The sequence below is a fragment of the Spermophilus citellus genome (genome assembly GCF_964194105.1).
Source record: "Spermophilus citellus genome assembly, chromosome: 13".
In the NCBI taxonomy this organism is placed as follows: domain Eukaryota; kingdom Metazoa; phylum Chordata; class Mammalia; order Rodentia; family Sciuridae; genus Spermophilus; species Spermophilus citellus.
In genome coordinates this window covers 14,946,975-15,063,872 of record NC_138193.1, presented here as the reverse complement: position 1 = coordinate 15,063,872, position 116,898 = coordinate 14,946,975, and the positions used below count along the sequence as shown (strand labels likewise).

General features: G+C 37.2%; 2 protein-coding genes, 1 long non-coding RNA gene and 1 pseudogene across 5 annotated transcripts; 3 read left to right on the top strand and 1 right to left on the bottom strand.

Annotated features, from left to right (window-relative positions):
- Window positions 1-2,834: 2,834 nt before the first annotated feature.
- ZC3H6 (zinc finger CCCH-type containing 6) lies at window positions 2,835-75,528 on the bottom strand. Its single transcript, XM_081264038.1, has 12 exons — window positions 74,344-75,528; window positions 53,396-53,576; window positions 45,914-46,036; window positions 28,628-28,904; window positions 25,833-25,966; window positions 22,432-22,548; window positions 21,569-21,680; window positions 17,838-17,947; window positions 16,775-17,028; window positions 14,692-15,167; window positions 14,138-14,371; window positions 2,835-10,800 (listed from the first exon to the last, which is right to left on the bottom strand). The coding sequence occupies exons 1-12, from the start codon at window positions 74,373-74,375 to the stop codon at window positions 9,320-9,322; spliced, it is 3,531 nt and encodes a 1,176-aa protein (XP_081120164.1). The 5' UTR covers window positions 74,376-75,528; the 3' UTR covers window positions 2,835-9,319.
- On the top strand, window positions 75,414-81,227 carry LOC308632192. Its single transcript, XR_014018448.1, has 3 exons — window positions 75,414-75,542; window positions 77,574-78,257; window positions 80,493-81,227. It is a non-coding gene; the product is annotated as an uncharacterized lncRNA (long non-coding RNA).
- Window positions 81,228-82,675: 1,448 nt separating this feature from the next.
- On the top strand, window positions 82,676-83,127 carry LOC308632954 (large ribosomal subunit protein eL31-like; annotated as a pseudogene). Its single transcript has one exon. The product of its transcript is annotated as a large ribosomal subunit protein eL31-like (transcript).
- A 3,236-nt stretch (window positions 83,128-86,363) lies between these two features.
- Window positions 86,364-116,609, top strand: ZC3H8 (zinc finger CCCH-type containing 8). Of its 2 annotated transcripts, XM_081264036.1 has the most exons (9): window positions 86,364-86,555; window positions 89,835-89,931; window positions 99,854-100,088; window positions 101,447-101,580; window positions 103,338-103,460; window positions 104,140-104,253; window positions 105,248-105,355; window positions 107,040-107,087; window positions 115,972-116,601. In XM_081264036.1, exons 1-8 carry the CDS (start codon window positions 86,479-86,481, stop codon window positions 107,070-107,072), a joined length of 921 nt encoding a protein of 306 aa, XP_081120162.1. In that variant the 5' UTR covers window positions 86,364-86,478; the 3' UTR covers window positions 107,073-107,087; window positions 115,972-116,601. The 2 variants fall into 2 exon arrangements, with proteins under 2 accessions (XP_081120162.1, XP_081120163.1); XM_081264037.1 differs by lacking the exon at window positions 89,835-89,931 and having other exon boundaries at window positions 99,859-100,088; window positions 115,972-116,609.
- The last annotated feature ends 289 nt before the right edge of the window (window positions 116,610-116,898 follow it).

Sequence of the window (116,898 nt, the reverse complement as noted above, 5' to 3'; positions counted from 1 at the left end):
GGAAGATGAGGTCATTATTTTGTGACATTCTTTTTAATATAGCCTTTTCTTCTCTACATTTCTGAGCACTGACTTAGCTAATCCTAAATTTTGACTTTTATTTTTGTCTTTCTCTTTATACATTTAAATTTCCCTTTGATTTCTTCTTTCACTCATTGATTTTTTTTTGTAACTGCTTATTTAGTTTTAAAAGTATTTGGAAAACTTCCAGACTTTTTTCTACTTTTATTTCTTATTTAGTTATTTTGTGATTAGAAAGCATTCTTTGTATGACTTGAACCCTTTTAAATGTTTAAAGCCTTGTTCTTGGGCCAGGGTTATATTCTGTCTTGGAAAATGTTCCAATCCACTAGGAAACGATGTGGGTTTTGCTGTTGTTAAGTAGGGTGTCCAACAGACAGTAGTAGGCTGGGGCTGCCTGACGCTATGGCTCAGGTCTTCTATGTCCTTCCTCATTTCCATTCTACTGTTTTTATCAGTTATAATGGGGAGTGGGATATTGCATCTGTAACCACATGTGAATTTGCCTATTGAGTTTTACCTAATGCATTTTGTGTCTTTATTATTAGGTGCAAAAACATTTAGGTCCTCTTGATGAATTTACTCCTTTATGAAATTATTTTTATTTTTATTCCTGGTAATATTATTTTCTCTGAACTCTACCTTGTCCAATATTTTAATAATGGAAATGATATGCCATGTAAACATCAATCAAAAAAAGATTGATGTTTACATGGCATATCATTTCCATTCAATTGTGCTTCTCAAATTTGTACCTTTAGGGCTGGGATTGTGGCTTAGAGGTAGAGCGCTTGCCTTGCATGCTGTAAGGCACTGGATTCAATCCTCAGCACCACATAAAAATCAATGAAATAAAGATACTGTGTCCATCTACAACTAATAAAAATTATTTTTAAAAATTTGTACTTTTATAAAGTGGATTTCTTATAGGGAGCATATAGTTGGCTCTTGCTTTTTTAACAAAATCTGATGATCTCTGCCTTTACATAAAGGTTCTTTAATATATTTAGACTGTTTATATTTAGTATGATTACCAATACCATTGAGTTTAAATCTATCATCTTTCAATTTGATTCACCTTTCTATTTGTTTCTTACTTTTCCCTTCCCTTCTTTTCTTTATATTTTCTGCCTCATATTGTATTGATTTTTAACAGCTTTATTAATTCACATATCATATAATTCACATATTTAACTTGTCTAACTCAATAGCTTTTTAATATATTCAAGCATTGCCACAATCAATTTTGTAATATTGTCAACACCCCCAAAAGAAACACCATACTTTTTAATTGTAATTTCACCCTCCTCCTCCTCCCTCTCCTCCTCCTCCTCCAAGGTTAAGCAACTATTACTTACTTTCTGTATTTATTTTTTTATGGATTTGCCTAAACATTACATATAAGTGGAATAAAAAAACATGTAATTCTCTGTGACTGGCTTATTAGCATAATTTTAAAAGTTCATTTGTAATGTAGCATATATTAGTACTTCATTCCTTTTTATTGCCAAATGGTGCCATTGTACGGATAGACTATATTTTAGTTTCATTCATCAATTTATGGACATTGGGTTTTTCCCCCCCAATTTGGGAGTGATTCTGAATAAGAATGCTATGAACATTTACTTGAATTGTCAAATTTATTGACAAAACATTGTTTATAGTATTTATGCATTATTATTTTATTATCTATAGAAGATGCAGTAATACCACATCTCCCACTTTATTTATATAGCTAATTTGAGTCTTTTCTATCATTCTCTTTTTCCTGATCACTGTGCCTAGTGATTCATCAATTTTGTTGAACTTCTTGAATAACCATGTTTTAATTTCACTGTCTTCTGAACTGTTTTTCTCTTTTCCATTTACCTGATCCCTTTTATTTTTCTGCATTTTCTAGTTGTTTAAGACAGGAGGATAAATCCAGTCCCTGACACTTGTGGTAACTGTTCATTGCTTTAGGTACAGGTTCAGTTGTTATAGGACCAAGAATGAATAGAACAGGGATGCCTAGGAAGGCAAATTCTCAAGGAAGAGGGAGACAACTCAAGATTTAAAAGTGGGTGGTAGGACAGTCTCTTTCTGAAATAAAAACAAGAAAGATAAAAACTGATATAACAAAAAAGTAAGGTTAAGTCTGAAGATCAGAGAAAAGGGATGGCAAGGAGTCTTAGAAACAAAGAGGCAGGTGGGAAGTCTTCCTCCCTCTCTTCCTGACTGTCCTAAGGGTCAGATAAGGTAGCGTTGGAAAGTGAGACTCAGGAAGCTGGTATGTTGGGGAGACCAGAGCCCAGACATGAGTACCTGGGGCAGTTTGCTCTGTGAGCATTTCTTGCGATGAGACTCTATTTTGATCCCAAATTCCTATCTAAGCAGTTTATCTGCTAGCAACATTTCAGATTCGAATCTTTTAATAAAAATTTAAACAAATGTTAAGAGATGCTTCCTGGAATGAAGCACATTCAATGTTGTCAACCAGCACAGTCAGGTGCAGCATAGTCTCCCTGTACCATAGATAAACTCCAGGGCAGCTTAGTGACAGGGCCTTCTGGGAAGGTCTGGGGTGCGTTCCAGGTACACCTCTTAAACGTGCACATGGCTCCCCTCTATTCTGTCTCTAAATGCTGAAGATTTATTAAAGCAAAGCAACACACTGCCAAACAGATATTATTAGAAACATTTTAATTTAAATTCAGACAATAGAAAGGTATCACAGAAAAAACATTACAGAAACTTGCAACAGCAGAATGCATCTTGGAAATTTATCAGCAAATTTGAAAAGAAGAAAAGGTAATCCTGATCTTACCAAGCAATTTGTCAGTCCTTAATGGGATAATGATGAATTCAGCAAACAAAAAAACAAAAAACCCTTGCTGGTGTTTTTTGAACAGAAAGTAGATTAATAATTCAATCTACCAAACTGGTATGTACAAAAACCTTCTGAAGTGAGATGGTCTAGCGGCATTTCCCAACATTTGAGATATAACTTGGGGAATTAAAATAACAACAAAAGACCTTATACCAAATAGGTATAACCTGGATCTCAACCCATAGATACTGTTTGTGATTTGATAGGAAATGGGTGATCCTGTCTGGCCACCTCCACACCCCCAACACACACACTCCATCCTGGGGCCACCAGTGTCCCTACAGGCCCTCACCTGAAATAAAATGCCCCAGGTCCTGTAGCTTGGGGTGGAGGCTGAGCCCTTTCTGAATTGAGGTGGATGGGGCAGCAGGTTTAGCATAGGGATGTAAAAATTTTTTAAACTTTGGCAATTTAAATGTACAAATTGATTGTCGCTTTTATAAGGAGGTATCATCCTGCCTCTTGAAAAAATATTCTTATTTGAGTTCCCTCTAAAGCTTCTGGAGGGCAAACTCCTATAAAAGAGAGGTAGACTAAAACCTCTTACCTGTAATAATGGTCAATTTACCATTTTTCACCTTCCCCTATTTAAAAAGCATATAAAATGTCAATCTATCATTGACAAATAAGTTGAAGATATTGCTGGTAATGGAGGTTTGGAAACAACTTTGTTAATTTATTTAAAAAATTGGGCTTCTATATATTCACTTCCTTTACAGTATGTTATAAATCAGACCTCTGAGAAAGTACTAGAAAATGCAAACTCTAGTACTTCCAACTTTAATACCCTTATGAAAGTACTAAAATCAGTAACAAAGGGCTGGAGGTGTGTGGCTCAGTGGGAGAGCGCTTGCACCTGCCTAGCATGTGCAAGGCCTTGAGTTCCACCCCCAGCAAAACACACACACACACACACACACACACACACACACACACTGTTTATAAAATCTGTAATGAGCCAAGAAGTGAAGGGACTGATGACTTGCAGAGCTGATTTTTTTCTAAAACGTGGTAAGTAGCTATATATTCACTTTTTTATTACAAACTTTAAGTTTAAAAAATAAACAATTCTTAAAAAATAAACAATTCAAGGGTAAATAATGCCATAAAATACTATCCTAAAAACTCAAAAACTCACAATCCTCTTTTAAAGAAACAGATTTCCTTTATGCCTACAATGATGTTGCTAACTGTAACACATTATTGTCCTATTTCAAAGATGTTTTAAAAACAGATATCAGGCTTAGAAATTAAGAGTTAACGCATAACTGAAAGAGCTCATGATGTTCGTATAAAAGGAATTTTAATAGCTTTTGATAATTCACTAGTTTAGGCTTATCTTCATAATTTTAGTTGACATTTTAAGGGGAGTAGAAAGGAGGAAATTAGAGAAGAATTTTAAAATAAAAATATGCTGGGTGCTATGGTACACACTTGTAATCCCAATGAGTTGGGAAGCTGAAGCAGGAGTATGGCAAGTCTGAGACTCTGAAATTTAGTGAGACTGTGGCTCAAAATAAAAAATAAAAAGGGCTGGGGACATATCTTAGTGATAGAGTACCCCTGGGTTCAATCCCCAGTATCCCACTCCCCCAAAAAAATAGAGAGGTGAAGAGACTCCAGTTATGTAGTTCCTTGTCTGGTTATAGAAAGAGTTTTTCATAGATGTATACGTATAAATTATTCATCTATCCAAACCTCAGTGGAGTAAAAGAAACTACCTTGTAAGTCAGGAGGAATCTTAGCACTATGATCATAGAAATACTTAACTCCCAATAAAATGTCATAAACCTGCCTTGGCATTGCTTAGGGTGGGAACAGTGATGAACCAAGGAGGTCATCACTGTTCCCATTCTGGGTCTACTAAGAGGTCTAGTTGGCGAGTTGTGCCCTTTTAATACAATCATGGACTGTCCTGCCACAAAGCCTTCAACTAGCAGTTAGCAAAGCATCCAGTGTGTGCCCAGAACTAATTTGTTGCTAAGAAGACACAGATGGGTTTTTCTTCTAAAAGCTTAGCATAGGGTTGAAAATACACATATTGTTTCTTAAACATTAAAAATTCTAAGTACTATGTTGATATTAACCTAGTCTTTTCTTAGGTTTGTATCCTTTCCAAGAAAAGCAGGTTAATTTGGGCTTGTTACAGTTACAGATAAACAACATACTCAAACACAAAACCCCAGCAATAGAGTGACTGGCAGCTACTAAAGTTGGTTCAGCCAATCACATTAAACTGCTTGGGGTGAGGCACTAAATAAATGCTATATTCTAACACGTAAGAGAAGAAATCAGCTTAGAACACCTAGACCCTGTTTCGTTACATTTTGTTAAAGTTTAAATTTCTTACACTAAGTCTTATTTTAAAAGATTATAGTTCTGTAATGCTTATATATTCTACTTGAGTTAATTTTTAACATATAAAGTACTGCCACATCATTGTTAGTAACACAATTACTCTTCATGTAATATGAGATTCACAGAAAGCCTGAATACTGCAGGCTGCAGGGCCCAACAGTGGACTGCTTGATTGCAGACCTGCCCTCTGAGGCAAGCCTGACGCAGGGAAAACCTCTCCACTCCACTATGACATTCTATGTTACACACTTGGGAAGGTTCTGACAGCCTCTCCAAGAACTCTCAACCACATGTCTAGGAGCTTCCTGTCTTCTAGTCACCATTAAGCAGAAGAAAAGAGAGTTACCATTATCAAGCAAGTGGTCACTCAGGCATGTGGTACCACATGCCTGCAGAAATACATACTAAAGGGTCAAAGATAATGTACCTTGTTTCTAAGAACAAATGGCTTTCACACCAAATGAGCTGGCCACTTTGTCCACATTCATTATGACTTAAGCAAACAGCTATACAATACGGACTGTCACAGCGTTTTAACCCTCCATCAACATCCAGCCTAAATAAAATGGAAAGGAATGTCAGATCTTGAACAGACTTCAAGACTACACAGCTCCACAATGGGAAGTCCTGTGTCTGTCTGATACACCAGTATTTAAGGAAACAGCTCACTGTCTGGGTTAATATTCCAAAAGAGCTTCTCAGGCAACTCTGTTGTAGAAGCTGCAGTGTACATCACCTCAAACTTCATAAAATTGGTAAGCCACACAAATCCCATCATGCTATTTTGGAATCTGTACAACTTAATACTACCTGAATTGGGAGCAAAACAATTATATTTGGTGACGGTCACAAAGCAATTTTATATTTACAAATACTTTACAAAAATAATTAACTCCCTCCCTTCATTAGACCTGTGATAAGTCAAAATTATCCTAATTTCACAGATAAGAAAGGAAACCTTGAGATAAACTGCATAGAAATAAATTCAGAACAAGAATATGAATTCATTGTCCTTAACTCCCAGCCCTTGAGAGTCCTCTCCCTGCTCCCTCTCCTTCTCTCTACTTAATTCAGCCCACACAAGATTTCTTTACTAATCAATTATTCTTTTGCCCTTGAAATAAGTATGACTAGCAAACAAAACTACAATTGAGAGTCTGTGACAAGTGAAGAGACAAATGGAACCTCCACACATTTCGTTACACTGTCACTAACACTGGGGCTTTGCACTCAGCAGAGGCACAGCACATCCACTCAGAAACAGACCCGCGGCAGAGGCGTGTGGAACCTCTCGTTTCCTAAGTTCAGAACTGAGATATGAGAAAGTAGTTGCTAAATCTAAGTTATAATAATCTTTTGGTGTCCCAGTCCCACACCTTGGCATATCCCACTTGATTTAATATTAAATTAACAGGTTCACAATTTCTGTGAAAACCAGTACCAACAGTCAAGTGGCACCCCAACTGAGCCACCTCTCCAGAAACTTCAGACACAGGGACGCTTGTGATCTCTAAATGTGTGGCTTCTAAGAACACAGTTTACTTTTAGTGTGTCTGTGTAAATAAAATTCCGTGGGTTCTAAGACACCAGTCCACCTTAAAGAAGAGCTTGTTCACTGGGAAACTGCAACTTCTTAAATTTTTTGTGAGACAATAGAAAAAGAAAGAACTTAAAAGAATCTGTTGACAGGATCTGACAGATACCCCTAAGCTAATGCTATCTCACTAAAATCTGTATGATAACAACAATCATTATTTTAAATGCAAATAAAACACTTTCACATGAATGCACTGCTAGATTTGAAACTAAGTCCCACTCTCCCTGCAAAATTGTCTCCAAGACATTCATTGGCATAGTGAAGTTTCAAGAATACTGAATAAATGAACATTACACAATTTGCACTAATGACTTTTAAACCGTACTTTTAATTTATTTTCAAATATCTCTTTTAGTAGTAAAAGATTTTCTGAGCAGGGCATAGTAACACATACCTGTAATCCCAGCTGCTTGGGAGACTGAGGCAAGAGGATCACAAGTTTGAGGACAATATCAGCCATTCTGTGAAACCCTGTCTCAAAATAAAATTCAGATCTAGGGCTATAGCTCAGTGGTACAGCACTTGCTTAGGATGTGCAAGGTCCTGGGATTTTCAATCCTTAGAACAGATAAATAAATAAATATATAACTAAAAAAGTAAATGGAAACTGTTAAAACTTTGGATCCTATTTTGATCTTTTACAGTCAGATTATCTTTTTTGTATAGAATTTAAAATGTAAACATCATTACTTAACACAATGATAAAATACATGAACTAAACATTTGCCCTGATAAGAGAGTAAATTATACTACTCTGGAGTATTTTTAATCAGTTTTATCTACTTTTTTCAATTAACAATGATTTTTGTTTGGACAATAAATCAGAAAATACTTTCTATGGTGGCTTTCAACCACACTTTTTAGACCTAAAATGTTACCTAGGGCCATTTTAAGCAACAAATGCCACCAAAGTATGAACAGCAAGAATTCCCATTTTCACAAGTAACCGTCCTTCCATTGAGAACACAGTGACCCCCTCAGGTGGCAGAGTTCTTGTCCATGTAACTGCAACACCATTGTACCAGAACTCAAAGTACGAAAAAGAAAGACATGATCAGAAAGGCTATGCATTATAATCCAACCATATGCTATCTGGGTGTCAGGTTTCACAGAGATATTCTGCTGTGTGTTTTCAAAATCACTTCTCAAGGGTAGATATTTTCATCCAAGGACCAATTTTATTATCTACTTCCATTATCCTTTATAATGAAATACTCATTTTCAAGTTGCTTACTGGAGATGTTATCAGCAAACATTGCCATATGCCTGCAGTTCAAGATATGAACATCAGCATGATACTTTGTTATAAATTATAAATGAATGAAACAAATAGAGTTGCATTATTTTACATACTGCAATAAATACATGGGAATGAATACAAGTTATTTTTCACGAAATACAATTGCTGATCAATTTAGATTTCGAAACCATGAGGTTTCTAAAACACTAGGTAATTCCGTCTGTTACATAACACCAGTCAGGTGAGATCTGAAAGAGATTCTTTATTGGTGGCCATACACAGTTGACGATACCTGCAATCTCTGTGTTCTCATGCTCAGGAAAAAAATATAGAACCTAGACATTTAAAACATTGTCAATGTAATAATCACCATAGACTCACTGGATCTGTTAAAATTTTGTTAAAAATCTTCAAAGTCATGATGAACCCAGTTATTGCAGCAACTTCATTTGAAAAAGTAATATAAATTATGCCACTAAAGACAAAAACATTGAAATATATCATCACAATGTAACACAGAAGTAACTCATAATCATTGAATATGAAAAATTAAATTTAAAAAGTTATGTAGGAGAATTGGAAATTTTCCACTTTACCAAAACATTCTATTTATGTACCTCCAACTTCTATTATACAGTATACAATAAAATACTTTTAAAATATGACATTTAAATGTTTCATTTACACAAATAATATTGCCAATACTAATAAAAGTGATGCCCTTGAACATGAACTGCTCTGCTAATTATGATTTTTACGTTTTCTTTACTTCATTTTACATTTTAATTAGCATACTAATCAATTCTGTGCTGACAAATAGAGAAGGTCCTAGTCAAAATACTGTTTCTCAAAAGTAATGTATATCATATTGCTTAAAACTAAACAACCATATAAAAGTGGTAATCGTGGATCTAAACATTGATTACGAAAGACAACTGGCATATATTCAGGCAGAGTGTTGAGTTCATGATGGTTTATTTACAATAAAAGTACTTTTATTGACGCTAACATGATATATAAGTTTCTATGTCAATTACTACGGTCTCTTAAAGTTATAAAAATATCATATAAAATACCACAGGCTTTAGAGGATATAACTTCATGTGGTTCTGATACTAGCAGCTGAAAAGTGTTTATAATTTAAAAATAAATAAACTATAGAGGTAAACCAATTACAAAACAGCAGAGGATTGCAACAGTCACAGAGTGAAAGAGCTGCTGAATTACACAATAGCTAACAAAATGGTGAGGCCGTCGGGTCAAAAGTTTTAAAAACCTCCTTTAGAGATCTGTCATCTGTTTCCCTACTGGGCTCACTGTCTGGAGTCGGGCTGCCCTGGCCTGGTTGCCTCACCTGCCTTGGATCGCTGTACGGGGGTCTAATCAAGCCCGCCAAGGCCTGAATAGGAAGACTATGCACTGCTGGGACCTGAACCTTCCCAGAGCTCCTGAGAACATCTGCTTGTGTGTCAGCCGGCCCAGCGACAGTGACTTCCACATTTGGAGTGGTTTTCGGTGCCAGGACTGCTTCTCCAGGAGGCTCTATTTTGTCATTATTTTTTAAACCACCACTTCTTTTTTGGTTCTCTGCATTTTCTCCTAAAGAAGCTGTGGCTAGCTCTGATGTAGGTGATGAACCCTGCTCCCTGGGGTCATACAAACTAATACCACTGAGGACAGAACTTGGAGTTCCCAGTGGAAGGCCTGTTGAAGAGGAGAGCTTAGGGGCATATGGATGCAGAGCCCCAGGACTAGGGCTGCTAGTGACTGCCCCTGAGGGCTGTGATGAACCAGGGCTCGATCTAGCTAACTGAGGGGCATTCTTTGATGTATGTGATTCCTTCATACCTACTTGATGAGACTCGGTACTGGGCAGTCTGTGAAGTCTGGGATCGAAATTTTTTTGCAGCCTAGGATCTCCTAATTTACTTCCTGAACTGTGCAAGTCTCCAAATTGTTCTAAGTAGCCTTCTCTATTTGTTGGATTACTTTTGGCTTTGGTTGTTAATTTTGGATCCATGGACAGTGGGTTTTGCTGAAGATCACCTTTTGTGTTCCATAGCCTATGGAGCCTCTGGTCAGCTATAAGAGGGGGAAGAGGTAAGTTGATTGAAGACACTGGATCAGGCTTAGGTAAAGGTACTGGAAGCAAGTCTTCTGGAGCCCACACGATGTGCTTTGCGAAGTTGGGTTTGGTTAGGATAATGTCCATTTTGATGTGACTGAACTGTCTCAATTGTGACCTTGGATCCTGCAATATTACACCAGGTGAAGAATCCAAAGGTATTAAGAAAGCTTTTTCTCTCAATTCTCTTTCTGTATCTTCTTCATCGTCATCTCCTCGTTTTTGTTTGATATTAGCACCAGCATTTGCATGATGTAAATCAAACTTGGCTCCACCAACAGAAGAGCCTGTGTGACCACTTCCGTTCCCTCTTAGTTTCCTGGGATCCCATGCAAGTCTAAGATCCACTGGGACAGACTCAGAAGACTTTCTAGCATCTTGTCTTGGGATGTTCCTGAGTCTAGGATCAACCACTTGACTTCCTTTATTTTTCTCTTTAGCAAGTCTCGGGTCAGTAGGAGGGCTGAGTTCTGAGGAAGGTTGTTGCTGGCTCCTTAATGTTTCTGTTTGTTTCTGTAACGTTCTCAGTATTGACTTGACACTGCTTCCTTCTTCCTCTTCACTGCTGGAATACCAGTTACCTGTATCATCTAAATGTAGACAAAAACTTATTGTAAAGAACGAAGCATTCAATTTGGCCTTAGAATAAATAAATACATACTGATTTTGAAACAAGTGTAGTCTAACTTCAAGAAAATCCATGATAGGGGCTGGGGTTATGGCTCAGTGGTAGAGTGCTCACCTCGCACGTGCAAGGCCCTAGTTTTGATCCTCAGCACCACATAAAAATAATTAAATAAATAAAAGGTATTGTGTCCAACTACAACTACAAAAAAAATAAATATTAAAAAAGAAAAAGAAAATCCATGATAGAAATGCCAGGTTTCCATACTGAACAAGATAATGTGGTAAGGAAATTAGCAATCAGGTGTCACACTCTATACAGAAGGAGCTGAGACATTGAAAAAAAGTATACCATCCTCCCACTCAGAGAAAAGTCAGGACCTTTCATTCTAACTGGCCAAAGGAAACTCACAAGTGTGTGGCAGGATTGGGAGGGGGAGGAAAATACTCTGGGAAAGGCTTTCTAAAATGTCTTGGCTTTCTTCAAGCTATCCCTGAGCTTCATATCTCTGAATTTAACAAGATAACAAGGGACTGGAAATAAAACAAATCACTGATAATGATGGTTAAGGGAGCAATGAAAACTGAGCAAATGAGGGACAGGGTGGAGATTCTATTCATACTTTATTATACTTTCAGATTTGACCAAAGCAATATATTAGCTTTTTAAACATTAAATTAAAAACAACAAAAAAAACTTACGTCCTAAAAAACTGTACACTTTAACTTTATGAAAACACTTTGGTACTATTCTTCAAGCCAATGGAAACAGGGTGTGGAAGATGCAGTTTTTAGAAGCCTGGCTGTTAGAGGTATGCTCGCTAGCAGAGTAGTAAGGGGTTATAAGCTGATGCTTCAGGAGAGTGGTCTTCTTTCCTCTGGAATGAAGGCTTACACAGGATGGTTTTGAACTGGCCACAGAGAATCTACTCTTCACACCCCAGTCAAAACATAGCATATATGCACACATTATCTATAGTTAATACATATATATAATATATCTATAAGGGGATTAGATAAATCAGTCTTAGAACATCTTGGGTCAGTAGACTATCATAGATATTTTCACCTTTACCTACTATATAAAACTTGATAGTGTTATGGGATTAGTTGAACAGAGAAGTTTTTACCAAAAAAAAGCATTAGTATTTAGGATAGGATGTGGTTTAGAAAAATATACATATATACCTATATATGTATGTGTGTGTACATGTACACACACACACACACACACACACACACCACAATGCCAAAAAGTTTTCCTCAGATCTCAGTGTCTGTAAAATCCACTTCTAGACAATAGATTTCTCTTCTCTTCTCTCTAACCTCCAGGAACCCTAGAGTTGGGCTACTGATTCACTTTTACTAGTTGTGGTTATTTTGAATATTTCTATATAGTAACTTCACTCCTCACAATAGTTCTTACTTTTATCCTTATTTTTCATATCAATATATTTCATAAGCATTCTGATGGTCTTTTTTGGAATGAATAAATAGAGTAATACAATGACAGAAGAGTAGATATTGCCCAACAGAAAACAGATATTAAATAGGAATAGAATTAACAGATTTTTGTCAAAAGAGAAAATTAATAAAAGCATTAAGATTTATAAAAACGAATACAAACACAAACGAATCTAGCTATTCAAGATTCTTTCTTTCTTCTTCTGTTTCTTTTTTTTTTTTTGAGGGGTGGGGCAATGGGTATAGGGGCTTGAACCCATAGGTGCTTAAGCACTGAGCCACATCCCCAACCCTTTTTATTTATTTTTTAAATTTTGAGACAGGACCTCACTAAGTTGCTGAGGCTGGCCCTGAATTTGTGATCCTCCTGCCTCAGCCTCCTGAGTAACTAGGATTACAGACCAGCACCACCATGCTCAGTTTAAGATTATTTCTATATGTAGAGCAAAAGATCCTCACAGAACATCACCAATTATATAATGTTATAATATATAATTTTATCATCTATAAGTTTTAATTTTCTTGCTTATTAAAACTTAAAAGTCTTTAAGACTTAATAGAAAGATTACCATTAAAATGGTTATTTTTAGGGCTACAGATGTGGCTCAGTGGTAGAGCACTTGCTTGTTGCCTGGCATGTGTGAGGCTCAGGGTTTGATCCCCCAGAACTAAAAAAAAAAAAAAAATTAATTTGTGTTTGTAGGAGGAGGCTATACACATTTTTTAAAAAATTGTTATTATTTTAAATTAAGTTTTATCACTTAAAGAAGTAAGTTTAAACTGTATAGGAAATTCATGTATTAGGAATCCCTCATTTCTTGTGATATCAGATACTAGGAGAGCTAATGTTACTTTCTTCAAAAATTTCACAAATAATGTTCATATAATAGCTTGGAGTTATCTAACACAAGCTAGTGTTGCCTAATTTACATGGTTATTCATAAATTTAATGTTTAAGAATGGCCAAACATAAATTTTATAATTCATAAAAAGAACTGGATATTTTAAATTTTCCTCATCCTTACTAAATAAACTAATTGCTGTACACTTAACAATGTAAAAAATACTAAGATAAACTTACTGTCTCCATATAATCTTTTTATATTAAAATATTCTTTCTTTATTTTTTTTTTCAGTTTGGTTGGTGATGCTGGGGATTGAAACCAGGCCTCATGAATGCTAGGTGAGCACTCCACCACTGAGCCACATCCCCAGCTCAGTGGTGAAGTGCTTACCTAGTATTTCTTAATAATATAGAAGTATACACTCTATGCCCATAAAAATTTCTCTGATAATTGCATTATTTTGAAGTAGAGCTAGAACTCAAAATCCCCAAACTGGAGGGCACCCTTTTTTTGTTCTATTTCTTTTCTTCCTGAAAAAAGAAAAAGCTTAATTGTTTGTAAATATGATCACCTAGGCCTTGAATCCAGTTTTAAATGTATTCATGACTTCAAGTCAAACCTTTGAAATTAATTATTATTTTAAGGGAAGAGGCACTGGGGACTGAACCCAGGGCACTTTGCCATTAAATTACATCCTCAGCCCTTTTAACTTTTTGAGACACAATCTTGCTAAGTTGCTTAGGGCCTTGCCAAGTTGCTGAAGGTGGCCTTGAACCTGTGATGCCCTTACCTCAGCCTCCAAAGTCGCTGGGATTATAGGTGTGCGTGGCTGCAATTAATTAAAGCATTGAAAGCATTAGTGTCACTGAAACTGCAAGCAGTTCTAAGAAGATGGAGGCTACAAGACAAACTGGAAATATGATAGTTCAGAGGTACTAATTTTCACATTCTAATGTACTCAAATAGGTAAAATGCAATTAAGCTCCTGACACACCTTCTTCCTTGCTTGGTGTCCTGTGAGGGTGGTTGCCGGCTAACTCTTCATCTTCTTGGTATCTCTGAGTAAGTCGGAGGAAAAGAGCTCTCTGTACAGCAGGAAGGAGTCCTGGAGTAGACAGCTGGCCATGGCCTGTCAGGCTGCTGCTGGTGTCATGCCCACTTCCCAGGTTAGGTGAATCCTCAGCAATGGAGGGTTGCTGCTGGGCAAATTCTCCATGCCACATCCCATCTGTAGTCATAACAGGGAAGGGACAGACACTGCATGAACAGACTCCAACTAAGACATTGAAATTCTAATAATCATCACACTGGATTCGCCAGGTATTATGTAACTTTCAAGTATTATTAAAAGTTATCTAAAGTTCTATTATTTCTCCAAAGTTCTACTCTTTGTTGTTTTGGTGCCATGAGAACATATTTTAAGGTTTTAATTTCAACAGTTTCACTTTGCTTTATTTTAAAACATACATTCCTATCAATGTTTTTAACAAAAAATAGAACTTTGAATATTTTAAATTAGAAATGAGTTATTTCAAAAGGTAAACTTACCACCAGAGTTATCAGGAGGCTGAAAATTATGGGCAGCATGCTGTGAATAATAATTGTCATAAAACTCAGCTGGGTTCTGCAGGGACTCATAATTGGTATTGAGCTGCATTTCCCCAGGAATTTGCTGGTATGATGAGCTTGGAGAGCAGTGGTTCTCTCTGGGCACTTTCACAGCATGTCCCGGGAAGCCTGGTGAGTGGTAAGTACCACTCACACTCGATGGTGTCAAGGGTGTATCTGGTTGACTATGAGGACCTACGATTTCAGGTGGGCTCTGTGGCACTGGTAGACCTGAAGGTCCGACACATGGGTGATGTCCAGGTGAGCCTGGGAGCATCACAGGACTATTGTGTCCCTGAGACATGTTAGGTCCAGGACCTGGACTTGACCCAGAACTATAGATATGCTGAGAACATGGGCTGCTTCCCTGAAATTGTGGTCCTGGTGGTGAGGCACTATTATAATATGCTGGTGGTCTGTAGAGAGAAAAAAAAATATGTTTCTTAGTTCAAACAAAAGAGACAAATAAGAATAACCCACTCCTAAATAGATACCAGGTATGATTTCCTATATCCAAATAGAATAACATGTGTTTAAGAAACAACTTGTTCTATATCATCTGTTAAATGGAAACTCTACTTCTGTCTCTTGTTTTCCTTTTAGCTCAGTTTTTTAAATTGTTGCTTACAACTGGCTGTTCTAAAGCCTACTCATTAATACAGATATTTTGGAAAACACAGAAAGTACAAAGATAAATAAGAATCACTTCTAAAATCCCATCATCCAGAGATAAAATTTTTGATCAATTCTGTCCTACTCCTTTTTCTAAGTATATGTACACTTTTCTTATAAAAAAATTAGAATTGTACTAATATGTACAACTTTTTATTATAATTTCCAATGAGTTATTGCTGGCATATACAAAGACTTCGAGAAGTCTCTGAATGTTTTGTTTCTTTCTGGAAATTTTGCTAATTTATTATTTCTTTTCCTTTTTTTTTTTTTTTGGCATCAGAGATTGGATCCAGAGGTGCTTAACTACTGAGCCATATCCCCAACACTTTTTAATATTTTATTTAGAGACAGGGTCTCACTGACTTGCTTAGGGCCTCACTAAGTTGCTGAGGCTGAATGAACTCATAATCCTCCTGCTTCAGCCTCCCGAGACGCTAGTATTACAGGTGTGTGCCACCGTGCTCAGTTTCTAATTTACTATTTCTAATAGTTTTGTCAGTGAAATCCTTAGGGCTTATTAAAGGAAACTGCCTTTAATGAATCTGCCTCTCCACTTCTAATCATTATACTTATAAAATCTTTCTATTATTGCCTGGATTTGTTACATAATATTAGCAAAACAGTAGACCTGCTTGTCTTCTTAACTTTAATAGAAATAGCTTTAATGGGTTACATTAGTTGTGATGTTTACTCATCTACTGAAACCTCATTGCTTTCCTGGGTATTCAGGGTTAAAAAACTAACCAATAAGGGGACTTATAGCCCTTACAGTGCACAGACACTAAGGGATGGGCAGCAGAGTTGGAATAGTATTGTTAAAAAATGGAATTCTAGATCCAGCTTACTCAGAGGTTTTCCTTTAATAGCCTAAGAAATTACATTTCAAAAATAACCAAACATACTGGGGACATATTATCCACTATTTGAAAATATTCTCAATAAAAATGTAGGCTCATAATCTGGCAGGAGGAATGCCAATCCATCCACCTGGCAATGTCCTTCCAAGATTACTATGTTGACAGGTTTCTGAAATTCTGCAAAGATTCTGTTTTGAGTGTCTGGTGTTTGAGAAACAATTTGTGCTCAAACTATATGCACAGTGGTAGAGTGCTACCTAGTATTTGTGAGGCCCTGGGTTGCATCCCCAGGGAGCGCACACACGAGCACACACACACATTCTTAAAGGTGGGGGGGACAAAGAGCAAGAGGAAGCAGCAATCTGAGTGCATGCCAGATATCTGTTATCTCTACCTAATGTTAACTAGACAATTCATTTGAAATGCAATTTAGTATCTTAAAGTAAATATTTAGGGGGAATATTTCTGCCATTTGCAAAGTTTTAACTTACTTCTTCCCAATTTTATGTGCTAAATCCACAGTTGGTTTTACAACTATTTCAAAAAGAGATGGAATTTTTTTGAAATCATCAGAGAGATCTGTCTGAAAATCGTCTTCAGGATCAGAAAAAGGAAAATGCTCTGGTGGAGTTGGCAAAAGCCCAACTCCAGGAGGTGGTTTGGGAAGAGGAGTTATGCCACGCTTTCTAAGTTCTTCTAATTCTCGTTCATCTTCATTTATAAGTTCTTCATCCATATTCAACACCTAAAAATAATTGGTAAAGATTACTATCTCAAAATAAGCTTTCTTTCTCACATTAAAAATTGTGAAAACTTTAGTTAACTAGTTTAGAAATAGAATAATATAATATTAAAGCTGAAATGGGTCAGCTTTAACTAATATAACCCATTAAAGCTATTTCTATTCAAGTTAAGAAGACAATATTATTTTCAATAAATGGAATGAGGTAACCAGGTGCAGTTGTGCATACCTGAAATCTCACTGACTCAAGGAAGCTAAGGTCAGAGAATTCCAAGTTTGAGGCCAGTCTCCAAATTTAGCAAGGCTCTGAGCAATTTAGCAAGAACTGCCTCAAAATGAAAAAACTAAGAGGACGAGGGATGTAGCTCTTCAGTAAAGTGCCCCTGGGTTTAATCCCTAGCACCACTCTTTCCCCCACTGAAAACAAAACAGAAAAACAGAATGAGGTTCAAAGAGGTAAACGATGCTGCTCAAAGTAAATGAGTTTGTTTTTTTGTTTGTTTGTTTCATTTGTGGCACTAGGGATTGAATCCAGGGCCTTGTGCATGAGAAGCAAGCACTCTATGTACTGAGCTATATCCCTAGCCTGTAAACAAGATTTTTGATGCAGAACAAAGAGCAAAATTTCCTAATTCCTAATACAATAATTCAGCTTTTCTAACATACAATATTAATAGAATAAAACATCAAATAGCAAATCCTCTATATCTTATCAGAATTCCATAAAATATACTTTATAAAATGTGATCTCAGTAAAATTAATCTGTAGAGAAATGTAACAAATACTCAAGGTAAAAAAAAATGCTACTCACTTTATCCAAAAGTTTCTTTGTTTCTTTTGTCAAATCATCATGGGAAAATTTACAGTTGTCTCCTTGATAACATTTTGCTCCACTATGATAAAACTTGCATGGGAATTCATGTAAACAAAAAAATTAAGGAACAGACAGAAGTAAATCAAGGTCTAATTTTTTTAAACCAAAAATGTAACTGTTATATATAAGATGATTAAGTTCTAAAGATTTGCTATAAAACAATGTGCTAATAGCCAACAATACTGTATTTTATCTTTTTAAAAATTTGCTGAGAGAATAGATTTCATATTTAATATTTTTAAAAAATATTTATTTTTAGTTGTAGTTGGACACAATACCTTTATTTTATTTCTTTTTATGTGGCGCCGAGGATCGAATTCAGGGCCTTGCTTGTGCTAGGCAAGTGTTCTACCGCTGAGCCACAACCCCAGCCCAGAGTTAGCATTCTAACTACAATAAAAAAAAAAAACTGTGCCAAATCAATAGGACTGTATGGTATATGATGCTGAAGCTTCTATAACTACATAGATAATTATTGCTTATTTTAATATTAATATTTTCATTATGTAAAAATATTTTAAAAGCTTTAAGTCTATTATTCTATTAAAAATAGAAATCACTTTTTGAAAGGAAAAAATTATAATGGTTGTATCAAATATGACAGTATTATAATTGTGTAGGTCCTGCTACTTTCTACAATAAAATTTACAGCATATATAAATTTTATATCAAGAATTTATATCTATGATGAAAATAATGAGGGTTTATATGTCATTTAAAAGCAAATATATCCAATACTTATCATACTTAAGTTTCTGGAGACAAACTTCTAAGAAACTATTAAATTTGGAAGAAAACTGAAAGTATACCATTTTGGGGTGGCGTAGGCCCATAGAATACCCATTACTGCAATCATATTAACATAGTCAAGGGAGAAAAAAAATCATATGATCATCCTGGAGCATGCAAAAGACAACTGATAAAATTCAAACTCCTAGCTTGGGATGTAGCTTCGAAGTAGAGTACTTTCCTAACGTGCACAAGGCTCTGGGTTCAATCCCCAGTACCATGAAGAAAAAAAAAATTCAAAATTCTTTTTTTTGTTTGTTTATTGTTTTTCTTTTTCTTTTCTTTTTATAAAAAACTCTTGGTAATGTAAGAATTTACTTCCTTGATATTTAAAAAATCAATCTTAAAATTATAGCTACAAGCCATTCAAAGGACATTATCCTCAAAACATGTCTTCCATAATCACTATAACCTAACTTTATTCTGAAAGTGTAGACAAAATAATTAAAAATAAATCTGAAGTATAAATACTGTTAATGAAATAAAATGATCAGTATATACAAATGGCATGATTATGAAAAAACCCAAGGAACAACTAAAAACTTTTAGAAACGAGTTTAATAAGTGTCTAGTTTCTGAAGAACTATGTCAAATCTGAAAAAATAATTTTTCTTGAGTAAGACAAATTTACTATAACATTTGATAAAGAAGAGAGGTTTATATACCCTAACAAATATCAAACATACTCTTTAAGTGGGGAATAGTTAAATAGCACAAGGGATAAGAAGCAGAACTGTTTATGTAAAGAAAAAAACAAACTTGGGATCTGGTAAAAGTGCCTTTTACTTGCTCTGTTGCCCAAGCTGGCCCCCAAACTCACAAAGCCCCTGCCTCCACCTCCCAAAGACAGGGGATTCTAGGCATGTGCCACAGCACCAAGCCATTAGTTAAAATAAGACAGTGAGTTAACCATTCAGAAAAAAACAAGGTCAACTGATAAAAATATTTAAAAAGTTTTAATATTTGTACAGCCCAAAATAGAATTAAAAACATAAATATTAAGTAAAACAATAAAATCTTTACAAACATGGATCTCACTTTTGGAAAAACTTGAGTATATATTCATGTATACGTTCCCTCACACATCTATAATTTAGCATAGAAAAATGCCAAAAAGGTTTAAGATGAACTGTAGGTACAGTTACCCTGAAGAATGACATTACTTAAGACTTTTTTTAAAAGTTAGTTTGAAAGTTATCAAACACATGCCAAAATAAAGATAATAAAATAAACTTCCTCATGCTAACCATGGAGGGTCAACCAGTTTCATCATTTGGCAATTTTGTGATTCTGAATCACCTCTACACTCTCTTCACAACTCACTCCAAAAACTTGAGAATTTTAGAGCATATTCCAAACATATTTCTGAAAGGCCAAGGTTCGTCGTCGGAGATTAAAATGCACACACACAGATAGCAGTGACAAAGATGAAGCACTTTACTGCAAGCTGGTTCTAGCTTATATAGAAAGTGAGAGTCAGTTATCTTAAACCAGGAAGCTCCCGGGGCCAATCATAGTAAAGGTCAGGTCATCATCTTACTGTGCACGCACGCACGTCCCCCTGCATAAGATTCATGGGGGGCACGAACTGTCTAACGTGGAAGACAGAAGGACCAATTAGAAGGTTTTCAAAACAACTTGTTATCCGCCCACTGGCAACTTGCCTGTCGCCAGGTTGCATTAGGGGCTCCTTATCTGAAAGGCCTGGGGAGTTCTAGCTGCCCAATGGCAATTTGCAGTTCTCAGGGAGACTCCCAACAATTTCATCTGCAAATATTTCCATATCTATTTCAAACAGATAAATGATACTTTTTCTTACCAATTATAACTTCATTATCAACTTGACAAACTTACTTCATTAATTTCAACTAGTACTCAGTCAATATAGAAAGTTTCCAAACTGTCTAAGAAGATGTCTTTTTATGCCAGCTGTGGTGGAGCATGCCTATAATCCTAGCAACTGGGAGGGCTGAGGCAGGGGGATTGAAAGTTTGAGGCCAGTGTCAGTAATTTATCAAAGCCCTAAGCAACTTAGTGAGACCCTGTGTCAAAATAAAAGTTTTAGAAAGGGTTGGATATGTAGCTTAGCGTAAAGCACCCCTGGATTCAATTTCTAGTACAAAAAAAAAAAAAAAACGAACCTAGAAAAATAAATCTGAGAATCTAATATATCACAGCATATAAAGTAGCAAAGCAACACAGATATGAAGGCAAACAAATTCACAGAAAACCCAGGGGAAAAAAAGTATGTATTAACATTCTTGTCTCCGTCAAGATGGAGTTTCAAGTCCATGGAAAAGCTTCATTAGTTGTAAGCACAGCAAGCAAACATCTTAGGTATTCTGGGGAAAACTGACATGGAAAGGTGCATAATATATATTTTTTTAAATGGGCCACTACACTATATATATAATGAAATTCTTACTTGCCTAGGAGCAAGAGTACAATTTAAATGTATATATTTCCAAAAGGAAACAGAGGGAAAATATACAGTGTTTATCACTGGATGGTAGATTTGATGAGACTGACTTTATAATTTTCAACAATGATAATTTATAATTTTCAACTTATGAACCTAAGTAAAAAGTTGTAAGATAAATATTTTTCTAACTATTTCTTCAGGATGTACAGTCGCTTAAAATATTTTAAGCAGATTATTTTATACACAAAGCTTCTTTTTTAATAGTTTTCTCTAAAGGAAGTTATTTCATTTCCCTAAAGAACAAAAGTCAGTTTGCCTATTCTGGGTTTATGTAATATGTTGTTTTAAACATAAAAACAAGCTAAGATTTCTAAACTGTATTTATGATTTTTTAAAACCACAATGAGACTTTAAAACCTCAACATTCTGGTTAACACACATTTTTAATAAAGGATATTATGCATATAAATGCAGTTCTCTCCTTTGGTACAGTATCCTTGTAAATAAAACTTGCAGATCTCTTTTCTCTTTTCCAACTCAGCATCATGATCAAATTTACATTGATCTCCCTGTTCAAAAAAAAAAAAAAGTAAGAAATGAAAAAGAAACAAAGAAACATTTGAACTTTATTTCCTCCATGGGGTTTCATAATGGAATTATGGTCCTTCTCTTCAGTCTTTAAATAATGAGCTAATTATAATGTAAACGATCTCTTAGGTTCCCTGCCCAAGCAGTGGACATGGCTATGTGCAGTGAGGCAGCAGAGTGAGCAAGGCCTCAGAGGACACTGCCCACTAGCACTCACTATTTCCAGCTGACTTTCCATGGGATCTTATTTAGCCTCTTGGTGCCATATATAAAGTGGGGATGATAACAATAATTACTTGGTAAGGTCACTATATAAGGATTTTTTCATATTCATTGTAGTATTTGCCACACTGACAGTACTTGCCACAAATATTAACATATTCGTTAAATAAAATCTGATTTCTACAAATTGTGATAATGTTGTCCCAGAATATAATTAAATGAGATCCAGTGTACTGTAATTTCATACAAGATATATTTTAAAGAACTAGTTTTATGGGGCTGGGACTATGGCACAGTGGTAGTCCACTTGCCTGGCATGTGTGAGGCACTGGGTTTGATTCTCAGCACTGCATATAAATAAAAGTCTATCAACAACTAAAAAAAAAAGAACAGTTTTATTATGATTATGTGAGAAATGAAACAAAAATTAACCTCTCCCATAAAAGACTTTAAATGTTAAATATTATTTTGGAAGTCAGAATGACTTGTGACACTCTTTACACATCTTACCTTAATACATCTTCCTTCCAAGAAGTATTTACAGATTTGCTTTCCTTTGTGTTCCACGGTGTGCTGGTTAATAAATTCCTGAGTCATCACCTTCCATTTTTTCCCTGGTTTACTATACTGCAAGAAAAAGTTTTATTTAAATGAAACATATGAAATATTAACAGGTATTAAAAAATATATAGTTAAGTGGGTCTGGACAGCAGTATAAACTGACTAATAAGGTTAATCAAGATTGAATATTTTGATACTATTCATTTAACTGGAGGGAGAGCTATTTCTAGTATTCTGCTTATTGCTACCACTGATTGAAAAGAAGCTACTTCTATTTTAATAAGAATGTAATACTTATATTTTTAAAACAAAATTATAAAAAACTCAAAATATCACAATAATACTGTTTTGGCAAAGATGCCATAAAATATGCACTTTCATATACTGCTAGTAGTTATGTCATAAAAAAGTTAAAATATCCATATTAGAGTCAGGGGCCAGTCAGAGGGTAGTTCAGTAGTAAAGTACTTGCCTAGGATGCACAAGGCCCTAGGTTTAATCCCTAGAACTGCAAAAACAAATACATTAATAAAATTACATATTGTTTAACAAATAATTTGTAGTTTTCAGGATTATACTGAAGGAATTCTCAGAATGGCAAATATAGATTTATCTATAACAATTATTACTAAAGAACTACTTACATAATAACAATAAACAAAACCAGAAACACTCAACACATCCCAAAGTAGGAGACAAGTCAAATATATTATAAATACATTAAGGTACAGTCATAATTAAATCATGTGATAGAGACCTTTGTGATATAGGAAATGCTTATAATACCTTATGAAGTGAAAAACTGATCCCAATTTTAAAATAATAAATAAAGGCAAATAAAAAAAGACTCAAATAAAATACCTCTACATTTTAGTGTCTGTATTTGGATGGTGGGATTAGAGGTTTTCTAAGTATGTGGCTTTTCTGTATTTTCTTTAAGGGAAAAAAAAAAGCAAAAATGAGCACAAATAAACTTCTTCTCCTCTTAGAAAAAACAAGAATTATTACCTTTAAGCTTATAAAATTAAGAAAATACATTAGGAAAAATTATGAAAAAGAATCCAAGTACTTTTTCTTTTCCTTAGTTCTCCCCAGTCCTCTATTCAGTGTAAAAATATTGTGTAAAAACAGTGCATAAAAGTACTAGGTAAATCAGACACAGTGGCTCATGCCTATCATCCCAGCAGCTTGGGAGGCTAACCCAGGAGGATTATGAGTTCAAAGCCAGCCTCAGCAGAAGTGAGGCACTATGCAACTCAGTGAGACCCTGTTTCTAAATAAAATACAAAATAGGGCTGGGGATGTGACTCAGTGGCCAAGTGCCCCTGAGTTCAATCCCCCATTCCATAAACAAAAAGTGCTGGGTAAGAAGGCAGAATATGGTGCTGAGACAAGCTGAATATAATGAGCTACATGCATAAACTTTATAAAATAATTCTGTTTTTCAAGCACCTACTGTGTAATGTGTCTTGTACATCATAGGTATTTGCTCTTTGATTGCCTTCCCTCTTTCCCTTAGTTTGCAAGATGCAGTACAATCTATTGAAAATAATTGCAGATCAAACCCATGAAGCAAAAGATAGCCAACTAAAATCTGATCCTCAGCACTCACTGCTGATATTGGGTTTTACTATCAGAAATCTGAAAAGGGCACAAGAATACCAAATAACCTAGAGGTTCGTTTTAAAAATATAAGTATACTCAACTTGCCCCAGGAAAACACGATGAAATTACTTCTACTGATAAAATCATTTAAAATATCTTAAATTTGCGTAAATTTGATTCATAAACATTTTTATAGTTAGGCATGGATTCATTTAAAACAGTTGAATATAAATGACTAGCTCACACATGCCTTCTGTACTAAGAATTGTGGCTATAATAAAATAATCAGCCACAGAGAGTACATCATGCAAACTTCTATAAGCAAGAATTAAGAATTAAGTCTGAAGTTGAAAAGCAAAAAATTAGCTGGTCATGGTGGCACATGCCTGTAATCCAGCAACTGGGGATTGGGGGCAAGGCAGGAAGACTGCCAAGTTCAAGGTCAACCTCAGTAATTTGGTGAGAGCCTAAGCAACATAGAAAGACCCTGTCTCAAAATTTAAAAAATTAAAAAGGGTTAGGGATGTAGCTCAATGGTAAAGTGCCCTTGGGTTTCATCTCCAGTACCAAAAAAAGAAAAGTGAAAAAGTAAGTAATCTCACACACACACACATACACACACACCCTGAAAATGCAACAAATTGAATTTATGTTTCATTAATAACTCCCTCTGTCAACATTACTTTCCAATACTGCTTCATTATTTTAATAAAGGATGTGGACAGATTTATCTAGTTCTGTAGTTCAGTTTAAATAGGTACAAAATATCTCAGTAACATTAACTATAGGCATCTTGGCTATAATACTACAATCAAAGTACTCTGAAAAATCCTAACATTAGCAGTTAACAGCTGCTAACATCTCTTTAAACAGTATACTAAGAAGAACATCTTAAGAAATCTCTGCCTATAACCTTTAAACTCATAAATGAGGAAAATAAACATTTTCAAATTACAACATATAGTTCATTTAATGTTGCAGCTTTAAATAACCTACTCCTGACTCCGTATAATGCAATCATATCTCAATAACAGTGGCAAGATCTAGTCCAGAGAGTTGCTATGGGTTGAAATATATTCAGATTTCAGCTCAACACATACTTAAAAAAGAGCTACTTCATGCAAGGTATATAAGTTTATCCTTCGAACCATTCACATTCTCTTCTCTTCCTTTCAGTACCTTCCACTGTAAAAAGTAAGTTGATTTACCATTGCTTCCCTTCTTGGTCTTGCTCCATGTTGAGCTGTTAGCAGTTTATTGGTATTTTTTTATCTGGGGAAGAGGACTCCTAGGGAAGGAATGCCAAGGGAGGACTAATGGGACACAGTTTTGCTTTGAAACATCTCAATTTTACTTTAAGGTTCTTTCCCACATACCAATTTTATTTCTAGGTCACCTAAATTTGTACTTCTATTCCATAATCATAACTGCTTAAAACAACTCTCGCTTAGGGGAAGTTTATTTATACTCCTTTAATCTGAGCTGGACATTTTTCATTTATTAGGAGAGAGGTGTTAAAATCATAATGCTTTCTTTGCAACCGAATATATTTTTGTTATTATTATTTTTTTAGTTGTAGATGGACACAATACCTTTGTTTTTATTTATTTTTACATGATGCTGAGGATCAAACTCACATGTATGAGGCAGGTGCTCTACCACTAAGCTACAGTCCCAGCCCCAACAAGCAAATATATTAAGAGATAGGAAAGCTCCACTCTTCCTTAAATGTAAATTCTCAGTACCTCTTGAAAGTCATCCATTCCTGAAAAAACACCGGGCCCTTTATTGACTCTTCCTCCACGGTCTTTTCGTTTGATTTTCTTCGGCAAACCACGTCCATGACTAATATTAAAACTTTTAATCCTCTGTTCAGTACCTAAAAAAGTTAAAATGTACTTCAAATATTATAGAAAAACAACATATCTAGAAATCTATTAGTTTATGAGGAACAGTATATTTAATAATTTAATAATCTACAATATATATTGCATCCTTTTATTTCTCCTCAGGTTCCATGAAAAAAATTTAACTGAATCTTTACATTTTACCTCCTGGGTACTGGCTCTTGTTTCTTTGTTTCCAAAGAGATGTTAACAACACAGGAAGCAAGGAACAAGAATATTCATAGCTAGAGAAGTCAACGCTAGTATTTTTTCTTTTAATTTTCCTTAAGACAAGATAATTAGACAGCATTTTTTGTTTTCTTAAGCCTTTCTGTTTTAAAAGAGAGGTAAGCATTATATTCATATTTAAGGAATACAACATAGATATCAGTGGATAATTTGGAGTAAACCAAATTTCTATTGATAATTTTGAACAGATATATATCTCCAACTAAAAATCATACTGGTTTTATGCTTTTGAAAATTTTGGTACTTAAAAGTACTTAAAAAGATACTCCAATTTTTAAAAATTTTATGTTAGGATGGTACATTATTATACAAAGTAATTTCTCATTTTGCCAAAGTCACACTGAAAGTGATCTAATATCTTTAAAATCTATAATACAACCAATAAACATCAAAAAAACTTTCAATTTCATTGACATAAGTCAAAGAAATTAAGACTGTGAAAAATAACATAACAATTTTCACCTCAAAGAATAATAAATCTCTGTTGGTAGGACTTAGGAGAAATCTGAATTTTTACCCACTGATGAGGGCCTTGTAGTTATAAACTGGTACATCACCTTTTGGCTATCCACTTGGCATATGAGTCAAAAAATCTTTAAATGTGTATCTGTGTCTTTTGACTTTGCAAATTTACTTTTCATAATTTATTCTTAATTTATTCTTATGTTTGCCAATGTTTTCTGAGATATGTACAACTAAGTTTATCACAGGGTCATTCACAGAATTGGAACAATACAACTGGTTGCAACTTGTATCCTACGTAATCACTGTACTTCCACACATACCTAACTATTTGTTAAGGCAAATTATGGTACATCTATTTAATTGACTAGAACACAGGTGTTAAAAGCTATCCATTAACTTTAGAGTAACTGAGATATAATTCACAGTCAAGGGAGGAAAAAAACCAAGGTACAACAATATGTATAGGGGTTTTTTTGTGTGTATGTGTGTGTGTTTGTGTGTGTTGTGCTGGGGATTGAACCCAGGGCCTTGTGCATGTGAGGCAAGCACTCTACCAACTGAGCTATATCCCCAGCCCTGTACAGTTTCTTTTTTTTTTGGGGGGGGGGTTGAAAATAATGGTCAGAAAAATTCTGGAAGAATGTTGGCCCAAGATAATTATACTTATTATCTTTGAGTGATAGACATTCAAATTATTTTTGATTTCTGTCTAATCACTGCTAAATTATCTTTTCTATACAAGAAAAGTTTTCTGCATTGACCATATATTGTTTTCACAACTTAAAGGAGAAGACATGGAAGAAGAAAAAAAAACAGAAATGCTCAGTTCTTTAAAAGGACAAAGAAGGAAGAGCTTGAAAGGAAAAAACCCATATGAAAGTGATGAAAGAGTTTTCTCCATGTTACTCATCTTCCCAAGTGAGATTGCTACAAATGGACTCCAGAGACACATTGATCTGTTAAGATAGCCTGCATGTAGATAAATTCCTTTCCCTTTAAATCAACCAAGCCTTGATTCATATTTTTCAAAGGAATTTTGCTAGAAAATCAAGAAAAAAACAAAGCCATAGAAATAATCAAATTTATTCATAACTGACTCCTTTATTCAAAGATAAGGCAGATCACTACTTCACCTCAGCCTCGTCTTGCTCTAGTTTTCTTGAAGCAGATAGATCAACAAGCTGAAACTTTCTGTGTGTTTATTTTTTTTCAGTACTAAGGCTTGAACCAAGGGTCACTCTACCACTGAGCTACATCCCTGGTCCTTTTTATTTTGAGTCAAGGTTTCACTAAGTTGCCCAGACTGGCCAGGAACTTATGATCCTCTTACCTTAGTGTTCTGAACTGCTAGGATTATAGGCATGCACCACCATGCCCAGTTTAACTAGCCAGTACCTTAAAGCTGATTTAAGCCTTCCATGACCTAAAGTTTCTTCATCTATTGTCTCCAGCTACCAAGCTACCAACTTGTATTGGTCTCTCCAGGGACCAGATACTTCAATATAGTGATAAACTGGTGATCACTGCAAAAATTTCTTAGATTATGTTCATATTTTCAATCTTAAAGGCTTCATAGCCCCATGTACATTTACCTAGCAAAGATGATCACCATATTTACAGTTCCCAGTATTGTCTTTATTGGTCTAAAATATAAATAACACATAGGTTAACAAAGATAATATCAAATAGAAGGAGAGAATATAAGAAAGTTTCATTATATGTTTATACTTTTAAATTATTAGAACATCTTTATAGTTGAAATATTAAGATATCATACAGATTGATTTGTAGCCTGAAGGCTTACATAAAAAGGAAACTGGATCTGGGTACCATAAGAATTAGCAAATCTTGAGAAAGGCTAAAACATTTCTCAATTTTTAATCTACACCTTGCTGTTTCAGTAAGGCTCTCATATTCTAAAAGACTAATTTCAGACTTACCTTGTTGAGCTCCTTTCAGTCTTGTTTTTTTCCCTGATTCTTTAGAAAATGATGACCCTAAAGAAGTACTTGAGGTTTCTTTAGCTTGTCTGTACTGTTTCAGCTGATTGGCAAAATCTTCCTCTGTTTCCTGACTGTAGCTACCAAAGTTGTCATCACTGTAGCTACCAAAGTTGTCATCACTGTAGGCACTGTACTCGTCATACTCTTTACTTTTAAACTTCTTGTTATGTTGATCCTTCTTTGAGGTCATGTAGCTTCCTGATATATGTCCATGCTAAGTGAAGATGGACAAGCATTATATGAATTTTTCAGTTATATACAGCAATTGACAGTAACACATGATGTCTTTTCTCCCCAGCAAATTGGGAGAAAAGACAGTTATTAATTCTGTTTCTTTTTTTTTTTTTAAGAGAGAGTGAGAGAGGAGAGAGAGAGAGAGAGAATTTTTTTAAATATTTATTTATTTATTTTTTTAGTTCTTGGCGGACACAACATCTTTGTTGGTATGTGGTGCTGAGGATCGAACCCGGGCCGCACGCATGCCAGGCGAGCACACTACCGCTTGAGCCACATCCCCAGCCCCTCTGTTTCTTGATTCGTATTTCCCTCTGACACTATTTAACATGAAATTCCGAAGGCTAAATGCAACTCTGATGATATTAAATGTTATGGTCTTCCTTCTTTAGCTTTTATTTTCCATGTTCTATGTCTCAATATCCATATGCACAGGAATACCTAAAATCCACACCACCATACACAAATTCCTTCTCAAAAAAAAAGAAAGAAAGAAAGAAAGAAAGAGAGAGAGAGAGAGAAAGAAAGAAGAAAGAAAGAAAGAAAGAAAGAAAGAAAGAAAGAAAGAAAGAAAGAAAGAAAGAAAGAAAGAGACTTTTGAAAATTAGGAAAAGACAGTAAAATCATTTGGGGAGGTATAGCAAAATATGTACATATTCTCTTGGCACTGAAAAATTCTCAAATGACATTATGCTTAATAGAAAACTGTATGTGTGGAAAATTTTGGAAAATGTTTATCTAAGGTCTAATAGAAAAACAGAACTTTCCCTAATGGTGAGAAAGCTCATCATTAGAAACTGTTCATTGTAACAAGCATTCATTTTATTGCTTCCTTACTAAAGCTTGGGAAAACAAACAAAAAGTACAATTTAGTACTATAAGTTTATTTAATAATAATGTCCAAGTCTATCTCTTTCATGTCAGTATTTTTATTAATTCTATCATATCCTGACAATTTTTTAATCAAGCAAGAAAAATTGCACATCATTACAACTTGAAGATCTAGAAAAGACCAGACCATGCATCATCTTTAGATTAATGAATTTTAAATGTGATATATATTCTAATATTTACCTAACTTTACCTAAAAACATGTTTTTCAATTTTTAAATGAAGACAATTTAATAAAACTTAGCAACCTCAACTATAAAGCAGGCATAGAGAAAATACAGAAATAACCCTAACAAACTAGTAATTTGGTTTCTAAACTAACAAGCGATTAGCAACATCAAATTAGGAGAAAGAATAGAGCTTTTATAAATAAAAGTAATGGCATCATTACTTTCCTAGCACAAAATTAATAATTTTTATAATGAAGACTTTGTATGACACAATAGATTTAAGATATAAAATCACATTGTTTCAAATTGTTTCATTTAAAACATTTCAAATAATTTTTGAACTTAAAGAAGCTGATGTCACCTATCTTCAAAATTTAATTCTGCCCTATTTTCTAATTACATATGTTAAAGTACTGTGACATGCTGTAAGTTGAACTGTCTCCCCAAAATTCTCATGTGGAATCACTAACCCCCACTATCTCAGAATATGACTATTTTTGGAGGCAGGGCCTTTAAAGAAGTAATTAAAACAATGTGGCTTTAAGAATGGAATCGAATCCAATTTAACTGGTGTCCTTATAAGAGGAGGAAATCTAGACACAGAGACCTTGGTATGCTTGTGCACAGAGGGAAGATCACACAAAGCCAAGCAGAAAGAAGGTGTCCATCTCCAGACCAAGGGAAGAGGCTGAGAACACACCCTTCCCCTGTGTCCTCAGAGGAAACCAGTCCTGTTGGCACCTTGAACTTGGACTTCCAGCTTTCAGACTGTGACCAGTCCCAGCATATATGGCAACACTAGCAAATAAATATGCAATATATTCTTTATTTTCAAGGATTTAGAATTTGCAGCATACCCCTGAAAAGACATTTTTCAAAATACCATAAAAATAAAATTTTTGAAAGTTTTATTTTTTCCTTTAAAAGGCGGTACCTCAAAACCACAACCAGTTTCCAAATTAAAAAAAAAAAAAGGAAATAACAAGTGATCACAGTTTTGGCAAGGATGTGGAGAAGTTTACATTACTAATGGAGCTCTAAATGTTTTTCTCTGCTGAAAATAGTTTAGCACTTCCTTATAAAGTTAAACATAGAATAACCATATGAGGGTTTTCAAAATGGGGGACTAGAGGAGGTCGCTTTCCTGGCTGCTCCATGGGGTGAAACCAAGAAGGTAGACAGGCAGCTTCTCAGCAAGGTGGATAAATTTTAAAAAGGGTGGGGGAACTTTATTAGAATTAAAAACTGGATATTCAAGGCAGATCAGGGACTCAGGAGATTGGATATAATAAAATAAGGAGAAATCCCCAGCAGCACAGTCACTCCTGTGGCTGGGTCAGAAGCACCAGCCAGAGAAGTCCCTCCACAGCACAGTGGAGTGATAAGGGAATTAAAGGAACTTGCATTTTAGGGAGCACTGAGATCAGGGACACTGTCTGACTAAACTGAGAGGTGCACTGCACAACATCCTAATGTGGGAAGGAGCCACCATCTTTCCAAGTGGCCTGTGGAGCACAAAGGAAGGATCCATTTTGCATAGGGGACTAAGAATTGGGTCCCTTACCATAGGAGTAGATCCCAGGAGTACAGTCTTCTAGCATGGATAGGCAATTACTCAGCCTTGGAGGCGTGCTGATTTAAAATCTCCAGAACAAGTGACATTCAACAAAGGGCCTGGAGCCCACCTTAGCATAAACCCTGCCTCCAGGAATCCCACCTACAGGATTACCTCTCTCCAGCAATCTGGAGGGTGGAGCATCATACTCCAGATGATCCCACCTAAAATGGATGAGAAGCTGAAAATCTTTTAAACTGCAACAGAAAGAAATTTTTTTAACTGTTCATTGAGATTTTCTCTCTCTCTCTCTCTCTCTCTCTCTCTCTCTCTCTCTCTCTCTCCCCTCTGTTTAATTGTGACCTTAATGGTTCATAGATATTTATAAATACTCATTTTTTTTCCATTTCTAGCATTTTTGAAGCCAGTTATTTTTCATGGATCACTCTGTCAAGGACTAGGATGTTTGATTAGTATATTTTAGTTTTGTTTTATATCTTTTATTTTTAATTTTTTTAAATTTTTACTTTATTTCTCTCTGACCTGTTTTCCTTGATTCTCTTTCACTCTTTTCTTACACTAACAGCCAATTTCCATTGTTGTTGCTTTCAGTCTTCCTTTAATTTTTTACTTCTATCTTCTCTAGTCCTCCCTCCTTCATCACATCCTATATCACTTCTGTTCTCTCCTTGTCCATCATTTAAAATTATAAACGCTTTTGCAAAATTGCTATTTTTATTGTAGGCAATAACTGATCATATAATTTGTTTACTGTCACAATTAATAGTCTAGATGCCATAGCAGCAACTATTTGGTTTAATACTGTATATTGTTTGCTTTGTTTGTTGTTATTATTTGTCTCCCCCTAAACAGTGAGGTACTAGAAACCCTCAGGGACACTAACAGATCCATACTGTTAGATGGGTAGCCACACAAACAACAATAAAAAACAAGGGAACAAATCATCCCCAAAAAACCAAGATATTCTAATAACAGAATCCATCCATACCACAGTATAAAAAAATATCATAGAAGAAATTTAGAATGTACATAGTTAAATTGATCTGTGAAGTAAAGGACAATATACGGAGAGAAATAGAAAATACAGAAAGTGAAAGATCACTTCAATAAAGAGAAATTCTGGGGAAAAAACAAGCAGAAATCCTTGAAATTAAAAATTCAATTGAAAGCATCACCAACAGACTAGATTACTTGAAAGACAGAATTTCAGGGAATGAAGACAAAATATATAATCTTGAAAACAAGGTTGACCATGGAGAAATGATGTTAAGAGACTATGAACAGAACTTCCAAGAAATATGAGATAACCCAAAAAGAACAAATTTAAAATTTATTAAGATAAATGAAAGCTCAGAGATACAAACAAAAGGAATGTACAATCTTTTCAATGAAATAATATCAGAAAATTTCCCAAACGAAAGAATGAAATGAAAAATCAAAGCTAGGAGGCTTACAGGACCCCAAATATGCAAAATTACAACAGACCCACACAAAGGCACATCATTATGATAATGCCTAACATACAGAATGAGGATAAAATTTTAAAGGTTTCCAGAGAAAAATGACAGGTAACATTTAAAGGGAAACCAATCTGGACCTCAGATGATCTCTCAACCCAGACCCTTAAAGCTAGGAGGTCTTAGAATAATATATACCAAGCTCTGAAGGAAAATGGATACCTGCCAAGAATACTATGCTCAGCAAAATTAAGCTTAAGAATTGATGATGGGCTGCGGATGTGGCTCAAGTGGTAGCGCGCTCATGTGGCATGCGCGGGGCACTGGGTTCAATCCTCAGCACTACATTAAAAAAAAAAAGTAAAATAAAGATGTTGTGTCCACCGAAAAACTAAAAAATAAATATTAAAAAAATTATCTCTCTTTTAAAAAAAAGAATTGATGATGAAATAAACTATAAACTTTCCATGATAAACAAGTTAAAAGAATTCACAACCAAAAAGCCTGCACTGCAAAACATAATAAGACATTTCATGAAGAAGAAATGAAAAATAAAAGTGAAAACCTGAAAAGGGAGGAACTACATTAAAAGAACAGTGAGTCACTGGAGAAACTAATTCAAATTAAAAACCAGAAATAAATTAAAATGACAGGGAATAAAAATCATATCTCAATAATAACATTGATAGTAAATGTCCTAAATTTATCAATCAAAAGACACAGACTGGCAGATTGGATTAAAAACAAGACCCAACAATATGCTGTCTCCAAGAGACTCACTTCATGGGCAAAGTCATACACAGACTGAAAGTAAAAGGATAAGAAAAACATCATTCACATGGATCTCATAAACAAGTAGGGGTTTCTTTCTTAATAGCTTTATTTTATTTATTTATTTTATGTGGTGCTGAGAATCAAATCCAGGGCATCACACATATTAGGTTAGTGTTCTACCGCTGAGCCACAACCCCAGCCCCACAAGTAGGGGTTTCTATCATCATATCAGATATGATGGACTTCAAGCCAAAGTTAATCAGAAGGGACAAAGAAGGACATTTCAACCAGACATAACCATCATAAATATTTGTGCCCCAAAGAATGAAGCATCTACATACATCAGAAAAATCCTTCTCAATTTCAAGAAGCAAACAGACCACAACACATTAATACTGGGTGACTTTAACACACCTCTGTCACCACTGGACAGACCCTCCAAATAAAAACTAAATAAAGAAGCGATAGAACTAAAAAAAAATATATAATTAAGACTTAACAGACATATATAGAATATTTCATCCATCAATGACTAAATACCCAGTGACTGAATACACTTTCTTCTCAGCAGCACATGGATCCTTCTCCAAAACAGATCATATCTTAGGCCACAAAGCAACAATTAGCAAATACAAAAAAAACAGAGATAATACTTTGCATCCTATCAGATCATAATAGAACGAAATTAGAAGTCAATGATAAAATTAAAAATAAAATCTACTCTCACACTGGAAACTAAATAATATGCTATTGAATGATTACTGGATAGCAAAAATTATTAGTGACATAATAAAAAATCCTTAGAGGTAAAGGAGAACACCCGTACAACATATCAAAATCTCTGGGACACTATGAAGGCAGTGCTAAGAGGAAAGTTCATGGCATTGAGCTCATGCATTAAAAGAATAGAAAGTCAACAAATAAATAACCAAAGCCCTAGAAAAAGGAGAAAGCAACACCAAAACCAGTAGAAAACAGGAAATAATTAAAATCAATACATAAAATTGAAACAAAAGAAACAATCCAAAAGATTGACCAAAAAAGTTGGTTCTTTGAAAAGAAAAATCAATAAAATTGATAAACCCTTAGCCAAACTAACAAAGAGAGAGAGAAAACTCAACTTACTAAAATTTGTGATGAAAAAGGCAATATTACAACAGACACTACTGAAATACAGATGATAATCAAAACCTATTTTGAAAATTTATACTCTTAATAGAAAATCTTGACGATATCAACAAATTTCTAGAGGCATATGACCTACCCAAACTAAATCAGTAAGACAGATCAACTTTAAGCAACAAAACTGAAGATACCATCAAAAGCCTACCGAGAAAGAAAAGCCCAGAACCAGAGAGATTCTCAGCTGAGTTCTACCAGACCTTCAAAGAAGAACACCAATTCTTCTCAAATTATTCCATGAAACAGAAAAGGAGGGAACCCTTCCAAACTCATCCTATGAAGCTAGTATCACCCTGATACCAAAACCAGACTAAGACACATCAAGGAAAGAAAATTTCAGACCAACATCCCTGATGAACATATATGCAAAAATTCTTAATAAAATACTGGCAAATAAAATGCAAAAACATATTTAAAAGATAGTACACCATGATTAAGTGAGGTTCATTATATATAGGAATGCAATTGATTTATGAGTGTTATAAGTGATGAGTCAATTGAAAGAGAAATTAGGAAAATGATCCCATTCATAATAGCCTTAAAGAATATAAAATAGTTGGGAATAAATCTAACAAAAGAGGTAAAGACCTATACAATGAAAACTACAGAACACCAAAGACATTAAAGAAGACCTTACAAGATGCAAAGATTCTCCAAACACAGAGACAACCCCACATAAATACAGTATCTCATACTAGACAAGAGGTTCCATAAACACACATTGGAGAAAAGATAGCCTCTTCAACAAATGGTGCTGGGGAAACTGGAAATCCATTTGTAATAAAATGAAGTTAGAAGGGCTGGGGATATAGCTCAGTTGGTAGAGTGCTTGCCTTACACGCACAAGGCCCTGGGTTCAATCCCCAGCACCACAAATTTTAAAAAAAATGAATAGAGCCTTATTTCTCAACATGCACTAACCTCAACTCAAAGTGGATCAAAGGCCTAGGCATTAGACCAGCGACCCTGTGCCTACTACAAGAAAAAGTAGGGGTCTGGGGCTGGGGCTCAGTGGCAGAGCACTTGCCCAGCATGTGTGAGGCACTGGGTTTGATCCTCAGCACCACATTAAAAATAAACTAATTAATTAAATAAAGGCATGCTGCCCATCTACAACTATGTTAAAAAAAAAAAGAAAGAAAAAAAGTAGGCCCAAATCTTCATCATGTCTGCTTAGGATCTGAATTCCTCAAAAAGGCTCCTAAAGAGCAAGAATTAAAATCAAGAATCAATAAATGGTGGGGCCAGAGTTGTAGCTCAGTGGTAGAGCACTTGCCTAGCATGTGTGAGGCACTGGGTTCAATCCCTGGGCACCACATAAACAAATAAAATAAAACCATTAAAAAAAAATCAGGGGCTGGGGTTGTGGCTGAGTGGTAGAGTGCTCGCCTTGCACATGTGAGACCCTAGATTCGATCCTCAGCACCACATAAAAATAAATAAACAAAATAAAGACATTGTGCCCATGTGTAACTAAAAAAAATTTTTAAAAAGAATCAATAAATGGTATTATACTAAAAAGTTTCTTCTCAGCAAAGGAAACAATCAATAATGTGAAGACAGAGCCTACAGAGTGGAAGAAAATCTTTACCACATGCATATTAGATACAGCACCAATTTCCAGGATATATAAAGAACTCAGAAAACTTAACACCAAAAAAATAATAATAACCTAATCAATAAATGGGCTAAAGAATTGAACAGACCCTTCTCAGAAGAAGATATATAATCAATCAACAAATATTTGAAAAAAAATGTTCAACATCTCTAGTAATTAGAGAAATGCAAATCAAAACTACTTTAAGGGCTGGGGATGTGGCTCAAGCAGTAGCACGCTCGCCTGGCATGCGTGCGGCCCGGGTTCGATCCTCAGCACCACATACCAACAAAGATGTTGTGTCCGCCGAAAACTAAAAAATAAAAAAATATTAAAAAAATTCTCTCTCTCTCTCTCTCTCTCTCTCTCTCTCTCCTCTCTCTTTAAAAAAAAAAAAAACTACTTTAAGATTTCATCTCACTCCAGTGAGATGAAATGACAGTTATCAAAAGCAACAGTAACTGTTGGTGAGGATGTGGGGGGGAAAGCACATCCATACATTGCTGGTGGGACTGCAAATTAGTGCAATCACTTTGGAAAGCAGTATGGAGATTCCTTAGAAAACTTGGAATGGAACCAAATGATTGGTCAATCCAACCATTTGACCCAGCTATGCCACTCTTTGGTCTATACCCAAAGGACTTAAAATCAGCAATACTATAGTGAAACACAGCCACATCAATGTTTATAGCAGCTCAATTCACAATAGCTAAGCTGTGGAACCAACCTAGATGCCCTTCAAGAGATGACTGGATAAAGGAACTGGTATATACACACAATGGAATATTTTTCAGCATTAAAAGAGAATAAAATCATGGCATTTGATGGTAAATGGATGGAGTCAGAAAATATCATACTAAGCAAAGAAAGCCAATCCCAAAAAACCATAGGCCAAATGTTTTCTCAGATAAATGGATGCTGATCCATAATGGGGTGGGGAGAGCCTAGAAAGAATGGAGGAACTTTAGGTTAGGCAAAGGGTGGGTGGGGAAGGATTGGGGGTAAGAAAGATGAGAGAATAATATAGATATCATTACCTTAGGTACATGTATAATTGTAGAAATCTACATTGTGTACAACCTGAGAAATAAAAAAGTTGTGCTCCATTTGTATACAATGAATCGAAATACATTCTGCTGTCATGTGTAACTAATTAGAACAAATTTGAAAAATAGCCCTTCCCCCCCTCAAAAAAAAAACTACACTGAGATTTCATTTCATTCTCATCAGAATGGCAACTATCAAGAATACAAGTAACAATAAATGTTGGCAAGGATGTAGTGAAAAGGGTACTCTCATACATTGTTGGTGGGACTGCAAATTGGTGCAATCACTCTGGAAAGCAGTATGGAGATTCCTCAGAAAACCTAGAATAGAACCACCATTTGACTCAGTTATCCCACTCCTCAGCATACACCCAAAAGACTAAAAATCATCATACTATAGCCACATCAATATTCACAGCAGCTCAATTCACAATAGCTAAACTATGGAACCAACCTAGGTGCCTTTCAATAGATAAATGCATAAAAAAATGTGGTACATTCACACAATGAAATATTAGTCAGCCATAAAGAAAAATAAAATTATGGCATTTGCTAGTAAATGGGTGGAACTAGAACTGCTAAGTGAAATAAGCCAATCTCAAAAAAAAAAAAAACAAAAGCTGAATGTTCTTTCTAATATGTGGATGCTGACTCACAAAAGGCTGGTGAGGGTGGGCGGTGGAGGTTCACTGGATTGAACTCGGGGAATAGGGGGAGGGGAAGAAAAGGGGGTTGGGAATGGAAAAGACAGTAGAATGAACTGAACCTAACTTTTTCCTGCATTCCTATAAGAATAAACAACCAATGTAACTTCCCCCAATAATGGAAAGTTATACTTCACATATGTATGATATGTCAAAATACATTCTTTTGGACTTGATTCCAACATGGCGGCGGGCGAGGAGAGATCAAGTCTCTGACCTCTTCAGCTGTGCGGGCATAGGGAGTCGTAAACAATCTAAATTCTGTTTGCTCAGGATCACTAGGCAATGCTGAGCTGACGTGGATCTGGGGCGAACAGTCTGGGCCTCTCAGAACACACACTGAGCCCGGATCGGCTGAATTCAAGCTCCCGTTCGCCTGCTTCCCGCAGACAAACAGCTGTGACTCAGCACTAATCCATCCGGCTGAAACAACTGGTCAGCCCTTCTGATCCTATGGAGGTAAATGCCTACCGAGCCTTCATAGGTAGAGGCCACAGGTTTGAAACGGGGCTTGGGAGAGACAGTAAGGACCCACCCGTTGCATTGGTCACCCGGAAAAGAGAAACAAACTGTCTCCATTTGCAAGAGATACCACCATGGCAGAGAACTGACGTCACCAGACTGCGGTGGAGGAGATAACTTCATTGAAACCTGCGGCTACAGGTGTGTAATCCCCTAGCCTTCCCTCTCCACACATCGGGGAAACCTTAAGGGCCCCTCCCAGCTCTCCCTTAAGGGCCCCTCCCAGCTCTCCCGTGAGCGCAATAGCCAGACCAAGGGAATCAGACGTGGCGTGGGACCCACGGCGCGGAACTCCTGGCTACCGCTCCCACCAGTTCTGACAACTGAGGTCTCTTGCACCAGCTACCAGGGGCGTGGCTACCGGAGGGCAAGCAAAATTTGCTGAGGGTTCTCAGCCCTAAGCTCTACAAACTTAGGGTCTGAGGGAATGGAAAACAGGGAGAGTGTGCCCAGTTGTCCATGAAAACAGGGCTCCCGAGAGCAGCAGACCTGGCGTGTAGCCAGTATTGTGGTGAGCGGCACCCGTGAGAGGGGCCTGGCTAGAGGAAAAGTGGGGAAGTGACTAGACACAGGAGGAGGCCCTAGGCACTCAGGATTAGAGACTCGCCCAGTCTGGGAGGAGGAGCTGCTGCACAGTGATTGGTTCCCATGTATTGACAGGAGAAACTTGGCCTGGTGGGCACAGCGCCACCTACTGGAAGACAAGTTAATCAAACTCTAAGACTGCATTTATTAGTTTTTTTTTTTCTCTTTTTTTTGATTTGGGTTTTTTCTTTCATTTTCATTTTTCTTTCTTTTTGTTTTTTAATTTTTTTTTACAATTTTCTTAAAATTTTTTTTCTTCTAATTTTAATTTTAATTTTTTTATTATTTTTTTAAAATTTTTTTTCTTTTTTTATTCCCTTTTTTTTCTTCTTTTGTCTTTTCATTTCTTTTCAATTTTCTTATTCCCCCTTCCTTGAATTCTACCTACTTACTCTCATTCTCTTTAGTGACTTCTTCCCTTCCCTTCTAATACCTTTCCTCCCAAGTATCAAATAAATTTATAGGAGTAAACAGTAACTCAGCAGTCAAACAGAACAAGAAGTAACATGAGCAGCTTGAAAAAGCAAGGAAGAAAAGGAGTAAAAACAATGCAGGACAGCCTAAATATTCAGGAGGACCTAGAGTCATCAAAAAAATGGTCATATAAAGAACTCAAGGAACACCTTAGACAGATGGAATGGAACCTTAAAGAGGATACGAGACAGCAAATTCAAGCAGCGAAAGAACACATTGAGAATGAATTACATAAACAGATAAAAGAAGAAGTTAAGCATCTTTATCAGGAGATAGAGATTATAAAAAATAATCAAACAATAGTTCTAGAAATGAAGGAAACGATAAACCAAATTAAAAACTCAACTGAGAGTATCACTAACAGAGTAGAGCAAGTAGAAGCCAGAACATCAGATAATGAAGACAAAATATATCATCTTGAAAAGAGTCTAGCCAACTCAGAAAGGCTGGTAAAAAATCACGAGAAAAACATCCAAGAGTTATGGGATAACATAAAAAAACCAAACTTACGAGTCATCGGGATAGAAGAAGGTACAGAGATTCAAACCAAGGGAATGAGTAACCTGCTGAATGAACTAATTACAGAAAACTTTCCAGAAATAAAAAAGGAAACAGATATACAAATTGAAGATGCATACAGGACACCGAGCACACAAAATCAGAGCAGACCAACGCCAAGACACATTGTTATGAAGATATCCAATATACAGAACAAAGAGAAAATATTAAAAGCTACAAGAGAAAGGAGACAGATTACATTCAGGGGTAAACCAATTAAGGTTAACAACGGATTTTTCATCACAGACGCTGAAAGCAAGAAGGTCATGGAACAATGTATTTCAAACACTGAAAGACAATGGATGCCAACCAAGAATTCTGTATCCAGCAAAATTAAGCTTCAGGTATGACAACGAAATAAAAATCTTTCATGATAAACAAAAGTTAAAAGAATTTGCAGCCAGAAAACCAGCATTGCAAAGCATTTTGAGCAAAACACTACACGAGGAAGAAATGAAAAACAATAACCAAAACCATCAGTGGGAAGTGCCTCAGTAAAGACAGAGGGTGAGGGGAAAGATAATCATGAAGAAACAAACTAAATTTTTTAAAAAGATAAATAATCAAACATGGCTGAAAGTACAAACCATATATCAATAGTAACTCTGAATGTTAATGGCTTAAACTCTCCAATAAAGTGACATAGGCTGGTATCATGGATTAAAAAAACAAATCCAACAATATGCTGCCTCCAGGAGACACATCTGATTGGAAAAGACATACACAGGCTGAAGGTGAAAGGATGGGAAAAAATATACCACGCACACGGTCCTCGTAAGCAAGCAGGGGTGGCCATCCTCATATCGAATAAAATCGACTTCAAGACTAAGTTAATCAAAAGGGATAAGGAAGGACATTATATACTGTTAAAAGGAACCATTCACCAACAAGACATAACAATTATCAATATTTATGCACCAAATAATGGTGCTGCGACATTCATAAAACAAATTCTCCTCAAGTTCAAGAATCAAATAGATCACAACACAATAATTATGGGTGACTTCAACATACCTCTCTCACCATTGGACAGATCCTCCAAACAAAAGTTGAATAAAGAAACTATAGAACTCAATATCACAATCAATAACCTAGACTTAACTGACATATATAGAATATATCAACCATCATCAAATGGATATACTTTTTTCTCAGCAGCACATGGATCCTTCTCAAAAATAGACCATATATTATGCCATAGGGCAACCCTCAGTAAATATAAAGGGGTGGAGATAATACCATGCATTTTATCTGATCATAATGGAATGAAACTGGAAATCAATGATAAAAGAAGGAAGGGAAAACCCTACATCACATGGAAAATGAACAATATGTTACTGAATGATCGGTGGGTCACAGAAGACATAAAGGAGGAAATAAAAAAATTCTTAGAGATAAATGAAAATAAAGACTCAACATATCGGAATCTATGGGACACAATGAAAGCAGTTTTAAGAGGGAAATTCATCGCCTGGTGGTCATTCCTCAAAAAAAGAAAAAACCAACAAATAAATGAGCTCACACTTCATCTCAAAGCCCTAGAAAAGGAAGAGCAAAACAACAGCAAATGTAGCAGAAGGCAAGAAATAATTAAAATCAGAGCAGAAATCAATGAAATTGAAACAAAATAAACTATTGAAAAAATTAACAAAACTAAAAGTTGGTTCTTCGAAAAAATAAATAAGATCGACAGACCTTTAGCCATACTAACGAAGAGAAGAAGAGAGAGAACTCAAATTACTAACATACGGGATGAAAAAGGCAATATCACAACAGATGCTACAGAAATACAGAAGACAATTAGAAATTATTTTGAAAACCTATACTCCAATAAAATAGAAGATAGTGAAGACATCGATAAATTTCTTAAGTCATATGATTTGCCCAGACTGAGTCAGGAGGATACAGACAATTTGAACAGACCAATATTAATGGATGAAATAGAAGAAGCAATCAAAAGACTACCAACCAAGAAAAGCCCAGGACCGGATGGGTATACAGCGGAGTTTTACAAAACCTTTAAAGAAGAATTAATACCAATACTTTTCAAGTTATTTCAGGAAATAGAAAAAGAAGGAGCTCTTCCAAAGTCATTCTATGAGGCCAACATCACCCTGATTCCGAAACCAGACAAAGACACCTCAAAGAAAGAAAACTACAGACCAATATCTCTAATGAACCTAGATGCAAAAATCCTCAATAAAATTCTGGTGAATCGAATACAAAAACACATCAAAAAACTTGTGCACCATGATCAAGTAGGATTCATCCCTGGGATGCAAGGATGGTTCAATATACAGAAATCAATAAATGTTATTCACCACATCAATAGACTTAAAGATAAGAACCATATGATCATCTCAATAGACGCCGAGAAAGCATTTGACAAAGTACAGCATCCCTTTATGTTCAAAACATTAGAAAAACTAGGGATAACAGGAACTTACCTTGACATGGTAAAAGCTATCTATGCTAAGCCTCAGGCTTAGCATCATTCTGAATGGATAAAAGTTGAAGGCATTCCCTCTAAAATCTGGAACAAGACAGGGATGCCCTCTCTCACCACTTCTATTTAATTTAGTCCTTGAAATACTAGCCAGAGCAATTAGACAGACAAAATAAATTAAAGGCATAAAAATAGGAAAAGAAGAACTTAAATTATCACTATTTGCGGATGACATGATTCTATACCTAGAAGACCCAAAAGGGTCTACGAAGAAACTACTAGAACTAATAAATGAATTCAGCAAAGTGGCAGGATATAAAATCAACACGCATAAATCAAAGGCATTTCTGTATATCAGCGACAAAACTTCTGAAACGGAAATGAGGAAATACACTCCATTCACAATATCCTCAAAAAAAATAAAATACTTGGGAATCAACCTAACAAAAGAGGTGAAAGACCTATACAATGAAAACTAGAGAACCCTAAAGAGAGAAGTAGAAGAAGATCTTAGAAGATGGAAAAATATACCCTGCTCATGGATAGGTAGAACTAACATTATCAAAATGGCGATATTACCAAAAGTTCTCTATAGGTTTAATGCGATGTCAATCAAAATCCCAACGGCATTTCTTGTAGAAATAGATAAAGCAATCATGAAATTCATATGGAAAAATAAAAGACCCAGAATAGCAAAAGCAATTCTAAGCAGGAAGTGTGAATCAGGCGGTATAGCGATACCAGATTTCAAACTATATTACAGAGCAATAGTGACAAAAACAGCATAGTACTGGTACCAGAACAGGCGGGTGGACCAATGGTATAGAATAGAGGACACAGAGACTAATCCACAAAGTTACAACTATCTTATATTTGATAAAGGGGCTAAAAGCATGCAATGGAGGAAGGATAGCATCTTCAACAAATGGTATTGGGAAAACTGGAAATCCATATGCAACAAAATGAAACTGAATCCCTTTCTCTCACCATGCACAAAAGTTAACTCAAAATGGATCAAGGAGCTTGATATCAAATCAGAGACTCTGCGTCTGATAGAAGAAAAAGTTGGCTCCGATCTACATATTGTGGGGTCGGGCTCCAAATTCCTTAATAGGACACCCATAGTACAAGAGTTAATAACAAGAATCAACAAATGGGACTTATTTAAACTAAAAAGTTTTTTCTCAGCAAGAGAAACAATAAGAGAGGTAAATAGGGAGCCTACATCCTGGGAACAAATTTTTACTCCTCACACTTCAGATAGAGCCCTAATATCCAGAGTATACAAAGAACTCAAAAAATTAGACAATAAGATAACAAATAACCCAATCAACAAATGGGCCAAGGACCTGAACAGACACTTCTCAGAGGAGGATATACAATCAATCAAGAAGTACATGAAAAAATGCTCACCATCTCTAGCAGTCAGAGAAATGCAAATCAAATCCACCCTAAGATACCATCTCACTCCAGTAAGATTGGCAGCCACTATGAAGTCAAACAACAACAAGTGCTGGCGAGGATGTGGAGAAAAGGGTACACTTGTACATTGCTGGTGGGATTGCAAATTGGTGCGGCCAATTTGGAAAGCAGTTTGGAGATTCCTGGGAAAGCTGGGAATGGAACTACCATTTGACCCTGCTATTGCCCTTCTCAGACTATTCCCTGAAGACCTTAAAAGAGCATGCTACAGGGATACTGCCACATCGATGTTCATAGCAGCACAATTCACAATAGCTAGACTGTGGAACCAACCCAGATGCCCTTCAATAGATGAATGGATAAAAAAAATGTGGCATTTATACACCATGGAGTATTACGCAGCACTAAAAAATGACAAAATCATGGAATTTGCAGGGAAATGGATGGCACTAGAGCAGATTATGCTTAGTGAAGCTAGCCAATCCCTAAAAAACAAATACCAAATGTCTTCTTTGATATAATGAGAGCAACTATGAACAGAGTAGGGAGGAAGAGCAGGAAGAAAATATTAACTTTAAACAGAGACATGAGATGGGAGGGAAAGAGAGAGAAAAGGGAAATTGCATGGAAATGAAGGGAGACCCTCATTGCTATACAAAATTACATATAAGAGGTTGTGAGAGGAATGGGAAAATAAACAAGGAGAGAAATGAATTACAGTAGATGGGGTAGAGAGAGAAGATGTGAGGGAAGGGGAGGGGGGATAGTAGGGGATAGAAAGGTAGCAGAATACAACAATTACTAATAGGGCATTATGTAAAATTGTGGATGTGTAACCGACGTGATTCTGCAATCTGCATTTGGGGTAAAATTGGGAGTTCATAACCCACTTCAAGCTAATGTATGAAATATGATATGTCAAGAGCTTTGTAATGTTGTGAACAACCAATAAAAATATACATTCTATTGTCATGTGTAACTAAAAAAAGAATAAGAAATAAAAGAATAACCATATGATCCAGCAATTACACTCCTATGTATAGGTACACACCCCAATGAACTGAAAGTCTGAAGGGAATTTCTACCTACATGTTCATAAGCAGCAATGACTCACAATAGCCAAAAGATGAAAACAATTGTCCATTGATGGATGAATGGATAAACCAAATGTTATATTATATACTCACAATATTATTTGCCTTTAAAAAGAATGAAATTTTGATACATGCTAAAACATGGATGGACCTTGAAAATATGCTAAGTGAATAAAGCCAGACAGAAATGGTTAAATACTGTAAGATTTCATATATATATATATATATATATATATATATATATATATATATATATATCAGGTAAATCCATACAGTTAAAATAGTGGTTATCAGGGCTGGAAGCAAGGGGGAATTGGTTAATGGGTATAGAATTTCCTATTAGGATGATCAAAAAGTTCTGCAGATGGATAGTGGTGATGATTATTAAACAACATTGTGAATTATACTGAACACCACTAAATTTTACATTTAAATGATTAAAATTGTATATTTTAGGTCATCTATGTTTTATCACCAAAAAAAGGCAATACCTGAGAAAATGGAATGTCATAATCCCTGTAGAAACCAGTTCTTTTTTTGTGAGAACTTTCTGTATGTTCCACATCTGAATCAAGACTGTAGTCTGAACTATCATCACTAGATGGGGAATTATGCTAAAGAGAAGGAAAAAAAAATGTGTTACATTTGCAAAAAGAAGAAAATTTAATAATTAACATATAAGCTTTAGCCAGATGTGCCAACAAGTAGGTCATAGTGTTCTGGTAGACTCTTAAGTATAACTGAAAAGTCTTTTCCACAGGCCACCAGCACCCCAACTTCTCTGAGATTTTCTGGGGAAAAGTATTTCTTCTTCTGTTTATAAAAGTATTTTTTTCATCATCCCTTTGGCCCAAGGACTTCAAACAGAAGTCATTTGGGCTCTAAAATTATCTTATACTTAAGCTAATCTTAAAGGAAGTAAAACCGGTTCCTCATAACCAAAAGGGGTCACAGAACACAAGTAGGAAATGCATTAATTTATTTCTATGTAAAATGCCTCTACAGTTCTTATTCTATTGTGTGAGTACACTAAAATGAAGATATCAAAACACTGCACATCACATATATGAAATAAACCTAGCCCATAAAATTAACCAAAAGTGAAATGAAAGCAACAATTGATTATGATGGAAAAATAGTTTTCAAGTCTGAATGCAATTTCCAAAAGAGTCACCAAATCTCTTATATCTGGTCAAAATACTTACCTTTGCAAGTTGAGTACCCTCTTAAAAAGTTCTCAAAGTTTCCAGCATGCAGACACTAAGCATGTATGTCCTCATTCCTGAATTTTCAGCATGTGGGTATAGTACAAAAGCAATGAAATTCTTTGTAAGTAAATTAATCTCTGATGCTCTTACAGAGGAAGAATCTATTTTGCTCCATTCCATTCTTAAATATTCTTTTAGAGAAAACAATCTACTTTCTTCACTCACTTTAGTTTTCTCTTTGTTGACTTGATAGGAGATATGGTGTACTTTTTTGAGAACTTTTGTGTTTCCTTTTATACCTCCTTTTGGTGAGAGTGCTGGGAATCCAACCTAGGGCTTGGCACATGCTAAGCACAAGTTCTGCAACTGAGCTGCTATATGCCTAGTCCCTATCCCTCCTTTTTTGTGGTGAGAATATTGTTTTAGTTATTCGTTTAAGTATTTGAAACTACTGCTTTAACTTTTGTGATTTTACCTATAAAACACAGGTGAATTATTTCTTTCTATATATTTAGTTGGTAAGTACTAAAATTTAAGGTCTAAATTACTATATTTTCTACAGAATTCTTTTTTTTTTTTTTTTTTTTGGTACTGGGGATTGAATTCAGGGGCACTCCACCACCGAGCCACATCTCCAGCCCTATTTTATATTTTATTTAGAGACAGGGTCTCACTGAGTTGCTTAGCCCCTTGCTGTTGCTGAGGCGGGTTTTGAACTCAAGATCCTCCTATCTCATCCTGCTGAGCTGCTGAGATTACAGGTGTGCGCCACCACATCTGGCTCTACAGAACTCTTAACATCATGTCACCTCATGATGAGTAAGGAGGGCAAATGACATACAATTCAAGGACTATCATGCAAGCCACATAATGACTCCGAAAGTATTCAAATAGTAACAGAAAGAATTTAAGAACTTAAATGACTTCCTCTAAACAGACCACCCTTTTCACACTATTTTGCTTTGGTATTTTCTGTGCCTCTTTGGACAATCTTACCTGTCTTTGAAGATTTACCACAAACTTCCATCTAACAAAATATACTTACTGAAGGAAGTATAGCACACAGCAATTGATGAAAATATTTTGGAAAATTTTATAATACTGTAACAAAATGTTTGCCTTATGATAGTAAGTAAAATGCAAATATAAAATAAACCATATTATTTCCAATATCAAGGAAACAGAAAAATAACTAGAAAGAAATATACTAAAATGTTAATTAACACTAGTTACTCTAGTAAGTCATTATTTAATTTTTAAATAATTACCTTCATCTTACTTTGTAACACAATATAGTAATACTATATTAATAGTATGATTAATAGTCAGCTGGATACCTGTAATCCCAGCAACTGAGGAAGCTGAGGCAGGAGGATAGTAAGTTTGAGGCCAGTTTCACTAACTTAGCAAGACCCTGTCTCAAAATAAAAGAAAATAAAAAGAGTTGGGGGTGTGGCTCAGTGATAAAGGTACTCTGGGTTAAATTCCTAATATACCCCCCCAAAAAATAGGAATAAAAGATAAAAGAAAATGTATTCTGTACTAAATTCAAACAAACTGAAAAAAATGTCTCCTGGACTGTCTGCCTTACATCTCTCAGACATCCAGTCCACCCTGCATGATTAACTTTCCCAAAATGGCCATTGTGTAACATGCCTTCTCATCTGAAGTGCTTCCCTCAGACTAGCACATCAATACCAGGCAGCTCTGTGTTTGTTTTCCAAGATCTCAAAATTTATCTACCTCCTTAAGTTCTGCCTCCTTTACAATGAGAACATGTCTCAATCTAGCTCTTCTCCTCGAGGGCTCCTTCATATATAAAATGCTCCCGCAAAATCTGGTCTGGCTAGTCCTTCCTCATCACTGGAAGTATTTTCTCCTTTCTCTTCCTTTGAAATCTCATTTTTTAACATCAACTCCAATTCTCATTACTGTCTTCCTTTTCTTATTGTAGTGTGTGCTCATGTGCAGGCGCACGTTCTGAACCAAACGATTAGCACAATGCCAGATGTCCTCCCTATATCTCTACGCCATGGGAGTTAGCACATTATACACTGTTTGTTTTTTGTGATAACGGGCATTGAACACAAGGGTGCTCTACCACTGAGCTATATCTCTAGCCCTTCATATTTTTCACTTTGAAATAGGGTCTAAATTGTCAAGGCTCAAACTTACCATCCTCTTGCCTCAGCCTCCCAAATTACTGGTATTATTTTGTGTGCACCACCATATTTGGCTGATAATTGTTTTATGTTTATGATCTGTCCCCCTAATCTCGCCAAATACAATCAAGTCAGAATTATGCATTTTCCTTCTTCTTTCATCAAAGTTTTTACCATAACATTAGCCAACAATTTTTTATGTATTACCTGACTAGTTCAGACTAGTTGAAAAGTTAAGACAAATAAACAAACAAATCTTATAGGGAGGAAGTTTATTAAGTTGACCAAAGGTAAAGAGACCAGGGACTAGCAAGAGTGTCCCCTGAGGAAGAGGCACTGACATCAGGATAGTCTTCTCTGCCTTCCTACCCTGAGCTTGTGTGACCTTCTAGTAACCTTGTGTGACCTTCTAGTAACCTTGTGTAACCTTCTAGTAACCTTGTGTAACCAAAATACTCTTCCACAGCAACCAATAGTAGAGTCCTAGACTGCAAACAAAAAAAAAAGCATACTGGTACAATTTCCTAGTGTGTGTCTAACAAAAGTTATAGATTTTCTAGCAAGATGGATTGCCAGATTGCACTCTCTACATTAACAGTGGTGTAACTGTCGTTGCTTTCTTATGCAAGATCAAAAAAAATGTGGTGTATACTTTGAACCAACAGGTAGGATTTGTGAATTCAGTAGAAATGGATCCTCTTTTACGCCACATGGAATTTGTGCTTTTTGTCCCTGAAATTTTAAGGTTCTTCTGGGCCTCAGGTCTTAGACTAAGGGGCAGAAAAGAGTACAGACTCTTAATTGAAAAGGCACAGTAAAAGTCTTTATTCTTAGCCTGGTGCGGTAGTACATGCTGTTATCCCAGTGGCTTGGTCTGCAGCAGAAGGATCTCAAGTTCAAAGCCAGCCTCGGCAACACAGTGAGACCCTGTCTCTAAATACAAAGTGGCTCAGTAGTTGAGTGCCGCTGAGTTGAATTCCTGGTACCCCCCACCAAGTCTTTATTTTTTTTACATTTTTTATATAGGAAAGCTAATTTATTCCTTAATGTTCTGTGACCTTGGATCATAGTTAAGAAAATTTCTTCACCCTTCACTCCCAGGTATTATAAGATCTACAACTATGCTTTATTCTATCACTTACATAACTACTATTTTTTAACATTTAAATATTTGATCTACCTAGAATTTATCCTAATGTTAAGAACTGATTCTGTTTTTATGTTCATATCATTACCTAATTCTCCCGGCACTACTTATTTTAAAATTCATTATTTTTCTTTCTGTTTCTCTGATTATCTAAGGTATCTGCCTATTTATTTAAAGTGCTGGGGGTTGAACCAGGGCCTTATACATACTAAGCAAATTCTGTACCCCGAGCTACATCCCCTACCCCCAAATCCATCTTTTTATACTAGTTTGAGGTGCTCCTGTCACATATGACATTTCCACGTGTATTAGGTCCATTTCTGAGTTTTCTTTTTTGTCCGTTGGCCTATCTTTCTCCATGTACCAATATGGGACAAATTATTCAATAACAAGGGCTTTGTTATGCTTTAATATGTTAAGATCACCCCACATAGTCTTCTTTCTCAGGTTTTCTTATCTATTCTTGGGTGATAGTTTTATAATCCACAAATTCTTTAATACTCCTCTCCTCAAAAGGTAGGGATTAATCCCTCTCCCCTTGATTGTAGGCTAGTTTTAGTAACTCAGTTCTAAAAAAATATAACATGTCAAAAAGTGATGGTATATCACTTCTCATATTAGGTTATAAAAAGACTGTAGGTTTGATCTCAGGTATTCTCTCTTCTCTCTCACTCTTCTTTCAATGGCTCTGGGGAAAACCAGCTGCCATCTTGAGGGTGTTGAAGCAGTTTTTGGCAAGACCCTATGGCAAGAGACTATAGGATCTTTGAAAGTTTGGGGAAAAAAATCCTTTCTTGAAAATATTTGGCCCTTATATTTCTTAGTAGGAGAGATTATGAACTAAATTCTTCAAAAAAATCCATTAGACTTTTTGACTCTCTGAAACCAACTTTGTAAGGTATATTTTTCTAGAAAATTATCCATTTCATCTTGGTTTATTTTCATAAAATTATACAAATAAATTTCTTATAGTTTCAATTTCCTCTTTTTATCTAACTTTATTTTTATCTAATTTTTCTTTTCCTTTTTTTCTTGACCAGTTTGGCCAATGACATATTTTTGGTCTTTTTTTAAGACCTATTATTTTTTCATTCTAACTCATAAAGTTCTGTTTGTAACTTTAGTACTTTCTTTTTGTTTTATTTTCCCTTTATTGTTTTTCACCTTGGGAACTTAGCTGATCTTTTTGTTTTTTCATTTTTATTGCTATGAACACTTAATGCTATAATTTTTTTTAGAGAGAGAGAGAGAGAGAATTTTAATATTTATTTTTTTAAATTTTCAGTGAACACAACATCTTTGTATGTGGTGCTGAGAATCAAACCCGGGCCACATGCATGCCAGGCGAGCGCGCTACCACTTGAGCCACATCCCCAGCCCAATGCTATAATTTTTATTCTGATAATTATAGTTAATAACTATAAGATGACAACAAGTTTATACTGATTACTACCTACTCTTCAGTTTTTCCGTTCTTTAGGAATGAATAAATGAATACACAGATGGACAATGCCAGTGCTGCTAATTACAGTCATAATGTTCTAATACACTAAATTCTGCCCCTTTTATAGTCATCTTTTATTCTTGGTTTCACAGATAAATATTTGTGTGCATGTAGTAGGCTGATCCTACCCCTCCCCTAGTGATTTGGTTATCTGAATTTGTTTTCTAGTAGATTCGCATGGCAACAATATTTCCTGAGTTCTTGCACATACACTGTCTGAGAACTGTACATTTGAAGGTCAGTATTCTAACTGGATATAAAATCCCCAGCTTGCATTTTATTTCCTTATTTAAATTTGTCAATCCAACAGAAGATAAATGGATTGACAAATTTTAAAAAACATTTATATATAGATTCTTATTTTCTTTCTCTAATAAGGGCCTTGGGGTTTTGTGTTATTGTTGTTGTTGTTGTTGTTTTCTTGTTGTTGTTGTTGTTTTGCTTGAATGGCCAAAGAATTCTTTTTTCCAATTCTATTTTTTTGTTTAGTCATAGTTCATATTATTTTCCTAATTTTTTAACATTCTGGAATATTGGATTAAATGGTTTTGTATGCTTTTCGGCATTCTTTCTTTTCCAAAGGAACATTATTCTCTCATTTTTCTTGTAATAATTTCTCTGGAATATGACCAGAGTCCTGTCTTGATTCTCATGTAAAAGAATGCATGGGATGAGCCAAGAAAGATTCCCTAGAGTCAAGCCTTTGGGGCTGCCTCTTCTGTTGTCAATGCAAAGTATTAAGAACACAATCAAGTGTCCTCTGAGACATGCTTCTTCCATCTCCTTCCCCATCATTTCCTTCTTTGGCCCTGGTGTGTTTGTGACTCAATTTAGATTCTACTCTCAACAGTTACCTTCTCAGTGTGAGACTCTGTCCTAGGAAAGGGATTTGGTTGATTAGTATGAGGAATTAATTAGGCACACTTCAGCACCATCCAATTTTCTGATATTCAAGTGTGAACTAGAATCACAAAGCCTTGAATGTTTTTCTGTTGCTGCTCTCATACAGACCCATGAGATTCCAGTGTTGAGCAGGGATCCCTCTACTTGAGATGGCAGTTTGTTTTCTGGGAGTTCCTTGACCTTCTCTCTGCTCTGTTTCACACAGTTGCTGACTCTATACTGGTCTTATTGCTGTCCGTATGGTTTGGCTATTTGTATTTTTGAGGTTTGTGGGGATAACTTGTTATTTTATTTTGCCAATGAGTTTTTAGTTTTGTTTTACTAATTGCAATGGGGGAAATTCAGGGAGTTTTAAAAACTACCCCACCACTGTTTCCAGGATAGGATCCCTTCTTCCCAGTCTAAACTCACATTATTTTCCATCAAGCAAGTTATTGTTTTCTTGATAGCACTTGTTTTTCATTTATTTATCACCTCTCTCCTTACATTTCCATTTTTCTTTAAAAGCAAACAGTTTGAATCACCACTCTAACCCTGGCATATAACAGGCTTCCACAGTAAGCAAGGAATAATACATATGGATAATCCACACGAACGAATGAATGAACAGACAATGCCAGTGCTGCTAATCCACATCTGTAGAGCATAACATTTTATTTTCTTAACCTTCTAATATGCTTGCTTACAATCACTCATCTAGAAGAGATTATATTTTAATCTGAATTAAGCGGGGGTTAGATTTACCTTTTTTTTTTTAAATTTAACCTTTATTTATTTTTTTAATATGGTACTTATGATTAAACCCAGGGCCTCACATGTGCTAGGCAAGTGCTCTACCACTGGCCACAACCCGAGCACTACCTTGATTATTTTTTGAATCTTTAAAATAATTCATAAAATATTTATGCTTAGAAAATGTGTTACTCAATTAAATAAAAATATATAATCCATATATTTTACAAAGAAAATAGACAATGGATTATATTTTCTAATTTTCAGTATTTTATATTTCATTAAAAATTGTCAAAAGAACAGTGCGTACAACTAACCTTATGTTTCTCACGTTTTCTCCTTTTGGATTTCTTCTTCTCTCTTTCTTTCTTGTGTTTTTTTCTTGATTTTCTGTAGGCTTTCTCATTTTTCTGTTTTTCATCCTCTTTTGCTTCATGCTCTTGTGTTTCTTCAAATCCTGCATCATCTATTTCACCATCTTCTAATTCATCATCTTCTCTATACAAGACAATGAAAATTTAATTTTCAAATGTCAGTCCTAAAATAAATCTTATAGAAATATTTTCAAAAGAAAAAAAAGCATGTGTCAAGAATTTAAGATATATTCATTTTGAAAATGGACTGAAAATCATGTTCCATCAAGGGCCTGAGAGTAAATATTTTTATATTTGCAAGCCATATATTTTCTGTTGCAAATTCACTGTTTTTTTTTTTTTTTTTTTTTTTTTTTTTTTTTTTTTTTTTTGGTGCTGGATTGAACCCAGGGCCTTGTGCATGAGAGGGAAGTAACTCTACCAACTGAGCTATATACCCAGCCCTCATCTTTTTCTTTAAACAACAACAATAAAAAAAAAATCTTGAGAAATGTAAGAACCATTCCCAATAGCCAAAGTCTGCCAAACTCTAATTTAGATTAAGATCACTGACTCTCCCCAAAATAATGAATGAACGATGAATACAGTATTATCCCAAAGTATTACAATAGTTACCATCTACTACAATACCTTCAAGAGGCAAAAAAAAAAAAAAGCTAAACTAAAATACTTGAGGAAACACTCTAAATACAAGAAAGCATTTTTAACTTAGTGACCCATATGCAGCAGAATAGCTTTAAAGTAAATTAAATCGATATTTTAAAATAAACTCAATCGATATTTCTTAACAAAGTAAACTTCAATAAGCAAGCAAATTTAATACATAATAAGTAATAAAACCAAGCCACAAAAGAAGAATTATTAATTCCTCTTTTGAATTATCTTGAAGATTTAAAAAATAATCCAGAAATCTTAATGCATATTAAAAGAGACAATAAATCTGTAAAAAATATTCACAGTAAAATTATACATTTAATTCCACTTTCCATATACTAGTATCTTTGCTATTTTGGAAGTTGAATGTTAGAAACTGACTTTTCATGTTGATTATGAAATTTTTATAGTTAATAGAAGCCAAAATGTTCACTATTTTAAATGCAAATAAACCAACTGATATAATTGGAAGATGAATGCATAAAACAATTTTAACACTTACTCATGCTTCCATACACTACAGTTTGAAAAGCTACAAACTACAAATAGTACATGCTGGTCTTTGTATAACTGGAAGCAAATGAGAAACACCCAAACTATGGTGTGTACATTTTAAAGATAATTTAAAATTACTTGAAACATGTACTTTCTAAAATGCAAAATTGGTCATGTCACTCTTCAGCTAAAAATCTTCAATAATATCTCAAATTTGGGAATAGAATAAGTAGACTCAATAAGACAGATCAAGAGCTGAAAACTGTGGGGTGTGTCTATGAGGATTCATTCTACTATTCTTTATCTGTTTAAGTTTTGTATAATAAAAAGAATCTTCACTGGTTCCCTTCTGGACTGAGGATATCGAATCTCCTTTTTATAACTGAGTTTCTGCTTATCCAGTTACTTTCCATTTCTCAAGTACCCAAGCCTTAAACTTTGTCTAAAAACTCACTACCCTGCTCATCTCAGTATCCGCCAATATCTGGTCACCTGGCTAATACTAACAGACTACTTAGGACCCAGTTTAGAGTTTAGATGTTATTTCCTCTAAGATACCTCCTTATCACCCAGGTTTAGGTGAAATACTCCATTCTAAGCACCCCCTAATAACCCTCCATTTCTCTTATCCCTGCACTCTGCACATTATGTTCAAATGCCTTGTTTATTGGTTGGTGAATGTGGGGTACATATGCAGCCCTAGTATCTAGCATGGTACCCCTTCTGTTTACTGAATGACTGAATGTATAATATCCATTACTTTTGCATCTAGAACAAGTACATAATACCACCCTTAAGTAAATATTATTGTCAATTTTTCCCAGTTTCTATTAAAAAATCAAGATGGACTTGAAAATTTCTTGTGAAGCAGGCTTTGCATTCTGTTTAATAAAAATGTTCTGAACTTTTATAAAACTCTAAAACTTTATGGCCCAAGACAATCAGTGCATATAATCACCAAAAGACAATTATAAGAATGGTTTCAGCAGCTTTACTAATAATAGCAAATAATTTTAAACAACCCAAATCTCCATCAGCAGGTGAATAAATATATAAATTGTGCTTTATTTATATAATAAAATAATATGGGTAAAAAATTAACTACACCAAATAATATGGATGAGTCTCATAGAAATAATGGGTGAAAAAGGCCAGACATAAGACTTTACTAAGTCCATTTGTGTGTACTTCAAGAACAGACAAAACTCATCGCAGTAATAGAAGCCAGAGTAACAACTGCCTCTTGGGGATATATAGCTGGCCAGAAAAAAAAAAAAAACAAACAAAACAAAAGAAAAAAGAAAGCAGTACTGATTTCTGGGGTGTTGAAATATTTTGTACATTGATCTGTGTTGTGATTACTACATGTATAAGTATGTATAATTTGTGAATATTAATACAGTAGTACATTAAAAATCATTCATTTTGCTATGTTATACCACAAAAAAATATCTATGGGTGTTGATCATTTCTTTTACTACCTCTATCCTCCAACTTGAGCTCCTTAAAGTATTAAAAAAAAAAAACCTTACACCTAGAAATCAGAAATTCATATCTAGCATTTTGACTAGAGCTATTTAAAAACATCAAGTACTCAAGCTGAAATGCTACATGCAAATTTATGACCTACTTTACATCAATGTGAAATATGAGCTTTTCATATTTTTTACTAGGATAAAACACTACAAGTTTTAAACTTTTTTCTATCTTCTCCCATAGCCTATTTATCATTTTAGCATTCATACAAGAACAGATATAAACATGAATTTCTGTTTCAATACAAAAATTAGATAGAAAGATGAAATAAAGAACAATGATTCACATGTCTATGAACTGCTTCTACATGCTTTAAAAAGTAAGTTTGGAGCACATATGAAAGTATGCGTAACATAACGGAAAGAGAAGACTTAATGGAAGGAAAGTTGGATTCTAATTCCAGCCATCATCAAAATAAAATAAAGTTTTCTTTATTGAGCAACTAGTAATTTGTCAGATACCAACCTGTGATCTTGAGATAAAACAAGAGAATAAGAGAATCAATAAATGCTTAGCATTCTCTAGATTTTGAATGAGCTCAACACTATTTTGTTTACTAAACCCAGATAGTTTTTTAAAACTTAATAAATCAAAAAGAGAAGTTCCCAGGTCAAATATATATATGGGACTTCTTAACATGGAAATAAGAGTGATTTTAGAACTGGGGTTTGTGGCTCAGAGGTAGAGTGCTTGCCTAGCATGGGTTCGATCCTCAGCACCACATAAAGTAAAATAAAGACACTGTGTCCACCTATAACTAAAAAATATTTATTTTTTAAAAAGAGTGATTATATTCTTTTCAGGAAAGTGGCATATTCATGTTCATGTACCAGACACTGGTAAATAACTATCCAGTTAGTACACAAAATTGCCTTTCAAAGAGTTTATCTCTAAGTCAAATCCACAGAGACAGAAAGTAGATTAGAAGTTGCCAGGTAGACTAGAAGGAAGAATGGGAATTGATTATCAACAGATCTGGGTTTCTTTGTGGAAGTGATGAAAATGTTCTAAAATTAGATAGTGGTAATGATTGCATAACCCCAGATATACTGGAAACCAATGGATTACATAGTTTAAAGGGTGAATTGTATCTCAATGAATTTAAAAAAATATTTTTTTTCTCTAGACTTAAATTCTAGATGGAAGACATTAGAGAAAATCGTAATATGCAACGGTATAAGTAAAAGACTGAAATTGGTCAGTATCCTCACCATTCATAGGTTCTTATTCTGAAGGTAATTACTCACTAAAGCCTTATAAATTTATATGTCTCAACAGGGGTATTCTAGTTTTCACTGTTCTGGGTATTGCTGGCTATTGAGATAAATTAACCTGAACCATTTAGTCTTATATTTCTGCCTTTTCTTTACGATTGCCTAAAGGCTCCTTTTACAAGCTACAGATCAGAAACTCTGTCTTCTGGAAGAAATGCAAAAGCCTCAATAAGAGACTACACACACTCCTGATGGATGCCATTACAAGACATTACTTACAAATATGAACTTCCTGAGACAGACTGACATATAACCACAATATCCACAATTTGTGCCTATGTCAGGATTTCTCCAGAAGCACACAACATAATACAACAAAGTGCTTATCCTAAAAACAGAAAAACATGGCTTTCCAGATGCTTGAAACCACCACTTGGGACACTTTTCTTCCATGCTTTTGTACTGATATATGCTGTCATTTCTCTCTCACCATGGTGATAAGGTAGAAAATGGCTTTATGCTAGTGCCTTGCAGCACTGTATGAGCTCCACAGAGGTCACACAGGTCAGGCTCAGCACAGGCTGGCTTAAACCTGGGCAGACTGCCTCTGACCTCCAGATATGGCATGATTCTACTACCAGGCTGTACCTCGCCCACCTCCCTATTTTATAGGAGGCTGCTGGGAGGCAGTTTCTCATCCACATTCCTGGCTTCCAGTGAAGTCTGAGATTTACCACAGCTGCAGGCTAAGTGCTTAGCTTTAGTATGGAAACAGGCTAAGAAAAGTGTTTAGCTTTAGTATGGAAACAGCTCCTCAACAACAGAGTGCCCACCACACATGCTGCTGATCATCTGACTCCTTCAAGTTTGGTGTTGTCTTGTGGGAAAAGAGACGTGGGCAACTGACACTATGCAGGCTGTGCCTCTATTGTCCATGTAACAAGTGTCTGAATCCTATTGGTTCAACCAGTCAACATGCTTGACAGATAACTAGCTCAGCTAAGACTTTTCCCCTGCCTACTCTGTCTTCTCTCAACATATGCAGTTTATGAAAAGGCAGCAGAATACAACAGACACTAGTATGGCAGTATGTAAAAACGTGGATGTATAACCGATGTGATTCTGCAATCTGTATATGGGGTAAAAATGGGAGTTCATAACCCACTTGAATCAAATGTATGAATTATGATATGTCAAGAGCTATGTAATGTTTTGAACAACTAATAATAATAAAAAAAAGAATGGTCCTCGTAAATCCTAAACTCCCTCCCTAGCCTACATCTCCAAACTACATATTTTCCTTCAAGGAAACATTATCTGGCCATAGTGAGGCCATGACAACAACTTAACATGAATTTTTGAGATTTTATGTTTATCCCCAAACTGGACCTTGGATATTTACATTCTAGATAGCTTATCTTACTTAATCCAGTTATCCTTTATAGCTTCAGAAATAGCTTCTCTTTACAAATTACCACAGGAACAATTTGAGGAGCATCTACAACTTTATCTTTTATCCACTATATTCTTATACCCTCTGAAATATATTTATAGCTAGCAGAAATTTTACCTTTTTGACTATCTACAGTTAATATAATTTTTACTTGATTGGTTTTACTCTTCAAGCTAATCTCAGAATCTGTCAAAGCCTCACATCTCAACTCAAATATAGATTCCTTCAGGAATGAGACTTAATACAAAAATATGAGCAACATTATTCATACATACATACATACATACACACAGCATACTGTTTTTCAGTACTAGGGATCAAACTCAAGGCATTCTACCACTGAAATACATCCCCAGCTCTTTGTTTTTATTTATCTATATTTGGTACTAGGGATTGAACTCAGAGGCACTTAACCAATGAGACACATCCACAGCCCTTTTTTATTTTTCATTTTGAGACAGGGTGTAACCCTCCACAGTCCTATAACAACCTTTGCAAAATTCATTTAATTTTATGTAAGGTATCTCTACCCTAGAGATAACTGAGAATTCTTTCTTCCTTTTTGTTTTGTTTTGTACTGGGGATTGAATCCAGGGGTGCTTAATCACTGAGCCACATCCCCAGCTCTCTGCCTTTTTATATATTTTATTTATTTATTTATTTTGGTGCCAGGGATTGTATTTTATTAGAGACAGGGTCTCACTGAGTTGCTTAGCATCTCACCATTGCTGAGGCTGGCTTCAAACTCGAGATTCTCCTGTCTCGGCCTCCTGAGCTGCTGGGATTATAAGCACATGCCACCGCACTTGGCTTTTATATTTTATTTTGAGACAGGGTTCCAAATTGCTCAGGACCTCACTAAGTTGCTGAGGCTGGTTTTCAAATTGCTGTTCTATTGCCTCAGCCTCTCCTAGGATTATAGGCTTATGCCACCATGCCCAGTGAGAATTCTTACTTCTGTTACAAGTAATAACTCCTTTGTTTTTTAAACTATATGTGGCCTTCTTAATCTTTATTTCTTATATCAGTAACACATTTATTTACTCATATTTGTTTCATCTAAACCTAACTTGCACAATAACTTGTTACATAACTCTCTGTACCAACAAAATAGAGCAGTTTATGTATTTCCTTCTCAAGGCTTTCAGGAGAACATGCTTCCCTAGGAGTGTCTCAAAGGATACTGACCCTAGATTGAGGTCATATAACTTGAAAATTTATCAAGCCAGATGCATGGCACATGCCTGTAATCCCAGTGATTCAGGAAGATAAGACAGGAGGACCAAAAGTTTGAGGCCAGTCTCAGCAATTTAGCAAGATCCAAGCAAACTTATTATATATGTTTATATATACATATATATTATATGCATATAAGTATATATAAAGGGGGATCTTGCTGAGTAGCTGGGATCTTGCTACATTTATTTTGCAAATGAAGGAAAATAAAGGGGCTCTGATATCCAGTCAGGCTAAGTGCAAGGCCTTCAGTTAGATCCTGCACAGCAGTGAACACACAACTTCCTTGTTCTGTATCTACAGGATGAAGGGTTTCCAGCATGTGTGTCCCAAGGTGTGCCTGATACTCATATCCTAGTTCAGATCTCTTGAAGCAATGCCTGTACTTTCACGACATGAGCAGAAAAATGATCAAAGGGAAAAATATCTAGTGCCCAGTATGAAGAGACACACTGAATTCATTTCTTGCCCAGCAAACACCATTAACATGGCTTTTGTTTTTTTAAGATCTGATGGCATTTGCATTATTCCTAGAAAGGTATAAATAGTCTTTCATTAAAGAAACTATAGAACATGTAAATAAATCACAGTTAAAATTCTAAAAATTAAGATGAGGCTATGGCTGAGATAAGTGTACCCAGAAACCCTAATTTTTAAATGCAAACTACAGATATGGCCCTGAGCTTCAGAAAGATAGGCATAAGACAACAATGCCTCCAAGAAAAAAGAGAACATTTACTCCAAGAGTAGCATTTTTTTTCTTGAAATAAAAAAGAAATTTCTCTGAGTCCTCATAAATATTACCTGAAAAGTTACTATATACTGTATACTTGATATGATAATGCTCACAACATATCCCAATTTGAGCCAAGGACAGACTGCCAAGATTCAATTAAGAAGAAACAATATGAGAAAACAAAGTAAAACTGTCTAAGCATACAACTGTCTAATGTTCTTAGTCCAGGAATGAAATCCACAACATCTGAACTAGCAATTCTAAAAACTGTATGTATAGAAGAATTTTACCTCTCCAGCTTTAAAAAAACAAAACAAAAAAGCCATTTTTTCATTTAACATGTATTTATTCACCACCTTCTCAGTAGGGAGACAATGATAAATGACATACAACACAACAACAAAGAGACATGGTTTCTTCTCTCATAAAATTTTTAATCTAGTGATGGGAAAGAGCAATTAAAGAATCACACAAATAAATACAAAATTAGCAACCATACAAGTATATGAAGGAGGAAACAGTGCCGTCAGAGCACTGTAGCAGGGGGAAGCCACCTGTCAGGAAAGTCTGGAATGCTTTCCCTGAGGAAGCAGGGATGAACTGAAATGAGGCATTAACCTGAGTGACGGGCACAGGGAGAAAGACCTCTGCACACACAGGAAACTTCTGTGAGATATTTCTGTGAAGAAAACATGACATACCACAGGAACTGAGACAAGGCTAATGTCACTGGATCATAAAATAAACATAAATTGCTTTAATTCCTCCAGAATTATTAGGGTTTATTAGGCAGCCTCCAGAGTAGACCAGTTGACAAGGGATTTTGGACTTCTAAGATGCTATAGAGTTTTCTTTTTATTGAACACTTTGTTTTTCAAGTGCTCAAAGAACATTAGTCCAAACCTTTTAGCAAACACTTTTTTTAAAGAGGTAAAAAGAGACAAGGAGCAGTGGTGCACACCTGTAATCCCAGCAACTCAGGAGGCTGAAGCAGGAGGGTCACAAATTCAAGGCCAGCCTCAGCAACTTAGCAAGACCCTGTCTCAAAATAAAAAAAAATTTAAAAAGGATTGAATATGTAATTCAGTTGTAAAGTGCCCTTGGGTTTAATCCCAAGTACCAACATTTTTTAAAAAATCAAATCATACAAAAGTGGAAAATGGGTCTCCTTATTTCATTTCTGGGTCCCAGAGAAGTTGATGAAAAGTTGATACAGATTAAGTAACAGCTCATTATGTAAAATCTGCCTCCATATAAGTCAGAAGAAGCCAAAAAAGAAGAATACTGGAAGAAATAAAAACTGTTATGTTGGGCTGGGGATGTGGCTCAAGCGGTATCTCGCTAGCCTGGCATGCGTGCGGCCCGGGTTCGATCCTCAGCACCACATACAAACAACGATGTTGTGTCCTCCAAAAACTGAAAAATAAATATTAAAAAATTCTCTCTCCTCTATCTCTCTCTCTTTCTCTCTCTCTCTTTAAAAAAACTGTTATGTTATTATTACTAGGACTTGCAATTCAATTAAAACAAACAAACAAAAAAAGCTAAGCACCAACATCCATGAGAAAGAATAGAATAGAGTGAGGTTAAGTGTTGCCAGAATAGCAATTTCCACCTACAGTTAAAGAAGATCCAAACAAAAACCAAAAAACTCTCTCAACTAAGGAGCACCCAGGATTCTGGCAAAATGAGGTCACCTGAACCTGGAAATTAAAATAAAAGTGTTAAGCAAAACACTGCTTTCAACTTGTGGCATGTTCAAACTGATTACTTTTTAAAAATCAAAGTGAGATAGATGATTTAAAAACTCTAAAATCATTGTGTTTAAATTCTGCTTCCCAATCATATACTACCTATAAAAACCTGACAAATTATCCTACTCCTCTCCTATCCAGTCTTCTCTACAGAATGAGATTCATCAATTGTATTTACCATCGTAAAGTGATTGAAGGATTAAGCAAAATCAATTTAGGTAATCCCCTAACATAGTTCCTAGAGACAACCCTCAGCTGAAGTTTCTTTTCCTCTTATGTTTTATCAGAAATATAAAAGTCTGAATAGAACATGTATACTAGACTGCAGGTACTTTCATAAAATGCAATTGGGAAAGGCTATAAATCCAAGCAGCAGGGATTCTATGGAGAAATTTCTCATATTTTCCTTTGGAAAATAACAGTGAAAAAATATCTAGAACAGGTAAAAGCAGAAAGGAAGCAGGGTAGGCAAAGTTAGTCTGTTCCTCCAGGCACTTCTAGTACATCATATCATGCTATGCACTGTTCAGAAGCCACACTGAAAGTCTCCCATATTCCAAATTAGACTTTGGCCCAAGTATTAAGCTAAAGTGAGCTTCTCCAAATCTGCCTTGGTCTAAGTCATTTCTCTTATGCCAGAACGTCACATAATCAGGGACTGCCTGATCATATGGTACCATTATATCAAATATGAAGAATTCATGTCATTTAGATTTACAATCAGTATTCATTTTTAAAATTAAGATGTTTAGGCACAACTTGAAATGAAAATCTCTTTGTGTGCTTTATAGCTGAAATTTCATTAATTAGATGAAGCATAAATATACATTAATGCAAAAGGAAAATGTCACAATGATTTTATGTAAAAAGGAAATTAATTTTTTAAATAGGCAAATAAAAAGAGTGCAGTAAAACTGAGTTAGCTAATGACTTCAGGAAGTATATCCTTTCTAAGTTAACAAATGATTATAAAATTTTTATGAAAAATGAATAATAATAGATATTATCATAATTTTAATTTGTTCAATTGTCTGGTATGTTACATTTCATAACACTTCTAAAAACTATCTTTAAGTTATTTTATCCCATTAATTTTTCAAAAAAAAAAAAACCCAAAACCAAAAAAAACAAAAAAACTTATACTTCAGGACTCTTCACATTTTTTGGATGAATTAAAAGCAATGTTAACTTTACCACTTTAAAATTCTGTAAGGAAGAGCAGGGAGGAAGAGCAGGAAGAAAAGATTAACATTAAACAGAGACATGAGATGGGAGGGAAAGGGAGAGAAAAGGGAAATTGCATGGAAATGAAGGGAGACCCTCATTGCTATACAAAATTACATATAAGAGGTTGTGAGGGGAATGGGAAAATAAACAAGGAGAGAAATGAATTACAGTAGATGGGGTAGAGAGAGAAGATGGGAGGGGAGGGGAGGGGGGATAGTAGGGGATAGGAAAGGTAGCAGAATACAACAATTACTAATAGGGCATTATGTAAAATTGTGGATGTGTAACCGACGTGATTCTGCAATCTGCATTTGGGGTAAAATTGGGGGTTCATAACCCACTTCAATCTTATGTATGAAATATATGTCAAGAGCTTTGTAATGTTGTGAACAACCAATAAAAAAATAAATAAAATTCTGTAAGGAGAGAACCTTGAAAGTTATGTATCACATAATCCTTTCCAGATATTACACACACACACACACACACACACACACACAAAGATGTTACAGGAAAAAGGTTCTTCCAATGTTTGTTGGAAATAAAATAGACCTTCTATTTAATACCTATCGTGTGCATTAAAACAATCACAAGAACAATCTAGCAATTGGCAGCACTAGGAAATTATTATTATTGTACTATAATTTCCTCCTTTTAAAATGAGACTGCTAGGTCTGGTTGTACATGCCTATAATCCCAGTCATTGGCAGGCTGAAGCAGGAGGATCTCAAGTTTGAGGCCAGCCTGGGTAACTTAGCAAGACAAAATAAAATAAAAGAGGTTGGGGATATAGCTCAATATAACTGAGTGAATTGCCAGGTTCAACCTCCAGTACCACAAAAAATAAATAAGTAAAAATAAAACAAGACTAACAAAACTTCCAAAAATAAATGATAAGAACTTCTGGGACAATGATTCATATTTACTCACTTATGCCAAAAGTTTTCTCTGTGATGAGCATATTGACTTTAGCTCCAGCTTTCAGCATCTGTTGGTTTTCACACCTGGCCATTTGGCATTAAAAAAAAAAAAAGAGGGGGATATATGGTACAATATATGTACTGCCAAATATGTAGGTACTTCTTATGTTAATGAGTTATTCACTTCCATTTTGATGTATTTATACAAAACATAATTTTCAAACAGAATGTTATTTATTTCAAGAATGCAGAAATCAACCCACAATCACCTTTACAGGTCTAACAGCAAAGGTTATAAAGAACTCAATCCCCCACACATCAGGAATTCAGCAACATTTTATTGTCAACTGCCAGTAAGCAGGGAAAACTCAAGTAAAAGAGGTGTTAGTTCTTTATGTATTTTTAATGAATTCCCTTAAAAGGCTAACATTTGTACACGCTAGAATTCCTGTTGTCTAAGCTAAGAACTTGCAGATGTAAGTTAGCTAGATTTAACTGACTTCACATTGTCTTAAAAATATAATGTGAAGATAATTAACATTCTTTATAAATTTAGTTTTGACTATTTTAATTTAGAAAAGCACATATTTTACTTTGATTTAGGCAAAATTGTGATGTGACATCAATTTATAATAACCTAGGATGAATTATGATTCATTAATATGAAAAAAAAACTGGACACATTAACAAGTGTCCAATATCCCAATCTAGTATCTGATACCAGAGTAACTATCATTTTGAAGTAGTAGAAAAAGTAGGGAAATGCCACAAAGAGGTTGTGGTTCTCACTCAAGCTGCTCAATCATCTCATACAAGTTGTTTAGTCTCTGAGTCTGTTACCTAAACTATAAAATGAAAATATTAATAGCTGCTCTGCCTATATGTACCAAGTGAAGTATGTGAATTATAAATTGTGATATATGTACTATATTGTGTATCATGAGAGTTCCAAATCTAGGTTCTTTATTTTTTTTTATATATTTTTTTAGTTGTAGTCAGACACGATACCTTTATTTTTTATTTATTTTTATGTGGTGCTGAGGATCGAACCCAGGGCCTCACACATGCTAGGCGAGTGCTCTACCACTGAACCGCAATCCCAGCCCTAGGTTCTTTATTTTTGCACCAACTGTATGAACAGGTTGTGATTGACTATTATGTAGTTTTATGTAATACTTTTAATAATAAAATTAGGGCTCTTTAAAAACTACTTGGGACTTGATCTGTTCATTTATTTTCCACTTAAGAATGTGGGTATGAATCAGGTACAGTGATGCATGCCTCTAAATCCCAGTGGCTCCGGAGGCTGAGGCAGGAGGATCACAAGTTCAAAGCCAGTCTCAGCAACTCAGTGAGACCCTGTCTCAAAACATAAAAAGGAATGGGGATGTGGCTTAGTGGTTAAGAGCTCCTGTGTTCAATGCCAGGTACCAAAAAAAAAAAAATGTGGATATGATATACTCAAGCTTAAGTATTAAAGACAGAACTCACATTAAAACAAGTGAAACACATAAAATGATTCTTTGTCAAAAGTAATAATAATCTGCTACAATTGTTAAAATCATTTAGTGACTACACTGGTTGACATCAGCGTTCCAATAATACCTCCCAGAACCCAACCACCCCCAGGAAGATATTGGGACTAAGAATGTCCTCAAGAAGTCAACCATAAAACAAACAAACAAAAAAAAGATAAGCCATAACAGATATTAGGAAATTAGGTACACAGGATCAAATCAAAGGCCATAACTAAAGTTAAAATATTAACATGCAATGCAGGGAATTGTATTTACCAGAAATGGAAACAATGAAAGAGAAGCGTAATGACAAAGTGAGCAATGGCCCCATAAGCACTACCCAGGAGAAGAGATGCCCTGTAAGACAAAGAGATGCAAATAACTGCTTAACAGGTACATTCTGGAGATGAGAATATGACTTTGTATCAGAGTCTGATGCCATTTAAACTTTCCATCATTTATAACTGACTCTTTTGTTCTAATCCCATACTCTTGCTAATTAGGCAACTCTTGATAATCTGGTTTTCCTAATAGCATTTTATATGGAAAAAAGACACTCTCTGATTGCAAACACATAGTCCTCATTTCATATGATTCAACTGGCATTCTTGTGTGTAATTCTCTTGTTATGGGGATGTATATTGGTATAAATGTGGGCTCTGAAATTAGTTCCTACTGATATACTTTGTGACCTTGGGGAATTTATCAGTCCCTTCATATCTATTTCCTCATTCTGCTTCCTCTTCTGTACAAAAGGGAGACTAAGAACAGGCCCTTCTTCACATGATTAAATAATTCACATGAAGCAAAATAATACCTGTGAGCTTTGAGCATGCATTTAACATTTCCAAATGAACAGCCCTAAGGCTGATCAGTTTCTGAATCTGAAAAACTAAGGGCCACTAGCTGCATGACAACAGGCTGACTGATGCACAAAATATGCTGGCAGCCCTTGACTGAAGGTTTGATTTGGTGAACTCCAGGTCACCCACCCACGGGAGGTCTTTTCCTAGGCAGTTTGTCCAGGTGAAAGCTAATGCATCACAAAGAATCACAAACTCAAATGCCTACAGTGGTCAGGCAGGTCACCTAAATGAGAGATGTACACTTTGGATGATGAGTTTGCAGAGTATATGAGTGAAAAAACTGTGGAGAGGAGAAAACACAAGTCAAACCTTAAAAGCATTCAAACACCAATATTTTAAAACATTGTGTCAGGCAAACAATGGTGTGTATACATTCTGAGTCGGAGGAAGGCCATCAGTTTGAAACTGCTGCAGGGCCCTCACATTCAAATATAAAAATGGGGCTCACTTAAGATAAAGTATATCCAGTGACTTATTTTTAACCCTTAATTTCCTTTATTGCTATATGATCATTCCTTCCTTGAAACTTTCTCCTCCTTTGGCTTCTAGAACCTTCTACCCTTTTCTCCATGACTAAGGATACATGCCTATCTGGATGGTCATATTCATTTCAACTAACATCTCAGCTAAAATCTCTCAGCTAATTATCTCTAATTCTACCAATGCTACGAAATCACCCATGAATTCTTCCTTGTGGCTGCTCCCTCATTGCCAATGCTTTTGATGAGGTCTTCATCAACTCATTTCTAGACCTCTACAACAGCTGTGGCTCATTCTTTCCAACAGCAATCCTATGGGTTCTACCTCCAATCAAACCATACCCAAATCCAACCATCTTTACTCCCGGGCCTAAGCCATCATGTGTCACCTTTAATACTACTCACGTACCATAGCATGATCTTGTCCCTTATCTGTTCAGTCCCCCAGGAGCTCCACATCTGGGTGAAATCCAAAGTCCTATGATGGCTTACAAGGCCTTACAACCTCCCAGTACCCAACACATCACCTCTATTTCTCTCCCCTTGCTTATTCTCCTTTACTACCATATTCCCATTTTTTTTTTCTCTAATCACATCAGGATCATTCCTGGATCCAGGCTTTTTCTACCACCCCTTCCCTTATCTGGAAGGCTTTTTACCCTTATATCCTGGCCCTGTATTGCTCTCATATTTTGGATTTTGTTCAAATATTATTTCAGTAAGTGTTTCTCCAAACATCCTACTGAAAACAGAAATATCTCCTTGGGGCTGAGGTTGTAGCTCAGCAGTAGAGCGCTCATCTAGCATGGGTGAGAGGCCCTGGGTTCGATCCTCAGCACCACATAAACATAAATAAATAAAGTAAAAGTATTGTGTCCAAGTACAACTAAAAAAATATATTAAAAAAATAATCAAGGAAAATAGAAATATCCCACCTATACCTACAGGACTCATCTCCTTTTCTGCTTAACCACCATCTAAACATGTGTTTTTTGTCCTCTCAATAAAATATAAGCTCTTCATGGTAAGGATTATTTTCCTTATTGGTGTGTTCCCCAAAAGCCTCTTGACTTGTTTTCCTTCTACTGATCTCCCCTCCCTGTAGACCACTTCCTCCAAACCACAGAGTAACATACCAAAAACATGCAGCTGAATTCTCCTGCTTAAAAAACTTTGATTTTTTTTTAAAGGGATGGGCCTGGTCCCAAAGTATCAGGCCTCTTGTTTCCCAAAGTACACTCTCCACACACTACCACTCAAGCCACATTCTTTCTCAGTGCTTTTCATACATACATCTTTACCTCCACTTGGCCATACTTTTATTCATCCTCCAGACCTAGCTACTCTGCAATGACCAAAGCCCTCAACTCTATCACCATGATTCTCAGCTCACACCTCTAACATGCTACTGGTGCCCTATGTAGTTAGCAGTCTGTTTCTCTGACTAAATTGTAAGATCCTAGAGAGCAGGTTCATGATGCTGTACTCAAATTTATTTCACCATTGTTTAATACCATCCTTATCAGAGTAGAAATTCTGTAAGTCTATTGAAAGAAAAGTTAATTTATATATATATATATATATATATATTTTTTTTTTTTTTTTTTTTTTTTTGGGTTGTGGTGCTGGGGATTGAACCCAGGGCCTTGTGCATGCAAGGCAAGCACTCTACCAACTGAGCTATACCCCAGCCCAATGAATAATATTTTTAAAAGAATGAAATAATATGTTTAAAGAGGTTGGGGAAGGGCCTGGGTTGTGGCTCAGTGGTAGAGCGTTTGCCTAGCATGTGTGAGGCACTGGGTTTGATCTCTGACACCACATAAAAATAAAAACAAATAAAATAAAGGTATTGTGTCCATCTACAACTAAAAAAAATTTTTTTAAAGGGGTTGGGGAAAGAAAATTTCTTCTTGTGAGTCATAGTGCTTTCTAACATCAAACCTGAACCTGCTAAAGAGAAACTCACTTTGATAATTTCAACAACAGTCAAATCAAGTGGGTTCAAGAATCATGTATAAGCTAATGGCTACTTAGGAAAGGCAATTACACCACTAACCATACTAATTTATGTATCAGATGTTGTATAGAGTATAAAGTGAACTCTAACCTGAGAAAAGGCATCTTCAATTTTTAAAATTAAATTGAGTTTTCAAGTGAAAAGGGAAATTAGAGGTGATCTAATTCAACTATTTCACAAATGAGAAAAGTAATTATGAAAAATAGGAGCATACTAACCAAGTTAGAAAAAAGATCAGGATCAAAACCAGATTTTTTTCAAAATGGAGGGCTCCCTCAAATATGCCTCATTAAAATTCCAAACTATTCAAGAATTAAAGGCCAGAACCTATTCCATTACTTCCCTTTGCAAATTTAACAAAGAGTGAAAAATAACAGTTTACATACTTGGATTGTTACAGGGCTGTATCTGTGGGATCCTGGACAAATCACTGAACATTATAATACTACTAAAATTATCAAATTAATGCAAGGATGAAATGAAAGCCCCATCACAAATGTTGAGAGCATAATAATCTCCATCCTCATTTCCTCAGATTCTCCAGTTGTCTCAAGACCTCAATCCATCTGCAGGGCTGGGAAGGCATATGAACCATAAACCTGACTAGTTCAAGTTTTGCTATTTGTGTGTTACAGAAGGAGGAAAGCAGAATGGGAAGAAAAAGTAGGGAAACTGCTCATATGGGCAAAGAATAATATCCTCTCCCAAAGGAAAGTATTATCCTTACCTCCTATCAATTAAAGAATGGGAGTCATGGGGCTGGGGTTATAGCTCAGTGATAGAGCACTTGCCTAGCATGCACAAGGCACCAGCACCACATAAATGTAAAATAAAGATATTAAAAAAAAAAAAGAATGAGAATCAGCTGGGGCTGTATCTCAGTGGTAGAGCACTTGCCTAGCATACCTGAGGCACTAGATTCAATTCTCAGCACCACATGTAAATAAATAAAATAAAGGTTCATCAACAACTAAAAAAGAAAGAATGGGAATCATAAGATCTTAAACCAGTTCATGCTAAAATTAGCTTTTTCTTGGTCTGGGCCCTGCAAAACTTTTTACTATTAGCATATTTCAAAACAACCTAAAATTACTTGTTATATTTATCTTTTCCTACTTTTGTGGAGATGTGTGCAGTAGGGACTCAGCATTTAATCTTCAAGAGTTGTTTGTAAGGTTGAGAGGTGTAGCTTATTGGTGGAGCACTAGTGGGAGAATACATGATGTCCTAGGTTCAATCCTCAGCACCATTTAACAAAAGAGTTGTTTGTGAATTGTTTTAATTGGGTCAACATCTAGCTGAAAGGGTTGCTAGGACTGTGCCCTGGAAAAGTGAATGAAAGAGAAGAACTGAACTGAAGAATCAAGGACTACCTCCCTTTGGCTTTCCCTATCTTCTTTCTCTCCATCTCTATTATTTCTAAAGACCTTTAGAAACTAGGCTCCAGGCTTATGTAGAATACTAACAGTCTACATATCTACCAGCTTATTCACAGGTTGTGTTATTGTAATAGCACTTCATAAACTGCAATGTTTTAACTCCAGGTATAAAATTATTTAAAGGAAAGTACACCAAATGGATATTTTTTAAAAGTTACTCATTTGGAAAATAAAACTTTTTTTATGTTCAAGCAAAATTGGGAAATTTATTTGTTCTAATTAGTTATACATGATAGTAGAATGCATTTTGGCAAATAAATCTTGTGCAAAACATTCACCATATAAAACATGTACAAGAAAGTAATCAAAGGAGAGAAAATTGCATTTTATGAATTCCATTTACATTTAGAATCTCAATTCTCCTGAAAATTATAATACTTAAATTTGTATATAAAATCCATAATATAATCAGATTTTGCTTTTTTTCCTGCACATGCAATATACCTTAAATTTTCAAAACTACCAAAAGAATCCTTGGGATAATACCTAGCTCTATATAACAAATTTTATATACCTTTCACCTAACTCACAGAAATTTTATTATAAAATAGTTTAAATACAGAAGCCCAGAATATTTGAGGAATCCACAGATGAGTTCATTTTCCCCAAAATTCCTTAAGAATCATTTAGATGCTTGTTAGAAATACAGATTACCACAAACCTACTCTAGAGATTGATTCTATTGCTTTGGGCAGGACAAAATCTTTGTTCTTGATCAAAATGAGTCTGACAAGCTAATGTTGGGAAATACTGGTTGACCTAATACACTAGTTTTTAGTTTGGCACATATTAGAATTTCCTGGATAGCTTTTCAAAAATCTTAAAATCCTGGCTGAGGTCCAGATCAATGGAAGCAGCATCATTACTCCCAGGGAAGGCTGAGAAATATTAATCTATAGAACCTGAAAATTTCTGGTAGAACCATCTTATCAATAAGAAATTAGGCCCGCTCAAGTTCATAAAGCTAAGTGGTTGCAAAGCTAGAGCTAAAACCTTCTCCTGACTTCTTGTTCACTGTTTTTATATGTAGTTATTTTGTCTTTGACAAAAGGTATAGGGGGGGAAAAACCTCTTTTTGCTTCTTAACAACTGCATAAGTTAAAGTGGAGCTAACTAGAAAATATTTTCTTAGTTCTAATTTAAAACAATAGGCTTAAACATCACTACTATTAATCCTTAGTTCCTAATACTAAGCTGTTCACACATCTTACAAAGAATTCTTTTAAAGTTTTCATTTTAACCTCTAAATCAGTTATTTTAAATTTTCAAATACTTTCTAATGTCTGGAATCACAATTCTTTACTTGCAAAATCATTTTGATCCCTAAATTTGGTGACATGGTTTCTTCATTATATAGAATATACAATTCTACATGTTGAAGCTACTTTGTCCACTAACAGATGAGAACAGATTTCCTTCGTTCATATAAAAGTATTAATTTTAGGCTTCATTAAAGAAACTCCATCATTGGTTTGTCCAAATATTCAGAGTGGGAAACTTTTCAAGGTTATTAGTTAACCATTCCAAGAATTTTCTGATAATGAATGTTGGGCTGGGGATGAAGTTCAGTGGTAGAGCCTAAGAAAGTGCAAGGACCTGGGTTCATTACCAGTGGGACCCCCCCCCCAAAAAAAAATTATAATAATGCTAAAAAATCATAAAGAATGTGTCAAGTGCAAGCTTATGCAAGTATTATTTTCAGAGTGCACATTACTTTCTAAAAATTATAACACATTTGATTGACTTGTCTTCTGGGGATCTACTTTTATTATTATAGTACTCAAGTTGTTTCACACTTTTTAAGTTTCCTAAGAATGCCAAATATTTATATATTTCAGATTTCAATGATGTTTGTGATTTTTGCTTCTAGGTTTAAAAAAAAAAAGTGTTTGCAATGTTTTATACAAGCACATTACATTACTCCACAGGTAAACTTCAGCAATTCTTATATAAACTCTATGTATACTTTTGACTAATTCTAATCACAATGGCTTAATGGTGAGGGTCTAGATTTTCAAAATAATATTCTAAATAAGAATCAGATGCAAGGGATTTTGTTCCAATAGTTTTAATGAAGGAAGCCCCCCTTTCTAAATGATTAAGATGTGAATGGGAACTTGAAATTTAACCAAAAGTGTGCTAAAGTGTACTTTGCAAATGCCCCTGAATGGTTAAATGGAACCAAGGATGTGCCTCTTAAGGCAGAGCAAAACTGAAGTAGGAAATCGGAATCTCAGTTTAATGAAGTTCAAGTGATGTACAACATCTAGAAAATAGAGCTGGGGTGAATAATCAGTGGCGTTTTGAAGGAAATTGTGCTAAGGTCCGCAGTCTAAGATTTTCCTGTTAGTGTATTGCCATTGCAGATTCTAAGGGGTAAAGCTGAAGCTAACACAGGTCCTGGAGAGGGGTTGAGGGCTCCTGTACCTAACACAAAGCTGAAGGCGTGAGTTCTGCATCTAATACTGGGCCTGGGGTGGGTTGGAGGTTTCAATACCTAGCTCAGGACTGGGGTTAGGGGTTTTTGCACCCAGCATAGGACCTGAGGTGGGTGAGGTTCTTCTGCGCGGGAGAGCAAGACTTGGGATGGGGAGGGGGCTTCTGTGCCCAGCACAAGACCTAAAATGAGGTGCGGGGGGGGCTTCTACACCCAGCACAAGGCATGGCAAGGGGTGGGGGGACTTCTGCACCTAGGCCAAGGGCCTGGCCTGGGGTAGGGGCTTCTGCACCTAGCACAGGGCCTAAGATGGGGTGGGGGGTCTTCTGCACCCAGCACAGGGCCTGAGATGGGGTGGGGGGTCTTCTGCACCTAGTTCAAGGCCTAGCCTGGGGCGGGAGCTTCTGCACCCAGCACAAGGCCTAAGAGGGGTGGGGGGTCTTCTGCACCTAGCTCAAGGCCTGGCCTGGGGCGGGGGCGTCTGCACCCAGCACAAGGCCTGAGATGGGGTAGGGGGCTTTTTCACCTAGCTCAAAGCCTGGCCTGGGGCGGGGGCTCCTGCACCCAGCACAAGGCCTGGCGAGGGGCGGGGGCTGCTGTACCTAGCCCAGGGCCGGGGCGCTAGCATCTCCTAAACGCAAGCGCGTCTGCTTCCGGGCGTGCTCGGCGGTCCGGCGGCCAGGCGCCGCGAAGCGCTCAGCCGGTGCCGCGGGCCGCGGGAGGGCCCAGGCCAGCGGCCGGCGGGGCGGGGGTCACGGGCGGCCTCCCCGCCGGCCGGGCCGGGTCGGGGCGCGCGCAGCGGCGGCGACGGAGCCACACAGAGACGTCCGAGTCATGCAGGGGCGCCCGGCCCCGCCCGCCCCGCGCCCGCCCCCTCCTCATCCGACAGAAAGACAGACGGTCCCGACCTGCCGAGCCCTGCATGTTCAGAGTCTGTCATGTTTGGTCAGAACGGGGCGGGGCTGCAGGGCGGTCTGCAGCGGCGGCGGCGGGAGGCCCCTGCGCCGCCCGCGGGTGCTGCTCCCGGCCGCCGCCGGCGATGACGAGGTGGTAAAAACTCACGGTTACTAGTGAGCGACACACACAGACTTTCCAGTCTATTAACCACCACGCCAGAGAGATGGGGCTCTAACTGCACACACGGGGCAACGGCCCGCGCTGCCGGCGCTGCCGCTCTAGTCTCTATCCGCCGCCGGTGGCTGAGGCGTGGGAGCGGGCGGGCGGCGGGCGGCGACGCGGGGATTTGGACAGTGGCCGTAACGGTGATTTCTCCTCACCAACATGGCGGCACCCGAGACAAGAGGCTCGAGAAAATGGCGCCGGCCGCAACACCTGATCCGGGACTAGAGGGCAGGCGAGATCCCTCCGCGCGCCTGGCTCTGGCCCCGCCCCCCAAGACCGAGCGCGGTGGCCATTGGATAAAACTGCCCGTCGATCACCACTAGGGGCAGGGCTTCAGCCTTCTCAGTGCTTCGCGGAAGCAGCATCCGGGTGGCGGCGCAATGAGCTGACAGTTGGGTGGTCCGACGGAGGAGGTGGCGTGAGGTTCGCGCGCCTGGGTGCCCGGCTCGCCTGGGTGCCCGGCTCGCCTGGGTGCCCGGCTCGCCTGGGTGCCCGGCTCGCCTGGGTGCCCGGCTCGCCTGGGTGCCCGGCTCGCCTGGGTGCCCGGCTCGCCTGGGTGCCCGGCTCGCCTGGGTGCCCGGCTCGCCTGGGTGCCCGGCTCGCCTGGGTGCCCGGCTCGCCTGGGTGCCCGGCTCGCCTGGGTGCCCGGCTCGCCTGGGTCGCGGCGTGCCGCATACGTCCGCCGAGCAGCTGCGGTTGCACAGATCCCCGAGCCATCAGCCGGCGTAGGAATAGGGAACGCTGGCTCTGGAGTCTGCTTTTTATAAAGAAACCCTTTGTGGCTAAAGTAACGGAGAAACGACCCTTCTCCTCCCAAGTTGGGGCGATCGCTTCCGCAGCGATCAGTGCGCAGTCGCGTCTTAGGGAAGCCAGCTTGACTGGCCACTGTTCCAAAGTTGGATGTTTCCGATGTTTACCCCATCATCATCACTCGATAATAAAATAGATTTAGGATAATTGCAAAATTTCGTCCTTTGATAAGAAAGTATGTAAAATATATGTGAATATTTCATAACGAGGCGTTACAGTTTATATGTAGGAGTGTGGACTCAGAAATAGTGTTTAAATGACGAGTCAGTGTTTTGACCTATTTAATGTAGCATACTACTTGGATCTAAAGGAACATTCCTTGCTTTTTATTAAAATGATGGACTTGGTTAATCTTCCCAAATATCTGACTTCCCTCATCTTCCTTAGTGGCATGCATTCAGAAAAAATCTTGGAATTAGTAGATTAAATTTGAACTTTGGGATAGGTACATAGAAAGGAGAAAAGAAAGAAATCGCCTATTCTTTTTTCTTTCTTTCTCTTTTTTTTTTTTTTTAAGTTGAACGCACAGTCGACAAAGGCTGAACTCTAATAATTCTGCAAGCAGTTGCCGCATTTGCCCATAATACGTAATAGCCTCCATAATGCATTTATAGAAAACTTTTAAAAAGCAAATGCATTTTGTCTTGAGAAACAATGTTAGTATTTGGAGTTACAAAGCATTGTCAGGACCCTTTTGTAACTATTTTAGTGAATTTAGGTCTAATTGTAACCATAAATAGTACAGCCGATTTCTTTGCAGTTATCCAAAGGCCTTTGAAATAAAGTGTTAATACTTAATTTTTTTCGTGACTACCAGGAAAGGGCTTAGAGTGGATTTAAATTGGGCAGAGAAGGGGGGATTTGGAGGGACTATTCAGTGGTATGCTTTAATCCCTGCTCTGAACCTTGCTACATTGGATTTGTTTATTCACATCCATTGGAAAATTTAAACACACCCTTACACTCCCCCCACATCCGGAAATCCAAGAATAGTACATTGTTAGCCCAGCATTTGAAAAAATGCACTTTAAAAATGTTGCCTCCAAACAAGATTTAGATACCCATGCATTTGGCAAACTCCATCTTCACTAAAGATTGGGGTTCTCTAGTTTTTGTTCCCAGTGATCTCAGAGTGGAAAACAACTGATGTGTATCCTGGCTATGTTCAGCCCTTTACTCCTACATTTTCATATCTAGTTTAGATGTAGCTGTTTATAATTCAGAATTTAATACAAACTTTAGCATCATCAGCTTCTACAAACAAATCTTGAGGTTTTTTGTTGTTGTTTGTTTTTTAATCAGCACTGCATTGGATCTATAGGCCTATTTGGAAATTGGAAATCACATAACTTTCATTTTATGAATTTTTAATATCTATATTCAGAAGTCATCTCTCTCAGTTCATGCATTTTCCTATAGATGTTTTCTATCTTTCATGTTTATTCCTAAGAATTTGGTATTTTTCGGGCTGGGGATGTAGCTCAAGCGGTAGCATGCTCGCCTGGCATGCGTGCGGCCGGGGTTCAATCCTCAGCACCACATATTAAAAAAAAAAAGATGTTGTGTCCGCTGAAAAACTAAAAAATAAATATTAAAAAATTCTCTCTCTCTCTCTCTCTCTCTCTCTCTCTCTCTCTCTCTCTCTCACACACACACACACACACACACATACACATTTAAAAAAAAAGAATTTGGTATTTTCATTAATTTGCCTATTGCTGCTTAACAGGTTACCATAAATTTAATGTTTTATTTATATAAGTATTAAAGTGAGGTTGGTTAGTGTATTTTGATAGTGATAGTTGAACTCAGGGCCTTGCACGTGCTGAGCACATGGCTGTAGCATTTTATTTTTTCCTTTCCAATCTGTAGGCCCTAGGTATGTGTCACCATGCCCAGCTCCTAAGTTCTTCTCTTCACTGGCTAGGACCTCCAGGTTAGGAAGTCTAGTGCTATGCTAAACGGAAGTGGTGACAGGGCATCCTTGTCTTGTTTCCCAATTTTCAAAGGAATTTTTGTAAAGTCTTCTCATTTAGGATGATGTCTAGGGATTTTATATTTACTTATCAGGAATGTATGTTCTCTAGTCATAATTTACTAAGAATTTTTGTGGTAATGCATATTTCATTTCATTAATTTTTTTTTTTTTTTTTGCATCTCTTGAGATAATGACACAATTTTCTCTTTTACTTTGTGTGCCGTTCAGATGCCAGCACAAACAGTGTATTCGAAGGAACAAATGAAGAGACTTAAACTGTGAAACCATTTGCAGTGGCATGGTCAGCTACAAGTGAGTCAGAAGGGACAGAGAAGCAACCAGTCTTCCAGCCCTGAGCCTGAAGGGGTTGCAGGAGGCCTTGTTACCAGGACCTGAAGATAGCTGGGGTTGTGGGGAGGTGCTGTTTGATAAGCCCTGTGGCATCGGGTAAAGACAAGTAACCACTGCCAAACTAAGGCTTTTCAGAGCACAGAAGTTATAGAAGAAGTCTGCTTTTCCAGTCGCCTGACTGCTGCCATTGGCTGGATCCAACTGGAAGTCCCAGAGAAAGGGAGAGGGGCGTGAGTCTCTATGGATACAAGAAGGATGGAGGAGAGTAAATCTGACAGGCAAATGGAGAATATGCAGTAAAATCCATTAACACTACAGATTACACTTATAAATTTCTTAATATTAAGGCTTAAAAAGTTTGTGTTCATGAGATAAATCTAATTTGTGCATTCTTTGATTCATTTGTTTGTGTTTATTGGTACTAGTGATTGAACCCAGGAGCATTTAACCACTGAGCTACATCCCCCCGGGTCTCTCTAAGTTGCTCAGGGTCTTGCTGAGTTGCTAAGGCTGGCTTCCATTCTTCTGCCTAAGCCTTCCATGTTGCTGGAATTACTACAGGTATTGCCACTGCACCTGGCTTACTTTGTTATTTATTTTAAAATTTTGTTTGATTTTATTTGTTACTGTTTTGCTTATATTTTTCTTGTATATTCATGAGTGAAATAGGGCTGTCATTTTCCTTTAATGTTTTTTACTTCATTGTTAGGGTTATACTGGCTTTCTAAAATGGGTTTAGGAATTTTCCTTTTTATTATTATTACCTGAAAGAGTCTATAAAGCTGGAATATTCCAGTCCTTCAAACTTTAGAAGAATATGTTTTAAACAATCTGAACATGGCATCCTCTTTCTGGAAAGATTTTTCAAACCAGTGCTTCTGTTCTTTTACTAGTTATAGGACTATTCAAGCTTTTTTATTTTTTCTTGCATCAGTTTTAAGAAATAGCTGTTTAGAATTCAGAATTTAATACAAACTGTAGAATTATCAAATTCTACAAACAAATCTTGTTGAGATATATTCATTTTATCTAAATTTTCTAAGAATTTTCACATGCCATGTAAGATTTCAAATATAGTTTGCTAGTATTTTATTATTAGCCTTTTAATATTTATTAATTTGTAGTTATACCACCTTTTTGTTGTAATTTTAATTAATATAATCAGGGGATTATCTGTTTTGTTGATGGGTTTTTTTAAAGGAATTCAGGTTCGACTGTATGTCATTATTTTCTGCCCTTATTTTTATTGTTCCTAATTCATTAATTTCCACTTTTATTTATATTATGTCTTTGCTCTTGCTTTCTTTGGGATTATTTTCTTTCCTAACTTTAATCCTTAATTTTGGTGCATCTTTTCTATGATAAGCTTTTCATGCTATAAACTACTCTTGGCTAACTGCTTCAGCTGAATTCCCACTTTCATTTTATTGTCTCAGTTATTTTATAACTTTATAATTTATTTTTAACCCATGAGCTACTGAGCAGTGTTAACTTCTAGCTTAACTAATTCATGTTGTGTGCTCATAAATCATGGTCTGTATAATATGTGTGTTTTCCTTTAATGTTTTTTACTTCATTATCAGGGTTATGCTGGCTTTGTAAAATGGTATGTAGTAAAGAATGTAGTAAAGAAAATGTAATTGTCTCATTATTGGATGCAGAACTTCTCGTAGCCCATTAGGTCAACACTGTTAGTTGCAAAGTTCTTATTTTTTATATTATTGCAGATATTTATAATCAAGTAAAATACATTGAAATCCCTTACCATGATGCTGGGTTTATCCATTTCTTCTATCATCTATCATGTTTTGCTTCATATAAGGGTATTTTATTAGGTACATTAATGTCTACAGTTGTTTTATCTTCATGGCAAACTGTGCAGCAGCTTTCTGTATTTCCTATCATGCTGTCTGCCCTAATGTCTTTGTCTTCTCATATATCCATAGAGCTACAGAACCCTTTTTTAGCTTTTCCATGACAGGTGCAAAAAGCCCCCTGGTCCTTACAGCATTGGCAAGCCTGAGCTCGGTGCTACCCTGACTTTTGTGTGAAGGACACTGTGCCAGGTGTGGGTTCCTGTTGGTCCAAGACAATGGCGGGAAAGCAGGACAATGGTAGGGAAGCAGGCCCAGGACACTAACTCTTATGAATGTGTCCTCTAAAATTCATGTTCTGGACACTTGGTCCCCAGTGCAACAGTGTTGAGAGGTGGGGCCTAATGGGGAGTGTTTAGGTCCCAGGCTCTGCTCTAGGACAAGGACTTGCCAGAGTGGGTTTTCTCTTCTGTTCTTCTGTCAAATGAGGACACAGAGTTTGCCCTCTCCTGCCTTCCACCTCTGCTATGTAAGGACACAAGAAGAAAGCCCTCACCAGACCAGATGTTGGCTCCCTGGTCTTGGGCATCTCAGCCTGCAGAACTGTGAAGAAATAAATTCCTGTTCTTTATAAATTACCCAGTCTCAGCCATTCTGTTACAGCAGCAGAAATGCACTAAAACATCACCTCACAGCTATGAGTTCAAAACAGCACCTTGTCCCTCAAACCCTACCATTGCCTCGAGTTCCCAGGGTTCCTTACAATTTTCTGTGTCTTGTTACCCTGCTAACATCTTACTGTATTTGCTTTATCATACACTGCTGAGCTAGCCTTCCCCCCTTTCATCAGTCCCTGTTATTTTTTGACCCATTTCAAAGGAGGTTGCAAATTTCCCTGTCTTGGTCTGTTTGGGATGCCTTAACAACTTATCACAGACTGAGTGACATTTAAACAACAAAAACTTATTTCTCATACTTTCAGAGGCTGGGAAGTCCAAGGTCAAGTACCAGAAGATTTGATGTCTCCAGAGGGCCTGCTTCCTGGTTCATAAATGGCAGTCTTCTCCCTGTGCCTCACATGGCAAAAGGGAACTCTTGGGGTCTCTCTTATAAGGGAACTACTCCCATTCATGAGACCTTAGCCCCCTTGTCACCTAGCATTTCCCAAAGGCCCTGTCTCCAAATGCCATCATATTGGAAATTGGGTTTTGGCATTTGAATTTTGGGAAGACACAAACATTCAGCCTATAGCAACTTCTAAACACTTCAATATGCAGATTATCAATTAAAATTGAATGTTTTGTAGTGCAATTTTAATGTAATTATTATGGACAATGAAGGGCAAAGGCTCAGAAAATCATTTGATGACTTCTGACATTCAGTCATGTTGAATCTGATGTTCTCAATAGTTTTCAAGTACCTTTTATCAGAGAAAGGTGCAACTATTCATACTTTGCTGAAAGTCACAACCTGAATTGACATTGAATTTTGTCAAATAATTTTTCATGTTAGTTGTTGCAATTGCATAATTTCTCTTCCTTTGACCTATAGCATGTTGGCTTTAATTGATTTTTCAAATAGAACCAGTCTTACATTCCTGAGAGAAACCCCACTTTGTTATTGTATATTATTCTTTTCTTTTCTATTATTTTAGTGAGGATTTAAAAATCTATGTTCAGGAGGGATATTGGTCTACAGGTTTGTTTGTTTCTTTTGCTTTGTCTTTGATTGTTTGGGTATTGGGTCAATGCTGACTTAATAAAATAATTTAGAAAATATTCCTTTCTTCCCTATTTTCTGTGCGTTAAAATAGAATTGCTATTTGTTCCTTAAATATTTGGTAGAATTCCCTAGAAGAACCATCTGACCTTGAGATTCCTTATTTTAGATACAGAGGGGTTTTCTTTTTTGGGTGCTGGGGATTGAACCTTTCTTTACCTATTAATTCACTGACCTGAGGAACCCTATGTGGCCAAACGACAGTCTCCTCTTCAAGTTTAGCGGAAAGATCATCTTGTCCCTTGATGGAATCATTTCTTCTTTTGGCACTGATGACTCCAGACCAGTGGATCTCAACTGATGATGATTTTGCTCCCTCTGAGTATATTTGGAACTGTGTGTGTCACAATTGGGGAGCAGGTGCTACTGACATCTAGTGGTGGAAGCTGGGGATGATGCTGAACAACCTACCATCCTACAATGCGCAGGATTGTCCCCCATAACAAAGGATTATCTCATGCCAAATCACAATAATGCTGAGGCTGAAAACCCCTGCTCTAGTGCTCACTTCAGCAGCACAGATACTCAAACTGGAATGACACAGGGAAGACTAGCATGGCCCCTGCTCAAGGATGACATTCCATTTTTTTTTTTTAAAGAGAGAAACGGGGAAATAAAAACCTGCTCTAAATCAGCAAAGCTCAAATTGTGGGGACAGGTGGTAAATTTTTTTCAAGAGCATCACTAGGGATTATGTGAAGAGGATCTATTCTCATTTACACCCCTTAATGCCCAGAGCCATAAATCCTGGCAAAGGGAGAAACGGCACCATTTATTGATGATTGCTTATTTGTAGCACATGTCCACAAGGTATTGCACCTAGCTGTCCCACCATTTTCTTATGTCAGTTATTTTTATTTTTTGATAAAATACATGATATAAAATTTGCCATTTCAACCATATTTAAGTGCTTAATTCAGTGGTATTATGTTCATACTGTTGTACAATCATCACTATTATCTGTTTCCAAACATTTTCATCACCCTAAACAGAAACTCTGAGACCATTAAGTAATAATTTCCTATTCCCCTCCCCCTGCAATCCCTGGTAATTCCTAATTTACTATCCCTCTCTATAAATTCGTCTATTTTAGGTATTTGAGTGGAATACTGCAGTATTTGTCCTTTGGAGTCTGGCTTACTTCACTTAGCATACTGTTCTCAAGGTTCAGCCACATGATATAACCATTCTTTTTGGGGGGTGGCAAATAATGTCCCATTTTATGTCTATATCACACTTTGTTTATCCATTCTTCAGTGGATGGAGATTGGGGATGTTTCCACTGCTTGGCTATTATAAAAAATGCTGCAGTGGTACAGCACTTGTCTCTCACATGTGAGGCACTGGGTTCGATCCTCAGCACCACATAAAAAATAAATCAATCCTTTTCCAACTTGGGCCTGGCAGAATGGCTCCCGCAAAGAAGGGTGGCCAGAAGAAGAAGGGCCGTTCTGCCATCAACGAGGTCGTGACCTGGGAATACACCATCAGCATTCACAAGCGCATCCATGGAGTGGGTTTCAAGAAGCGTGCTCCTCGGGCCCTCAAAGAGATCCGGAAATTTGCCATGAAAGAGATGGGAACTCCAGATGTGCGCATTGATACCAGGCTCAACAAAGCTGTCTGGGCAAAAGGAATAAGGAATGTCCCATATCGTATTGTGTGCGATTATCCAGAAAACGTAAAGAGGATGAAGATTCACCAAACAAGCTCTATACTTTGGTAACCTATGTCCCCGTTACCACGTTCAAAAATCTACAGACAGTCAATGTGGATGAGAACTAACTGCTGATAGTTAAATAAAGTCATAAAACTGTAAAAAAATAAAATAAAATAAAAATCAATCAATCAATCAAATAAAGGTATTGTCTACAAGTAAATTTTTTTTTAAATTCTGCAGTGAACATAAGTATACAAATAAGCTTGAGTCCTTGCTTTAATGTTTTGGTTGTACACCTGGGAGTGAAATTGCTGGGCCATATGCTAATTTTATATTTAGCCAGCTGCTTTGTACTTAGCAAGTGATCATCACTTATCTATGGCTGTAGAGCAAATTATCCCAAAACTCTAGCTTTACTCAGTAGGCATTTATACACTACTATTCTCTGTGGGTCAGGAATCTGGGAGCTACTTAGCTGGTAGTTCTTTCCCAGGCTCCTCGAAAGGTTGCAGGGGTGATGTCTTCTGGCTCTTCCAACTCTGGAAGATGCTTCCTAGGTGCCTCACTTGTATTGCCAGCTCCCCAAGGCTGCATGAGAATTTCATGACATGGTGACTGACTTTTCCCCTAGGCCAGTGACTTGAGAAAAGTAAGGCAGAAAATGCACTGGTTCTTCAGACCTGGCCTGAGGAATCAGGCAGGCACCATGCCTTTTCCATGCTGTATTTGTTAGGAGTCTGTCAGGGAATCTAGTCCACATTTTAGGACAGGGGACTATGAGTTCAGCTTTCAAAGGTAAAAATGCTAAAGAGTTTGTGAACATAGTTTATATCTACCACACCATTCATTTCAATGTTTTATTTTTTATTTCTGGAAGTTCTATTTGATTTTTTCCCAATTCCTCTGTCACTTTTTATAATTTCCTTTTAACCAGTTACTTTAAAACTTAGTGGCCCTCAACAGCAGTCATTTACTTAGCTCACAATCCTGTGGGTTAGTCATTTAGACTGAGGCCATCTGGATGGAGCTGTACTCCATCATGTGTCCTGGACAGCTGTGTATTGGTCAGGTGGCTTAGCTTTTTGTGATTTGCTGCCTATTGCTGTCTTCCCTTAGTCTTATCCCTCACATTCTCCCTTGTCTTCAATAGGTTAGCCTGGGTTTTTTGTCCTGAAGGGGTCAAGTGATTCAATAGAGAGAAGAGACACATAGAGGGCCTCTTGGAACCTATGCTTATATTCCCAAGCCACATTTACTGCATCCTATTAGCTAAATTCAACATGGTTTGAGGGCTGGGGATATAGCTCAGTTGGTAAAGTGCTTGCTTTGCATGTACTAAGGCCCTGGGTTCTAATCGCCAGCAAACACGCCTCCCCCCAAAGCCTCAGCTCAGTTTGAAGAGGAGGTGAAATAGAGTCCACCTTTTTTAAAGAGAGGAACTGCAAAGTCAAATTGCAGAGGATGTGGATACAGGGAAGGCTGGAGAACTTGAAGAATTTTGGGAATCAATTTGACTCATATGTAGGTAATCTTTTATATTGTCTTTGTCTGAAAATGCTAGTATCTGATGCCTTTGCAGGTCCAATTTTTCTTTGGGGGTGTCTGTGCTGTTTTTACTTTTTCCCATTAATCTGGTTTCCTTCTGTGTCCAATTATCTTTTGCTGTATACTGGACATTTTTTACATGCAAAAGTAAGTATGACAATAATTTGAGCTGCATCATATAGTGCTTTCCTGTAAAGGAAGGATGCCTCTCATGTTTAATCACCTTAATATTTTTCTTAATTTTTAGTAATGATTCAAGTACAAAAAGGTGATTGTCTATACCATCAACAATGGGGAAAATTAGAACTTCCCTGGGGAAGATGCTTGGCTTCAAATAATTTCCCTCACTCATGTATGGACCCTGATTTGTGTCAGGAATCAGCCCCTTCAATTACAGCATCAAGCCAGGTTCTGTCATTGGGACAACCAATAGCTCCTTCCTGTGGAAGAGATTTCAAGACTGAGCCCAAATCCACCCCTTTTAAGAAGCCCTCCCAAGTGAATGTGCTTTTTTCCCTCTTTTGAATCCTCTTAGCACTTGGTACTCTAATGAACTTTCCTGCCTCAGTTATTTATGTACTTGTTTCAATTGTAGAGACCCTACAAATTTATTACCTTTAATTAATTCTGTTTATTTCTCTGAAAAATGTGTATGGTATAGTACTTATTGTAGCAGAGCAATTTGAGGAGGCATTTTTTAAAACAAGATTATTTCCCTGAGATTTTTTTCCTTAGAGCTACTTCCTGCTTCCATTCCAACCATTCCCTATTCCTTTTTAAAAAAATCAACACTTTTTTTTTAATACTTATTTTTTAGTTGTAGTTGGAAAACATGCCTTTATTTTATTTCTTTATTTTTATGTGGTGCTGAGGATGGAACCTCAAGCGCTTTACCGCTGAGCCCCAGCCCCTCCCTATTCCTTATTTAAAAAAAAAAAAAAAAGAGATAATTCTTAAGTTCTTTATTTTCTTTGTGGATGGACACAATACCTTTATTTTATCTATCTTTATGTGTTGCTGAGGTTGGAACCCAGGACCTCGCACGTGCTAGGTGAGCCCAGCCCAGTGTCCCCAAGCTCCTGAAGCCCTCTGCAGTGCCGCCTCTCCCCAGTTCTGCTGGTGGCCGACTCAAGCCAAGGAAGGCCGACACCTTGGAAGTGGGCGAATCCTGCGAGATCCCGGCCCTTTGTCCCACTGCGCCCCAAAAGCCTTCTGCGCGTCTGACCCCCGAAGGTGGAGATTTGAGACAAAGTTCTCTTTTCCTTAAACAGGGCCTTAAGTTCAGCCCTCTTGCATCGCGCCTGCGGGGCTGCAGACGGTGGGAGCCTTCCCTCTGGTGGCAGCCTTCCCTCTGGTGGCACTGCTCTACTCCGCTGCGCTGGGGTGGAGTCAGGTACAATATTAACCAGTTATTTCCTTTTTTCCCCCTTTCCTTTCTTTTGGTGCTGCAGACTGGACCCAGGACACTCAACCTCTGAGCCAGCCCTTTTTATTTGAGACAAGGTCTTGCTAAGTTGCTGAGGCTGGCTTTGAACTCGCCATCCTCCGGCCTCAGCCTCCGGAGCCGCTCGGATGACAGCTGCGCGCCACCACAGCAGGCTCAGAACTGATATTTCTAAGAAACGGTAACGAAGTGCACAAGTGTTAGCTAGTGCTACCATTCCTTAGAAACCCCGTGACCATGGCCGAAAAGTTCTCACCAACCTAGAAGAAAGAATCCTATCAATTAAGTTCCAGAACCCGTGGAGACTGCCGCCGTAACGGTGAAGACGCAGGGAAAGCTGCGCATGCGCAGCCCGGAACAGGACGCGCGGCGGTGGCGCGCGTGCGCAGTCATGGCGGGCGGAGGGGCGCGTGCGTGGTCTCGGGGCGGCGTGCGGGGGGCGGGGCCTGCGACCCGTGGCGCGACTCTGGATTGCTGTGCTGATCGTGCTCAGGCTACCCTGGTCCGACGGTGCGCTAAGGGAGGCTGCCTGCTTGGGTCATGGATTTTGAGAATCTTTTCTCAAAACCCCCCAACCCCGCCCTCGGCAAAAAACCGGCCCCGGACGCTGAGGAAAGGTGACCCCTCATGTTCTCATCCTCTTGCCTCGGAAGCCGTGGGCCGCGTGCGGGATCGCGGGGCGGGGCGGGGCGGAGGCCGAGGCTGGGCGGGGTGGGGGCTGAGGCCAGCCGAGGCCGGGGCGGGCGGCACCCTCGCTGCACCTGCTCCCCGAGCTGGGGGCGCGTCCGCGTTCTCGCCGCCCTCCCCGGTTCCTGGAAGCCCCGGACTGCTGCGGTTGGCAGTGGTTACCCCGGACACGTGCTGGGCTTTCTCCTAGCGAGGACGAAGCTGCGAGGTCGTTAAGTAGTGATAGTTAGGTCGTGGATACCCCCGCCCACGGCCCCCGACGGCCACCAGCGGGGTGCGAGGACCAGAATGAAGCGCGCTTGGAGAACGGGCCAGACTGCCGGCCAAGTGGCGCTGCCTGGTCCTCCACTCGGTGGTGTCCTGGGTGGGGTCTGCACCGCTGTCCATTCACTGCTCATTCTTTGAGTTTGAAGTGTCCTTAGTCTGTCTTCTATGGCCCCTTTTCCCCCAAGCCAACCTGGACACCATCTCCTCCTCCTCCATTTCCCTCCGGGCGTGTCTCCGGCTCGGGTGGGCTCAGCTCTTGGGTCAGTCCCCTGTTCCCGGTCATCTCAGGTACCTGGGTCGAGCTTCACCTTAGTTCACATCAGGCAGCAGCCTTGCTGTGTGAATACAAAAGTGTGTCCTTAGTCCTCACAGTGACCTTCAGGAGGAAGCTGGGAAGCACCCGGAGGCTGAGTAACCTGCTGAGGTTGCACATGGTCCATGGCAAAGCTGGGATTCGGTGGCCCAGACAGTGTAGCCTGTGCTTTCGTCACCCAGCTTCTAAAGTGGAATTACCAACACTTAAAATAAGACCTATAAATATTGGAAAGAGACACTAGTTACTTGCAGATAATATGAACATCTAAGAAAAAGAGAAACTAATTGATAAACTTTAAAAATACATAAGAGAATCTGAGCTGAATCATCACAAAAAAGAAAATAGGAAAACACAATAGCAGCTACTAACTTGAAAATGCATTGGACAGAAGAGCCATTCACAAAGCTTGACCGAAGTACATCAGTCATTTGGAATTTGCCACCCATAGGTGAAGGATAGTATGGAAGTAGAGTGAACCCGTCGGCTCATTTCCATCTTTTGTCCATTTTTCTGTTTGGCTCTTGGCCTTTTTGTTTCAAATTTTAGGTTCTCTATTTTACTTTTAATTTGTCTTAATTTTAACTAGTGGCCTTCATCAGTGTACTAAAAGTGTAGGAGGGTATTCTGTTTTATGCAATGAAATTAATTTGTGTTTTGTGGTTTCTGAGTTTTTCCTAGTAACTGTGATGAGAAAACTTCCTATTGATTCAAAACAATTTCTTACATTTTTATTGGATACCTACTACATAGGAGACTTGCTAGGCCTTGGAATTGTAGCAGTGAACCAACAAAAGACAAAAATCCTGGTATTCATGAAGCGTGTTGGGAGGCACCAGATGATGCACAGATGTGTAGTATTTTAGATGATAAATGCCATGGAGAAAATGACAGGGTAGGGGCTTTAAGAAGTACTGGTTGGATGGTTGAGAGCATGTAGATATTTTAAAGGAGGTAGTTAAGGAAAAGCCTCCTTGATAACTTTGGTAACATTTGAATCAGGACCTGAAAGAGGTGAGGGCTGATGACATTGTGGAGACACATTTTTTTGGGAGGGGCCCAAAGCAGAGTGAGTGTGCTGTGGTTGGGTTCAGGGAGCAAAGTGGCCAGTGTGACTACTGAAGTGGAGTCAGAGTGTAGGGCTAAAAGTCTGGGAGGTACTGGGGAGGGCTTGAGGAGGTAGGTCATGTTGGGTATTCTGCAGGGACCATGAGGAATCGGGCATTTACTGTGAGCCACACGTGATTTACGTTTTTATCAGGGTTGCTCTGGTTGTATTAAGAGTAGAATGTAGGGGAACAGGAGCGCCTTAGGTCATGTAGTAGCAAGAAGTAGCCAAATATGGATGTATTTTAGAAACAGAATAAATTGAATTTCCTCAGAGATTGGATAGGTGATATGAAAGAGGAATTTGGTCAGTATCATTAGAAGGATGGAGTTGCTGCGTAAGTTAGAAAATCTGGTTCAGGGAGAAGATCAAGTTCAGTGTTGGGTATGTGAAGATCACGTGGCTGGCAGAGCTGTAGCTGGGTGTATTGTATAGAAATTTGGTTTTGTTTGCTTTAAGGGGAGGGCTCTGGGATGGAGATTTGATGTTAAAGTCAGCTACTTATGGGATGGATGATACTAGAAGCAATGAGAGGTCACCAATGATGGGAATGTAGACAGAGAGCCACAAGGACTGACATGGGAAGATGGGGAACCAGCAGAGGAGACTGAGAAGTAGCGGCTGGTGAGGGAGAAGAAATGAGGCAAGCTCTGCATTCCTGAAGCTGACAGGAAGGGGTCAGCTGTGTGCCATCCTGCTTGGAGGTCAGGTGATGTGAGAGCTCATCATCGTGGATCTTAAGGAAATTAGGTGAGGATTTGGAGTGAGCAAGGAAGAACAATAGGGTGTGGTGTTGGGGCACACACTTGTTCACTAGCGTCTTCTATTTCCCATCGTTACATCTTTTTTGAGTTCATTTTTAGTTTTTATTTTTGCTGGAACACCCTTGGGTAATTAATTCACATGAAATAATGAATGCCTGGTCAACTTGTCATTCCTGTGAGTCTGAAAACAGTTTCTTTTCTGTCTTAACATTTCAATGTTTGTCTCTCCTCTCTGCAGAAGGCACCCCACCTTCTACCTGGCGTGCCTTCTCTTCTTAACTATTTTCAAGTTCAGACAGCCTCTGGCCCCAGTTAAATGTTCCTCGTAAATGGACTTTGACCTATCACATTTATCAAAATTGCTCTGTTTTTCTTCCATGCAGGTAGCTCTCAGGAGGCAGGGACACCATTGTGTCCCAGGATACAAGGCTCAGAGCCTGGTATATGACAATTACTCATTATTTGTTGAGTGAATGGAATGATGGTTGAATGGATGATTCATGTAGCTGCTGATTCTTGAACATTACAATTGTATGATCTAGAATTTCAGCCTTACAGTTTATTCATAACACATCTTGACATTTACTGCTCATCATAATTTTATACATTATTTATCTGGAGTATTTGGAGTAGACTTTGAAATTTCTTTGAGGGGATTGAAGACAAGCCAAAGCACTAAATTTTAACACTATGGTATGGTATGAACCCTTTTCAGGTTGAAAAAACCCTTTTGTGTTATTTGATATTTTTGCTGCAGAATCGATGATGAAATAGATGATTCAGAAGTTGAAGAAACACAAGAAGAGAAAATAAAATGGGAAGTAAAACTGGAGTGTGAGCAAATTCCCAAAAAAGTAAGGTTAAGTTGGGATATTGAAAAACAGCTAGGAATGGATGTGCGAAATTAATGAGGGATCCTGTTTGTCTCATTGTAGTCAGCATTTGGAACCCAGTTAACTTACATCTAGGAAACTTGGTCACACTTTTTTTAAAGTTAGCATTCAGTAACTATGTTGTCATTTAACACAAATTGATTCTAGAAATTATTTGTATTTTATTTTTTTTCTATTTTCCCCCACATCAGATGGATAATATGCCAACATTCCTTATTTCTGAAATGAATTGTAAATTGTTTCTAAAACTTCATTCCTATCAAATTGGATTAAAATTTTTAAGAGATTTGATTTGCTAACTTAACAGCATTAATGTATCTAGCCTAAGGTCTGTATGAGTTTGCTAGGTTTGGATAACAATACCACACAAACTATGTGGCTTAGAAAGAAGTTCATTGGGGCTGGGGTTGTAGCTCAGTGCTTGCCTCACACACATGAGGCTCTGGGTTTGAACCTCAGCACTACATAAAAAATAAATACATAAAGTAAAGGTCAATCTACAACTAAAAAATTAAAATTAAAAAAAAAAAATCATTGCTCCATGGTTCTGGAGGCTGGAGGTTTGGGAACAAGGCATTGCAGGGTTGGTTCCTTCTGAGGCCTGTGAGGAAGAATCTGTTTCTGGCCTGCTTCCTGGCTTCTCCTGGATTACTGGCAATTTTTGGCTTTCCTTGGTATCACCCTGATCTCTGCCTTCGTGTTCACATGACATTCTCCCTGTGTGCCTCTCTTAGTCTGAACATCCCCCCTTTTAAGGACACTAGTCATATTGGATTAGGGCCCACCCTGATGACCTCATCTTAATTAATTACATGTGTAAGGGCCTGGTTTCCAAAAAAGTCACATTTTGAAGTACTAGGGGTTAGGACTTCACCATAAGAATTTTGGAAGGACGCAGTGCAACACAGCAAGGCCAATATCTGCTTCTCTTTTACCTCTTCTTTCTTTTGAACTTTTTCTTCTTTTTGGTACTGAGGTTGAACCCAGGGCCAGTTTACCCTACATCATCCCCAGTCCTTTTAACTTATTTTGAGATAGGGTCCCGATAAGTTGCTGAGGCTGGTCTTAAACTTGAGATCCTTGCTGTTCGGCCTTATGAGTTACTGGGATTATACATGTGTACCACCATGCCTAGCTAAACTTTTTATTTTTTAGTTGTGAACTTTAACTCTGTTGAGTTAACACCACCCATTGTACTGGCAGTGAGTCTCCTAAGACACAGGTGGACTTTCATAGGGTACTCTTCACTTAGCTTTGTCAGCGGGTACAGAAGAGAAGAGAGCAGGCTGCATCTTTGTCTCCTTGGGAAGGCTTTCAGCTGCCCACGTCAACTCTTCCTTTGCCTTTTGGGACATGTATTGCTGCCATGGATGAGAGCAAGGCTGACACCAAGCTGCTGCCACTTCAGTTTCCCACAGATAGGTATACTGCTTCAGTCACGCAGGCCCAGTCCTTCACGATCTTTAGTTTCTCAGTCTGTGTGTTAACTGCTACAGCAGACAGGCTTAGGGAACATTGTACAGTCATCCCGAGAAACTTCCAAAAAACACTTCTGTGATGGACACCTGGGTTATTCCCAAGCAGATGCTTCAGCCCAGTTCTTGTGAGCAAAGAGCTCACAGATGTGTAGTGAACACACAGATAGTGTCGTGACTCATTGAAAACAGAGTGCCTAATAGTTCTCAAGAACACGAACAACAATGAATGTTGGCAAGGATGTGGGGAAAGGGTACACTCATAAATTACTGGTGTGGCTGCAAATTGGTGTAACCACTATGGAAAGCAGTATGGAAACTCCTCAGAAAACTTGGAATGGAACCACCATTTGATCCAGCTGTACCACTCCTCAACATATATCCAAAGGACTTAAAATCAGCATACTACAGTGACGCAGCCACACCAATGTTTATAGCTGTTCAATTCAATAACTAAGCTATGGAACCAACTTGGGTGCCCTTCAAAGATGAATGGGTAAAGAAAATGTGGTACATAGACACAGTAGAATGTTACTCAGCCATAAAGGAGAAAGAAATTATGGCATGTGCTTGTAAATGGATGGAACTGGGGGCTGTTTTGCTAAGTGAAATAAGCCAATCCCCCCACACACACACTAAAATGCAAAGGCTGTATGTTTTATGAAGGTGCTAATTCAAAATAAGGGACGGGATTAGGGAAGAACAGAAGTCTTTGGATTAGACAAGGGAGTAAAGGGAGGGGAAGGGGAGTAGGACAGAGAAGAATGAATCAGACATTACTATCCTATGTGCATATGTGATCACATGACCAGTGTAATTCTACATCATGTGCAACCAGAAGGGTCAGAAACTACACTCCATATATGTCAAAATACATTTTATTATCGTGAATAACTAATTAGAACAAATTTTAGAATTAAAAAAATTAAAAAAGTGTCCAAGTAAACACTGCAAGTGGAGAAAGCATTGCTGCCCCCTTGCTGTCTTAGCCCCTTTTTCCTCCTAGAGATGACTATGGTCCTAACTTGTGTATGCATCACTTTGTTCCTTACTTATTTAGTCATTGCCCAGAAATGCAGTTTTTCTTGCCTGTTTTTATTTTGTGAGAATCACAAATTCTATTTGCTACTTGTTTATTCTTTTTCATGACCACATAATGCTTCATTATTGATTATAACAACTTTTGTGATCAGTGGGCATTTGGGCAGCCTCTCATTTTTGGTGGTTAGGGGCAGTGCTGCTGCCTTCTTTCACTTGTACTCTGCTATACATGTACTCTACATTTATCTTCTGCTGAATCTTAAAAGAGTATGAGCATCAACTAAGTGCCCTGGTGCACACCTGTAATCCCACTCAGGAGGCTGAAGCAGGAAGATCGCAAGTTCAAGGCCAGCCTCAGCAATATAGTGAGGCCCTAAGAAACTTAGTGAGAACCTGTCTCTAAATAAAAAGGGCTGGAGGTATATCTCAGTGGTTAAGCATCCCTGAGTTCTATCCCTGTACCAAAAAAGCAAAAGTATGAGCATTACACCTAATTAGTTCAAAGCGGTGCTGCAAGTTTATATTCCTAGAGGCAGTTCTGAGAGGCTTTTTCTATTACTCCCCACGCTGGTCTGTGCTTGGTATTGCTGCCCTTGTTTTGCCATCTGAGGGCCAGTGTATCTTCATGTTGTTTTCATTTTCCAGATTACTGCAGATACGGTTTGTCTTTTGATAATTTTGCTATTTGGGTTTCCTTTTTTGGTGTGTCTGTTCAACGTTTTTTGTCCTTCCCTCACCCTCATTAGATTATCTGTAATTTTTTTGCCTTGATTTGTAGTTCTTCTGGATATGAATGGTTTTTTTAATCTTCATTCTTATGGGTTATGTGTTGGAGTTACCTCCTCTTTTCATAGTTTTATTTCCATCCAGTGACATTTTTTTTTTTAATAAAAACATTTCTAATTTTCATAGTGAGTTTTTAAAATGTTTTCCTTTATTTAGTGCTTATAATCACTGTGAAGTGTTGGGACTAATTTTGTTTTACTCTTTTTGTAATTACCACACCTATTTGTTCTAGCACCATCTATGGGAGGGTAAAGGGATGTTTTCTCCTGTGGATTTTCAGTGTCACCTTTGTCAAAATCAAGTGTGCATCTTCCACTGGTTTGTCCCTTCCCCAAGACCGCACTGCCTTCTTTACCACGGCTTTATAATGAGTTTGATGTTAGGTGAGCAAATCTATTCTCTTTGTTTTTCTTCTTTTTGAGTATCTTGACTCTTCTAAGCCCTTTGTACTTCCATATAAATTGTAGAATCAGTTTGTGAATTCCACAGATAATCCTGGTAGGATTTTCAAAGGGAATGCATTGAATCTATCGATCCTTCAGGGAAGAATTGAAATCTTTAAAATATTGTCCAATCTTTATGCCTTCCTGAGTTTTGCTCAGTAGTTTTATTTGTTACATTTTTCGCTAGATGGTTGATAAAACTATTGTAAGTTACATTTTTATTTATTTATTTTGATGCTGGCAATTCAGCCCAGGCCCTTGTGCATGTCAGGCAGGTGCATTGCCACTGAGCTCTGCCTGCAGCCCTACATCTTCAAAATATCGTTTTCTAGCTCTTGGTTTCTCGTTTGGTCATTATACACCCCCATGTAGGAATGTGAAGGAGATAAATTTTTTTTTGTTAACATTTCTGAAAATAATCTTGAATTTATCCTCTTGATTGATAGTTTGGCTGCAATAGAATTAAGTTTGAGATCATTGTTGAGTGGTCTCTTACTGTCCAGTGTAGCAAGGGGAATTGGTTCTAGTTCCTTTATGAGTGTCCTGTTCTCTCTGGAAGCTTGTAGGTTCTTCGCTTTATTCTTGTTGTTCTTAAGTTGGATGAGACTATGAGGCTTTTTCATTTGTTGTGCTTTGGGAGTTTGACTTTTACTCATATCTTCATGTATAAAGATCTTTCTTTTATTGCTTATGCTTGTCTTTTTTCTTAATAGTCAAAGAAATTTCCTCTTTCTATATAACTTTATTTCAGAAATCAGTTTAACTATTTAAGAGCTCTAAGGTGAGGAGGGACCAAAAATAACTTTGAGAATTTAGAACTAAGGAGAACTATACAGATTATATGGTTTATTTGTCCATTACCTTAGTTTTGAATCAAGAACTTGGGTAATGAGGACAAGAACACACACACTTTTAATTGTCTGAAATTGTTATACAGGCAGTATAAATTTTGAATTGTTAGTTTTTTACTATACTTAAAAATTGGGGGCTGGGGTTGTGGCTCAGAGGAAAGCGCTTACCTGGCATTCGTGAGGCACTGAGTTCAATCCTCAGCACCCCATAAAAATAAAATAAAGATATTGTGTCCACCTACAACTAAAAAAATATTAAAAATTGGAAAAGTTGAGTACATAAATATATGTGTTCATATGTTTTGTATATGTGAATATTTTTACTAGCATTGATTTTGAAATTTTTTATGTATTTATATAATAGGATGCAGGATGGTGTCATGGCTTTAGTAGACTTGACTGTATAATAACAAACATTTTTATGTAATTCGTTTAGTAAAATTAATACATAATTTAAAAAACTAAGGGTTTGCTTTTATTCTAGAATTTTAGAAAAGTCTTGAATATCTTTGTGCATTATTTTTTAAATTTTGAGTTCTTTTCCTTGAATCATACTGGTTTTTCTGGACCAGTTTTTCATTTATTCCTGCTTTTTTTTTAATAGGTTGAAACCTCAGTGGTGGTGTTTGCATTAATACCCATTTCCAGAGCATTCTTTGTGGTTGTTTTAATATTTTTTTAGTTGTTGAAGGACCTTTATTTTTATTTATTTATATGTGGTGCTGAGAATTGAACCCAGTGCCTCACACATGCCCTACCATAGAGCCACAACCCTAGCCCCTTATTTTGGCTTTTTAATAAGCATTTTCTGTAAAACAAGACAGCACGTAGTTTAGGTTTTTTATTTTTATTTTATTTTATTTTATTTAAAAAATTTTTTTTTTTAGGTGTAGATGGACACAACACAATGCCTTTATTTTTATGTGGTGCTGAGGATCGAACCTGGATCCCACCCGTGCTAGGCAAGCACTCCACTGCTGAGCCACAATCCCAGCCCCTATTTTAGGTTTTTTTAAAAGTTGAGAAGTAAAATTGAGGATATTGTATAGCTACTTAGGTAATTAAAAGAGAAAACATTTTATTGGTAAAATTCGACATAATAGTAATTGAGTTTTTGTAATACAGGTCTTCTAATAAGAATAATGGGATTCTTTGTAGGAAAATTGTTTGCTTAATTGGGGTTCAAAGTTACTGTTACCTATCATCAAAATTGATTGTAAAGATTCATTTGTTTTACTGATGTTTTCTGGAATTGTATCTGTGTCAATTCTGAAGGTCTTTTGATTATAGATAGGTACTGCTAAATACTGGTGTCAGTTCACCTTCATGTGTTTTTTTGTTTGTTTTTAACCCAGGGGCACTTAACCACTGAGCCACATCCACAGCCCTTTTTAAATTTACTTAGAGACAGGGTCTCACTGAGTTGCTTAGCACCTTGCTTTTGTGGAGGCTGGCTTTGAACTTAGCCATTCTCCTGCCTTAGCCTCCCCAGCTACTGGGATTACAAGCGTGTTTTTTTTTTGTTTGTTTGTTTGTTGTTTGTTTTTAGTTATAACTGGACACAATATCTTTATTTTATTTATTTGTTTTTGTGTGGTGCTGAGGATTGAACTAAGGGCCTCGAACATGCTAGACGAGCATTCTACCGCTTAGCCCCACCCCAGCCCCACAAGTGAGTTGTTTTAATTGAGTATATTCATTGCCTGGCAGGCATTCGTGGAACTTTATTAGATTCTTCCTTGGTCTTGGTGGAAGTGCCTCTCTGGCACAATTAGGTGGATTTTAAAGTGGCACTCTCCTTTGTCCTTGTGTTGGGTATGTACTGCTGGGACTGCAGTTGGAGTTGTGGCAGTGGAGGGCTTGTTCCTGCTTTTACTTTGGACAGCAGCACCGCTGACATCTGCCAGCTTGTCAAGAGCCAGGACACCACCGAAATCATTTGCCTTATTTTAAAATTACACGGTGAAGTTTCTCCCAATTTGTTCATGTGTTTGAGCAGCTGTTCTTATCCAAAGGCCAACTCTCTTGAAAACTTCAATTTTCAGAACACATTTCTTCAATTGCTGCAATCAGTGTGACTCAGTTAACTTGCCACCCACTTTCTTTGGCTAGCAAGTGAACCACTCGAAACTTACTTTGGTTATAGCCTTGCTTTTGTTTTTTGTTTCTTTGAAGAAAGAAATCTGTATTGAAATAACCTGTTTTCAATTTTCTGATTTTCCTGACAATTGCTCTCTTGTGGTGGTAGTATTGTGGTGAATACACAGTATTTTAGTGTCAGCATGTACTATGTTATTTGGCACCACTGTATTATCATTACATAATAACTGTGACACTTTGCCATCTACTTCAACAGTAAAATCATCGTACTTCACTGTAGAGGGCTGGGTACCCACATGAGAAGCCTTAGCTTTCAGCAGATGATATATTTAATTTCTTTGGGTAAACCCCGTCCCCAGCTGAAAAGTTCCTGGTTGGTTGTGTTCTGGTGAATGGTGAGAATTTGCATAATAGCTTTGTCTTTTCTTGGTAGAATTTTAGTTCATTCTCATTTGTAGTTCAGTCTCTCACATTCCATTCTAAGGCCAGCCCTAAGAACATAACTTCCTGTCAAAACTTTTTCAAACTCTCTGAATTACTTTTCACCCTGTGCACACACAGTTATCCACACAGTCATTTGTACTCAGTTTTATTTCTTTGGAGGAAGTCTTATTCATTCAATAGACCATAGTGATCAAAAACAAAAAATAACCCTTTCACTTGAGAAAAAATTTATTTAATTTAGAATACTTTACAAAAGGAGAGAAGTGTAATATCATGTTTTTATACTTATTTTTTTCAGTGCCGAGAATTGAACCCAGGGCCTTGCACAAGAGCAAGTGCTCTACCACTGAGTTATGTCCCCAGCCCTTTATAAAATTTTATTTCAAGACAGAGTCACAATGTTTCCCATGCTGGCTTTGAACTTGTGATCCTCCTACCTTAGCCACCCAAGTCCCTGGGATTTTAGGTGCGTGCCACTGTGCCCTGCCTCATGTTTGTATACTTTGTAAATTACACACAGAACAACAAACTGAAGCTAAGTTTATAACAAGCTAAGTGAAGAAAAGTCATCGGTCATTTGAATCTTATGTATTTCAGTGCCCTCTGGAAAGAATCATTAGCAATATTCATCTCTAATAAAATAACATAATTGATTGTCCTGGCTTTATTAATGTTGCCAAATGATCATTCAATACGAATCAGGCATTTTTTGCTGTGGCAAAAGGAGTCTGCTCTGGCATTTAGACCTGTGTGTTTGTGTAAGTGGATTGTTGTGATATTTTGAATCAGATACACTGGAGGAAGTCTCAGTGCATTTGATTAAACTAAACTTCATGGAGATTACTGCATAGTGGATAATATTTTGGTTTCCTCTATACTTGATAAAGGCCATAACCAAGGTAAACATAATAATCTATCACAAGGTTGGCCAGCATGAAATACCAGTTAGTGAATCTTTTCAACCTTGTGGGCCATGTTGCCTCTGTCACCACCAAGACAATACAAAGTGCATAGGTGTGACAGTATTCCAGTAAAACTTTATTTACACCATGTATGAGAGCACATGCCTGTAAACCCAGTGACTCAGGAGGCTGAAGCAGGAAGATCAAAAGCCAGCCTGGGCAACTTAGCGAGATCCTGTCTCAAAATCAAAAGATAGGGAGAGATGGATATGTTACTCAGTGATAGAGCACTTGCCTAACGTGCAAACCTCAAAAAGCAAACACACACACAAGCAAAAATCCACTTCATTTACCAAAAAAAAAGGCCAGACTCATGTTTGCCAACCCTTAATTTGTCAGTACACAGTTAAATTTATCCTGTGGTAAAGGTACTCTTCCGTGAAGACTGGAGTCAAGGAATGTAGTAACCTGAAAGCGGTAGATGAATTGGAGTTTTGTCTAGTGCAATGAAGATAAAATGTACATTGAAGTCATTGTCAGATTAACAAACTTCCTTAGCCCAAGAATTCTTTAAGCAGGCAGCAAGTTCATTTCTAGGTTTACAATCAGTCCTCTGGTGTATGATTCCTAGCCTTGAAGTTAACCATCAAAAGTAAACCATTAAGTTATTCTTGATTTTTGTTTGTTTTGTTGCCTTAGTTATCACGGGAAAGTAAATAAAAGACCAGGTCCCCAAAGCATGCTGTGTGTGTGTGTGTGTGTGTGTGTGTGTGTGTGTGTGTGTGTGTGTGATGCTGGAGTAGAACCCAGGACCTCACACACACTCTGAAAATGCTCTACTACTGAGCTACATCTCCAGCCCCTCCACTGCATGCTTTGGAGCAGGATCTTTGGCCACTGTAATGGCGGGCATGTCATCTCCTGACATCAGAATAGTAACCTTTTTGTACTTGGTCATTTAAAAAAAAAAAACTTTTTATTTAAAATGCACTGTACATTGTACACATTAATATATAACAATATACTATGTCACCACCTAAATAACCAGTACTTGGGATTTTTTTTCTTTTTTTTTTTTTTTTTTTTTTTGCAGAAATTCTGAGGTATCTATTATGATCAGTCTGGGCTCCCCATCGCTGGGTTTCTGTTCCATTGGGTGCTTGGGTTTTCTGCTGTTACCTTGGGACATGTCTAGTAACAGGGTAGAGAACTGGTCCTAAAGGTAGAATAGGGCTGGTAGAGTGTACAAATCCCTGGGATTTGACCCCCTGCACCACAAAGCTGGTGAACAAGTGAATGAATGTTGAGTCTTACAGAGAACAGGACAGGTCTTTCTTCTTGTGGTATTTGCTGACACCACTGCTGTGAATTCCAGGAGAAGGACTTGCTTTGGTAGCTGTGATGTATCTTAAGTCAAACTGGGATATTACAGTTTGTGGGGTGCTTTTTGGAATATTAAATTCCTGAACTGGGACATTTAAACTTAATCATCATTGCAGAGAAAGAAATGCACTGTGAGAATTGTAATCCTATAACCCCCTCTTACCCAGTAATTAAGATAGGGGGTTTAGACTTTAATTCAGTAAAAGCATACAGTGTAGAAATTTTGAATCTTCTCTCAAATTATCTTTAAGGATGGGTATGTCAGGCTGGTTTGTTTGTTTTTTAATTCTGAAAAATTTCAAGTATGTAAAAGTGGTGAACATAGTATTTGAACCCCATCTGCCCATCACGGAGTATCAACAATGATCTATTCATGACCAGTCTTATTTCTTCTGTGTTACCAAGTTGTTTTTAGCCTTGCTCAGTTTTTAAATTTGGAATTTTAATTTTTTACTTAGTTTAGGCATTCTGGAAACTCCACAGCATCACCAAAGGTTTTGCTCCGTAGAAAATCAAGAAGTAAAGACTATGATTCCTACAGTGATAATGATGTGTGCAGCCTGGAAACAGAGGACAATTTTGCCAAAGAGCTTCAGCAGTACATAAAAGCTAAAGAGATGGCAAATGCTGCTCAGCCCCTACCATTTTCTGAAGAATCTACAAAGAAAGAAGGAGCAAAAGATAGCCGACAGGGTAAGCACCAAGCTATTATACCTCTTAAAAGTCTGACAGAGAAGCAGTCGCAGTTGCCCATATACAGGCACTGGGGTTCTGCACTTACCTCATGTTAGGGTTGTGGTTTTCATGGATCTTTTCATAGGTCTTGCATGGTCTCAGACCCCACCTGCGATCTGGCCAGGCTATGTTCAAATGCTCACTGTTCACATGAGGAGCTAGGGGATTGCAGGCAGGCTTTTGTCAAAGGTTCTGTCGGTATCTAAATGGAGAAGGCTAAGGCCCTGGCTTTTGCACGTGTGGAGACAGGAAGTGCCTGTTTGCATTGCTGTCACTTAAAAAGTAGTGGCTGGAATGGCTGTATGTCAGACTACATGCAGAAATGTATTCTTTTACACTATTAAAATGGGTTTTAACATAGATACGAGGGCAAATGACAATTATAAATGAAGTTCTTAGTCCTTTCTTTTTACTGTATTTTTTCCTGCAAGTGTTTCTTCTATTCAAAACACATCTGTAGACTAATTTATAAAAAATACTTTCAGTGAAAAATCTGTGTTAAGTGAGGTCATGTGAAACATTTGAATTTTTTTTCTCTTGCAGTGCTGTGGCAATTCCTAATTAGATCATCATACCCTGAACACTTCCAAAGGATCTGGCTTGTAGCTTACAAGACTGATTTCTCAATTATCTTGCTTTTTCTCCCCTAATAATGTTTCAGGGCAGAGGTCTTCTGTGACATCAAGGCAGCACAAAGGGCCTCCCCTTTCAAACCCCAATTCTTATAATTACGTCAGATTTCAAATATGTCACTCAGAGTAATAGTCACGAGTTTATTAACAGTTACTGGAAGAAGGAAAGGGGGACGTTCTTAAAAGAGAGAGTGGATCCTCTCAGGAGAACGATAGTATGCTCCTCCTGCTCTCCAGTTTTGTTTTATTCCAGAAAGTCCTGCCCAGGTCCACCTTGACTTTTGATTGACAGCAGAATGACCTCAGACTTTCAAGTCACCATTGCCATGACCTACAACTGTAGGTGACTTTGGCCCATGCTAACGGATTCTAATTCAAACCTGTTTTTACAGATTTTATGGTTAGAGGGAATTATCTTCCTGAGTTCTGGGGTCTCATCTGTATAAGGGTCACGAAAGTGTGTGTGTGTTTGCGTGTGTTTCCCATGGCTTCAGGGTAACTTTTTTTCTTTTTGTCTGTATTTTGAGCCTGCATAACCCCTGCAGATAGCAGGTAGTTTACTGAGGAATGTAACATATCCTGTTGACTTAATTCAGGCAGGGTTGCAGGTAAATTGCTTTTTAAAAGAAGATGCATGTGGATCAGCGCTTAAGTCGTTTTAAAAATAAACTTTCTTGTTTTTAGCTACTAAACCAAAAAATAAAAACCTTAAAGCTGGTCACAAGCATGGTAAACAGAAGAAAATGAAACGAAAGTGGCCTGGGCCTGGAAACAAAGGACCAAATGCCTTACCGAGGAACAGTGGCTCACAGAAAGAGGTATGAGAACATATGCTCATAGGGTACCGCATGCTTGCAGGATTTCGTCTCAAACCTCAGTGACAGGAATTGCGGTTGATGTTGTCACGTGGGAGCACTCCTCAGAGTCAGTTATCCAGAGGTGAGGTCCCTGCCATCAGTGGGCTCTCTGTGGTCCTCTGCTCACCTTTGAACATCCTTCCTTCTCACACTGGCTGCCAGCACCATTTTAAGCCTTCGCATTCCCTGTCGTCCCTGAATACATGAGCACATGGCCTTTGATTTTTGAGTGTTGCCGAAAGAAGATAAAATAGCCCTGAAGACATTTCAAAGGCCACAGAAGGCACAAAGTTTACTTTATTGCAGTCCCTCACCTGTGGGTTTCTAACGGGTGTTATATCTGAGCATTGCCTTACCAAGTCTCCCACCCCCTGTCATCCTGATATGTTGATTTTTGCTTTGTAGAGGTTCTCTTCCTTGGTCTGCAGATGTATTTAGGGTAGAACAATCAGTGATTCCTCTGAATTCTGCTTTTCTGAGGGCTTTAAAACTGGTTAGCAATTTTTTTTATTAGACTTGGTCACCGCCTCCTGTGTGGGGGACTAAAATATTAGAAGTACCAGATATTAGTTGGATGCAGTAGTGTGTACCTTGTACCAGCTACCTGGGAGACTGAGGTAGGAGCTTCACTTGAGCCCAGTAGTTTGAAACCAGCCTGGGCAGTGTAGCCAGACCCCTTCTCAAAACAAAGAAAGCAAGTTTTGTAAATTGAAACAAATTTATATGAAATTTATCCCTGCTTCCATATTTTACAAATGAGAAATCTGAAGCTCAAGGGTTCAGTAACTGCCCATAGTCAGCTAGGACCACACCAGGGCTGGCTGGTTTCCTCATTCTATTCCATGCTCACAACTGTTTAGTTACATTGACTCACATGATGATGCATCCGGATCTGACAGCCCTTGCACACTGTGAAGTTTATTAACTTCAGCTGGTCTGTATCCTCAGCTCACACCTGTGAACATTTCATAAAAACTATTGATTTCACTGCTTTTGTCCATTCTATGATTTCTCAAATTTGTCTCCATTATTCTAGAGATCTTTGGCCCTAGGATTCACTTTTATCACAAGTAAAGTTGCTTTCATGTTTACTTTTTTCATTCATTTTTACAAAAGAAGGGAAAAGTATAATGAAATATTTAAATTATACAAATACTAATATTCAGTGATGGAATGCTGTTGAAATTTAAAAAAAAATTGTAGGGGCTGGGGATGTGGCTCAAGCGGTAGCGCGCTCGCCTGGCATGCGTGTGGCCCGGGTTCGATCCTCAGCACCACATACCAACAAAGATGTTGTGTCCGCCGAGAACTAAAAAAATAAATAAATAAATATTTTTTAAAAAAATTGTAAACTGATATACAAAAGTCCAAATCTTAACATGTGAAGGCCATTTTAGGAGACTTGGGCTGGGCACAGTTAGTGCACACCTGTAATCCCAGCTGCTTGGGAGACTGAAATAGGAGGACCACAAGTTTCAGGCCTGCCTGGACAACTTAGCAAGACCCTATCTCAAAATAAAATAAAATATAGGCTTGGGGTGTAGTTCAGTGATAGGGTGCCCCTGGGTTCACACACACACACACACACACACACACACACACAAACACAAAGAGGAAGAACAGACACAAATTAATATTTTAAAGGTAGATTAATTTTGTGAGCAGAATAAAATATTTTTATTTTTCTCACATTTGATGTTTTGTTTTTGTTTTTAAAGGAAGATAAACCTAAAGAGAAGCAGCAGCATGTGAGAATGAGTCAGGGATTCATCAACCAACATACAGTGGAACGCCAGGGAAAACAAATCTGCAAATATTTTCTTGAAAGGAAATGTATTAAGGTATAAAAATATGCGAGCAAAAACATACTAAAATGGCTGGGTGTGATGGTGTACAACTGTAATCCCAGCAGTTTGGGAGGCTGAAGCAGGAGGATTGCAAGTTCAAAACCAGCCTCAGCAACTCAGACGCTGTCTCAAAATAAAAAATAATAATAATAATAAAAGGGCTGGGGATGTGGCTCAGTGGTTAAACACCCCTGGGTTCAGTCTCTAGGACAGGGAAAAAAAATTGTGTGTGTTTGTGTATACATACGTATATACATGTACACACACTAAAATGTAAGGTGATAATAAAAATGTACTCATATTCTAAATAAAACATACTGCTATTTTCGTTTGACCCTCTCATCATATTTGTAGGATTTAATAACTGCTTCCTACTGGAGAAAGTTCTGTTAGAAAATTTTAGTGAAGTATTCTTTTATGTTTAAAAAATAGAAAAAATTTTAAATATACTTTGTTTTTAAAATGTTTAAGGCTTATGAAAATTTTAAGCAGATACATATCATGAGCTTATGAAGTAACACGTTAAGAATTAGACCATATTCTAAGACCTTAAAATCTTTCTATAATTGTTTTCTTATTTAAAGTTTAGTAGGATTTAAATTGCAGTTACTTAAGTAAGAGAAATAATAACTTGTCTCTGTTTTTGTTTTATTTTGTTTGTTTTTTGGCCCAGGGAGACCAGTGTAAATTTAATCATGATGCAGAGATAGAGAAGAAGAAGGAAATGTGTAAGTTTTATGTACAGGGTTATTGTACCAGAGGAGAAAACTGTCTATATTTGCATAATATCCTTTATCATAAGATACAATAACTTTACCCTCCATAGGTATTTATATGAATGTTTTAAATGTGCAGATTTTTAATGAAGCCAGTGTTGAAGCTATAACATTATACTATATAAGCTCAACTTAGTATCAAAGTGGTTAAGTTGTACATAGATTCCCACCCCACCCCCCGGTAAGAAAGAAAAGAGGGATTGTTTAGAAAATCTCTCAAATGAAGATCCTTTCTGTTCAACCCAGTAGTATAGTGGGTTCAGGAGACCTACCCATCTCCCAGAAAGATATCCTCAGATTTTCTGCTGACATTTAACTAACTGGATTTGTACTCATATAGGGTACTTTATTTAGGGAAAAAAAGCAGGGATTGCTTAATTTGTTGTGCTTGTTTTCTGTATATGTTGTAGACATCTTGTAAAAATATGGAACTTAAACCCTTGAGAGTGACAGCATCTTTGGTCACCACAAAATTAGTTTTTGTTTATATAAGGCTGGGGGAGGGGTATTTCAGTGGCAGAATTCTTGCCTAGCATGTGTGAAGCACTGGGTTCAATCCTCAAGACCATATAATAATAAATCAGTAAGATAAAGGTATTGTGTTCATTTACAACTGAGAAGAAATTTAATTTTTTTAAAAAAAAGGCTAGGAGTCTTCAATTCTAACTTCCTAGAAAATAATATTAAAGTTGTAAAAATGTATTTATTTTAGTACCGGGGATTGAACCCAAGGGCACTTCACCACTGAGCTATATTCCCAGTCTTTTTTTAATTTTAAAATAGGGTCTCAGTTGTTGAGGCTGGCCTCAAACTTGCATCCTCCTTCTTCAACCTCCCAAGTTGCTGGGATTATAGGCCTATACCTCCAGGCCCATCTAATTTCATATTTTAAATAGAGAATTCAGTATTTCTACTTGCAAGAAAAGTCGTCTTTATGTAGGAAAATTAGTAACAAATTATTTAGTTTGATTAAAATTGTTTACTTCCTTAACATTTGGGTTACATGAATATCCTTGCAAGTTTTACCATACAGGAACAAAATGTTATCAGGGAGAATATTGCAAGTTTTCACATGCTCCACTTACTGCTGAAACACAGGAACTGCTGGCTAAAGTAAGTACAATTTTAATACTTTTTTATTAATATTTATTTTTCAATAAAATTTTCTTTAATAATAAGTCTTATAAGTTAGTATATTAGATATATTAGGACTGATAATTATCCAAGAATTTATTTCCATTTGGAAAATTATTTATTAGTGTGTAAGTGTATTTTATATTATTTATTTACTTATTTCTGTTATTGGAGATTGAACTCAAGAGTGCTTTACCATTGAGCTACATCCTCAGTCCTTTTATTTTGTAATAGGGTCTCACTAAATTGCTAAGGGTTTTGCTAAGTTGCTGAGGCTGGCCTTGAACTTGTGATCCTCCTGCCTCAGCCCCCTGAGTTCCTGGGGTTACAAGTATGCGCTCCCATGCTGACTTGTTTATTTTTTCTTGTAGCTAAAAGGAATATTTATATTCATTGGTGACATAAATTGTAATGTTCTGAAAACCTTCAGTGGAGTTAATTTTAATATCTAAACTAAAGTAAGGGAAGCAAAGCAATTAAGAGAAGTGGTACTTCTATTATAGTGTTTTAAGCCAGACTGGATGGTGTACACCTGTAATTCCAATGACTTGGGAGGGTGAGACAGGAGGATCACAAGCTCTAGGCCAGCCTCATCGACAGCCTGTCTCAAAAATGTTAAAAAGTGATCGGGGGCTGTAGCTCAGTGGTAGAGCGCCCCTGGGTTCATTCCCCAGTATTGTATCATATCATGGGATGGGATGGGAAATAAAACAAAATAAATAAAATGGCATATTTTTGGAAAGTTAATATGCCATGGGTTGATAAAGATTTTAGAGTTACATCAAAGAATACTAGTAGTAATTTCAGAATATTTTCTTCAGTATTCTTTTGGTCTGTGAGAAAAGATTATTGAGAAATTGTAGTCACTTGTGTTCTTTCATTTACCGTTTATTAGACGGAGGTGGTCGCTTCAAAATTAAATGGAATATATATACAATAGAAGTTCTCTTGAGCAAAAAAAGAAAAATAAAATGTTCCCTTGATGTTGTATATACACATGGTGGAGGGACTCAAATGAGCTCTTTCTTTATGGCTTATTTTATGAGGACACTAATTTGATTCATGAGGGCTTACCTTTGGGTTTACAATTTCAACATATAAATTTTGGGGACTGACAAACATTCAGACCATAACAGAGATTGTTCCAGATAAAAATAAGTTAATGAGACATAATTGCCAGATAAAGTAAGTGATTCTTGATAATGACTGATCTAGAAAAAGAAAGCTACAAAGGATAATTGGAGAAATTTCTATATGAATGGTATATTAGCTAATGTTATGATATCAATATTAGATATCTTGGGAAGAATAATGCTGTTCTGTTATTGTATAAGAGAATCTCCTCTTCATGGAAGATGCAGGATGAATATTTAGGTGTTGAACTTACTTTCAGTTGGTGCTTATTTTTAAACATTTTTGTGTTGTAAAATATGAAAAGTTACTCTGGAATTAGAAATTGTGCTAAAAATATGTAATTATTATTTTTATGAACATGGGAAAATTATAAGTGTGAAATTGATTTTTCATTTCCTCTTGTAGTAGTTATTAGGTTATTATTAGGATGAATTTTGCTGGATTCATCTAAAAAGTATAAGAATGATGGTGTACCTAATTAGACATTAATATGTATAAAAATTATTATGTAATCTTTTTTTCCTATTAGGTTTTGGATAGTGAAAAGAAGTCATGCAAATAAAATAGACATAAAAAGGTAAAATAATATACTGCTACTTATTGTCTGTCTCTAAAAATATTACAAAATACATATTCACAGATGTGTGGCTCTCCATCTTTCCTTCTCCCCACCTGAGTTTGTCTGTCATGGATGTTTGTGTTCTTCACTTGTCTTTCTGGGATTCACCAGTATGTGTAATTCACTGAACATAGGTTTAGTTTTGCTTATGGTAACAGTGTCATACTCTATATGTTAATGGGAGATTTGCTATTTTCACTCAACCTTATGCTTCTAAAATCCATTCATGTGGATGCATGCAACTGTCATTTATTCATTCATTTTAGTCCTGTATAGCATTTTATTTTATGAACATGTTATGGTTTATTATACTAGGTGGAAATTTAGGTTATTATTAGTTTTTTAAGATGTAAAGTGTTATTATAAATATTCATATACAAACTCCACATATTAATCTCCATGGTGTATACCAAGGAGTAGAATTGTATCAATTTAAGATAGTAAAGTATACCAAGGAAAGCAAAGTAATTAAGAGAAGTAGTACTCCTGTTACAAAGAGTTTTAAAGGGAAAGTTGAGTCATGGTTGATAAATGTTTTAGACTTACATCAAATAGTCAAGTAGTAATTTCAGAGTGTTTTCTTCAAGTATTGTTTTGGTCTTTGAGAAAATAGCAGAGCCCTAGTTAATATCCCATAAAGTGTATGTACAGAACTCCTTGCCAATACTTGTACTGTCAGTACTCTAATTTTTTTTTTCTTTTTAAACCAAAAAGTTTTGTTTGCGTGAAGTCCAGCATCTTTTCTTACATTTACTGGCTTTTCAGTTTGATTTTTGGTGAAATGCCATCTAATAGTCTGCCTTTATACACTGACTTTATGAATTCCTGATATAGTTAGTCCTTTGAAGAATGCGGGCAGGTCTTCTCACATTTTGCTGGCTCTTGTTCACTTTCTTTGAGCCCGACTAATTTTGGCAGAATACTTTCTCTTTATGGTTGATTTTATGTCTGTGTCTTATTTTTAAAATTCTTCCCTATCTTGAGGCCATGAAGTCATGTAACATTCTTTTTAAGTGTTGGCATTTTGCTTTATACATTTATATTTTAATTCATTGGGAATTTTATCAGTGAACAGTTGCCACAATAATGGTTTTTAAAAAACAGTGTGATACTTTCAGTAACATAATGTTTATTTTTTGTGCATCTTCAAGCTGATCTCAGCTGGCCTTGGCAGGATTGGCTCTGCCTCCTGTAGCCATCACTTTTTAACTTTTTAACCACTCATCAGCCAAAGTTAGTCACGTGGCCAGGCCCTTTGAACTTGAGATGTGGGAAGAGCTATTAAATGGGAAAAGGAAGAAGTGAGGCGACTTGATTTCTTTTCTTCTTAATGGTTGAGATAGGGACTTCATTCTGCTCTTTTTTATTCTCCTTTTCCCCCTGCACCAATAACCAATCTCCCAAGTATCATTTAATTAAAAAAGAATGTTTGTCCCACTAATTTGTAATCCCTCTCTGGTGTGTGTCATCTGTTTCTCTAATATTAAACTACCCTAATTACTATAATAACACTTATGTGACTGTGTTTGTCTTTCTTTCTTTCAGTCCTGGGGATGGAACCCAGGGCCTCACTCATGCTAGGCAAATACTCTACCACTGAACTGTAGCCCCAGCCCATCAGTCATTTTGGTTACAGTTTTTCAGATAGAGGTGAAGTGATATCTCGTTGTAGTTGTAATTTGCATTTTCCTAATGACTGATGATGTTGAGCATCTTTTTATATGATTATTGCTGTTAGTCAATTCAGATCTTTACCCATGTTTTAACTGGTATGTTTTCTTATGAAGTTCTTTATATATGTTGGCTCTAGGTCTTGTATTAGATAATATGATTTGCAGATATTTTGTCCCAATTTGTATTTAGCTTGTTGTGTTTTGTTAATGGTTAATGGTGTCTTTTTGAAGCATAAAACTTTTCATTTTGATGTAGTACAGTTTATCAGTTTTTTTGTTTTGTGGATCATGCCTTTGCTGTTATATCTAAGAATTCTTTGCCTAACAGAAGGTCACAAGGTTTGGTCTTAAGTTTTTTTCTAGAAGTTTTCTAGGGTTAACTCTTACATTTAATAAGTCTGATTGATTTTGAGTTAATTTGTGGGAATCATGTGTTAAGGGTCTAAATTAATCTTTTTAAATGTAAGTACATAATTGTCCCAGTACCATTTTTTAGAAAGACTACCCCTTTCCCATTGAGTTCCCTTGGTACCTTTGTTAAAAATTAATTGACTATAAATGTGTGGGTTTATTTTTGGATTCTCATTTGTGTTCCATTGACCCATGTGTCTGTCCTTACAGAGTGTCACATTGTCCTAATGGCAAGTTCTGAAATAAGGAGTTATAAGATGGACACTGTGGCATGCACCTTAAGTCCCAGCTGCTCAGGAGGCTGAGGAAGGAAGATGTCTTGTGCCTAGGAGCTAGAGACCAGACCAGGCTACATAGCAGAACTATGCTTCAATTTTTAAATTTAAATAGAGAGTTTTGGGATATTGTGGCATATGTTTATGATTTTCTTTTCTTCTTTCTTTTTTTTATGGGGGGAGGAGGATACTGGCCATTGAACTCAGGGGCACTTGACCACTGAGCCACATCTCCAGCCCTATTTTGTATTTTGTTTAGAGACAGGGTCTCACTGAGTTGCTTAGTTCCTCACTTTTGCTGAGGCTGGCTTTGAACTCACGATTCTCCTGCCTCAGCCTCCCAAGCTGCTGGGATTACAGATATGCACCACCATTCCCAGCTTATTTTCTTCTTGATGTCTTTAGCAATTACAGTTATACCTACCTTTTTATGATCTTATATTGAATGCTTTCTGTTTTTCTTGGTCAGCTTGTCTAGAGATTTGACAGTTACATTATCCTCTATACAGAATCAACTTTGCATTGTTAATACTATTTTATATTATATTAATTTCCATTTTAACTAGTTGTCCTTTATTGAATCATTCCTTTTACATTCTTTTACCTTATTTTGCCCCAAGGTTACTTGCATTTCTTCTTTTCTAACCTACCTCTAACCCCACAAATCTCCCTTAAACACACCATGCCACTTACATCCCAAAAGTTGTGTTTCTTTCATTAAATATTTTTTTGTCAAGGTAACATAGATCATTTCAAAAGTCAAAAGTCCTGGTTGAGGGTGAGGCTCAGTGGTACAGGGCTTGCCTAAAATGCACAGGCCTTGGGTTTGATCCCAACACCACAAAACAAAACAAAACATCCCACAAGGGACTCAACATAGGTCATCCTGGGTAAAACAACAGAACAGCAGTTTTTAGGATAATTTCTTAGGTGCTGAAAATCTTCCTACCAAGTTCAATGCTCATTCCTAACAAAAAAACCCCAAACACTTAAAATAGAAACAGATACTTTTTAGATTTGTTTTTTATTGTAGTAAAATGCAGTGTTTACCTTTTTTTTTTTTTAAAGATAGAATGAAAACAGAGAAATAATACATAAGTGTTTTGGAGAAGATTTTTTTTTTTTTAAGAGAGAGAGAGAGAGAGAATTTTTAATATTTATTTTTTAGTTCTCGGCAGACACAACATCTTTGTTGGTATGTGGTGCTGAGGATCGAACCCGGGCCACACGCATGCCAGGCGAGCGCGCTACCGCTTGAGCCACATCCCCAGCCGCCAGTGTTTACCATTTTAACTAGTTTTAGTTACATAGTTCCGTAGCGCTGAGTGTACTTGTATTGTTTTCCGTCACCACCCTCCATCTCCAGAACTGAAACTCTGCGCCTTCCCATTCCGCATATCCCCAGACCCTGGAACTGCCATTCATCCTGTTTTCTGTATCTGCTTTCAACTACTGTAGGTTTCTCATATAAGCAGCATCCTTATATGAGCGTTGATCCTTTCTGATTTATTTCACTTAATGTCCTCAAGGCTCGTTTGTACTATAGCATATCAGAATTTCCTCTCTCCATGGCTGTGAACATATAAAACCACATTGTGCTCTCCATTCATCTGTGTGTGGCTATCTGGGTCCCCTCTGGCTTAGCTGTGGTAAATAACACTGCTGTGAACATGGCTGCACAGTTCTCTTTAAAACTCTGCTCTCAGTTCTTCTGGGTGTACACCCTGCAGTGGTTACTGGATCATGTCATAATTCTATGTCTAATTCTTGAGGAATGACCATATTGTTTTCCACGGTGACTGTACCATTTTACTTTACCACCAACAGTGCTGGACCCAGAGTTCTAATTTCTCTAATTCCTTACCAACTCTTATTAACTATTTTTGTTTTAGTTGACATATAACTACAGTAGTCATCCTAATGTGTGAAATAGTGTGTCATTATGGTTTGAGTTGCATTTAGTGATATGAGCACTTTTTTAAGGGTTTGTTGGCCATTGATATAATCTTTGGAGAAATGACTGTTAAGTCCCTTACCCATTTTTTTTAATTGTGTCATTGTGCTTTTGTTTTTGAGTTTTAAGCATTCTCTATGTACTCTGGGTAGTAATCACTTGTGAGATGTATGATTTAAACAGATATCTTCTTCCGTTCTACAGGTTAATTTTTCACTCCATTGATAGTATCCTTAACACACAGAAGTTCTTAATTTTTAGTTTTTTCTCGGCAAAAGAAACAATAAGAGAGGTAAATAGGGAGCCTACATCCTGGGAACAAATCTTTACTCCTCACACTTCAGATAGAGCCCTAATATCCAGAATATACAAAGAACTCAAAAAATTAGACAATAAAATAACAAGTAACCCAATCAACAAATGGGCCAAGGACCTGAACAGACACTTCTCAGAGGAGGACATACAATCAATCAACAAGTATATGAAAAAATGCTCACCATCGCTAGCAGTCAGAGAAATGCAAATCAAAACCACCCTAAGGTACCATCTCACTCCAGTAAGATTGGCAGCCATTACGAAGTCAAACAACAAGTGCTGGTGAGGATGTGGGGAAAAGGGTACACTTGTTCATTGTTGGTGGGACTGCAAATTGGTGCAGCCAATTTGGAAAGCAGTATGGAGATTTCTTGGAAAGCTGGGAATGGAACCACCATTTGACCCAGCCATTCCCCTTCTCGGTCTATTCCCTAAAGACCTAATAAGAGCATGCAACAGGGACACTGCTACATCGATGTTCATAGCAGCACAATTCACAATAGCAAGATTGTGGAACCAACCTAGATGCCCTTTAATAGATGAATGGATAAAAAAAAAATGTGGCATTTATACACAATGGAGTATTACTCTGCATTAAAAAATGACAAAATCAGAATTTGGAGGGAAGTGGATGGCATTAGAGCAGATTATGCTAAGTGAAGCTAGCCAATCCCTAAAAAACAAATGCCAAATGTCTTCTTTGAAGTTCTTAATTTTTAAGAATTCTAGTTTATATCTAGTTTTTCTTTTGGTGCCTGTATCTTTGGTGTCACAGCCATGAAATTGCCAAACCTGGCCCTGCAAGGCATTTCCCATAGATTTTCTTCTAGTAGATCTGTAGGTTTAGTTCTCATGTTCACATCTTTGGTCCATTTTGAGTGAGTTTGTATATATTGTGTGAGATAACGGTCCTCATTCATTCTTTTGCATATGGGTGTCCAGTTTACCAGCACCATCTGTTGAAAGATTTTCCCTTCCTCACTGAATGATCATAGCACCCTTGTCAAAATTACTTGCCCATGCATGTGAACGTTGATTTCTAAGTTCTCTGTTCCATTCCTTTGATATGTATGTCTGTTTTTATGCTGTCACAACACCGCTTTGATTGTTGTAGGTTTGTAGTAACTTTTGAAGTCAGGAAGTGTTAGCCCCCAACATTGCTCTTTTTCTAAGATTGTTTTGGTTGTTCTAGGTTGCTTAGTATTCCATATGACTTTTAGGATGGATTTTTCTATTTTTTGCAGAAGTCATTGGGATTTTGATAGGGATTGCTTTGAATTCATAGAGTGCTCTGGGTAGTGTTGACAGTTTAACAGTATCATTTCCAGTCCAGGGGCTTTGATTTTTTTTTTTTTTAAGAAGAAATTAATTTTATGCAGTTTCAGTAAAACTGGGGAGAAACAGCTAGACTGCAGTACACTGTATAGAAGCAAAAGCCAGGTGATCATACAAATGTAAAATCAGTTAGTCAGTCTCCTATTTCCTTGAAGTCTGTCCTCAACAGGAAGAAGTAAAAGCAGTTATCAGGAAAGGGTTTTTCATTTCAAAAGGGATCTTTTTCAAGTCCCTGCTTAGTTCATCCCTTGATCTCCAGGGAATTGGGGCTCCATGTCATCTGGCTGCAGTCCGCTGTTGGATCACCATGCAGATTCTGTCAAGGAACTCGAACAGAAGGAGTCAGAGGCTTTTTATGTTTCTGAGGTCTCAGTCCGTGGCTGACCCAAGGGGAAGCAGACATCATGGTAGAAGGCATGGCAGGGGAAAGCCGAAAACTCTCGACAGCCAGGAAGCAGAGAGCTTGTTGACGCAGTTGTGAAGAGAAAGTCTGTGATTTCCTCTTCAGATTGTTAGTGTGTAGAAATACAATGATGTGTGTGTGTGTGTGTGTGTGTGTGTGTGAAGATAAGATCACTGGATGGATACTTTCTTAACATGATGAATCGTGTTTTACTTTCATAAGAAAGTCAGCCTTCTCTTTAATGGAGAAACAATGGAGGCATTTCCACTAGAAGAATGTCTGTTACAGGGGGCTGTCCAGTGTCTAAAACTTGAGTAGAGTTCCCTTCTGGAAACCTCTGCGTTCGGTGCCACATTCACACATTCATTCAGACATGTCCTTGAAAAAGTAGTAAACAGTGTGGATATTATTTAACCTTGACCGTAAGGCCTGTTCAACATGAGTGTAGCAAAATATGAAGATGTGGGAAGTACTTCTGCACAAAATGGCATTCTTAAGGAAAAGCCCTGTGCCGCTGTGTGGCAAGCAGAATTGGGGTGGGTGGGTTCTCTTCCTTGTTCCCTCCCTCCCTGTGCTAGAGGTAGAACCATGCCTCATGCATGCTAGGCAAACTACCACTGAGCTGCACCCCCAGCCCTGTTTTATCATGAATACTAGTTTTACTTGCAGGGTGTACTCTTTTTTTTTTTGTAACACATAGATGTATGCATAGCAGGCACTTTTCACAAGTGAGTGAACTTGTCTCTTCAAGAAGGACAACTGAATATTTGTCATCAGTGATAATAAGTCAAACTTTTGAGTTAAAATACAATTCCAGAGCTTCTGATCTGCTTCTGTGAGCTTGAAAGCTTTCCTAAACCTAAAGTCTTTTTGGTAAGATTGGCGATGTTAAAGAATGATGTTTTAAAAACACTATATAATAAAACATTTGGAAGGTCTGGCTAACTTAGTAAACTAATATTTTCCCAATAAATAATGAATGAGGTTATAAATTATCTGTGGGTAAAAATCCATCCTATCTACATACAGACTATTAGATTAATGTAATAGTACAAAAGATGATATGGTTTCAGATTCTACACTACAACTTGAAATGTATTTCAGTTTGCCCTTTTTTTTGGGGGGGGGTTGTATTTTGATTGATCCCAGGAGCACTTTCCCCATATACTTTTTTTTAAAATACTTTTTTAGTTGTAGGTGGACACAATACCTTTATTTTTATGTGGCCCTGAGGCACGAACCAGTGCCTCACATGTTCCAGGTGAGCACTCTACCACTGATCCACAGCCCCATCCCGCCCCCATACACTTTTTATTTATGTTTTATTTTATTTTGAGACAGGATCTTACCAAGTTGCTGAGGCTGGCCTCAAGTTTGCAATCCTCCTGCTACAGCCTCCTGAGTTGCTGCTGGCGTACTCCATTTTGCTTTGGGGGCAGGGAGTATGTACCAGGGATTGAGCTCAGGGGCTCTCAATCACCAAGCCATACCCCCAGCCCTATTTTGTATTTGATTTAGAGACAGGGTCTCACTGAATTGCCCAGCACCTTTCTTTTGCTGAGCTGGCTTTGAACTCATGATTCTCCTGCCTCAGCCTCTGGGATTACAGGTGTGCGCCACTGTGCCCAGCTCCATTTGCTTTAATTATTCATTTGCTTGTTGCTTTATTTTTAGTTTTTCTGAAAAACTTTTAGTTTGGCTTTTGTAGGCACATAAATAGTTGAGTTTTCCTTTGTAGAATAAATACAAACTCTCCCAATGAGTGAATTTAAGCCCATTCACAATTATCCACCTGACCATTTGGCTTCACTTGTCATGTATAGCTGTATGTGACATTTGCATGTTCTTCCTCTCTAGAACATGTTTTCTTTGCTCTTCATTAAATTGTACTTCATTTCATTTTTGGTTTTTTTCTCCTTTTTCTGCTTTTGCTCAATATTTCTTACTATGTTTTCATCAAAATCTTAACAGTTGTCATTTTTTTGATGATTTTGTTTTTCTTATATCATTTCTGAGATCAGTCAACTCTTACTTCATTATTTCCACTTCTGATGTTAGTTTTTTTTTTTAATATACAAGTTTACGGTATGGTTTTAGTTTTTAATTTAATTTTATTTTTTTATTGTGTTCTTTGATTTACCCAAAAAAAGAGTATGTAAATCATTTGGATTTTTGTGTTTTTTTTCCTCTGCTACATGATTTTTTTTTTAATTGTTCAGTTGTTTTGGTGTGGGAGATTGAACCCAGGGTGTTTAACCACATCCCCAGCCCTTTTTATTTTGAAACAGAGTCTCAGTAAGCTGTTCAGGGCCTTGCTAAGTTGCTAAGGCTGGCCTTGAACTAGTGACCCTCCTGCCTCAGTCTCCCCAGTTGCTGGGATTACAGGCCTGCACCATCATGCCTGAGGCAAAGATGGGGCAGCTGAGTTGCTAATTTTCATGAGCTGATGTGCTTTGTTCTCTGTTTTCTCCTGCAGCTTGTATAAATGAAGAGTGCTCCTGCCTGTGCCTGTTGGACTGGTGATCTGGGGTAGTTTACAGGATTCCTCATGCAGAGCGCCCTCTGGTGTCATTGTGATGGTGTTCAGTTTCTTTAATGGGTGGCGAGGAGGACGGAATCTCAGGCACCAGTGAAGGGGTTGGTCTTCACAGGATGTTCCAGCTGTTGGCACAGCAGAGGAGCAGGCGTAGCAGACATGCTAACTGGTTGGTGACTGTTGTGACTCACTGCAGAAGTCTTCTAATGGAGATGTCTCAATACAGTGGGAAGCAAAGTTAGTCTATCTGAGGATGGGTAAAGAATTGCAGGAGGTTTGAGGATAAAAAATTGTTAGGAACACATTGAGATAACACAAAAATAGTTCTTTGTGTCACCAAATACTTTGCAATGTACACTTAAAGACCACTCAGTTCCTTTTTAAATAAAGTATGACTTTATGATTTTTTAAACCAGTTTCTTTTTGGACATTTGTTTCCAGCTTCTTACTATTTTAAATAAAGTAGAGTGATGTTTGCTTTACAATTCCTAAACTTGGTATTAATTTCTCTGTTAAAATGTAATATTTATTGTTGGTTAGCTTTTCATCACTGTGACAAAATACCCAAGGCAATCAACTTAAAAGGAGGAAAAGTTGAGTTTGGCTCACAGCTAGCAGCTCAGAGACATGGTGTGGTCAGTTGGCCTAGTCACTCTTGGACCTGTGGCAAGGCAGCATGTGGTGGGAGCACATGGCAGAGGATACTATTGCCTTGGGGCAGCTGGGACGTGAAAAAGAGAAAGATGAGGAGCAGGAGTCCCAGTAGCCCCTTGAAGGACACACTTTCATGTAACCAAAGGCTACAGACTAGCCCCCACCTCTAAAGGGCTTTGCCACCTCCCAGCAACACCACCAGCTAGATAGTCC

What these genes read in the sequence shown, in the direction of transcription:
- ZC3H8 (XM_081264036.1), top strand. Translation starts at nt 86,479, where the DNA reads ATGGATTTTGAGAATCTTTTCTCAAAACCCCCCAACCCCGCCCTCGGC. An exon ending in AGCAAAAGATAGCCGACAGG is followed by an intron (nt 100,089 to 101,446) that starts GTAAGCACCAAG and finishes TCTTGTTTTTAG; the next exon opens with CTACTAAACCAAAAAATAAA. An exon ending in ACAGTGGCTCACAGAAAGAG is followed by an intron (nt 101,581 to 103,337) that starts GTATGAGAACAT and finishes TTGTTTTTAAAG; the next exon opens with GAAGATAAACCTAAAGAGAA.
- ZC3H6 (XM_081264038.1), bottom strand. Translation starts at nt 74,375, where the DNA reads ATGACAGACTCTGAACATGCAGGGCTCGGCAG. An exon ending in GAAAACGTGAGAAACATAAG is followed by an intron (nt 46,037 to 53,395) that starts GTTAGTTGTACG and finishes CCTTCTCTTTAG; the next exon opens with CATAATTCCCCATCTAGTGA. An exon ending in GCCTCCTGATAACTCTGGTG is followed by an intron (nt 14,372 to 14,691) that starts GTAAGTTTACCT and finishes TTATGACTACAG; the next exon opens with ATGGGATGTGGCATGGAGAA.